This window comes from Panicum hallii, chromosome 9 (assembly GCF_002211085.1).
Source record: "Panicum hallii strain FIL2 chromosome 9, PHallii_v3.1, whole genome shotgun sequence".
NCBI lineage: Eukaryota > Viridiplantae > Streptophyta > Magnoliopsida > Poales > Poaceae > Panicum > Panicum hallii.
Genome location: NC_038050.1, coordinates 73,117,757 through 73,241,266, shown reverse-complemented (window position 1 = coordinate 73,241,266; position 123,510 = coordinate 73,117,757). Strand labels below are relative to the sequence as shown.

Below are 123,510 nucleotides of genomic sequence, written 5' to 3'. Positions count from 1 at the left end.
CCCACCAAGAATTATCTCTCTCTGGCTTACGAGTTGGCCTTGGTAAATTGTTCCTTGGGGAACTTTACAGATATCTTCACCTGATGACTTTAAGCCTTCTTTCGCAGAAAAAACTCAGAACTGGTGGTCCGTGGTGGTTCATCCAGTTATGGGCTCATCTTTACTTCCAAAGCTTCATCCCTAATTTCCCTTCTCTAGTCGGCAATTCTTTTCCTGACCTGAGTGGGAGACAGATTAGATGTACTAGCTTCGGGCAGGCTCTGTACAGCCTTCCCGGTAGAAAATTGAACTCTCTAGATGCCTTACGTTGGTTCAAGATTTTTTACCAAGGCCTAGACAGCCCAACCTTTCTCCCGTACATTGATTCTGAACTTTTTGAGAACCCAGCCACGTTCCGGCTAGCTGATTTTGACTATGATGCTGACACCAGGCGTCTCTATTCCATTATGGTTCGGCCCTGTCTTCTTCCCGTTAGCATGAGCACTTCCAATCGAATTATGAAGCCAGGGTATGAGTTTTACCAGCCGGTCGTAGCAGCTCGGCAGCTTGGTCTTGGACAAGTACCTCCTCATTTCCTTCTTCATCTCTTGACGTCAAATAGGGTGGATCTTCCTGATGCTGCAACCACCCAAAGGTGCTACAGCCTTTTTTCAGACCTTCCCCTATCTGTCCCTGCCAATCTCGCCTTCACTTCTTCGGCTGTCGATTTTGAGGGGTGGTGGTCGATGTGGAAAACTCATGTTTTCCGAAGAGCTCTGGGTCCGATGCTGCAACACATCCACCCCGAATATGAAATTCCTGCTGGAGAGGTACTGCCTCCTGACCACTGTTTCTTTTTTTTATTAGGCTCTTTCTGATTTTGTCCCTTATTTCTGCAGCAAGAAGATGGCCCAGAGCCGGTGAACGATGATGGGACACCCTTCTGCTTCTTGCCAGTTGCTCCTGTGGTTCTTTTCGGTAAGAATGCACCTCCTCCTTCTAAGAGTATAATGCAAATTTAGCAGGGCACTGCCAAGCTGACCCCCAAACAGAAGCAATCTTCTGAAGCTGTTGCCCCCCGAGCTCGTGCTAAGATGAGGAAGGTTCTGGTCAGAAAAGTTCGGAAGGAGCCTGCACCATCTTCCCCTAATCCAGAGATTCCAGCTGCTAACCAGGTCCGGCCCTTCCTCCTGTCTTCGTAATCGGACTTCTGTTCATGTCTTCTTTAATTATACTCTCTCCCTCTACAGCCTGCCGTCGTGGACGTCTCCAGTGGGGAGGAGCTCCCATGCCAGAAGGGCTCATCTTCGGAGGTGCCAGAGGATGTGGACGCGCCTATCAGGGCTTTGATCACTCTCCGTGATCCTGGTACGGCATTCCTGGAGGGTCCTTCTGCATCAACTGACGTCCCAGCTGCTTCGCCAGGTCCGCAGGAGCCGGTCGTGACCACGTCTCTTGTTGGCCCCTGTCTGGAAGGACCATCCACCGCCTCAGTTACCGCCGATCTTCCTGTACGAGAGGCACTCCCAGCAGAGCCGACCGCTATCTCATCGGTTGTCGCTCCAGCAGAGCCGACCGCTAACTTGTCGGCTGTCGCTTCTTCCTCTGGAGGCGTGGCCCATCTGGCCTCTACCGTCACCGTTCATTCTTCGGAAGGGGTGCGCCCCAGGAGCTGATTGTTCCTTCATCGGCTACCGCCACCTCCCTCTCGGGACAGGTATGCCTTATTCTTTGTAATTATTTTGGTCTTCTTCCGTAGTGCCTTGCTCACCCTCTTTTCCTCCAGAACCTGGATCTTTCAGAGCTCCTCGCGTTTGATCCTGCCTCAATCGGGTCGGCCATATTGGAAGCCAATGACTCTCCCCTGGACCTGACTAGCACTGCCAATCAACTCCTCCGCATGAACGGTCTTCTGTCGGGTCCTATCGACGTCCTGATTCAGGATTCCAGCTCGGTGAAGCAGATCCTTGATGAGGTCAACTCCCAGCTCCCTGTGAGCCTTCAGGTCAAGCTTTTGCCGGCCGGGTACCTTTCTTCTTTCCGAGCAAAAGTGGCAGAGGCTCGCCATAAGATTGAGACTCGGCGTTCCCAATCGCTCCTAAGGACTATCATCGCCGAGATGTGCCAGTCAGCCAACAAGAAGAAAGCCGCACTTGACGCCAAGGTTGATACATCTGCCTCTGCCCAGCGGCTTCATCTCCTAGAGAGAGAATTAGAAGATCTCAAGGCTAAAGTCCGGGCCACCAAGCAGCGCATTCAGGAGGAGAAGGATCTTATCGCGGGTTCCAAGCGGGAGGCGGCGACCTTGACTGCCGAGCTGAAAGCAGACTTGGCCGAGCTGAGCGGCCTGAGCAAACAAGTGGTGCCGGGGGCGGACGAAGAGGACGAAGCAGTAATTGCTGAAGTTGACCGCATCCGTCTTGATGCTATTGCTGCCATCAATGATTTCCTCCAGAAAGCCTGTCCAAGATGAACTCTGTATTTTCATGTTGTAACCCTGGAGTCGATGGTTATACATCGGCTAACCGATAACTTGTGGTGATTGGTTGCTACCGATCATATTCATCGGCCTCCCTTTTTATTTCTTGTCTTGCCAAGACGCCATCGGCTTGGCCCGTGTCAGCTTTCTTAGCACACCAGTCACATCGGCTCATTGCCTGATGGGTGCCACCAGCTTTACTGTTCGTCGGCCCACATACTTGGGAAGTATTTCTTAAGATGTTGGCCGTTAACCGCCACTAGAAACTTAACGCCATCCAATTCTTCAAGCATGTATGCATTCCCAGGTAGGACCTGGTCAACCCTGTATGGCTTGTGCCAGTTTGGGGACCACTTGCTGTATGCCGCGTCCTTAGTTCCCAATGGTAATACTACTTCCCAGACCAGGTCTCCTACTTGGAATTCTTTCGGTTTGACCCTTTTATTGTATGCACGGGCTATCTTAGCCTTATTCTCCTTGATCTTCTCTAGCGACCATAGCCTGAGTTCCGTGAGGTCCTCCACATTGTCACTCATCAGCGTAGCATATTCCTCAGCAGATAAGTCATTCTGGAATTATATACGCCTTGACCCGGCCGTAACTTCCCATTGTAACACGGCTTCCTGCCCGTAGACAAGGTGATAAAGGGAAGTCTTTGTCGCCCCATGACAGGATATACGGTATGCCCACAGTGCTTCTGACAGGACCTCGTGCCAGCGTCTGGGATATTCATCAATCTTTCTCTTGATCAACTTGATAGGGCTCTGATTGGACGCTTCGGCCTGGCCATTTGCCTGAGCATAATATGGAGACGACCTAATCAGCTTGATACCCATATCAGCAGCAAACTTCTTGAATCCTTCTAAAATAAAAACCGAACCACCATCTGTTGTAATGGTCTGTGGGATCCCAAATCTGTGAATGACATATTTCTTGACGAACTGAATAACATCCTTGGATGCCACCAATTTCATTGGGACCGCTTCCATCCATTTGGTGAAATAATCTGTGATAGCCAAAATGAACTGATGACCCTTGCTAGATGGAGGATTGATTTTGCCGATCATATCCATACCCCAGCCTCTGAATGGCCATCGTTTGACGATGGGATTCATCACAGATGCTGGCACCATCTGGATCTTTCCGAACCTCTGACATGCTTGACACCCTTTATAATACTTAAAACAATCTTCTAGCATGGTGGGCCAGTAGTACCCTGATCGCCTAATTAGCCACTTCATCTTGTGAGCCGATTGATGAGTCCCACACGTTCCTTCATGAACTTTATGCAGGAGCCGATTGGATCCGACCGGCCCTAAACACTTAAGCAATAACGCTTCCAAGGTCCTGTAAAACATATCATCCCCTATCAGGACATACCTCATGGCTTTGTACCGTATCCTCTTGGGTGCCCCCCGAGCCGAATCCTTCAAGTAATTGAAGATATCGGCTCTCCAATCTCCCTGATCCAGTAAGTACACCTGATGATTTGACCCATCGGTTTTGTACCCTGAAGCCAGTTGCGCTAGATCATTGGCCTCTGCATTCCGAGCCCTGTATTCTTCGGTGAGTTGGGAGATTACCAGTTTTGAGTCCCCGAAGACTTCTACAGCTTCGGCCCCGGCCTCCAGAAGCAATTCCATGCCTTTATGCACCGCCTCGTACTCTGCAAGGTTATTAGTACAAGTAGCAGGTAATCTGATCGAGAAAGAATACGTTGCCCCCCGAGGCGATACCAGCACGATGTCAATTCCACATCCATCTCCACAAACTGATCCGTCAAAGTACATAGTCCAGGCTCGTACAGAAAGCGTTGCTATGTTGGTATTAACCCTTTCAGCAATGAGATCTGCTAACGCCTACCCTTTAACTGCTTTCGCGGGTTGATATCGGATATCAAACTCTGATAATGCAAACATCCATTTTCCCAATCGGCCTTTCAATACAGGAGCCGATAGCATGTGTTTTATGACATCCGATTTGCAAATGATGATTACCTCAGCCGATAGCAGGATATGGCGAAGCTTGGTGCACGTAAAAAATAAACAAAGACAAAGTTTCCCCATATCGGGGTACCTTGTCTCTGCATCCAACATTCTCCTACTGAGATAAAATACCACCCTCTCCTTGCCATCATATAATTGTACTACCACTGAAGCAATAGAGGTGTCGCCAACTGACAAATATATGTAAAATGGCCTATCCTGTTGTGGTGGCACCAACACAGGCGGTCTCGACAAATATTCTTTAATTTCTTCGAATGCCCGCTGCTGTTCTGCCCCCCAGCGGAACTCGTCATTGGTTTTTGTTTTCACTAACTCCATAAAGGGTTCAATTCGCCCAGATAGATTGGAAATAAACCTCCTGACGAAGTTAATCTTGCCAATAAGTTGCTGGAACTCCTTCTTAGTTGTGGGTGACACCACAGTGCGTACGGCTTCCTAACTTTTTAGGCCGATCTCTATTCCTCTTTCATGAACCAGAAAGCCCAAGAACTGCCCGGCTGACACACCAAAAGCGCACTTCTTTGGATTCATCCTGAGCCCGAACTTTCTAGTTCGTTCCAGAACCTGCCATAGATCATCCAAATGTCCCTCGACCGATGTTGACTTTACCACAACATCATCGATGTAAATCTCCACCAGATTGCCGATCAAATCATGGAAAATATGGTTCATGGCACGCTGATACGTAGCACCAGCATTCTTCAAGCCGAAGGTCATAACCACATACTCGAACAGGCCTACCACTCCAGGCACTCTGAATGCAGTTTTGTGTATATCTTCGGGCCATGAAAATCTGATTGTAACCTGCATTACCATCCATGAAACTTAAAATCTTGTGGCCGGCAGCAGCATTGATCAATGTCTCTGCAATAGGCATTGGGTATTCGTCCTTCGGAGTGGCTCTATTGAGATCCCTGAAATCCACGCACACCCGCCATCGGCCATCTTCTTCTGTACGGGCACAACGCTGGAGATCCATTCAGCGTATCTGCAAGTCCTGATAAATCCAGCTTCTAACATCTTTTCTACTTCTTTCTTTACTTCAACCAGGACTTCGGCTTTCATCTGCCGTGCCCGCTGTTGGAATGGTCGAAATCCGCTCTTAAGAGGGAGCCGATGCTCAACTGTACTCCTATCCAGCCCAGGCATCTCTGTGTAATCACAGGCGAAGCAATCGGCATATCCCTTCAGCAAAGTTATCATCGGCTCTCGTAGAGATGAGTGCAACTTCCTACTTATAAACGTTGGTCGTGGCTTATCCTCAGGACCAATATCTATTTCTTCAAGTTCGTCAGCCGACGTGAAACCATATCCTAACTTCCCGTCTTCTGTTAGATCAATACTGTGGATGGGAAAAGGAGATAGTAAAAAGAATTCCGACCGATCGTTAAGATCGGCCGATCCACGCATCCCATTACTTTCCAAGTTCTTATGAAAAGAAGAAGGCCGGCTGCCGGCGCTGGCCATCCCATAACAACTATGTAAAACACTTGTCATCAAAAATTCAATTTTTTGGGGCCGGTTGCAGGAATCGGCCTCCATGAGTACGCTGCAATGATTTATTTCATGCAACTCTTCTATTCTGTAAGGCCAGTGGATAAGAATAGCCGTACTCCATTTTTTGTAGCTTCGATGCGGTCGCACCCTTCTAGGCTCATCCCTGAAATCGGCTCTTGATCTTCTGCATCCCAGATGCTCATGGCAGCATGTGAAATTTCGATCGAATCGTCTGCCTGGACCACTTCCACCTCGTCTCCATCCCACTGGATAAAACATTGATACATTGTGGAGGGGATGCAACAGTTGGTATGAATCCAGTCTCTGCCAAGTAAAACATTGTAGGTACTTTTGCTGTTGACGACGAAGAATGAAGTCGGGACGGTCTTGTTTCCAATGGTGAGATCCACACTGAGGATGCCTTGGGCTTCTGAAGTCTGCCCATTAAAATCACTTAGCGTGACGTTGGTCTTGATTAGATCTCCGGTGGACCGCCCCAAACGGCGTAGAACTGAGTACGGCATGATGTTAACTGCCGCTCACGTATCCACCAGCATTTTATTAACAGGCTGACTATTAATATACCCTTTAAGATACAAGGCCTTCAGGTGCTTGTAATTCTTGGCTTGTGGATTTTCGAATATCACCGGCCGTGGTCCCAAATCAAGCTGGGCTACCAATGGCTCCTCCTGGGTCCGAGCATGGAACTCTGCAAGAAGTACAAAAACCATGTGTGCATCAGCCGATACCTTCGTATCGGCTTTTGTTGACTTGGGCCGCCATTCCTTCCTTGGTGGGCGCGATTCTTTTTCCTGCACATAATGGACTTGTTCTGCTAGATCTGGTCGCGCTTTCCTCCAAGCTACGCAGCCGCTGAACCCTGCGCTTCTGGGAACGATTAAGTCCATCGGGGCACCAACGTGGACAATGATACCTATCTTCTTCCTCATCCTCCCTTCGTGATGATCGATCCCAATCTTGCCGGGTTGGAGCAGGTCCTAGCGCTGAAAACTGAATCCCTTGCATCTGGTTTTACAGATCTACACTCCGGGCAATCCCTGATAGTAGGTAGCCGAGTCATACCAGAATTCCAACAGTACCTGAAGAAGGGACAGTACCAGTGATCGCGGGTGTCTTCATGCTTCCTCAAGCGCTTTCCAGTGCGATGCTCATATTCTTCTTCCTCAGATTCCCGCTGGAGGCGCTGCTGGTACTGGTATTCATATTTCTTGAGAAGATCAGAAGAAGTTGGTCGTTGATTCCTTACGTATCTTACTTGTTCTTCTGTGACGTATCCTTTTTTCTCTTTTTGGGGCCGATCGCTGGGATCAGCCTCTTTGTTTTTGACCTGGTGACGTGATGCCACCCCTGCCATGTTGATGCCGAGCGCGAAGTCCAGCTGTCGCCTTGCAGACCGGTCATAATTTTCTACCATATTCACATCAGGGAAAGGCTGAGTGTCTACTTTCATGGCGGTCTGGCCCAGGATCAATCGGCCCTGCTCAATAGCCAATTGGATTTGCCGACGGAGCTCCTTGCAATCACTCGTGCTGTGGGTAAAGGAATCATGCCATTTACAATACGATCTTCCTTTTAACTCCTGCGCCGTGGGAGGTTTATATCCTTCTGGAAACTTCAACTGCTTTTCTTTTAGTAATAAGTTGAAAATTTGTTCGACTTTAACCACATCAAAGTCAAACCCCTTTGCAGGCCCAGTTTGCTTTACCCACTTGCAAGGTACAGGATTTGCGCCGTGAGCCCATTCTGCAACTGATACTTCTAGCTCTGCCCCGGAGTCATCGGCTTCTTCTGTATCAGCTACCGCTACTTGACGCTTAAATTTCTCTTGGTATAACTCAGGATGACGCTGCTCGTGCGTCGTCAGCTTCTGGACTAGATGCGCCAAAGAATTGAATTCCAATTGAAAAGCCACATCTCTGATCGGCTTCAATAATCCCAATGATTCCAATTCAACAGCTTCTTTTTCTGAGATCCGTATTGAATAGCATCTGTTCTTCATCTCCCTGAAGCGTCGAACGAACTCTGCTACAATCTCTCCACGCTTCTGTCGGAGCTGCGCCAAATCGGCAATTCCTGCCTCCGCAGCTTCTGAATGATACTGATGTCGGTGTTTAACCGGCTGCCCACCGAGGGATATACCCAAGATGGTAAGTTTTGGGTGAGGAGACGCCGAGATCAGGAACTCGAAGGTGCAAGGAACGCAAGACTTTAGATAGGTTCGGGCCGCACGGAGCGTAACACCCTACGTCCTGTATGGTGGTTTGTATTCCCTTTGGTGTAGAATGACCTAATCATCTTCCTTTTGAGGGGGGTCCCTGACCTCCCTTATATATCCGAGAGGTCAGAGTTACAAAGATGCTAACCAACTCCCGTCGAGGGATCACATCAGAACATATCTCGAGTAGATCCTCTCCGTGTTGGTTAGCTCTATCTCCTATTTAATCGGGATAAACAAGAGATAAGCAAAATGAATAAGAGATAAGACGAGCTTGATCTCTTAGACTATATAACGTGCCCAGCCCGGTGGCCCCGGGTCTGACAACTGAATATGGAATTGTTTTTCCAGCTGCTTCCAAGTACGGATTGAGTCAGGACCTAATGATGTATACCATCCAAAGGCTGGTCCTGTGAGCGATTGCGAGAAGAACCTAACTCGCAATGGATCCAATACGGAAATTATACCCAATTGTGCCAAATATCGGCTCACATGTTCGATGGAACTAAAACCTTCTGCCCCACTGAATTTGGTAAACTCGGGGAGCCGATACTTGGGCGGCAATGGGATTAAATCATAATCACTTGGATACGGCTTAGTATAGCCAATTGCTCTCCTCTTTGGTAATATACCAAACTGATCCCTCAGAATGGCGCTGATTTGCTCCGCTGTATGTAACCCAGGGGCCGAGTGCATACTGTCGTGACTCGGCCCGGTAGCATAAGTTGCTAGCCACGCTTGCTTGTCTGCATCGGCTCCAGAGACCCCTCCAACTACCTTCTGCGCAGCATGTACCGGGTTATTGCTGTCCGGTGTGTATGCACATACGTAACCATGTGGGATTTCCTTGGGTGGCTCGCTGAAGAACTGGTGATCTATGGGATCACCTCCCACTTTATAAACCACATAAGCTGGAGCGCCATGTGATTCTGCAGCTGCGAGCGCATAAGGCAACGGAGGTCTGGTTTGGAACGACAATTCTCCTTTATGGCTTCCCAGAGTGGGCCCAGTTGGAGAATGCTGATGCTTCATAATTTCTTGGACCACTCGCAAAGCTACACGCTCAAAAGCGTTGACCAAACTTTCAGAATGCCGGTGCAATTATTGAGCCACCGCATAATTTACCTCCTACCGCAAAGCTCTAGTACGATCTTCGGAAGGGGTAGACAGATCTACTCCATCAAGAGCACCTTCAGGTGAAAACCCTCTCCACCTGACACCATGGTTACGAGTCCTTTCAAAAGAGCCGATGAGGTCGGCTTCAAATTGAGCTTTGATTTCGTCATATCTTTGTTTGTGCTCGGCAGAGAGCTCCTCATAAGTGATTGGGTCATCTCTTGCCATTCTGCCGTCAGCAATTGACGAAGTCAACGGTGATGACGAAGTCGATGAAGATGGTGATGACGAAGTCCATGAAGACGGTGATGACGAAGTTGATGAAGACGGTCCCACTGGGCGTGCCAGAATGTGTTGTCGGCCAAAACCCGCCGGCGGGTAGTGACTGGCAACACGAGGAGCCGGGAGGCTTCCGGGACGGCTGGTGGGCCCCGGTCCCTCGGTCAACGGCCCAGCGATCCGGCGCGCACCCTGGCTTGAAGTCGCTAGGCGTGCTACCTGATCCTGCACCTGATCAGGAAGGTGTGACGTGTCAAACTCCTGCGTGCATAGACATATGTAAAGATTAGTCCGAGCCGTGATCGGCTCATCACCTCCTCCCCGGTATCGGCTATAGAGAGCCGATTGCATCAATACCGGATCGGATCTTTCGAACAGGCAACATACGAATATATATATATATTTAAATAAGACGTGTTTCATAAATATCAATCTAATCCAACCCACGATAACTAAGCCCTCATTGCACGATCGGAACTTCCTACACGTGATTGAGCCTAACAGATACACGAAGGCATCGGAACAAACAACCTAAACAGAGATTAAAGAAACAACGGAAAAGCCGATTCCTAGAGCAACCTCTATCCAAGCTACAGGCCAACACTAAGCATACTGCCGGAACATTCAACTCGTTTGCAGGGCCTAATCACGCACATATCGAACCAAGCCTCTAAATAAACAGAAACTAGCCATAACAGATCGGATCTATTGATAAAGATGAAACAAGATACAACCATCGCACCCGTGACCGAACATGACGATTAAGCACACAAGAGCAACGAACAAAGCATGATTAAGATGCAAAAAGAATAACATCACTCTACGCGTGCTAGGATAACTAATGCTACTTGCCATCTACAAGGCTTCAGAACGAGCAACATATGAACAAACGAGCGAGGGTACGCACGGCACTTACCTGATGAAAAACCCTAAAACAGGGGAGGCGATGCGCCGAGAGTTGTTGATGAATGATTCTGTCTCTCTTTTTTATTCATGGTACATATTTATAGTCCGTAGACTTATCCTCTTTAACCCTAACCAAACACGACACGAATCTTAACTGCTTATACCTAAATTACACGGCCTTTCTGGCCTCAATCACCTGCACAGGGTCCGATTCGCAAGCTTATCGTGATTGTCTTCTAGGCCCATCTTGCTCCATGGCCCACTTCCGGCCCGGTCAAATTATGGCGATAACACTCCTGCAGCTTGACAACCCAGTTGACTTCGTTGCCATGATATCCCCAGCGCGAATATCTGTTGCAAATATTTGGAAGATAATATTATTTCATGATAACGGTTATATAATTAATAGAAAATGAGTTATCATAAATTTACTCGTGTACGCTGCGCGGCACGGCCTGGAACGCTCGAGGTAGGAGAGGGAACTGCTGTCGTCGCCCGAACTGCCTCATCACTCGCTCGACGCGGTACGGCTCCACGATAATATCGAACACTAGGTTCGGCTTTGTGAGCCAGTACGCCTCGTCACACGTGCTCAGGGAGGACAACCCGTACGGCGCACGTGTCTGGACAGCCGCAGCGGTGTACGGGGTCCAGATGACATCTTGTGGCCGCAACCGATCAAATTCAAACACGAACTGCGGGTATGCTTTTCGGACCTGCCGATGTGCCCAGCTCATCTGCAAAATTACACAACTGCGTCGATACTTTGTATATACAGAAATGTGCAACGGTAAATTAAAGAGCTTACCCGTCTATCGGTCCAAAGCGAACCCATCGTGGGTCTGTCCTCGTGCCACAGCCCATTCATCTCGGGCGCATAAAGCTCCTCGCTGATTAGGGGGCGTGCTATGGCCAATCGCTCATAGGACCATAGCTGCAGCAGAAGTGGACAGCCTGTGATGACGGCGGTCCTCTCCGTCTTGAAACAAGCCTGGCAAAGGCCTCGGTACGTGGCAGCACGCACTGCCGATCCCCAGCTCCACCCAGGTACCTGGTCCGGCTCCGCATCCGCAATCGCGCACGCGTACTGGATGAGAACCTTGTCCACATAGTTGCCGCTAGAGCTGCAGAAAAGAGCCCAGCCGAACAACCACAACAGATATGCCTCCAGGCAGCGCGACACCTCGTACTGGCCAGCCAGAGGGTGGAGATTCTGAGCCTGAAATATATTTATTCAATGCTTAGATATAGTCACTTATGATTCAATTATATTAATTAAAAATAATTATGCGTACCCTATATTGTACTACCCAACCCTTGGCGGGGCCGGGCGCGTCAGGTACGTCCAAAAAATGTGGCGGGTTCACTGGAGCAAACCGCTCCTGAAGTTCCGCCCTCCAGGTAGGTGGCAAGGCAACCGGGCCAACGGCTTCCCCCGCAATGGGAAGCCCAAGCAGGTACGACACGTCATGCAACGTGGGGTCCATATCCCCGCACGGCAAGTGGAACGTGTGCATCTCCGAACGCCACCTGTCCGCCAACGCCGCAAGTAGAGAGCGTCGAGCTGCATCCGCTTTTTGGCACCACCGTCTTGGCCGTCGCCGGCCTGAAGCATGCGTGCGAGTGGCAGCAAACCAGCCTCACGTAACCTGTATATTTTGCATTATGGTTACAATTATCGTACAAGCAATACATTTATTTCGTAAAAAAATACAAAGTATCACCTGTCAAGCCAACGGTCGTCCAGGTGCAACAACTCCTTTGCTACATGAGGGCGCAACTCGTGAAGCTACTGCCCCTCCACCGCTTCCAGGTACGACCTGTGGCGTACGTCGGTGCTCGCGTCAAGGAGCTCCGTTGTCTGCGCCATATCTGCATGAAAAAGGAAGTACGATGCATATATTAGAAACATACTTAACGAATACAACAGAGAGTATACACATGCCAAGTCACAGTTACAATTACAAACACATATAATGATCTGTTAAAAGTCACTGCGGCAAATATTAAAAATACACATAATGGTCTGTTAAAATTACAAACACACATCCATATCTGATACAAACTCAATGCGGCAAATATTACACATGAGCAAACAGCGTTCAAATAAAATTACAACTAAACGATGTTTGATGTCGTAGTAGCACTCGATCGGCGACGTCTCCCACTCCTTGATGGAGCCGGAGGTCTTCCATCTGTAGCATCACTTGTAGGATCAGCTTCAGCAGAACTAGGCCCAGCATCATTATTTGGACAACGTTTATACGTGTGTCCACTCTGGTTACATGCACTGCAGCGCTGTATCCTCGTACGGAACTCTAACTCATCTATGTCATTACGAATACGCCGTGTCTGACGGCGCCCTCTCTTAACCCGAGCTGTTCTCAGGTCTGGAAGATCACAGGATTCGCTGCCTCAGTGAACACTCCAACCATACGGAACCCATAGATCTCATACTGTCAGGTGCTGGCAATTGTCTCCTTTCTGAAATAATGGGAAATATATATATCGACAGGATGTACAATATCCGCACAAGCAGCCATTACATGAGAACAAGATCTGTGCAACAACTTTGGCCTCATACATGAGCAACAACACGTACCATCAGCCTTGAGGATTCACTCCTTTACAGGAGTCTAACGTCTCATGCCTCGTCATGCTCTGTCTCTGAGAGCTACCTCAAACTTGAGCTCCTGTGTACCACATTGCCGTATGTGGTGTAGCTGGGCGCTAGCTACCTTCTTGGTCATATAATCTGTCATTATGCTCCTAAAATATCAGTCACGATCTTGCATGTATGTCTAATTTTTAGTGAACCGATCCCTAAAGTAATCGGTACACCCGTGGACGATGAATTCCACAATTGCAACCAGTGGAAGCCCACGAACACCTCGCATCACCCAATTGTAAACCTTGGTGAAGTTGGTGGTCATTATTTCGTAACTTGCACCATCGGTATCGTAAACCAACGCCCACTTCTCCTTCGGTTCATTCTCAATCCATTCAGAAAAGATTTTCACCGCTGACCCAGACCTCCTCCGAGTACGTGCAGTATCTGTTGGCAAAAGACACAAAGCCTCTACTTCTTCCTGTGCAGTTTTGGTTTTTCTGCGTCCTCGCTTCTTTTCTTCCCGGTCAGTTCATCAAGTTTCGGCCACTGCTTGTTAAATTTTTGTTGATTTGTTTCCTTGCATAGTCTCTTGAACATATTCATAAGGTGCTTGTTCTTGAACTGCCTGAAAAAATTTGCACCGATGTATCTCATGCACCACCTACTGCGAACATCACGCCACTTGGTCGGCTCTCCGGTCTCCACACACCCCCCTGCAAATCTAGTATTGCTCTTAGTATGTCGGCGGGCACACATCTTCCCTATCCCGAACGACTGCAAGCTTAACCCGTTCCAGGAACGGGTACCAACTGTCTATGTTCTCGCTCTCAACAAAAGCAAAAGCAATGTAAAGCAATTGATTATTTTCATCTGCTGCAATGGCTGACAACATTTGCCCTCTATACTTTCCTGTGAGAAAGATCCCATCGATGCACAGGATAGGCCGGCAGTGTTGGAATGCGTTAATGCATGGACCCAAGCTGAAAAAGGCCCGCTGCAATATGAAGAGCGGACCTTGTCCTCTGTTTAGACTTTTCAGGTCATAATAGCTTCTAGGATTTTTCTGACAAATGACGGCCAACAATCGAGAAATATTATCATATCCAGCCTCGAACATGCCAAACCTCATCTCTAACACCTTCTATTTTGCACTCCACGCCTTTCCATATGAGATGGTATACTTGTACTTCTCCTGAATATGCCTGATAATAGATTTTGGTTCAAATGACAGGTTGGCTACTATCATCCCGTACATCTCGTTTGCAATGTATTGCGATGTAAGGTTGCGATGGGACTTCTGCACGCCCGCCAAATGACAAGTGTGCTGAGCATTCCAAATAATTTTTCTATTTGCCCTTATAGGCATGCACCCGCCACGGACAGTGCTCCTTCACACATACCACATCGTACTTATGAGACTTGCACTCGACTGTTTTGAACTCTCGCATAAGAGAGAGACCAACACTTAACAGCTTCCTTCACCTCATCAATTGACTGTTACCTCGCACTCTGGACAACTTCGTTCTCCCTGCAATCCCAAGACACGCTGGGTCCCTCATCTATGACAAGATGACTGAAGTCGCTGCTCGTCCATTCTTCAGGCACATCCTCATCATCATCAGACGAATCTGCAGTCATTGCTTCATCCAACTCACGATCTTCGTCTCGCAGTTGTTCAACAATACGGGGTATGTTCTCCCCCTCATCAGCCACGCATTGAGGTGCTGTGGTGCCACCTGCCTCAATGTTTGGCTCCTCAACTTCTTCATCAACATCTTCATCCCCCGCAGCAGCTTCGATGTTTATCAAAGGCTTCTAGTACACACTGACAAGGAGTACCAGTGGCCATTGCCAATGACTTGCATTTTGCAGATAACTTAACCAATCATCGTTGCTTGCAAGTGGCATCAACTCTCAGATCAAAGCGTGAGTGGTACGATTTATGACGCGCTGAACACTCACAGTGTGTGTCTCCTGATTAATCCTTAATCCGCTCATTAACCAGTTGCATAGGGATTCAAATGTCCTCTCGTACGGTCTGGTAATTTCTCTAACTGCACAGTTGAATTCACTTAAATCTACCCCATTCGGCCCATAAATCACATTTTCTTCTCCGTAATATATACTGAAAGTACCCTTCTCGGAAGACATATCTGTTATAGTACAATTGTACTAGTTATAGTACATATTAATACACAACGACCCTAAGTTTCAGCGATTCTCAAATTATATTTTCCATATTCTAAACTATTCAGAATATAAATTATACTAAAAAATAATTGAAAATACTAAAACTATTCAAAATATAACTACCCTAAGAAATATTTCCTAGATTATAGTTATTTTCAAGTAATTATACGACTAGAACGAGAATATACCTCCAAACCGACGTGTGAACAGGGCTTCGCCGCTTCCTCTCCTCCCTTTCTTTTTTTTCTGGTTTTTGCTGAATAAAATGAGAATTTAGGGAGCAGGTGGGAGCTTATATAGAGGAAGGGAACCTCCCGCCCGCCCAACGGGCGGATTCCCCTCCGCACTGTAGCGGCCGTGTCAGGGGCCTCTTCGCGAATAAGAAAAATTTCTTATTCACGAAAAGACCCTCAGGAGGGGCCTATAAAAAGATTTAGCACCTCCCGCCTATTGGATGGGCGGGTCCGGCCCCACGCCTCCCGTCCGTTGGTCGGGCTGGAGGTACATCATTTTGGAAATTTTCCAAATCGGCACCCCTTTTCCGAATTTATTTTTTTAACCTTTAAAAAAAACCGATCTCTTCCTCCTTTTTACAAGGGAAATTGGCCCAACAGAGAGAAAGGCCTAGCCCGAATCACCATGGCACATATCCCCTCACCAGCCCAGCCCATGCCACGAGGCACGCGCAGAGCAGCCATGGCCTAACGGCAAGCTCGTCTCCTCCTTTCTGTTGGAAACGAGAGCGAGAGGTTAGGGAGACAGGCAGCGAGCGGTGATTGATCTCCAATGGAGGCCGTGAGGTTAGGGTTTAGGCGCTCTGCGGCTGCTCGCGCCAACCGCGGCGGGGCGTTGGCGAGGCGGTGATCCCCTTCTCATCCTCACTGGCCCTTACCACTGGAGCAGATTGGAAATGCTCCGTCGATGAAGGCAGGAGGTCATCCCCGATCCGATGCTTCTGATGAACAATCTAGAGTTACTTTTTTTTCTGTCTCTGCCGTCGATGAGGACAGGAGACCACCGCCGTCGGAATTCAGTACGACGTTCCTATTTTGTGCGGATCTGTGTTTTTGGTATATTCTCCCCACTGCATGTTTACATTACCACAGTTTTGATTGGGAATTGGAATCGTTTAAAATGTTGATGTATTGCCGCATTATGTTGCAAGTATCTGCATTCTTATTGCCGACGGTAATGAATAATGTATGCTCCAAATCGTCCACTATGCTTCCGACCTGCACAAGCAATTTAATTTCGGTCTTGCAACAGCATAGCAGGTTCAATGCGACCTCCCCATAGCAATGAAGTTTCATGTATTCAATGGCATCAATAATCTTATTTCCACTCTATGTGTTGATTAATGCCACTGTGCTACCAACATTGTCCTCGCTGGCTTGTACAATGTTTCACTGTTTTGATTTATTTTACTCAATGCTTATTCTGCTAAATTGAATGGATAAGTCACGCTTGAGCTGCTGAATGTATAATTTACGTACTGATTTTGATTGAAAACTTTTTATATTTAGGATGACATCCTTATTTCTGATAAACCTTCATTACAGTGCCACTTACATTACATAGTCATTCAGCTTCAGCCTTTATTTGGCCCCTCTTCACAGTTTCAATGACTGCTGTGTGTCACCGCCAAGATTCTATCATGACTGCTTGATGCCAACTGCATTCGTTGCAACCTCCATAACCCTTCTTGATACTAGCCAGACCTGCAAACTGCTGTAGCCACGGTGAAGTCGTCACACAGTTTGATGCCTCACGAAAATTGCCAGTTCTCTTTTGGGGGTTCTCCTCAAGATTGAGCTGTGTAAATTTTAGCAGTACCGATTGACATCCACAAGTTTAGATGTGCCCTTCAGTTAAGGGAATGAACAAAAACATGCAGCTCTAGCATCATATATTGGGTGAATCTTTGCTTGAAACTTTGGCTCTGAATCACTTGTTATTCAGCTGTATGTTATTGCTAATTCATGATTTTGCTTGTTTGCAATCTTGAAGATGAATCTGAACTTGAAAGCGAGCAAGCTCTCTGAAGGTAATCTCTTCAGAATGCTTTATGAAGTTTCCATCAAGCTCAAAAATTGAGATCCTATAGGATAATGGCAGTGGTTAAATTTCATAGAACATGTTCGAACTTAAGAGAGCACATTTTTCATTTATTTTTTTCAAATATTATTCCAAGTTTATTTCTGATAAGAAATGAAAAATACGCAAGTCTAATCCCAATCATATACTGGCAACACCGTAGATTCCTATTGTCAGTAGATTATTAAACCTGTTGAGTGTTGAAATTTTATGTATCTAGAGTTTGCTTATAATGTTTTCTTATTGGATAACATTAGAATCTTTACTGATTGAGCCCTTTCTTGAGGTACGCACCTCCTTGAAATGCTTGTTAACTGGGCTCTGAAAAATGCGGAACGGGTGTACAATTGCATCTGATTTTTCCGTATAAATTTTGATACTCGGTCCTCAAATTCCCTAATTGCTTGGAATGTCAAGTTGGTGTTTCTTTTGAGGATTGCCAACTTTTGTTTGGACTGTCAAACAAAGGTGGCACACTTTCATTCCAGGTTCAGCATGCACCGAGTCTTATCAAGATCAATGGATTCATACCTATCATGTTTTGACCTTTTCCTTCTTGTATTTTCAGAACCAAGTTCATATTTAGACAATTTGAATTTTTTTCCAAAGTTTGTTTCGGGTGAAGATTCTTAGATGGGCATCTGCTGATTGAAAAGCTACTTGGGCTTACATAGGAAACATGGACATACCAGTCCATCATCCATCAGACAAAATTTGGTGAGATCTGTCTGTTCTGGGCCAATACATTTGATCCAGTACTACTTTTATTTAACATGATTTGCATTTTCCCCATCAAAGCTACGAGAAAGGTGAGTTTGCGTATAAGAAATGACGTATCAAAGGCTATTCCACTCATGTGGCCAGCAATTTTACAGAATCAATGTTCTCACATCCTCTTACTGTTTACGATAGTGTTGCCATATTTTTATCACCCTCGGATCCTTTTCTCTGCTATAACCGTGGCATGTGACCCGTTTTTGGTCTTATAATGTACTTTTGTAGCTATCTAATTGAACACCTGGCCCACTTGCCCAACACACTTTTGTCACATCTTATGGGTAACATGATGACAACTTCTCAAAGTTTGCCTGAAAACGAAGGATGGTACAGATGGGCATCAAAGTGAAGTGATAAATCTTGTCACTTTCATACAAATGGGAACTCCCACAAGTATAGAATATCTTGCATTTCCATCACCCTTCAGCTAACATGTTGTTCTGAGTTAAGATGTGAGATATGCTGTTTCTTGCGGATTCCCTGAAGTTTACACTGGAGTTGATCTTCTTGGAATTGTTTCCTATCATGTAGTTAGTTTCAGTTCATAGAGAAACTAGTCAATTAGTGCATACATCATAAAACTATTTACTATATTGTGGTTGTTGCGCTTCCAAGCAATCTGTTTAATTGCAGATTCAATGTTAACTATGGGAGAAGAGAAAAGCAGAAGGGGTTAGTTATGAGGCCATGTGCAAAAGAAGGGCACAACCACACAAGTGGGGAGCAACAGTTGGATGGGGGTAACATGGGATGGGGGCAATGTCTGTCCATGTTACTTAGTGTGTATTTCTGTATAGCTTTCAATCTTGGCTGGACTCCTCTGGCAAGGGAATAACAACCACCAACTTAATATCCCCACTTCCACTTTATCTCTTTATCCTTTTATGTTATTCCATGGGCAAAGATAACAGTGGGGCTACAGTGATGCCTTTCTTTCTTTTTATTTATGAAATTTAGAGAAACGCTACCAAGTAGGCATACAGCAGGTGCTTGAGTGTCTCTTTCATGTTAAACCTAGCTGATTTACAGTTAAGGGCTTCCATGCTTATGATTGTGTGGGCACATCAATTACATACATATTGAGTGAGTATCTTGCACTGCTTTTAACAGGGTGAATATCAGAAAAAGCTGCCAGAGGATGCATGGCAACTACAGTAATAATTTTGGTGCAGTTGTTAAGGTGAGATAATTTTTTATCCGGCGATGTTATGGACTGGTCATTTATATGCTCTAGTATAGTATCATAATAGTACTATTAAGTGGGCTGTAGGGGATGGAGGTTCATTTACATTTTACAAGAGCATCTGGGACTCTGGATGTCTTGGAGAAATACTTTGCACTTTGGCCTTAGGAGAAACAGGGAATAAGTGGTCACAGCATGATTAGGCAGTTATTGTGGCCTGGACGAGGACAACTCTTATCATTTTGGAAGGCTCTAAATGTTGTGAATAACTCTGGGCACCACCCTATTAGTAGACTTGAGAGATCAAGTTTCATGCATCTTAGGTATCTTCATAGAATATTGGGAGGGTGCAGGGTGGGCATTTCTTTTTTTTTAAGATGTGGTATTATATTACTCGTTTGGTGAGCTAGTAGCATATTTAATTTGCTTCAGTGTACTCTGCACTGCAACTTTACCTATTTCATTAGACCACTAAGCTGTGCTCCTAAGATGGTGCTGGCTTCCTGCAGAACGTTTCTTTTCAATTGTAGTCTTAACAAAAAACTGAAGAACATTTATCATTGAGTTGTTGCAGTTGTAGAGTGAACCTGTCCATCTGCAACTTTTCCTATTTCAGTTTAGACCACTAAGCTGCGCTCCTAAGATGGTGTCGGTTTCCTGCAGAACGTTTCTTTTCAGTTGTACTCTTAACAAATACTGGACAGCATTTATCATTGATTTATTGCAGATGTAGAGTGAACCTGTCCATGTCAATAATGGTAGAGACCAATGGGTACATGTGAAACATTTCAAGTCCTACACGTCAAGGAAAATGATAGGTGTGCACATATTTTCATAAGAAACTTTGATTCTATCTCTTAACTGAGGCCCATATAAATGGGTGGGATCTGGCATATTCTGTAATGAACATTGTATAGTAACTAATAAGATCCACATGGACTGGATTAGATCCACTTGTATGGAAAACACTACTATTACTTGAACTGCATGCAGATTCCTATAAATCAATAGGAAAGAGCATTAGGTAGAGTAAAGGGGAAGTCAGGAAGATATAGAGCATCATTCAAGGATGCTTGCATGACAGTAGTTCTGGTTTTACATTTATATCCTTAGGTTTATCAAACAGATAAAAGTACACAGATGGCGAATACATTGGCCAGCAACATTCATAGCTATTGCTTAAGTATCCCTGTCAACAACAAACAATTGGTCCTAACTCCTAACATCTCTTAATAAGCACAGCAGGTCATGCCGTTAATAGTGTGCACCTAACACTTCGTAAAGGTGAAAAGGAGATCTACTCTAATGCTAATTGTTGTCGTTAAAGCAACTTCTATTAGGCAGGCTTCAATGGAATTGCAAATTGAAAGACCATTTTCCTTTAGATTCGCCCCTTTATCAGTTTTTTTCTACTTTGTAGTTCCATCTATTGATTCCTTTTGGTCAGATCAGAGAGATTTACTGGTGTAGTAATCTCTGCTCTAGTGGTCCATGATGGACAAAGCTTTCCTTGCAAGACTGTACATGTTTACTTCCTCACTGAAACAGGACAAGAAAAGAAAGATATGTCCAGATCGGCGCTTATAATTCAGCGCTCCATCCAGCATCATGGGACCATAATAATAATGGTTCACTTGTTAGGCTGTACTGTGTCGACGAGCACCGAAATGGACCCCCTTGAGGCGTTTTATTCTGAAGTGAATGATCGCCACGGCTTATCTACAGCATTGGCGCCCTTGCATTCATTCTGCTTGGTACAGTCTCTCTCTCTCTCTCTCTCTCTCTCTCTCTCTGCGCTCCATTATAAAAATGCATTATCGATCTTCAAGTGTATCATATGTTTCAATTCTACAGAACCTTTCAATCGTAATCTACTGTCTTTTTTATGACATAATTATCAGCTACCTTCTACTACAGTATTTTTCTGTATCTCTTGGTAACAGACTTTGATAGTGGTTAAAATCATCTGCTTCTGTACTTTTGGGGCAGAGGCATACACATATCATTCAGCCGTATGTGCAGGTGCAGCCTTGCAAGTCACGCAACAGCGTGCTTGTTGGCGGCGCTGCTGTGGAATTAGAGAGGTGGGATGACCGCACTCCGATCCCAGTGGAGATGAAAATGGGAATGAGATGAAATGAAATGAAGCAGCTCATGCATGCATCATGATGTCGTTGCAACTCGGGCGGCGTGTTAACCCAGACCCACTAGCTCCTCCCCAGGTTCGTACAATTTTACACGCTGCCGAATCAAGCTGCTTCGCCCCCTTCGTCTTATCATTTGCGCTGTCTGTGACCCCATCATTTTGGCATCACCTTTTCCTCTCGATGGCCTTTTCCTTTACCAGTTTGTCGCCTTAGCCATGCGAGATGCCTTTCTGCCGATGCCTTTGGTCGATGCTTCACACAGGTAATTAAATCTGCTACTGTTACTGTTACTGCCCTTTTTTTCCATTTCCCGTTTTCCAGCAAATTTAATGAACTTTGTTTTTGCTCTCTTTTTTTTTTCTTTCCCATTTTGCCTTAGTAGTATATTTGGGCCAACGTTGGAGGAACAACTATTTGCGGCAATTAATTGAAGGAAACATCCTGGCGGATGGGACACTTCGATTTTTTGCCAAATCCTGCATGCCCTTGCCATCGAAGAGCGCATCGTTTCGACTGAACCGCACGGCATTAAACGAGACGCAGCACCGTACCACCAGTGGACTGAATCCGTCTTTCTTTTGAAACAAAGCTCTTCTACTTTGATATATATACAAAAATTTGCAAAATGAATTTACCTGGACAAATTTAGCTTCGATCGAAGAACGTGCAGCAGTTAAGTGTCGGTTGTCCTGTAGCTTTCTGAGCAGAGAAGGGCAGTAAAGCGTTTGGCTTAACATGGCTATAATGGTGATGGTGATGGTGATGGATATAAACGAGGCAAGTGCAACTGTAGTTTGATGAGCGTGAGTAGCTAGCTTATTAGGCCAATCAGTCACCCAACGTCCCCGCCTCTGCTGTGATGGACGAGGAGGCTGTCCACATTAATAATTAATAGAGTAATCTACCGTTGGTGAAAGCCTTGTTTGTTTAGCTTCACGAGATGAGATACCTCTGTTCCAGCCATGCGCGTGATGGCGTGCGGGCACTTGAATCCCTGTCCCTGCTGGAGAGTGGCCTGCTCGCGGTCTGGCCTCCCCCACACAGCTAATGAAGCCAAGCCATCCATCATTCACGCCCACCCGACACAGGCAAGGCCTTCAAGACGAACTGGATCCATGTGGCACTGCATGCTCCATCTCCTTGCCTTCGCGTCGCGACAACAGTACGAAATTTCCGTCCATCGATCGAACGATTTTCGGGAATCCTATTCAATGCACCTCTCGCTCGCTCTGTGTTGGGGGTGGGTTAGTTCCATGGAGAGAGAAGGAGAACGGGACGGGACGGCAGCAGAAATTCGAGAAGACTTGTTCAGTAATAGCAGTATCGTGACTGACATGAAGCTGCTTGTGGAATGAATTCCGAGCTCATCAAGACGCCAGTTTTCTTGGGAATTCATCAGTGGAGCATGGAGTGCGTACGCACTCTGATGATCGGATCTACTAGAGCATGCATGTTATAAAGAGGTCATACTAGCAAGCTGGTTGGTACAGTACACTCAGGCATTGTGAGGCGCGCAAGAGAGAGCATGTGTGGCTTTAGACTATGTTTGGATCCAAGGGCAAATGGCAAAAGGGCAAATGGCAAAATTTTTGCTCTTGTCACATCAGATGTTTGGACGCTAATTAGAAGTATTAAATATAGTTTAATTAAAAAACTAATTATATAGATGAGGACTAAATGACGAGACAAAACTGTTAAGCCTAATTAATCCATAATTAGCAAAATTACGGTAGCATTTGTCCTTTTGGACTTTGGGGTGTTTGGATCCAAAAGTGCAAAAAAAAATGCAAAAGAGCAAAAGTTTTGATAAATCTCTTTCTCTTTCCATTGGATCCAAACAGGCTCTTATTTAACCATCTCTCTTGCAGGAGAGTGTCGTTTGGGGGCCGGGTGAGGCAGCAGAGGCCGGATAGGGTCGGATCGGGGCATCTTCTCTAGCTCTAGCTACCTCCGACCCCGTCGCGCTGCTCACATCATCAGGTCAGCTCAGGTCTTTACGGTACAGTACTCCATCGGCCGCGGCCGGTAGATCACCATGCCTGGGAATGCTGCAGGAAACAAAAAATGGCATCGGATTCAGCAGCTACCGATAGATGGCAAAATGCATGCAAGCGCTGTGGCCGGCCTCCGTGCATCTCCTTTTCTTTTGTTTGTCCCTCGGCCGTATGCCCGTACGCATGCAGATGAAAGTGAAAGTAGATATAATAGGCAGCCAATTCCTATAGCTTTTCACCAGTAGTATACGTACTATAACTCTTTGCTAGATTTTTCTCTACTTCTTTTGTTAGGTTTCTTCAAATTCATGTGTAGAGACGACAGTCTATTTCCGTTCCTCTGGCACGTATCAGTAAATCTTTAGAACATGTTAACCTATACTAGTTTTTTAAAAAGTATAATATTGTTGATGCATTGGACATATTTTCTACTGCGCTACTTTATTTTAAATACCATAATAATAATAATAATGGTTGACTCCGTCCCACACTGTATGTAGCTGGCCTCCTCGCTGTGCTGCAAATAAACATCTGCAGGCCGTACCGCAGCGGCCGCCTCGCTGGATTCCAAAAGAAAGTGCGTCGGGGGCGGTTAGCGAGCACCGATCCCCCCACAGCTAAGCTATCCCTCCCAGGCCATTAAAAAAACCACTTTTATGATGACTGACACCAGTGACCTCACCTCGCTTGGCCTGCAACCGTTTATACGGATCCGGCACTGACCCGGAACTAATTTTGTAAAGGCTGCCAAATCTGGCACTAACATCGAGGTCCCCCATTTAGTAATTTCTTGGATGGGCATTTTATCTCTACTCAAATTTCAAGTACAAACTGATTCTAGATCTCACGTGTTTTTTCTAATCTTGTAGCTGTACTTGCAGTACATTACAAGTGTGGATTAAAAAGACTCGCCAAAAATGTTGATTTAAAAGAAATTTTAAAATACCTGCAACTCATAAAGCGCTAAAATACTGGATCTTATCAAAGCTTAAAACTAATTCATAGATAATTAGAAAAACGCAGTTACCGGCCGCCTCATCGGTCTCATCGTATGTCCCATGCGAGAGAAGGCATGTTCACATAGTTGTTGTAAACTGACGTTGACACGCGTATATGTCAGGTCATGTTCCAAAGGTTAGAGTAGTTTATATTCATCAAGAGCTGTAAGTATATATAGGGGAAAAGGTCGTGGTTGCAATAAACTAAACTTCACTTTGGATCCCAAGAGAATAACCACAACTCAGATAGTATTTTAATGCAACTATATGCCCCCATTGCCCAGCCATCCTGATCTAAATAAGTTGAAAGATCAAAAGAGTGACAGGCAAATACTCTAACTGCAGGTGTGACACAAATAATTAAATCAGCAGCTGCATGTAGAACCTCAAGAAATTTACATTTACCAACTAATAAGTGTACATATAGTTTAACAGTCATTAATGTAACCACAGTATATGTAATAAGGAATTTATAAATTACATAATGGACAGTTCGGTAACTCTTCTTAAAAGGGGGAAAGAAAAAGAAAGGCCCAAAAGTATACCCAAAAAAAAAATAAAGAAATTCCCGCACGAGCACATTCTCCCTCAGCTAGCTCTAGACAGTGTCCTTGTGCTTTTGTACCATACAACGTAACTGTATATAGCAGATCTAGTAAAACACACAGTATCTACGCGACAGTGTACACCCCCAATACCAATACCATCTGTATATGTACGGTGAATCTCACGTACGTGTTTATCCATGGCGTATACCTCCATGTGTATGTGCAGGATCCAGGTGATGAACAGCTAGCCGGCCGGAATATAATTATTCTGGAGCTCTCGATCGATCGGTTGAAAGGAGTAAAAGTTTTAACTTGACGGTAGATGTTCATGGTGCCCACTTTTACCGTACCTGTGCAAGGACGAGGACACGTATTGTGCGCTTTGGTATGTGTGTATGCAGGGCCGCAAGTCCTAGTGATGGACCATGGTCAGGAACGACCCACTTGTTGCTGCTGCCGGCCCGGGGCCAGATGACCCGGCGGCGCCGCTCGCGTTCGGCCGGACGACGCTGCTCTGGCCCTGCTGCTGCCGCTGGAACTGGATCTCGTACTGCATCTTGCTGTTGCCGCCGCCGCCGCCGCCAACGTTGCCCTCGTCGTCGTCGTCGAACTCGTCCTCCTCGTCGCCGTCGTCCATGCTGCTGTCGCTGTCCACGGTGTCGTTCACGTAGCTGTCGTTCATCGACACCGGCTGCGGCCTCGGCTCCGTCGCCGCCGTCTCCTTCGTGATGGTGATGCCTTGTTGCTGTAACAAGCACACGGTATATATATAGAGGCAATCAGCAACGGGCCGGTCGCCATAAGTGATGACGTATAGTAGCTAGAAGATTGATTTTTTACCAGCTTGTTCGACGCGGCGCCATTGCCGCCGGCGCCTTCGACGGAGAACCTGCCGTTGCTCGCCTGCGTTTGCATGCCCCCGGAGCTGCCGCCATTGTCCGAACTGCCCCTGCCCGCGCACCCGCTCCCGTTCCCGTTGCTACAGTCCTGCTTGCCCCCGTGCTCGGCGTGGGGCGCCGTCTGGGAGAGTGGCACCGCGGCCAGCACGGTGACACCTGCCTGATGATCAGGACGCGGAGCCGCCGCTGCGGCAACTCCGCCGGCGCCGGACGAGGCGAGCGCCTTGCTGCGGTAGAGCGCGTCGAGCTGGTGGTAGTAGGGGCAGGTCTTGGAGTCCTCGGGCCGCTTCTTGTCGCTCTCCTTCACCTTCTTGAAGTACTTGTTGATGTTTTCCCACTTCTCCTTGCAACGCTTGGCGCTCCGGTTGTACCCCAGCCGCCGCATCCCCGCTGAGATGTCTTCCCACAGCGGGCCCTTGGGCCCCGAGTCCTGGTACCGCGCCTCCAGCTCCGTGCGCAGCTGGATCAGCGCGTGCACCTCCGCCTTGGGCCACCTCGACGGCGACGGCGTGCCGCCTCCGGACCCCGCCGTGTCTTGCGACTCCGCCGGCGCACGGACGATGATCTCCTTGCTCTGCGGCTGCGCCGGCGGCGGCGTCTGATGCTGTGGTTGGGGTTGTGCGGGCTTCGGCATTGTGTGCGTCTTCGGCGACAGCTGAATTGACGGCGGTTGCTGGTGCTGCGCCGGCGCCGGGGCAGCGGAAGCCACCGGCGTGGGCTGCAAGGGCGGATGCGTCAGCGCGCCGATGAAGGCAGGCGGCGCGACGGAGGGCATCGGGATGGTCTGGCCAGTGACCCGTTGTATGAAGGAGACGACGGCGGCGTCGCGGGACGCGGCCATGGCGCGCTCCTGGGCGAGCGCATCCTGCTCGCGGGCGAGGCGCGCCACCTCCTGGCGCCTCCACGCCTCCTCGCGGATCATCCGGTCCTGCTCCCGCTTCTCGATGGCCTCGATGAACCGCTGCTGCATCTCCTCCTGCCGCTCCATCACCTGACGCATGAGGCCCTCGAAGAACCGCATCATCTTGATGCTGCCGCTGCCGCCGACGTCCCCGCCATGCCGCTTCCGCTTCCCGCCGTCGCCTGTGTCCTCCGTGTCCTCCCCATCCGAGCCCGAGGAGAAGCTCACGTCACCGGGCGTCATCATGCATGCCGCGTCGCTTGCGGCGGCCGTAGCCGCCGCTGCAGGCGCGGTGGTGGTGCCGCTCATCAGCGGCGCCGGCTGCGGCACGGAGGCGACACGAGGCGGCGGCTCGGCATGCATGGCCGGCGCCATGCCGGGCGCGCCCAGGACGGCGAGCGGCGTGGCCGGCGGCGCCATAGCCACAGGTGTCGCCGCGAGAGAGGACGCCGGCGGGTGCGGCGCCGGCGAGGAAGAAGCGCCGTGGAGGGCCTCGAGCTCGGAGAAGAAGCGGTAAGCCTTGCCGTCGCCGCGGCCGGCGCGGCCGTCCTTGGTGCGCTTGTAGTACTTGTCGACGTTCTCGAACTTCTCGCGGCACTTCTTGGCGCTCCGCTTGTAGCCCATCGCCTCCAGCCTCCTGCAGCAGCAATAGCATAGCCACCACAGAATTAACCTCGTCAAGCTCATGCATGCACACGTTGCCATCAGGATTGCATCCATCACCATGCACATGTAGCTCTCAAAGAAAAAGGAGGCATCTACTTGTAGCTAGATGGAGCTCGGTATAATTCCGATCCATCTTTTACCGCTCCATTTGGGAACAAGAGATTTTTTTCTATAGTAAAGTTACTGAATTTGGAACTGACGCAGATGAGGAATTGGGATCGATGCCATCTCTGCAGATCTGAACTATTACTTTACTATAGATGTATATAGATAAGCATAGGAAATTAGTAGCTGAGCTGCAGCTATCGTCAGTAGTGTGCTTTTGATACTCCTATCCTACGGATGATGAAGTGACACAAATAAAGGATTAGTAGTAGCATAGGGGAAGCAAAAAAAAAGAAAGAAAGAAAAAAGAAGTGGAAAGTGGAGGAGGAGAGCGATGTGTGTATGATTTTTAATTGGGAATTCATTCGATTCACTGTGTTCGTCGTGGTCGTCGTTGGTGTGCAGTATTTAGCGTGATCTGTCTGTGATGTGCACCGGCCGCAAGATCGAATGAAGAGGAAGGAAGGAAGTGACCTGCAGGCCAGCTTCTATCACATCGAAATTGACCGGAATTGAGCTCGAATTCGACAGCGAGATTTCATGCAGGCGTCGCATCTCGGCTGGCTCGGAAGGTGTTTAGTTTGTCGGCAGCACATCCATGGAGAATTCTACGCACCTGGAGACTTGCTCCCAGAGGGGTCCCTTGAGGGCGGCCTCCCGGAACGCGGCGTCCATCTCCGACCGGATCTTGAGCAGCGCCAGCGTCTCCTGCCGAGGCCACCGGTTGCCCGACGGCCCGCCGCGGTCGCCCTCGTCGCCGCCCGCGGACATCCCTGCTTCGTGGTCCGCGAAGCTGCTGCCTCCTCCTGCAGAGGCCGTGGCGCCGGCGCCGAGCTCGTCCACCACCTGCTGCTGCTGCTGTCCCTCCGGTGGCCGGCTGCTGATAGGCGGCGGAGCCGGCGCGGGCGTGGAGGCTTTCTGGCCCACCCCCACCGGCGTCCCGGCGGCAGGCGAGAATGGCGGCATGCCGGGCTGCTGCATGCCGGCTTGGTGCGTGAAAGGCAGAAGAATAATCTCGCGCCTTCCCGGCGCCTCGTGTCCTCCTTGCCGCTAGTAGTAGTAGGCTTGTGCTACTACAGCGGAATTGAGGTGGGGAAGACGGGTGAGGCTGCGGCCATGAGCTGAGCGCGCATGAAGCTAGGCGAGTGGTGGAGATGCGAGAAATTAAAGGTAGCTGGAGGCACAGCAGACAGCACAAACTGGAAAGAGGGGTGTGAGGAAAAGGGGAAAGAAAAGGGAGGAGGAGGAGGAGGAGGAGGTGGTGGTGAGGATGGAGAAGAAGAAGGGAGCTAGGATTGGGAGTGGCGGCAGTACAAGGCTGGGCTGGCTGGCAAGAGGAGAGAGAGAGAGAAGGGAGGGAGATGCTGCTGCTGCTGGCCACGAGCCGAGAGAGAGAGAGAGGTGTACTAGTACTGTAGTGGTAGCAGTAGGGCTAGCAGCACTAAATATAATAGGGGCGGAGAGGAGGGAGGACCGGTGAGCATGGGCATCATCCCCAGATCATCAGCGGCGGTGGTGATCGATCTAGCTATCCAAGTTGAGGTCATCACGCGCAGGGAGAGGGAGAGAGATGAGGTGCGTGGGTGTCTGCTCGAGCGAGCCACGATGATGGAGAAGATGATGCGAGAAAGAGGGAGAGAGAGGGAGAGAGCGGGGATCGGAGGGCGGCGCGCGGTGATAGATAGAACAAACGAGATTGCTGCGCTGTCAGGGTGGGGGGTACACTCCTAGCTAGATATATATACTCCTAGCTACCACGGTAAAACTATTCAAAGACGACCTAGAAGAAAACTACCCTAGCTAGCTTTCTACCTTGATGCAAATTAACCCTATGTCGCTATTTTTACCGTCGGTCTACCTAAAGATAGCATAAGTTAGGTGATTATTTGGTGAGTGATCGCGTGGATCTGAAACTTGAAGGTGAACGCAACGACACAAGACACAAATTTAGACAGGTTCGGACTGCTAGAGTAGCGTAATACTCTACGTCCTGTTTTGGGGTTACTCTGCAATCATGAGAAAAACTCTCCGCCTTCTGCACAGTGAAATTGAGCCTCCCGCTAGTTTATTTAACCGCGTGGTGACTTAGGGTTTCTTCTGCACTCTCAGTCTTCATATGAGTCGTCTTCGAGTAGTTTTGCGGCGTCCAGCCCCTGAGCTTACGAGTCAGGAGAGCCGAAAGAGCCATGTCGAGTAGTGTGCATCGCCCAGCTCCCGAACCTGGGAACTAGCGGAACTGTGATGGCACACCGTGCTGCCTGGAGGGATGTTGCCGAAGCTTGATCTGAAAAAAGATAATGCATACATTATGTAGCATAATGCGAAATACCGAGAAGTACTCAGTAATAATGTGAAGACACCAAAATTTATTCGGTGTAAAAATTGCAGCGTCGAGCTCTTTTTTAGGCCATTTAAATCTCCCGAGTAGTCCACCCTTTACGTTCACCCGGTCCCAGTTTAGCCTTCACCCATAGCATGTACGAGTCGCTTAGGTCTTTTGCCTTCGCTCATACAAGACGGGTCGCTTAGGTCATGACTGGAGACTCGAGATTTCACGGATTAAGACATTTGCTACTCAAGTAGATTAGCGACCGTTAAGAGGAGACAACAAGCAGAAAGTAGTCGTCATGCGACAAAGAGGATGCGCAGTGCGCAAAAGGTAGTCGACGAAGTGCAGCTCTGGAGGGTTTCAATGCCCATTGAGAGTCATACACGGATAAGTAGTCGGCGAAGTCATGCCCATCGAGAAATGTACACGGATAAGTAGTCGATCATAGTGTAGCCCCTGAGGGTTTCATGCCCGTCGAGAGACGTGCCCAAAAAGGTAGATGATCTTATGAAGAACAAGTCAGAAAAGGTATAAGTCACTTAGCTTGATTCGTGGACGAATGTCGACGAAGCCGTGGAGCTTGTTGATGGAGCTGCAACGGTTTGTTGATGAAGCTCGACTAGTTGGAGTCGATTCCGACTAGTTTTCAAGTCGAGACGAGTAGTTGATGTAGTCGTCGACGGGCCGCCAATCGTCCTCGCGAAGTTGAAGTAGTCGAACTCGTCGCTGCTGCGCGCGGACATTGCGGCACAAGCCGAAGTTGAACCGGGTCGTCGAGGTCGGCGGCCGCGGTGCATCGACGTTGCAGCGCGAGGTGAAGTCGAGCCGAGTAGTCGAGGTCGATGTAGCCGTTCGCTGAAAGATCCGATCTCAAACTCAATGAATCGATCCGCCGATGCATATGTACGAAGTAGCAATCCACCACCTTGAGTGGATTGATGTTGATAAAGAGGTCCTTCAAATTCGCCCAATGATCGCGACAATCTGCCCCACGGTGGGTGCCAGCTGTCGGTGTTTTTACCGTCGGCCTACCTAGGGATACCCTAAGGTAAGTGATTATTTGGCGAGAGATCGCCGGATCTGGAACTTGAAGGTGAACGCAAAGACACAAGACACAAATTTAGACAGGTTCGGACCGCTAGAGTAGCGTAATACCCTACGTCCTATTTTGGGGTGTTGTATATTGCGCCCTGCGCTTGGGTGTTGAGTTACCTGTTGGCTTCTCTCTATTGGTTCTCTGCCTATCTGGGTATCCCTGCCTTTCCTTTTATATCCCATGCTAGCTAGGATGCAAGATGGCCGACTTACTGTAATTATCATGTTCTTGTTGGCAATTCCGTGAAAATTACATCGGACGAGTTCGTTGTTGAAGAAGGAAAGCTAATTAAGGCATGCAGGGGGCCGGAAAATGAACAAGAGTGAAAACAAAGGAGGGGGGCAGGCAGACTGCCACAGGTGGTTTTGTCGCTGCCAGCCCTGACGCTCGAATCGATCGATCCTAGCAGAGCAGGCAGGTGGCCCCAGCTAGTGCGTACAACTCATCTGTTTTACACAAGGCCAGTATCCTTTCACTCGCTGTAAGTTCACAAGCCAAGAATGTACAGTAGCTAGCTGTACGTGGTATGGTAGATCGAGGAACCAAAGGGAGACAGGGAGGGGGAGGGCAGCCCAGACAAGGCCACACTATAACAGCTGTGCGCTGGGCCCCGCAGGGTAGCGAGAAGAAGGTGGCGCGCAACGTGCATGCCCCCCCGCTAACCCCACCCAGCAAATCCACACGCCCATTCCGCCCTGCACGGCTGCGTTAGTAGCATGGCCGCATGGGAAAGTTAGGCAGCATTGTCATTTCAATTTTGGTGGGTGAGTTTTTTTTTTCTCTACTATTATTCTGTGAAAAGAAATCCATCGCTTGTACAAAAGAGTGATGCGTGTACGACTGTACGTGTCATTAAATTAAGACATTAACCGACACATAAAGATAGATAGATAGATAGATACGAGAGAGGCGTGTAGGGCGGCAACATATGATGCGGTAGGATATTTGGATCATATAGATATATATGCTGCGTGCCGCCTAACAGTCAGATCATCAGTAGTGTGGTTGGCAATGCAACGCCCAACTAATTAATTTTCCGCTTCCCTGAATGGTTATGCTATAATTAAGCTGGCCTGATAAGCAATTAAATGTTTTTGTTCCATAGGAAGCATAGAAGGATATGACTCTTAGCCAAAGTTGATAAGCAATTAAATTGTATCAAGGAAAGGATCGGAAGATGCATGCATTGAACCATCATGTCACTACTAGCTTGAGCAGCAAATAGTGCAGTAAAGGTTACGGCAACGAAATAAAATGCACATGCGCTTGTCCACATACGCGCGTGCCCGGGAATAAAAACCCTCTACTTTTTACCAGGACATCTAGCTAGCTAGATGCATGTTCTCCTGATCTGATCATCACTTGATTAACTTTTTTGTTAGGCTGTGTGCGTGCACATGCATGCTTTTTTTTATACGTGTAGCTACTCCCATCAACAGTGCATATATCCGCATACTCATTTATCACTTTGAGTATGTTCGTATACTTAATTCTAAGATACTTCAAAGTATATGTACGAAAAATTTCAAAAGCATCCCTATCTTTAAATATATCATATTATACATTAGTACTGGAATATAAAAATAAGTATGTCTATATACTCCATGTATGGTCACATATTTAAAATATATACCATCACTGATGGTCCAGTATGATCACGTACACTTCGTACATATCTTCGCTCTATATCATGAGATACACATGTAGAAGTAGCTACAAGCGCGTGTAGAATGGATTTTTCCTATATATACATATAACTGGTTGTACACGTACAGGTATGATAATCTCAGTAACTAGTAAATTAAATAATTTGGCACTGTATATATAGGTGGTGTGCATTGTGTATCAGACAAGTAAACTCTCCTAGTTTAACATGCATGGTGCATGCATGCCATGTATAAAAGTAAAGGAAGGATTTAGATCACTGGATGATATATATATATATATATATATATATATATATATACATATATATATATGCTGCACGTAGGTGGTATAAATTTATATACTACTCCCTCCATTCTAAATTATTAGTTGTTTTAGTTTTTTTAAATTTATAAGCTTTGCTATGCACCTAGACTGTCTAGTATATATGTAGATGCATAGCAAAATATATGTATCTGAAAAATCGAAAATGAATTGTAATTTGGAATGGAGGGGGTCACTAGCTAGCAATAGCAAGTTGGTGTGTATTAGTATTATGCATGGATGGATCGGATGGTAGAATAACTAACTGGGCATGCAGCGAATGAAGGAATTGATGAAGAAGAGAGCATAATATATTTATATAATGTGCGTGATTCCCAGGTGGCAGCATCGATCCAATCAGCTTCGTCCATGTTCTGCATGGGGCGATAATGATTGGTGGCTGAGAGGGATGTAACACCACCCCACCCCGGCCTCGGCCTCACAACGAACAAATAAGCACACGCACTATATATCGAATAAGCTGCTAGCTAGGAGAGCATGCTGAGCCTGCCTGCCTGCAAAGTTGAGACATCCTCCCCAGAATTATTTCTGCGTTTTATTTACCATGTGGAGTTTTTCCACGAAAGAATGCGATGAATTGCTCTATTGTATCTATATATATATCTGATGAACACCGCCACGCCACGCCTCGCCTCGCCTCAAAAATCGAAGAAATTAGGTGCACTATATATGTTAGTATCTACTAGACAGTCGATCCTGTTTGATGATGGAGCTACTAGTACAGCTCAGCTAGTGTGTGTGTGTGTGTGTATCTTTCTCCTTTTCACTTTTGTGTGCACATGGTGGTATGGTTTTTGTGTTTGTGGCATCAGCTGGATTTTATTTTATTTGCATCATCAGATCGATCGATCGATCGATCAGGACGTTGCATTGGTGCTGCTAGCTAAGCTGGGAGATACTAATAATCGTATTACCTAGGGTGTGTATGCATGCTTATGCTGGTTGTATTTTAGGACCGGGTGTGGGATCATGTGAGCTCTTCGGCGAAACAGTCTGGCCGGCCTCATCACTGCGTGCAGGAGCAGCTAAGCTAGGAGGTTGCCGCAGTCGCATGATGCGTGCAGTGGTGCTGTGCAGGGTTAAGTAGTAGTTGCTCTGCTCTAGCAGGCAGCAGCAGCTGCTGCTAACGCCAGGTTAGTTTAACTGCGCTAGGCCGAGCTTGATTATTATTTTTTTTTGAACGACACGGCCACACAGACTGCGCCATTTCTATTGATATAGAAGAAGGTTACAAGCAAACGGTCCTGGCGGACCATTTACAGGAGAAGAAAGCTGAGAGGAGCCTGTACAAAAAAACAACAAGTAAGTATGTAAGAACTAAACAGATCCGAACATAGATCTGAACGACGTCCTAAGCCCCTCCAGAAGGGCATCTCTCCGCTAGCTAGTGTGGGCTTTGAATGCCTAATGATGTAGAGCAAGCCATCGTCTATCTTTTGCCTCCCCGGCCGACCACAAAAATAAAAATATAGGTCTCGCCCGGGCTTTTTCGCTGTCGCACACACACATCATCCATCCATCCATCCATCTTCCCCCGGGCCTAGCGAGGTATAGAGCGTTTCCCATATTGCAATGCATGCCGCAGCACAGCAGCAGCTAGCAAAGTTGGTTGCAACGGCCGGGGCCTTATCTTAATTTACACAAAGTGGCCTGGCCGGCCTTACCAGTTGTGCCATTATTTCTTCTTGGTCATGGTACAAAATTGGTTTGCAAGTACAACCGCACGCTACTGATCGATGCACCACCAGCGCTTGTGATTGTCTTTGATTCATCAACACAGAGGATCACCCGCTGATGCTTATTATTAGTAGCCATTAATTCATGCATTGTCTGCAGATAAATGACACTGCAGATGAACTGAACTTCAATTCATCAGCATGCTACCACTGCAAATCCTCCAATCCTGTTTTATTAACTAACTGTGTTGGTTTGATGATCTATTTAATTATTATACAATCCTCCAATTCATCAACGAAGCATTGCGGCACTATGGATGTTGTGTACCCGTGATGAACGACGAAGCTAGGTAGCTTTCCCGTGTTCCTACGGCACGTACGTACGTAAATGCACGTCGTCGTGTTCCGGCCGGTAGCCAGGTATGCATGCGATGATGCAATGCACGGTCGGTGGCAAATCCACCGCATACGGGCTGTACATTGTGGGCCTTAGCTTGCCCCACTGGGTGAGCATGCGACGCGGTAGATCGAAGCAGAAAATAAAAAGGGCTCATCACATCACATCACATCACATCACGGCAGGATCGGAGAGAGGCATGCATGGGCATGCAGTAACAACATTTTGTCTGCCCGGCCGTCTGGTACACACGCCGGCCGACGGCCGTGTATCACACGGCAGCATGCAGGGATGAAGGCTGCTGCTGCAGTGCCGGGACGAGTAGGACGACAGCTTGCTCAGACCACTGCAAGTACGAGAGCGCAGAGCCGTACGTACTGCGCATGCCGCTAGCTCTAGCTGCACGCGTGGTCCTCCTCCTCCTTGAGGCCTCCAACAAAGGAAAACGCCCGGCCAGGGAGGATCGATGGCCGCGCCGCGCCGCCTGGCCTACCAACAACCTGCTGCAACGGCATCAACGGTCGGCATTAACGCCCGCCCGCCACCCCTCTCGCTCGGAGCTCCGACGACGACGGATCGACAGCGATCGCCTTAACGCTGCGCTGCCAAGTTCGCTCATCATCATACATACTGGAGTATACGGCCGGTGCTAACTAAGCCCCTGGATATGATGGTGATTCCATGATGCATCTTTTTCTTCTCAGATCGTAATCATGCTGGCGCTGTTCAATTCACTAATAATCCGGCCGTTCCTTGCTCCTGGACTAATAGTATGGAATGATAACTCTACTAGTTTTATTCTGAAAGAAGAGTCAGTAGGTCAGTCCACGATGTACCTGCATGCATCAGACTCGGACAGTGAGAGAGAGAGCGAGGAGGGAAATTAAATCAAAGCCCAGCCCAGCCAGGCAGGCCTGCGAGTTTAGAGCCCAGACCACAGGCCCCCGCGCACCAGCCAGAGAAGCAGACCGCGCGACCTCAGCCGACCGGCCCATTATCAACAGCGGGAACGGGCTAGCCACGGCCGGCCGGGCTAGAATATATGAACTCCCTCCATCAATTCGTACCGCTAATTCCCACGCTTCTTCCCATTCGGTTGCCCACAAGAGCATTAGAAGTTTCTTGCAATTCCAAATTTGGGACTCCCCCCCCCCCCCCCCCTCTGAATTTGAAACAGTAAACGCATGCATGACGAGTAGTACGGGGGAGGAGATGAGATGAGATGTCAAAGCACAGGATTCAACATCTCGAGGCAGGCACGCATTTACCGGCGAACCACTCCTTCGCCCGCTGTCTTTAGCAAAGGCAAACCTAGGGTTTCTACGTCGCGGATCGGAGGAGCGAGCTGAGGCCGTCCAGATGGACATGCTGGACGCCACGGACGCGCCCTCGGCCGCCACGCCTGGCATGGACAGGCACAGCTGCCAGCTGCCTGCCGCCACTGCCCCGTCGTCTCCAGTAGCAAGTCTTTATGGCCCTTAAATGCCTCTGCCATTTTCTTCATGTGATGGTGGCGCTGTGGCCGTTTCGTTTGGCCATTACTACTGCCTGGTGATCTGGTGAATGGTGAACAACACCACCAGCCCTGGGATCAAATCAATGCGTGGCCCACACGTCAGCCGGCGTTTGAAGAGAGCAATGACAGGGCCTGCTTGTTGGTTGTTGCGCGCACAAGGGCCAAGGCACGGCTCACGTTTCGCGACGCTCGGTGTTCAAATTCGTAGGCGGCTCGATCGACCACTAATCATTCAAGCCATCATGACCCCATCACACACAACTCAGAGAGAGCAGCTGGGTCCTGTTGGGTGGCCGCTGGGCAGGACTGTACATAAGAGACCCCGCGCCGGGCTCCTTGCTCGCCGTCTTCTTTGCTTGCCTTCAGAGTTCAGAGAGAGAGAGAGAGAGAGAGAGAGATGAGCACGGCCGGCCGGAGAGGAAGACGGAAGCTATTGCCCTGTGTGGAATGTTGTCTGGTTCTAGGCATTTAGAGGAGACATGCATGCCTCATCTTGTTTGGGCCCTCGGACCAGGCTTCATTCCCCTCAGAGATAGCTTCCAGCAATGGCTGAATCTTCTGCGCCGTTCTCGATCTCGATTCTTGCAGGAGAACAGAAGGTCGGGATGATGGGATAGGGAAGTCGGTGCAATGATTCAATATCTTCCTTTTCAGATTTTTTTTTTTTGGGGGGGGGGGGGGGGGGGCGAGCTTGAGGCCCTGAAGCTAGCACAGAAGGAGAGAAGATTGGTGCAATGATGGTGTGCTCTCACCCTTGCTTCATCGATCAGATCGGTATCTCTCTGCCAGTGTCAGGTGATTCAAAAGGTTTCCATCATTACCTTGTCATTGGAGCCCTCATCTCTCTTTCTCTCTCTCTCTCTCTCTCTCTCTCTCGTCTCACGCGTGTACAGTGACTGTTTTTGCATAGGAAAATTGTACCAGGAAGGAACAAGTCTACTCTACTACCACGGATCCGCGGTTTTGGGAAAGCCTCGGATCTTCATTTTTGTAGTTAAAAAAAGCGTTTATATTTTCCTGTTCCTTTTCAGGTCCCCATCCATCCATAGATCATCTTAAGCAAATCAAACATACATGTACTTGGAACATAAACATGTTTTCTTGAGCAAACGGCGGAACTATGGACCAGATGTACTCATGGATGCACCGAGCCTGATTTACCACTTGCTATTGTCATTGTTAGTTCTGATTCTAGTTGATTCATGTACAACTTGACTACTCGAGTTGATGCATGCATGTGTACAACTTTCTGAAGTCCAGAAGAGTGGACAGTCGTAATCTTCACTGTTGCATCCAATCCACCCAACAAGTACACTGACAAGGCTAAGCCACCACCAAAGTTTGTTTCTGACTAGCAGTTGCCTCTCGCGCTTCTTCTCTCTCTGAACCGGTTGATGTGGAATTAAAGTATCAATGGAGAATTGGAGATGAGTTGTTGCGTCCCCTCCATGTTCATAATAGACGACCATGTTGTATGTACATAGGCCATACCTTCGGACATGTCATCAAATGCCCCTCCCATCTAGAGACTGCGGTAATTTGGTCGTCATTTTTTGAGTGACTTCTGGTTAATTTTTGTTTGAACGAAAAGTGACGGCTATAGGCCATGAAGCGACAAAAAAAAGAACTCCTTCCGGCACTCCTATTTTGGGTAATTTTTCTATCGCTCCGACCAAGAAGCAACAAAATATATCTCCCATCTGACTTTCCATTTTTCAGTAACTTTTCTCGCTATGACCAAGAAATGACAAAGAACCCCCCCTCCCCCCCCCCCCCAAAAAAAAAAAAAGAAACACTTTCAGTAACCTGTGTTTGTTCTCTCTCACCAACCAAGAAACAACAAAAAGTTTGGGCCAGAAGTCCACGCTGATGCTTCCTGAACATTCTGCTGGCTTTTTAGTGCCTGGGCTCTGGCCCATCTCCCGAGTTACTCCTCTTCTGGGCCATGTTACGCAAATACCCATCCTTGTCAAGTCCCGTGTCTTCGGCTTCTGCACGCCCCCCTGCCCGAACAAGCAGGTGTTTGGACGAAGGGATAAAAGTTTTTTTAGTTCGGATCACATATGCCATTAGAAATATTAAATATAAATAATTATAAAACTAATTGTATAAATGAAGATTAATTCGTGAGATGGATCTATTAATCCTAATTAATCCATCATTAGTGTATATTTACTGTAACACAACGTTGCCAAATTATGGACTGATTAGGCTTAATGGATTCGCTGGCGAATTAGTTTCCATTTATACAATTAATTTTATAATTAATTGTCCAAACATTCGACGCTCCGAGTTGCGCTGTGGAGGCAAACAGGCACGGCCCACTCGTGCACCAACAAAACTTTGTGTGGCAGAGTAGTGAGTGGATAAGACGATGCTGACGTGAACGTGACGCACCTGTAAAAGGCAGGTTGGCCTTCCTCCGAGTTGCTGCACTAGACGGGCCGGACATGCCTGCCAGCGCCACATTGCTGGCCGTCATTGTGATTTAATTTGTTGTTTATCATTAGCCGTGTATTGGATCGGAGGAGATCCCTGGGCCGCCGGCTAATAAACCAACCCAGGCGTGCGAACAGGGAACCCAACCCACATCGACTGTCTCCTTTCCATCTCGCGCTCGCTGACTAGCCTGCAGTGGCTGCTGCTGTTAATCTATCTTCCCCGCCGGGCCACCCGACGAGACGAGTGGCTTGGTCTTGGTAACGATACTTGCATTGTGTGGGGCCTAGTTCCGTGTCTTGTCACGGATCACGGATCTCTTCGACTACTCCCTCCGTATCAAAATATTTATCACCACCTTTGATTTTCTTCATACAAATTTAACCATTCGTCTTATTCAAAAATTTATTGTAAACATAAAGAAAATTAAATCATGCTTAAAACATCTATAATAGTAAAACATATCATAAACAAAGTAGATGGTGTTTACATAACTTTTTGAATAAGACGAATGGTCAAAGTTATAAGAAAAAAATCAACGACAACCAAAATATATTTTGATACGGTGGGAGCACAGGAGTATTTCCTTGGTGCTGGCTGGGCAGACCCACCTAATGCTCCTTCTGATTCTATTTTCTGATTGCCAGTAGCAGATGAGATGCTAGCAGTAATTTTGTAAAAAGAAAAAGAAAACCGCAGCAGGAGGTAGTAGCAATGTAATGTTCCCGAGTACGGACCACATGTATCCTCCACGCCTCACTGAACGTACGCTTCCCACTTCCCAGAAGGCAGTAGCGCAGCAGTGCACCAAACTAGAAAAAGGCTGCTGCCTAAAGGCCATCACCCTCCTCCCGTGTGTGTCCAGGCTCGCTCCTATATTTCCGTTTCCGTGTCGGACAACGGAGCGCAGCAGGCGGCACCAGCTCTGCGCCCTTGCCTTTGCCTCCTCCTGCACCGCACCAATGGAATGCACCGTAGGAGTACGCGCTTGCCTCTGGCTGCTCTACGATGAACACGTCACTGTCGCCTCCACGATCCACTTCTCCATGGCGGAGCCTACCACGCAGCGATAGATTGGCGGCTCCTGCAGGTCTACGATGATGCGCGGCACAGTGCGCACGGCCGGCGTGTCCGTCCACTGCCGTCATGGAGCCCGCCGTTCCTTTTCACTTTGCGGCCGTGTGCATGTGCGGTCACCGAGTCGATCCACACTAGCTAGCTGTGACAGTTTTCCAGTCCTCGTGAGCTTCGGTACAACCCAAAGTACGGAGCCTGGGACTAGTAACTGGGAAGATCGAGCACGCCTGCTTCTTCAGATCAGGAGGAGGCGTTTTTCATGCCGGGTGTGTGGAAAGTCTGCTCGTTACTGTGGTCGATGGATCAGTGCGGAGTGGAGTAGCCAACTGGGAAAAGAAGGAAGGAAGGGAAATGCCCGCCGGATACATTGCACCGGTCGTATAATGAGGCGTTCCATGTCTTCGATCCGTGCATGGGGCGCTGCTCTCACCGTCACCGCAATTAGTTTCCTGTAACTCTCTGTGCTACACCTAACCTATTAAGAGCCCGTTCGTTTCCAGCCTCTAAAGCCCAAAACCTCTAAACTTTAGAGGCTGGGATCCGAACGGCCCACTAAACGCGCTGTGATGGGACATTTAGAGGTGCAGAAATTTTAGAGCCCACGACCCCTCTAACACCCTCTAATCCGCCGCCGCCTGCGCCCGCGCCGCCCCTGCTCCGCCCCCCTCCCCAGCCGGCGCCCTTGCTCCCCCCCCCGACGCGGCCCTCCCCCGCCGCCCCTGCTCCCCCCCCCCCGACGCCGCCCTCCCCCGCCGCGGCCCCTGCTCCGCCCCCTCCCCCGCCGCCCCTCCCCCGCCGCCGCCCCTTCCCGCCGCCTGCGCCCGCGGCCCCTTCCCGCCGCCTGCGCCCCCCCCCCCCGACGCGGCCCCTCCCCTGCCGCGGCCCCTGCTCCGCCCCCCTCCCCCGCCGCCGCCCCGCTCCCCCCCCCGCCGCGGCCCCTCCCCCGCCGCCCCCGCCGCGGCCCTCCCGCTCCTCCTCGCCCTCGCGCTCCTAGCCGACGCCGCTCCTCCTCGCCTTCCGCGCCGACCGCCCGCGCTCGACTGTAATTTTACTCACATTAGAGGTTTTAGAGGGCTGTAACGAACACCCCTCTAAATATTAGATCTCTAAAATATTTAGACCTCTAATTTATAGGTCTGTGTTTTAGACCCCTCTAATGCGAAACGAATACACCCTAACCTCAACTAAAGCTAGTCTCAGCGTATAGTTTATGGCACAGTTTCCAAAACTGGAAACTAGATAACTGTGCCAGATCAAAATCCTCTCACATTCCATAAAACTCGCCCCTTCTCTCTCCTCGCCATATCAGCAAAATTAATAATGTGGCGTAGAATTTAATGCCGTGAACCTCTCCGTAAAACTCACTCCCATTAAGACTGGCCTAACAGACCTTTATACTTATCGAAAAGATAGATGCTGCATCATTTTGCATATGAATCCATTTACCAACCACGAAAGCACCTTTGTCTGCTGAGCTCTCCACGCTGCAGCGTGGCCTTCAATCCCCACGGCAAAATCGCAACGTTCATCAGCCAGATACAAAAAATCCACACAGGAAGGAAGGAATCCCACTGCATCTACCTGGAGATTCCCTGGACCCTTTCCTCATGCGGGGCCCGCTCGAGGACAGATGACACGTCATCGCTCACTCTCCTCCTTCCTCTCGTCTTCCAGCCTCCACCCCAGCACAGCACTATATATAACCAAAACCGAAGCAGCATCCAAACCCAACACAATCACTTGGGCGCAGCCACCCACACAATCCCGTTTAGAGGAGAGGAGCTCAAGGGAGGATCGATCTGCATCTGCTGCGCGCCAATGGCGATGCCGGGCGCGGGGTCGCTCCGGTTTCTCGGCCTGCTCAAGCAGCCGGAGTCGGGCCCTGACGCGCTGCCGTTCGAGCTAGACGAGCGCGACGTGGTGTGGCCGGCGGGCGGCGGCCAGGACGGGTGGGCCGCCCCGCCGGCGCCCGAGGCGCCCCCGCCACCGCGCGCGAGGCGCCGCGCGCACACGGTGCCGCAGAGCTTCGGGCTGTCGTCCCTCCTCGCCGAGGGCGGCGTCGGCGAGCAGCGCGCGGGGGTGGCCGTGCCCGTGAGGCCGGCGGCGCAGGGAGCAGGCGCCGCCGCGCCGAGGCAGTCGGCGCCGGTGAGGGTGCCGGTGTGGCCGGGGAAAGCGCGGCGCGCGGAGGACGGGCGCGGCGGCGGCGGCAGGAAGGCCGCGGACGAGTCGGACGACGAGGAAGGGGAGGAGATGGTGCCGCCGCACGTGGTGGCGGCGCGGCGCCACGCGCGGTCGTCGTCGGTGCTGGAGGGCGCCGGGCGGACGCTCAAGGGGCGCGACCTCCGCCGCGTGCGCAACGCCGTGCTCCGGCAGACCGGCTTCCTGGACCTCTGAACAACAAGCCACGGCCTCCATCAGCAGCAGCAGATCTCCTCTGCCATTTTTAGGCAGCCGCTCTAGCCTCTCCAGTACTGTAACAAAACCCAGACCTAATTTAATGTCTCTCGCTCAGCACCTGAATTGAATTCAATACATTGTTCGATGTTCTACTCTATGATCAATCAAGCTGGACTCATCTGGCACTAAAGAAAGCCGTGATTTTGACACGGCCAGGCATTATAATAGGAAGCATCTGCGGCAGCGCTGGGTGGTTGTTTCAGCTTCACACCAGCATGATGCAACGTAGTTTGTTCCCATTCGCCCCCATCGGCCATTGTTTTTGGCCCGGACGAGAACATGGGCGTAACATGGACGCCAATAGGAATAGGCACGCTATTCTATTCTATTCTATAGCATTCCTTCCTCTTCCTCTTCCTCTTCCTCTTCCTCTTCCTCATCAGCATCAGCTTGTGGTGGTGGGGTTGGTGGCGCACGTACAGCGAGCGGGCCTGCCTTATTATTCTACTCGTCGCCGTCGCCAGTGGCGGCGTGACGGCTTCAGAAATCGCCGATCGCAAGCGAATTCAGATCCCTATGCCGTGATTGTCCTCTTCCTCGCTCCAGACTCAGGCTACGCATTTTTTTTTCTTCCTCTTCTTGTTCTTGTGCCATCGTGCCGTCCTTTTTGCCTCTCGCCGTTTGGTCCAGTCTGGGCTGTCCCTATCATTGTCAGGACTCACGACTCGTGAGTGAGATGGATCATGGATGGGTTAATCTGCCTGTCGTCTTCCTCTTTCCATCCATGGGTTCTTGGTACCATTTTAAAGGCCGTGTCAATCCGTTTTCTGTGTGAAACTAACTCTGGTTGGTTGTGGATGAGTCAATGCCACGGCTGATGGACATGGGAGGCTAATATATTGTATTGCGCAAAGTTTATACTGCAATGCGGCTGTTTGGATTGGGATTACGGCGATGGAGGAGTATTATTGGTTGTATTAGACTTGGACAGTGACTTGTCTAGGAAAGTTAAGGAGATCGATTCTTTATCGGAGAAAAGAGAAAAGAGAGGCTTTAATTTGCCATCTGAATCAAAAACAAAAGCGATCGAGAAAGTTAGATGAGTCCAATTTCGAGCACAGTGCGTTGGTGTAGTTCATGGTCTTGAACCTCTGCGGCTAGGTGTAGGTGTGACAATGGACGGACTATGCTACTGCCTACAACGTTGGGTCTAGGGACGGGATCTGATCTGCCAAGCCACAACCAAAACACGACGAGTTTAGTGTTCCTGTTGGGCCAGACCGTCGGCCCACAAGAAAACAATAAGGAGGAGACACTCATCATCCCTGCAATAAAAATGGCCTGCCTAGCCCGCACAAAACACACAAATCCTGGTACCGATGGCCCAAGAAGCCCAAGAAGCCGAGCCGGGCCTGCAACAGAAGAAACCCCAACGGTCCGGTGCGCTCGGCTCGGCCCCCCAACGGTCGTCAATAATAATCAGCAGTTCGAATTCCCATCGCGGGGGCAAATAGGCAGGCAGCAGCGGAGCGGAGCCGAACCTCAAAGCATTCCCAAATCATCTCCACCCACGAAGCAGCCGCGCATCTCCCCCAGATCCACCTCCCGCCTCCCCTTCTTGCTCGCCGAAGCTCTCGGATCCAATGGAAGGCGCGGAGGCGCGGTGTCCCGGCGGCGGCGACCCCATGGACTTCTCGTGGACCGCCGACGGGGAGAACCATGCGGCGGCTTGCGCCAGCCCCGGCCGCGACGAGGAGGACGCCCCGGCCCCGGCTCTTTCGCCGCAGGAGGTGGCGGAGTCTATGATTCTCGTGTCCGGGCCGCGCGTCGTCATGTCCGGCCTCAGGATGGGCGACTGCCGTTCAGGTGCTGTTCCTATACCTTCCTCTTAGGGTTCGTTGTTGTTCGGTTAATTCGAATCGGATCGTGCTAGTTAGTTGTCCTGGGTTATTGGAGCTCGAGGGCTCCCTTGTGCAGGGGTCGGTCGAAATAGAGATCTTGAGTTGGTACTTGTTGGAGGTCGGGGAAACAAACCCTAGGCATCGCCAGTCACCCGTCCCCAAGTCAGTTCCTTCCCCTCCCGAGAATTTAGAAGCTAGGTCTCTCCAGATTCGCAGACTGAGAAGTTCTGTCACACGCGCTGATCTATTTTCTAGAATTACAAGCTTCTGGGGTGTTGTGCTGCACAGGGAGCTTACTAAGATCCTTTATAGTGGTGAATTTTCATGCACTTAATATTCTTATGCTCAGATTTTAGATTAGACCGTTTCCTTGATAAGAAACTAGTGAACATTGCCTTTACATCAAGAAATTATTTTGTGGTTTGTTATAATATCTTCCAGAAAACATAGCAACTCCTCAATGAATCGATGTGCTTACCTGTTCCCCCAAACTGAATGAAGAGCAGTGATGCGATTCACATTGCAACTGAAACTAGGATATTGTTATGGCTTGGAGTTCACTGGGTTCGACTATTGAACAAGGAAAATGTAGTTTTGGTAAGTAAAAGTAGGCATGTTACCAAAGAACTATTCCTGTATATATCCATTTACACTTTAGAGGATTGCTACTTTTTTTGTCCTGTACAAAATATTTATATGTCCTTTTCTGTTCAGAATATATGATCTCATAAGATTGCAATTATGAAATATTTTTACAATCTTATTTGGTTTCAGTGTCCTAACTGGGTGTAACAGCCGCACAGAATTATGATTTTTTTTTTCATAGTTGTTTCTGAATCATCTATCATACATACAAAGATTATAAGAGATTGTTCCTGATATCAAATTATCAATGCTAGAATATAAGTATTCAAGAAACTTTCACTTTATTATGTTTTGATAGCTCTAAGGAGCGCCTCTTACTCTCCTCTGTTGCCTGTCATGAAGCAGACGACTCTGTTCTCTTCATTAACGCTGGTGGCGGTGCAATTGAAGGCTGTGATTCCAACATAAAGGTTACTGGTGATTCATTCTTTGAAGGAGGGGATGTGATAGAAACGAATGAAAGCATAATTGAAGGTGGTGATTGTCCCTCTATTTACCACTCAGCACGCTATGGCAGCTTCAGCTACAACTTCAACGGTCTTGCCCCTGGAGACTATTTTCTAGATCTGCATTTTGCAGAGATACTCTACACTTGTGGGCCAAAAGGACTCAGTACATTTGATGTCCTCGTGCAAGATGAAAAGGCAAATATACTAACTCGTAAACACTGATAAAATTGTGTCTCTTGGTTTCTGTTCAGATTCAGCTAAGAACATCACTTTTCAATCCACAGGTACTGTCTCAACTCGATGTTTACGCTGTGGTTGGCGGAAACAGGCCCCTTCAAGTGCGTGATATTAGGGTTACTGTTGAGATGAATGGTGCTATTATGGTCGATTTCAAAGGAGTAAGAGGAAGTCCCATGGTTTGTGCGATATGCATCCGAAAAGCACCAGTTTTAACAGGTAAGGAGCTGGTTCGATGCAGTTTACTTATTTTCAGAGAGAGTATTTGTTGTCTTACACTTGTGGCAGCAAACTCAGTTACAGATGGGAATGCCTTGTGCAAAAGATGTTCAGCAGATATTGATTTTTCAAGTACCCAGGTCAGAACTTTCACAAAATGTTACAACTTCATATTTGACGTGACCCTTATGCATGATTATGACTATGCAGACTAGGACAAGTAAACTGATCTCAAAGTATGAGAAACAGATTGAGGAGCTAACCAGCCAATGCACTATGAAGACCAACGAATGTTACATGGCGTGGTCTTCAGTGGACACTACCAATCTGGAGCTTGGAAGGCTTAAAATAGAGCTTCACCAGAAGGGCGCTGAAATGGATAGTCTTGGTATGGATTATGCCACTTCAGTGATCATCTTCCCATCCTAATTGTTTGCATAGGCTCAAAATTTTTATCCATTTGCCTACAGAGCAAGCTCTTGGTAGAGAGAGTGGCCAACTAAGAAATGTTTCCCAGAAATACGAAAATGACAAGAAATTGTGGACTGCTGCCATATCTAATTTGGAAAGGAAAATCAAGGTAAAGATGATTTAATGCATGTGTTAGCACAGCAGCAACTGGAATAAGTTAACCTCAATAATTTTCACCCCTTAATCCTCAGGCCATGAAACAAGAGCAGGCACTGTTATCTCTTGAAGCACATGATTGTGCAAATGCAATTCCTGATTTGAGCAAGATGATTGGAGCAGTTCAGGCCCTAGGTAATATCTGAAGTGGTATTATTGTGCAGCTGCAACTGTTATAAATAAACAATGTATGGTTTCATTGTTGCAGTTGCACAGTGTGAGGATTTAAAACTGAAGTATTATGAAGAGATGGACAAGAGGAAGAAACTTCATAATATTGTTCAGGAGACAAAAGGTGTCTATCATCCTTTCTTTGACCCTGTTTGTTTGGGCTTCTGGACACTTTTGGACCAATAGCTTTTGGACATCCCAAAAGCTAACAGCCCAAAAGTGTCCGGAAGCTCAAACAAACAGGGCTTTTGTTCAGTTGTTTACACAACTCTAACAATTACCTGAGATAATGGATTTCATGTTCCTATTCTATCTGTCTTTACTATTTCAGGGAATATCAGGGTTTTCTGTAGGTGCCGACCCTTAAGCAAAGATGAGGTGTCCTCAGGTCAGAAATATGTAGTGGATTTTGATGGAGCCAATGATGGGGACATTGTAATTACAAATGCTGGAACAAGCAAAAAGACATTCAGGTTCGATAGAGTCTTCACACCAAAGGATGATCAAGGTATATTAAGTCATAACTTTGGTATTTGAATGAGGCTGTAGTTTTTTATGATTGTAATCTTGTCAATGTGTTAGACATATTAGTCTACAAAAAATTCAACTATTTGAGTTTAACATTACAATTACAAGACTGGTACCTGGGTACTTATACATATTTGGCTACAAAGCAAAACTGCTATCTGCTATTAAGTTGTGTTGCATTAAATAAATTCCCTTACCTGGTTTTGATTGTCTAATGTGCAACTTCAACTGATGAGCAGATGTTGTGTATGCCGATGCGTCTCCATTGGTCACATCAGTCTTAGATGGCTACAACGTATGCATCTTTGCCTATGGACAGACAGGAACAGGAAAGACCTTTACCATGGAAGGTACTGAGAGGAACAGAGGAGTTAATTATAGAACTCTGGAAGAATTGTTCAAGATTGCAGAGGAGAGGAAAGAAAGTGTCACATATGACTTATCTGTTAGTGTTCTTGAGGTTTACAACGAACAAATAAGGGACCTTCTTGCAACGTCTCCATCTAAAAAGTATGAAAAAACTATTTTTTGATCCTGTTTTTCGTTTTCAGTAACTCAACATCCATCTTTCACATTTAGGCTGGAGATCAAGCAGAGCAGTGAAGGATATCATCATGTGCCTGGATTAGTGGAGGCCAAAGTCACGAACATAAAGGAGGTTTGGGATGTTTTGCTAGCTGGAAGCAATGCAAGGGCTGTTGGTTCAAACAATGTTAATGAGCACAGCAGTCGCTCGCACTGGTTGGTCACTGTTTTTATCATTATATATATCTTATTCCTTATTTCTTATTTCACGAACTGATTGCTTGTTGTCCAAATGGTTCTTTTTTTGCCTTTTGACTTTGCTCCAGCATGCTATGCATCACGGTGAAGGCTAAGAACTTGCTGAATGGAGAATGTACAAGTAGCAAGCTTTGGCTTGTAGATTTGGCTGGAAGTGAACGCTTAGCCAAGACTGATGTGCAAGGTGAACGGCTTAAGGAAGCACAAAATATCAACAGATCACTTTCTGCATTGGGTGATGTCATTTCAGCTCTTGCTACGAAAAGCAGCCATATTCCCTACAGGTTTGTGGTATTCATATAACTGCATATGTAAGTATGTAACCCATTAGTTTCTTCACTCACTATTTATGTGCCTTTTCTGATCAGGAATTCTAAGTTGACACACTTGCTGCAAGATTGTCTAGGTAAGATAGTCTGCTTGCTCAAGGAAAACCATTTCCCATGATTGAAGTCTAACCATTTCCTCTGTTTATTTTTTCCCACTTAGCCCAATGATTAATTTTTTTTCTGTGCCTTTTGACACTGATAATAGGAGGAGACTCTAAAGCATTGATGTTTGTGCAAATTAGCCCATCTGATAATGATGTATCAGAAACCTTGAGTTCATTAAACTTCGCCAGCCGTGTTCGACGTATTGAATTGGGACCAGCAAAGAAGCAAGTTGATACTGTTGAACTTCAAAAGACCAAACAGATGGTGAGTTTTAGTTGTCATCTTCGTAAGTTAGCTTGCATGATGAACTTGTACACAGTGCTGGCAACCTGCTTGAAGCTGGCTTAATGATATATAATTTACATTTTTCCTGCTGAATGAATGTTAGCTTGAAAGAGCTAAGCAAGAAGGCAGACTTAAGGATGATTCTTTGAGAAAGCTAGAAGAAAACTTACAAAATTTGGAGACCAAAGCTAAAGGGAAAGAGCAACTTTGCAAAAACTTGCAAGAAAAGGTATATAATTGATGAGGCAAAAACTCTTCTTTTGTTTCTTGGTTATTGTCTTTCACTTGTACCTGACAGCCTTTGAAACATATATTAGGTAAAAGAGCTTGAAGGGCAGTTAGATTCCAAGGCACATTCTCAAATTACATCGGAGAAACAGCAGCGCCAGCTTTCTGGAAAGCTAAAGGAGAAAGAAGAAATGTGCACTGCCCTTCAGCAGAAGGTACAAGTGAAAGTAGTAACTGTTGTTTACATACTAGGAGCATGGAGAGTTATTGTTGCTGTAGCTTCTTAATAAGGAAACTTGAAATTTATGTGTACCCATCTTATCCCTTTTCAGATTGTGGAGTTGGAGTGCAAACTTAGACAGCCGCACCAATCAGAGGTTGAAGTTCTCAAGCAAACGGTAATTTGCAAATAGTTACCAATGAGATTTAGCAGCATGCTTGGATTGTTTTTATATTTTTTTTCTTTTCTCAGATCAAAGAGCTGGAGTTCAAGTTGAAGGAACAAGAGCATGACCGATCAGCTGTGGAATTAAAGGTGACTCCTATAAAGATTTGCTATCTTTGGCTTTAATATATGAATTGGTATTATCAATATTGTTCTTTGTTTTGTCAGATCAAAGAGCTGGAGCTCAGGTTGAAGGAACAAGAACACCAGCGATCTGTTGCGGAACTAAAGGTGATTCCTTGAATGATGTTCTATCTTCAATTCTACTATATGACCAATTTTATTGCCAATATCCTGCCTTATATTTTTTTTCTAAAAAAATACCATTATAGTTTAGCAGTAGCCATCACGGATATTTGGATTAGTTTTATTGAATTGACCCTTTTCCTTTCGTAGAACAAAGAGCTGGAGCTCAAGTTGAAGGAACAAGAGCACCAGCGATCAGTTGCGGAACTAAAGGTTTCTCCTCTAAAGATGTTGTGCTACTGATCTTTGGTTCTACTACATGTTTCCAGATCAGGTAATTGACCTTTTTATGCCCCCAAAAATGTAGGCAAGGGAAATAGGACATGAACTGTTGGAAACACAGAGAACCGAGGCAATGCTTCAGATTAAGGTAGCCTTCTTTCTCAAAACTGCTAGATTGTACCCAGTATTGCATTTATGTGAGCATGGGGAAAGTAACGCCAAGCTTGACCTTTCCATATTTCAGCTGAGAGATCTTGAAAGCAAGACCAAAGTGCAGGAAACAAACATGACACTGGACTCCGCCATTGCTACTCCTCGAGAGGCAAAGTTGCCGCTGTTTTCTAGGGAGGAAGCGATGAGCGAGAAGGAGAAGCGCATCCTAAGGAGCTCGAATTCCCTGAACAAGCAGCAGCCTCTCAGCGAGAACTCTTCTGTTCCCGATGGTCCTGAAGCAGCAGTCAACGAGAAGAAGAGAAAAGGTGATGCAAGGAACGCGTCCATCGGTGGTGAACAAGAGAACAACGGTCTTGCAGCTGGTCAGAATGTTGGCAGGAAGAGGAGCCTGCCGGGCGAGCGTGAGGCAAGGGTCAAGAGGAAATCAACCGAACCTCAAGTGAAGAATCTGGGAAGGTCAACCGCATCGTCAAGGGCCGCTGCCGCTGCTACACACAAGGTTGCTGCTCCTAGCTCCAGAGTCCCCAGGCAGCAACCAGGCGGGACCAAGACCAGAGGATGGGTTAGGTAGAAGATGATGCCTCTAAACGCTGGTGTTTTATGCGTGCCCGTAGTCTCGTGTAGTTGTAGGTTTCCGTTGTCTTGGAAGGCGGGCGGCTCAACTTTTTGCTGAGTCCTGCTGCATCCTTGTACTGAATGCAAGCCAACAATCCTGTGTTGGGCTGTTGGTGGTGTAGCGTAGCACGTTTGGAGATTCAACAGGAAGGGAGAATTAGCTTTGTGTGGAGCGGGTGATGATCATATTATGCTGCTGTTGGCGAGTCTTTATTCCTGATGCTAATGTCCCGGGCACTCGGATACTGTCAAGTTTTGTGTCCTTAGTGTAGGCTATCAGCAGTACATTTGTTTGTTGTGCACGGCCCGTTGCGGAATACCCTGGACACTATCCATCTTCTTCAGAAGGAGCAATTGGGGGAAAACAGAATTTGGCTCCGTACGGCGGCCTTGGCCGTCACGTGGTGCTCTGCAGCTCCTCCTGCGTTGGAAGGCGAAGTTTTGGCCTCATGGCCCACCTGCCAGCGGAAAAGGACGAGACGGGAGGAGGAAGCCGAAGCGGGCAACGCAAGCCAGCCGCGAGCCACGTGACCCCACAAGTCGAGAGCGGGGAGAGCCCAACCAAACCGTGTGCTCGCGCTCCTACACCCCCGTTTGGGCCACGAAACCCCGTGCGCGACGCGGAAAACCACGAGCCCGCGCGCCCACCGGACCACCACCCCAGCCCAGCCGACTTCTCCCCCCGCCTCCCGCGCTTTATCACCCCACCCACCCACACCCACCCAGCAAGCACCCACCAGAGGCGAGACCTCCGGACCACCAACGCAACGCAGGCAGGCGAGCGACCTCTGCGATCAGCTAGCGAGCCATGTGCCGCGCCACGACCATGGAGGACGGCCCCCACGCCGCGGGCTTCCTCCGCCCGACGTCGACCCTCGACATCCGCGCCTTCTACCTCCGCCTCTCCTCCTCCTCCCCGGCGCCGGCGGACCTCGCGCTCGTCTACCTCCCGGCCATCGGCGGCGCCGCGCTGGGGCTCAACGGCCGCGCGCTCCCGCCGGCCGCGCCCGCGGAGGTCACGCTCCGGCAGGTCGCCGGGGACGCCTACGCGAGCGCCGACCGCGTCGCCGCCGCCGAGGGCGCGCGGTTCGAGGTCTACGCCGGGAAGGAGATGGCGGCGGAGGGCGTCTTCAGGCGGCGCCGCGGCGCCGGGGAGGTGGGGTGGCGCGTGGAGTGCCGCCGGGCGGGGCCGGTCGCGGTGGCGGAGGTGGTGGTGCTCGCGGAGGGCGGCGTGCTGATGAGGGACAGGGCGAGGGCGACGTCGAGGCGTGGGGTGGGCTGCGGGAGCACCAGGCTGGAGGGGATCCCCGAGGAGGCCACGGACCTCGGCTGGGGGTGCCAGTGTGGGTCCTGCGGCGATGAGGAGTGGGAGGTGGTCTCCGACGACGGCGAGCCGTGGAAGGAGGAGGAGGAGACGGTGAGGTGGGCGATGGAGATGGGGGTGTGGGCCGTGTGCCTCGGCGTCGGCCTGCTCGCCACGGCCAGGCGGTTCCGGCGGAAGCGTGCCTTCTGGTGAACGCCGGCCGGCCGCCGCTCAGTCCTTGGCACCGTCGTCCTGCCAAGACTAAATTTTTGTCTGTATATTAGTTCCAAGTGTAAACTCGAAGATTTAGTGCGAATTTCCCAGTGATTTCACGAGTGTACATTGCATTTGAATATTTGATCAGCGAGGACAGACTCTTGTGCATCTTCTGGATGATCCCTGCGACAAACGAAATTGCTGCCCGTCCTTCGTCGGTAGTTCAGCAGTAAGATGAGATCAAAGCTGATCTCAAAAATCGATTGACAGGACGAAAATCTGTCTGTAGTTTCAAGCGTACAAACTCGAAATTTTATACAGTTTTCCTAGTGATTTCACCTCTGTTTTACCATGTACATTTTCTTTGATCAACGAAGATTCTTCATCCTCTGTCTGTAGAACCATGTGGCTTATTCCAAGCACCATCGCTGTTTCTTCATCCTCTACCTGTAGAACCATTCAACTATTAGATAAGACCCAATCTAAAAGTATCTCAAAGTTGACCTTAAACATCCGAGTTTTCTGGGAATGATCATCATCGCGTTGCTAGATTTTTAAGTACGCTAGTACATCGGCGCTAGATTTTTAAGTACGCTAGTATATCAATCGGCAACTTTGCTGGGTCCTTATCAAGAAGGTAGCAGTCAGGAGCACAGAAGGCTTGCAACAACAGCAAGTCGTCGACACCTAAAATAAAAGTAGGGAAAATTCTTTGGATGTAGACTCTTTAAAAACACGCCATTAGAGAGGACTACTTTTCCGCCATTTTGGCTCTGAATTGGCCAACTACCCACAGCGGCCACAGCTTAGTAGAAAGAAAACACGTCGAGGGAGACCTCGAGGTCCGGTTCCTCCACTCACAGCACAAATATCTTGACAGAGCAGGCAACTTTTAGAGAAAAGCACGCAAACGCCACAGCAGAATATGAATATTTGGTGGAACTGGATTTTATCCAAACCTGAGTTGTTTCGGAAACAGACACTGGATACCACAAGATCAATTGCATGTTACTATCTAATTTGTTTAGGAATCAGAACCACTGTCTGAGTCAGAATACAGTTCATATGGTCTATTCCTGTTCGTGTTTGCTTCTAGCGGTGGCAGATCGTCATCTTCATCAGAATCTGGTCCCTCATCAGTCTGCGCAGTTTGTGCTTGTGCTCCAGCATCAGCCTGGGCAGTTTGGGCTTCTGCTCCCGCCTCTGAACCTTTATTTGGTGTTGACTTGAAAATAGCTGGCCTGATATAAGAAGAGATGAAATGATCAGAAGAATAATTTGAGGATGTCATGCTGGCAACATTCAGTAGAGCAGAGACTAGCACTCCAGTGCTGATACAAATGCTCAGCCCACAGACTGGTATTTTACAAGGTCAATTAGCAGCTTAGGATCTCTAATCCTAGTGGTTTTTTCTTGCCATTGTTACAATACATCACGAAATTCAGCTGTATCAAAAATAATTCTCTCGTGGACATTTGACCGAATAAAGCTTGAATTAACCTATATGTGCTGTTGAAATTTATTGATCAGTGACCCTTGTATTATGAGGGAAGTGAATTGTATATTCAAGATGCAAGAGAATTAGAAGATAAATAATGAGGGCATGTTGTAAAAACAGAATTTTGGTTCCAGGCCAGTGACATATGACACCAGACCCAATGTGCATACTAGAGAAGTAAGCAGTAAAACAACCACTTTGTAAATTGGTGGCACACTGACATTTATATACAATTTCATATATGAGATAAACTGGGATACACTGCCACCAGTTTCAGTCACAAAAAGAAGCCTATTGATCTAAACCTAGATGGGTTTCAGACTTTCAGTAGCGCAAACTTTCCAGTGATGTTGCATACAAAGAAATATATTTGGTTACCCTTGTTGTGTCACGAGGCAAGCAAATTGACACCCAAAATTGCAGGTAGTCAAGTGGTTTATTCTATTAAGGTGCACCCTGGTTTGTGGCACATCGCGGAAAAGAAATAGAAGAAAAAAACTATGATATTTACTGCCAACTAATTCTCATGCACTGAACGTTTGAACCTGATCACCGCTCTCTAGTACACGAATGTATCCAAATTTTGTGTCAACTCTTAAGCCAGAGATGTTAGTACTTGACCATTATCTAGCATCATAGAACCAGTAAACTTACCAGTTACCAGACTTCTCCAGAGCTCGAACTTGTTCGTGGAAGAGGACTTGCGAGACAACACACGCAATCTTGCTCCCTGATTCCAGGGCCTGATCCCTCCCACTAGCATCCACAACCACGAAACTCCCTGCGTATTCAGTGCAGCCACGGTCTCAGACTAGTGGCAACAGAGAGAACTAATCAAATTCTGGTGAAGTTAGGATTACTGACCGCTCTTGATCCAGAAGCTCTTCTGGAACTTGGCCGGGAACAATGCCAGAGACTTGACGCCCTCGCCGTCCATCACCTAGCAAAAGCAGGTCGGTGAGGAAGCAAACGTAGCACGAGTCATCTGCACGGAGCCGGAAGCCCGGGGAGCATCAATCGAGAAGCGCCGCGTACCTCGATGACGTTGGAACCGCGCAGCGTGAGGACCTGCATGATGCTCTCGCCCTCAGCGAGCGTGACGGCGGCGCCCTCGTCGCACGCCCGCCGCAGGTTCTTCCTCCCCGCCTTCATCTGCTCCTCTCCCTTTTTCGAGGGTGCAAGGGAGGCGGATTTGGTTCGCGGGGATGGAAGCACGACCACGAGGGGAGAGACACGGCGCGGCGGCGGCGGCGGAGTGGTGATTCGGGGTCTGGTGGTCTGGGAAGGTTTTGGCTGGATACTGGACAGGCCAACTAACCAAGTTGGGCTTGGGAGCCTTTTGGTCATTAGGCCCAGAAGAATCATGTTCATGTGTTGGCCCACGTATTATTTGAGCCGGACCTCTCTTGAGCACTGCCATCCTCTATTTTTTTTTTATTTTGGACAAGATGAATGATCGTTTCTTTCTTTAGCGTAGATGAATGTGTCTATGGCATCATCTACGTGCCTGGATTATATTATCAGCTTTCTGTCGTGATTGACTGATGAAGATGTTAGCATGGAGTAGCTTTTTCCCTGTGTAATTAGTAGAGCTCTAGAAAGGTTTTCTTTTTTCTTCCCTCTCCTTCTCTCCGGAGCCCTTCGTGCTTCAGGTAATTTGCTCTGTAAAATTGTCTCATTAATACAATAAAGTTCAGGCAACCCAGGGTCATTATGCACAAGCGGCTTCCAAATTATTCCTTGCCGTCTCCGTCAGCCTCCATAGCGACCAGCTGCAGGCAGATCCGCAGATAGTCAGATGCCATGAGTGCCGTGCTGAACCCACCCAACGCTTTCGGGATCCAGTGTCTGCCGAAATGGACGCCTGCCAGTGCCAGGGCAGCAGATGCGCCGTCGCGGTTCACGACAAGGGCGACGGCATCGTCGTGAAAGAAGCATGGTCGGCCGTGCCGATGTTGCTTGGTTTCCGTCCACGTCAAGAGCCTTGAGTGCTCTGCTCCCTCCACGCACCTGTAATTAGCCACGCGGACTGATCCGTGAGCTGCCGGCTTTGCACATGGTGCGGTCGCCCGAGCCGCAGCTGCTGGGCTGTGCGTAGGAGGCCGTCCGCTTCGTACGAGCGTCCTCGGCCGTGGTACCAACAGGCCTCTGGATCCTCTCTGGGCGGTGGGCTTTGTGATCCTGCCGTGTCCAAGCACCACATCCAACACCTTTTGTTACCAGACATGCAAATATACCGAGCACCCTCTCCGTTAACCATTTGAAAAAAAGGTGGAGTATGGGCGATTTTATGAGGAAGAAAAAGAAAGCATCTTCTTTGCCACAGAAAAGCACCGCGCACGCGATCCTGATCACAGACCAACATCGGGAGGCGGAGATCTCTCAGACAGTCGGCTGCATCTGCCGCCCCGATCCCTCACGGACACCACCCGCCACTTGCCACTGCCATCCTGGGCCCACGCTTCCGGGCCCGCGCGTCATTCACCACGCTCCAAGTAGCCCACGCCCGCCACGTCACGCCAAAATAATTACTCCTGCCTTTCCCAAAATCCCCACTCCTTTTTTCTGCTCTCCTCAATCTCGCCCCGTCTTCTCCTCTCTTCTCTTTCTCTGTCCAGTCCCCAGCGCGCGACACGGGTCAAGCTATCAGCCGCCGCCGGCGATCGCCGGAGCTAGGGGCCCGTGGTCCCGAGCACGCACGGCGCGGACCCATGGTCAGGAGCGGGAGTATGCGCCGGTCCTCCCTGCCCACGCCGGCGGCGGTGCCGGCCTTCACCGCGTCGCCCGAGGACTACCGCCTGCTGGAGGAAGTGGGCTACGGCGCCAACGCCGTCGTGTACCGCGCAGTCTTCATTCCCACCAACCGGACGGTCGCTGTCAAGTGCCTGGATCTCGATCGGGTCAACAGTAACCTTGTGAGCTCCTCTGGAAACTTCCGTCGTAGCTCGATTCCTAGGGTTCGGTAGTGATCGTTTTTTCTTTCATGATTGAAGTAGAGGTGGGTTCGACGCACCTGATGTGGTGTGCGATTAGTGGAATGATCGATCTAACTGTCGGTGTTTTTTTCCCGTTTGTTGCTGAAGCGATAAGGTCCATAATCAGGCTCTAGACTGTTGTTAGCGGAGTTGGGAATACTAGTTGAGAAAGTTGACCGCTTCAATTCGTAGTTTTGTTTTCAATTTCCGGTTGATTTGCTTGTACCATTGACGCTGGCCACACTTATGGTTGCAGCTGGTTGTGAGCCTTATGCGATATCTAGAATGGGATGCTGCAACTTTCTGATCGATCTGGATTGAATGTGCTACAACATTCTGTATCCTGTTTGAATGTATTTTTCAAGAAAAAATAATATCCCCATTGCTTGGATCATGACAGCATCTTGTGTTAGCTGGCCTAACATCACCAGAAACACCATTTGCTTGCTTTTGAAGTGCCAAACTTTATTCCTCTCCATGAAAACGCTTTCAGAATAAATGAATACGCACATGTACTGTTTCAGTCCAATTTCGAGTCTCTTGCTGTGCCCCATTTTAAATTAACACTGTAATTAACATCTTACAGTAGTATCTATGTATTGTATGCAGGATGATGTAAGAAAGGAGACTCAAACTATGAGCTTGATAGATCACCCTAATGTCATCAAGTCTTACTGCTCATTTGTTGTGGATCATAACCTTTGGGTGGTAATGCCATTCATGTCAGAGGGTTCATGTTTGCACCTAATGAAGGTTGCATATCCTGATGGTTTTGATGAGCCAATTATCGCCTCTATTTTAAAGGAAACACTCAAAGCTCTAGAGTACCTCCATAGGCAAGGACATATTCATCGTGATGTGAAGGTTAGCTTTTCAACTGTAGGGTTTGCCTGGGTTTAGTTTGTTAGTGCCTTTGCTTAACATATCATTATTGCAGGCAGGTAATATCCTTATTGATAGTCCTGGTGTAGTCAAGCTCGGGGACTTTGGTGTCTCTGCTTGCATGTTCGATAGGGGTGATAGGCAAAGGGCTAGAAATACATTTGTGGGGACACCATGCTGGTAATTATGTTTCTTTTCTAAATCGTTCCTGCTAATGGTTCAGTAGGTATTAAATTTTTTGCGAATATTTTGACACATTTTGGTATTTTATTCGTTGTTTAGGATGGCTCCAGAAGTTCTCCAGCCTGGAACTGGATATAATTTCAAGTATGTGGTGAATATCAATAACTATGTTTTATTTGCTACTGCAGAGCATTTTTGGATGCATTGTACAGTGCACATGCTTAGTTTGATTGATCATAAATGACCATCACTTCATCACACAACCTTTTTTTTTGGAACACGAACACGTGCATTTCATTAATTGGAGAAGAAAGGTTTGTTAGGTTACAGGCTCTAATCACCTGCACAAAACGTATAATGTTCGCGCCACACATGAGAGATTGTCGACCGAGCAACCAGAACAGGAAAAGAAAAACTCCTATTGGTCTAAATTTTAAAGGCATGCATAGATCTTTTGCTCTGGCAGCGCACAAGGATCCTTCATTTAGCACCTCCTGTAAGATCTTATTTGGGTTAGGTTAAGCTGTTGTAGAACAGAGAACAAGACCTCCTAGGACACTACACAAGATATGAGGAGGTGCTGCATATTTTCTTACTGATTGGTCACAAAGAGGCCATCTCCGGATGCGGCAGCCCTCTCCGCGATAGGCGATCTGTGGTCCAACATCGGTTCAATAGGGCAAGCCAAAGGAAGATTTTGCAGTGCATAGGTGCCCAGCACTTCCATGTGCTCCCTGAGTGACCACAGGTCTTCTTCTTGGCAGCGAATAGGGGCGACCCAGCATTTAAATATATTGGTGTTTAGGCCAGATGCTAAGCTAAGTGATGTAACAATTCCTTAATGAAGGTCAAATCTGCAGCTATGTATCAGAGAAACAGCACCTTGTCATCAGCATGGACCCGATATTTCATACATGTGCAGCTAGAGGTCGTAGTACACCATTAACATCTGCTCGGTTTACCAATAGTTTCAGCACATCCATTACCAAAACAAATAGCATTGGAGAGATTAGGCCACCCTGTCAAAAACTACATCTATTATCAATATCCTTTCCAGGTTCACCATTTACAATACTCAAGTGGAGGAAGTTGATAAGATTGAGCAAAGAGGATTGCAGTTTGCACCATCCCGAGCCAAAGCCAAGCCGTCTGAGAACCTCCAACAAGAAGGTCCAGGAAACCGAGTCAAAGGACAACCTTTTTTTAGAAGTTTGATATGAACTCTGAGCTAGTTCTATGCCTTGAGAAATAGCATTGTTTCATGAATATAATATCAAGCAAATGTTGTATTGGAATTTAGTTTTACGTCACATGCTTAAATATGATTGGAGCACATCATCAAATCAAAAATCTTCCCAGAAACTAGGTGGTCATTTACTAGGTTCTGTTGATCCTGGTTTGAGGTTTCTGGGCAAATGTTCCTATTGATTTTTTTTTCACTTATTCCGCTTGTAATTGTACCGATGCAGTGTAACAATCATGTTTATTAATGCATTACAACTTTTGTATTTCTACTTTTAGTTTTCTTAATTGCTATTGTAAATGAGATCTTCTAACAACACATGGCCCTTTGTGCAGAGCTGATATATGGTCATTTGGAATAACTGCACTGGAGCTAGCACATGGACATGCTCCCTTTTCGAAGTACCCTCCCATGAAGGTAACAGATCATTTGATATATGCAAATTAAGATGTTAAATCCTTTTCCCTTTTGCTCTTACAGAATAGAGCATTGTGCAACAAAATGTTTCTGGGAAGCTTGAAAGCTTGATAATCGATTGCATCAGTTTTCTTGAAGTTGAAATTTCACTAAGTAGCCTATTTTGAAAGTTACAGTGCAAGTATGTGTTCTTAATCATTTAGCTATCCCATATGCTAAAAAAATACACTCTTTCTGCCATCTGGTAATTTCTCTTTATGTTGCAAGCTACTGCCTACATGTGCGCACATTCTTTTGTAGTTTTGTACATGGTTCTTATGGCGCTGCGGCGACTCGTGGCGACCTACCCTCCTCACAACGCCTATGTGTATAAAACGCGCGGCGAGGCGACGCCATAGACATATCCTAAATATACCATGACAGCAAAATTTAGTAGCATATACATACCTTTTTTGAGCTGTTGTACCATACATTCTTCCCTTCCCAATTGCTCCTGCCATCCTTTCTCTCTTCCCAAGCACGAGAGGCATAAAGCAGAGCAAGCACAAGCAGCAAGCAAGCACGAGCAGCGAAGCAGAGGGGAGGGGAGACTGGAGAGCAAGCACGAGCACGAGAGGGCCGCGCGAGGCCACAGATCAGCAGAGGATTCGCACAGAGGCGGGGCCGTCGACCAAAAGAAGAGGCGCAGAGAAGCCTGGGCCGCACGGAGGCGCAGAGGAGCCGGGGCCGTCGGCTAGCAGATGTGGCGCAGAGGAGGTGGGGCCGCACGGGGCAATGGCCTCGCGGACAGGCGGAGATGCGCGGTGGCGCAGGGGTCGCCGTCTCCCAAGAACCACCCGGCCGCCGTGAGTTCTCCTGCCTCCCTCTCGTTCTTTCCTCCCTCTCTTCGATTAAGCTGGGATTGGGTGGTTTTGCCGCTCGATTTCCCGCCCCCACCCTCGATTTCCCACCCGCCCCTTGATTTCCCGCTGGCGCCCTCGATTTCCCGCGCGATACCCATCTATGGCGCCCGCCTCTTCCTCTTGGGCATCCAGACGACGCCTTTGGACGCCCAAGCGGACGCCTCGAGCCTGAGGCGGACGCCATAGGCATCCTGGCAAGGTGAGGGGGACGCCATGGACCCCGAGCACGCCTCAATGCCTAGTCGTCGCCTAGGCGACGCCTTAAGAACCATACTTATTTGGACTTACTGATTTCCAGTGGCTTGTGAAACTTTCATGAGCACGAATAGTCAAATCAAGACGTTGTTGATCCAACTTTACAAATTTTTTTTTGCTCCAATAACGATTTCCATGAATTAACGTTTGTGTATTCAATGTTAACTGAGGATTTCTTGGTGGATCAGGTTCTTCTCATGACACTTCAAAATGCTCCTCCAGGTCTCGACTATGACCGTGATAAAAGATTCTCAAAGGTAGTACTAGTCCTTTTGGTTAATTCTTGGGTAGTGAATGCTTTGTCATTATAGTTTTCTGGCACTATCTTTATGTTCTAGAATGTTGTTTCTGTCATTATTTACACAGACTCGACATTAGGTTATATTATTGGTTTTGCTCTTCTAATGGAAGTTTTCAGCTGTAATCAGTCCTTCAAGGAAATGGTTGCCATGTGCTTGGTGAAAGATCAAACAAAAAGACCAACAGCCGAGAAATTACTTAAGCATTCTTTTTTCAAGAATGCAAAACCTCCTGAGCTGACTGTTAAGAGTGTTTTGACTGATTTGCCCCCTCTATGGGATCGTGTTAAGGCTCTTCAGGTTTGTTTGTATGTACTTTCATCGTGCTTCTTTTTATTTAATGCTTGTGTGTTTCTTAGTGAATGACTGTATTTCCAGCTAAAAGATGCAGCACAGCTGGCTTTGAAGAAAATGCCTTCTTCAGAACAGGAAGCACTTTCCATGGTTCGTGAAAGTGTACTTTGCCTATTTTTCTCTCCACAATTTTTTCCCTTCTTCCCCCCCTGAAGCAAGCTTGATGTATTCATTATATAGGTGAAATCTTCTGCTTTAGTTTAGTTGGATGGTTGGACCATGTTAGCATTAAAGAAGCTTCAGTTAACAGATTTGGCTTGAAAACAAACTTTATTAAAAGACAGTAGGAATATATATGACGAAAACCATAGCCTTATGGAGAATGAAATTTGGATTGTGCAATATTATGTCAATGGTCTGCATGAGCACGTTGGTTTCGCGATGCTTATTGGATGAATACTAAAACATGTTCAGCAGAAGCATCACTGGTCTGTATAAAATATATATTTAGCTCGTCAGGAAATCGCAAACTTCTTTTTATCTTGGGAGAAACTTCTATGCCCCACCACTTCAGAGTTGCAGAAATTTTAAATCACAAACCAATGGTAGATTCCAGAAGCTATCCTGTTGAACACTTCAAGAATTGCGCAACTACAGTCAGGGACAGAGCTAGTATCATATAACGAGGGGGGCCAACTGCTAATACATCTATTTTGAAGTGGCTTGAATATCAGCTACATCCCTGACTACAGTATATGAACATGGTGCTCACATGAGTATCAGCTATTTATTTCACATATAAATAATTAGTTAACTAACATTAAACTTAGCTACTCACAGGATATTTTTGCCTACTGTATTGTTTAATTACGTAGCACACTATTATGTATTTTCATTGGCATAGACACAATATTTACTCCTGTCCATCTATGTTTTATCTGACAGAGTGAGTACCAACGAGGTGTTAGTGCATGGAACTTCGATATTGAGGATCTAAAAGCCCAAGCATCGCTGGTAAAGCAATATGTTTTGTTATCTTCTATTGCTCTGATACCTTACTCGTATGTTCTAAAAATGGATGCATTTTTTTCCCTCACACGTATGCTGTATAACTTTGCAGATTTGTGATGACGATCCACTTGAAGTAAAAGAACATGATGACAGCGCTAGAATAACTGGCATTGATAAGGTTTGCTTGACTCCGCTTTCTTTTGTTTAAGAAAGACTTTATCCTGTCCACAACTAACAACAACAACAACAAAGTAACAAAGGTCACGGTTCAGGTACGTTAATTGCTAATCTCCAAGCGCTCCTATCCATAGCTAATTCCTTAGCGATATTCCACTCCTTAAGGTCTTTCTTAACTGTCTCGTCCCAAGTTAGTCTAGGTCTACCTCTACCTCTCTTTACATTATCGCCCCGCTTTAAAACTCCACTACGCACCGGCGCCTCGGAAGGCCTCCGTTGTACATGTCCAAACCATCTCAACCGATGTTGAATCACCTTCTCCTCGATAGGTGCCACCCCTACCCTATCTCGAATCTCTTCGTTCCGGACTCTATCCCTTCTTGTATGCCCGTAGAACCAACGCAGCATACGCATCTCTGCTACACTCAGTTGCTGGACATGTCGCCTTTTTTAGGCCAACATTCAGCACCGTATAGCATCGCCGGGCGAATCGCCGTCCTATAGAACTTACCTTTTAGCCTCTGTGGCACCTTCTTGTCACAGAGGATGCCCGAAGCCTGCCGCCACTTCAACCAACCGGCTGAAATTCTATGTCTAACATCTTCATCAATGTCTCCATCTTTCTGAAGCATTGATCCTAGATACCGGAAAGTATCCTTCTTGGCCACCACTTGACCTTCGAGGCTAACGTCCCCATCCTCATGCCTAGTCGGGCTAAAGTCGCACATCATATACTCGGTCTTGGTCCTACTCAGTCTGAACCCCTTCGACTCTAGCGTGTGTCTCCACAGCTCTAACTTCATATTAACCCCTGCCCTACTCTCGTCAACTAGCACCACATCATCAGCAAAGAGCATACACCAGGGGATATCACCCTATATGTCCCTTGTGACCTCATCCATCACCAAAGCAAATAGATAAGGGCTCAATGCTGACCCTGATGTAGCCTTATTTTAATTGGAAAGTCACTGGTATCGCCATCACATGTTCGAACACAAGTCATCGCATCCTTGTACATATCCTTGATGAGGGTAATATACTTAGTTGGGACTTTGTGTTTTTCCAAGGCCCACCACATGACGTCTCTCGGTACTTTGTCATACGCCTTCTCTAGGTCAATAAAGACCATGTGGAAGTCCTTCTTCTCCTCTCTATATCTCTCCATCAACTGTCGTACTAAGAAAATCGCCTCCATGGTCGACCTCCCAGGCATGAACCCAAACTGGTTTTGGGTCACCCTTGTCAATCTTCTTAGGCGATGCTCGATAACCCTCTCCCAAAGCTTCATCGTATGGATCATCAGCTTAATCCCCCGGTAGTTAGTACAACATTGAACATCTCCCTTGTTCTTGAAGATCGGTACTAATATACTTCTCCTCCATTCCTCCGGCATCTTGTTTGACCGGAAAATTAGATTAAAAAGCTTAGTTAACCATACTACCGCCCTCTCGCCCAGGCATCTCCACACCTCAATGGGGATGCCATCGGGGCCCATCGCTTTACCTCCCTTCATCCTCTTCAAAACCTCCCCGATCTCTGCCTCCTGAATCCTCCTCACAAAGCGTCTGTTGGTATCATCAAATGAGTCGTCCAACTCGAAGGTAGGATCCTCATTTTCTCCATTAAACAACTTGTCGAAGTATTCTCGCCATCTGTCCTTGATCTCCTCATCCTTCAACAGAAGTCGATCTGTCCCATCCTTGATGCATTTGATTTGGTTTATGTCCCTTGTCTTCCTCTCGTGGGTCCTAGCTATCCTATAAATGTCCTTCTCTCCTTCCTTCGTACCTAGCCGTTGATAAAGGTCATCAAAAGCCTGACCTTTCGCTACACTTACAGCTCGCTTTGTAGACCTCTTCGCTAATCTATAGCCCTCGATGTTGGTTGCGCTCTTGTCGAGGTGAAGGCGTTTGAAACACTTCTTCTTCTCCTTAATAGCCCTTTGCACCTCGTCATTCCACCACCAAGTCTCTTTCACTTCCTGCTTGCCTCCCCTACTCACACCAAACACTTCTGAGGCTACCTTCCGAACACATGTCGCCATCTTTAGCCACATATCATCTACATCTGCTCCTTCTTCCCAAAGCCCCTCGCCTAGCATCCTCTTCTTAAACTTTTGTGCCTCTTCCCCTCTAAGCTTCCACCACTTCGTTCTCGCAATCTTGGCACGTTTGTCCCGGTGGGTACGTACCCGAAAACGAAAATCCGCCACCACAAGCTTGTGTTGGGGGACAACACATTCCCCAGGTATCACCTTACAATCTAAGCAGGCACGTCTATCCTCTCTCCTAGCAAGGATAAAATCGATTTGGCTCGAGTATTGTCCACTATGGAAGGTCACTAGATGGGACTCCCTCTTTCTAAAGAGGGTATTCGCTAACAGCAGGTCGTAGGCCAACGCAAAATTCAAAACATCCTCCCCCCCCTCGTTCCTACTACCATACCCGAAACCCCCGTGTACTCGCTCATATCCTACATTAGTCGCACCCACATGGCCATTGAGGTCTCCTCCTAGGAAGAGCGTCTCATTGATAGGCATGGTACTAACCATGCTATCAAGATCTTCCCAGAACTGACTCTTGGGTCTCTCACTGAGACCTACCTGAGGTGCATAGGCACTGATCACATTCAGAACCAAATCTCCAATGACCAACCGCATTAGGATAATCCGGTCGCCTTGCCTCCTAACATCTACAACTCCATCCTTAAGGCTCTTATCGATCAAGATGCCTACACCATTCCTACCCGAAGTTGTCCCCGTGTACCAAAGCTTGAAGCCAGAACCCTCCACCTCCTTCGCCTTCTGGCCCTTCCATTTAGTCTCCTGCACGCATAGAATATTTACACGCCTCCTAATTGCTACATCGACTAGTTCTCTTAACTTACCTGTTAGAGACCCTACGTTCCAACTACCTAGACGAATCCTAGTTGGCTCGGCTAGCTTCCTTACCCTTCGCACCCGTCGAGAGAAATGCGAAGACCCTTGCTCATTTTTCACTACACCCGGGCGCAGATGTAGCGCGCCACAGAGGCTGCGACGACCCGACCCTTGCTCACTTATCATCGTACCCGGATCACGATACGACGCGCCCCTGAGGGGATGACGACCCGGCCCTTGCCCATTTAACACCACACCCGGGTTCCAATGTAGCACGTCGCTAAGAGGGTTACGCCCCAACGAATTTCTTATGGGTTTCATTTCCATTAGAGTGGCTGATTTTTACGCTGGTTCGCCAAACCTAACACAACCCTCCACATTTTCTCATCGCGGGCTTGGGACCGGCAATATGATTTAAGCTTCATAAGAAAGGTACAGAGTCATTAAATAATATATATATACATCAAATATTCTATGTGTATCTTGACCACGGAAAAGATTACCATGCATGTGTTAAAAAAGAAGGGAGAAGATTACTATATTTTGGATTGAGACACTAAGACATGTTTAGATGGGGCTAAAAACATAGAATCCTAGAACTGCTTCTGTGTAGATCTGTGAATGTGTTTCCAGACTCCTTTATTACACTAGTTTCTCTCATCTGGGTACATATAAAAGATCTGCAACCCTTTACTTTTGATACTTCACGGTTTCTCGCTATCTTGAATAGCAAAAAAAATCTGCCTACTCTGTTGGGTTATAAATGTGTTTTTATATGCAAGACAAATGTGTACACTATAGGTTGATGTAAGCTGCTTCTGAATTCTCTATTGCCAGGATACGTCTTCTGACAGTCATTTTGGAAAGCCGACACAGTTGAATGGAAATCACAGCAGGTTTTGTAAAATCTATAACATTTTAGCATCCTTTGGTTTTCAATATAACTTTTTCCCCAGTTGATCTCTCGTTTTTCATTCTCCATGTTGGTGATCATCAATCAAAGTTTGCTTGTAGGGATCAGTGAACCTCCATGCATATTACAGTTGCTGTATACGTTTCATGTCTCAGTATGGGTAGTTCATTCATAGTCTTCTGTTATATTTCAGTGAAAGAACTTCTGCTGCAGCAAATCAAGGTCAAAACAGCCCCGAAACAAGCAAAGCATTGTCTTCCAACAATGGTAGTGCCTATAGTGAAAGGAAGGCTGATGAACTTAGAAACCAGGGATCAGAAATTGATCCGTTGCCCTCTACATCAAAGCATGACCCGGATGGGAAAAAAAGTGAAGTCAGACAAACAAAAAGAACATACTCTGGTCCAATTCTGCAATCTGGCCAGCATAACAGTTTGTTGACTGAAAGGGGTCACATTGTTGAAAGGTGTGTTTAACAAACTTTGCTGATCGTGTTCCATTTTAATTATGTGTTACTTTGATCTGATCTATCTTCTGTTAACCAATATTCTTCCATTTCAATTCTCAATAATTCTCATTATATATTGTCCATGGCCAAATTGGATATCTGAGTTATTGCTAGATAATTTGGATATCTGAGTCTTAAAGAACTGAACACCATTTTGGATTTTTTGAGTTTCTTGAGAAAAATACATGTTTTAACCAGTTAGCATACAACTTGTTCTTTGTATATTCCAAAATTCTTTTTATCGTCATTGTCACTCATGACAGGGATGTAGGAGGTCAATCTGGATCCGATAAACAAAAGAATGGTACAAGAAGAACCAATAATCTTAGCGGTCCTCTATCACTTCCAACTCGTGCTTCTGCAAATAGTCTTTCTGCTCCTATTCGATCATCTGCAGGTAGGATATAACCTTCAACTGCTGATCCTTTTGTCTATGTACATAATAGACCTGCATGCACATTCTTATTAATGTAGCATTGTAGCATATTTGAGCTGTTCTTGACATTTGGAATGTAATTCTAACCCTTTGTTTATTATGTCAATTGCTCTAGTTATTTTCGCATTGAAAAGACACGATGTTCTGTTGACTGTTACAGGTTATGTAGGCTCTTTGGGTGATAAGCCTAAGCGTACCATGGTGGAAATTAAAGGCCGCTTCTCAGTGACATCTGAGAATGTGGATCTTGCAAAGGTGGGTTGCGCTCCTTTGACTGAACAAGATCACTTTATAAGTAAATAATCTAATAGTCTACTTTGTAGGTCCAAGAAATGCCGGCGAGCAGTACCTCATGCAAATTGCAAGAGGTAAGAATTTAGGAATGATTTATTGGTTATAGAAACGCTATTACACTCTACTGAGATGTGTCCATCATGACTAATACTGGAACTTTTCAGGGGCCTTCACTGAGAAAATCAGCAAGTGTCGGTGATTGGTCAGTGAATGCCAAGACAATGGTATCGTTTCTTATTCTCGACTTGTACCGTTTCTTAGAAATGAATAACTTCTGTATACTCACTGTGGTAACAGATTTACATGCTAATTTTTAGTTTTTATCTTGGAAGCAATGCTGTTGGGATTTTTTATTTCCTGAAGCAAGACTGCTTCCTCGCTGTTCAAGGAAAACACTCAGCTTTGTGTAACTGGGATTTTGTTATTGCAGTCTACTAGTCATCAACGGAAGGAACTCTGCAATAACTCTGTATCTGCATCAATTCTGATTCCTCATCTTCAAAACCTTGTAAAGCAGACTGCGTTTCAGCAGGTATGCAATAAACTTAATATACTCTAAGCATCCATTTATCTATAGTATGTAATGATTTCCCATTTCCTCCCAGGGTCTGATTACAGACCTACTAAGCAACTTGCAGCAAAATGAGAGAGTTGACGGTAAGTACTTTCCTCTCTATTGTTGAATGCTCTCTTTGTTTCCCAATTTGTCATTAAAATAACCATTGCTTTTATCCAGCAGCCCAGTCAAGAGGCCAGGGTATGGGGAGTGATACAATAGTAAGAACCTCAGCTTCATACCATAATTACCCCCCCCCCCTCCCCCCTCCCCCTGATTTTTTTTATAATCAACTCATAAATCTATCCTCAATATTTTGGCAGGTTGAAGCGTCTACGGCTGAGGGAGAACGCTCCTTACTTGTTAAAATTTTTGAATTACAATCTAGGTAGGTCCATTATGTTTATAAGGGGCAATTACATCTTCAAGGATTTTCAAAACTTCGAATTTTTTAAACTTTCCTCTCGTGTATTTCCCCGCCTCATTCCATGCTTCTAACTGCCATTTCTGTCTCACTCCGCCACTTCATGGTATTAGTCACCATAACATGATATAATGTCATCTCAAGATGTGAACTGCTGCCTTTTGTTACCTGTTTGCTTTATCATTAGTCAAAACCCAACTTCCCCACATTGTCATCTTGCCTTGTGTTGCCACTCACCTCATGCCATTGTATGCACCATAGTCACCAGAAATCTGGGTCAATGAGGTCAAGGATCGGGCTCGCATTACGGCGTTTGATGCTATCTACACCTTGTCCTTTTTCATTTCCTCCTTTGCCGCTAGCTGTTGCACCTTGTCATTTTTGCTGCCTGCCAACACTGACATTTATCTGCCTCCCCACTCTCTACTTGCTGTTTGTAGCTTTGCTACCTTGAATATGTCTGTACACACGGAGGCATATGTATTTTGTATCTATTTTTCTCTAGGCACGGACATTTTGGTTCAGTTTCACACCATAAACAGCTTAGTTACGAACCAACCTAATTGTTTATAAGTTTGGGGGTATTGTTTATCTGGCAAAAGAAGGATTAATACACACAGCAAGGTGCAGCGAAGTTGGCTATTTAGGATGAAATGCAATGGCATAAAGCGAAGAGCTCAAGTTCACGACATCGTGATTGTTAGTTAGCTAGGAATCTAAGATATAGTGGGTTACAAATTCTATTTTATCTGGATTAGGAAATCATGTGAATGGTTTGGGACTTGTATCTCGAACTGATTTCAGATCAAAATGGTTTAAGTTACCTGTAGAAATTTGTCCTCAGAGGTCTTTGAGACTTTGAGAGTGACTGCTAACATACTCTACAAATACCATGACTCACAAAACTCCTTGTTTCTGAGTTAGCTATGGTCTAGAACCTCCAATCAAGATTTGATTGAGATGCTTCTTTTTCCTTTCTTCACTAATTCGCTATTTCATTGTAATGAGTATTTGTGATCAATATGTATTTTATCTTGCCCCCTTGCAGAATGATTTCTTTAACTGATGAATTGATTGCGGCAAAGCTGAAACATGTCCAGGTCTGTATCTGGCTATTTCTGGTTACTTTTCTTGACTATGTTGGAACTTGCAAGCATATATGTTTTTATTATTCACATTATTCAAGAAAAATCAGTTAACAAGCGTTGTTTTGCTGTGGACTACAGTTGCTTGTAGAGAATCTTTACCCATGCTAGTAAGATGCTCCATTTCTTTATGGCTCCCAAAAACACATCTTTAGTTATACCTAATAGAACTAAAATATCAAATATCCTGGTACACCGTAAGTGAATAATTTAGAATATGTGTGCTTATTGATCGCTTATGATCCCCTGTGTTGCTTTCAGCTTCAAGAAGAGCTAAATGCGCTCTACTGCCAAGAAGAAATAGTCGACCTGAGAGAGGAAGAAAATGAATAAGCATGATGAGTTAAAGCTGGCCTTTCTTACTAGTAGGGAGGGAGCTCAAAGCAATATATTCTGGTCTCATGCAATCGACGCTTGGCTAACTTGCCTGCCCTCAAGGTTTTTAAGGTGCAGTGGTGCTGAGCCAGCTTAACTCCGGGTCTCATCGGAGAAGAAATTGTTGCGCAATCGAGAAACTGCAATGAGTTTGAAGGAGAGGGGAGAGGTCTTCGAGGAGGTGTACCACCTACGATCATCGATGGCTCGGTTTGAGATTGACCGGTTGTTACAAATATGTGTATTCGGTCTATCTGTTTTGGCCCGGGTTTAGTTTTTCAGTGAGTTTGAGCTGTGTTCTTGCGGTGTGCGTTCATTTTGGTCGCACCGATCGCCGAGATGGCGAGTGGCCATGCTGCCAACCTCTAATATACTAGTATAGCAGTATAGCACCATTGTACCGCAGAAAGACTGCGAGAATAATCGCATCACATTAGGAACAGCGGGATGTATATGTACTGTAGCAGATACTGTATAAGTTAGCACCTTATTTTTTGAAATACAATTCCGGCTGTATGGGAACAGCTTTTCATGCATTACCCACTGTTTAAGTTCAACCACCTTCTTGTGCGATGCGAAAGTTTACTCAATACTCTTAATTCGTTTAAAAGTTTGCCCCTTGTTTGACCGAAGTCCTAGCCATAATGTTTGTGTCAGACTATTCAGCAAACCATGGCCATTGATTAAGGGGTACGGATGCTGTAGTTTAGTCGACTAAACCCGTTCCTTTCAACGTGCAGCTAGGGCGTGGAGCATGCGGATCGGTCAAGCGAAAATTTCAACACCCAACCCATCCGTGGCATTGAATCGAATTGGGTTCGTCCTGGTCCGTGACCTGTCTGAATCCTGACCAGGACAGCAGGGAGTACATGCCTGTGCCGCTCTGCACATCCTGACCAGGAATAGGCATGCAGCGATCTAGTAGGAGTGACCAGCAGCAGCAGCAATCATCGTTCAGGACAAAAGCTTGTGAAAAGCTGTGAAAGAAGATGAGGGACCCTGACGAGCAATCCTTGCATTCACGTCTTTTCAGGTTTCAGTAGATCGTCTCATGCCTGCCGATTCCACCAGAGATCAGAAGCGAGCGAGTTCAGCAGGCACGACCCAAAAGGTCACCGCGTGACCCTCCGGTGTCATAGAAAGGCTGCCTCAAATTTCGAGTTCCGTCAGGCGCCCCCCGTCTGGTCATCATGGTAATTCCTGTTCCCCAAAAGGCCTACACTGGATGGTTATAGGGGTCTACTAGTATGCCACCTTCTTCTGGTAGTACCGCCAGTAACTTACGGCGGACGTCGCGCGTACACCGACTCTGACAGATTTCAATATATCATCAAGTGCCACGATCGAGATCCTTTAGTGTGTAATCGTACTAGTATTATTTATTACTTTTGCGTGATTGCAAACTTTCTTTCTAGGACCTCCCTCCCCTTCATGTCATCCATCATGTGTATTACATACAGATCAGGCAGGCAGTGAGCTTTCCAGTTCACAAACAAAGCCTCGACAGCTAAACTGATGCTACAACCATACTCCAATACAAGCACCAGCCGAAGCGAACAGATGAATACTTGCATGAGGAACAGACAACCTTGTGTGGATGGCTGGGGAATCATTCGCTCACCAAAAACTACTACACCACAACCAATCATTAGCAGTACCCGAAGGATGGAGTAAATAACAGTTAATCCGAAGTAATCTCACTGCCTGTCGTCACCAAGAGAAAAAGAGCTCCAATCGTCAGACCGCAGGAAACATGCTAGCTCAGATTCTCTCTGCGCGCGGTGCCGCCGGCCGGCGAGGCGGCGACGGCGACGGGGAGGCGGCATACGCGCGCGCGTGATGAGTGGCCATTTAGCCCATTATTAGCATGGTCCCTGCGGAAAAGAAAATGCACTCCCTCGACGGCCGCGCGCGGCTGCCTGCTGCCTGGTGGTGCCGCGGGAGCCGTCGCTGTCGGATCAGGCGCAAGTTGCAGCGGCCGCCCGGAGGCCGAGGAGAGGCCGCGCGCGTCGACCGGTCTGACGGGCCAATAACTGGCCCCGCGATGGCGAGCGAGTCAATTTCCCAACTCAATGCTGCTGCTGCTGCTGCTGCTGCTGCTGATATTTGGGACCGGGTGTTGGCGGTTGGTCGTTGGGGCTGCTCTGCACGGCACTCATATTTGCTCTGCTCCGCCAGGATAGATATTTGATGCCACGCCAAGCGGTCAAAAATTCAGAGCAAATTTCTCCCATTTTTGTCCACGACTGTTTTTCTTTCACGCTGATGCAGCAATTGACTGACTGCTAGCTAGAACTGAAACCACACAAGACTCCCCAGCATGTACATCACCCAATCCTTCATTTTTATCTTCCTCCGATTGTATTTCTCCCAGGTCACTAACTGACTAGTCTAAATTGTAACAAAAAGAAAACAAATCAAAATCCTTTTTTTTTGGCTGGCCACTACAGTTCTCCTACCATCGACCAAGAGGGAATGCTCACCGCTCCCTGTCGTGGTTGCCCGGCGTCGGCGGCCCGTGCGCCTCTCCTTCCAGAGGCACGACGCCGGCGCCCTCCCTCCGGCTCTTGATCTTGATCAGCCCGTACAGCTTCTTGAACTCCCTCATCGGCGCGTCCTTGCCGAACACCCCGCCGCCCGCCGGGGCCCCCGCGGCCGTCTCGTCCGCTTCCGTGGAGTCCGCGCTGGCGCGCGCCGACTGCTCCTCCCACTGCTGCCCGGTCACGGACCAGCTCGTGTTCCGCTTGTGCGCTGGGTTCCGCGGCGGCGCGCCTCCGGACACGTGCTGGAGCTTGGTGATCACGTTGCGGAGCGCGCGGCTCGGGGACCCGCGGTTGGCGAGCATGATCTCGCCGAGCTCGGCGGGGCTGAGGCGGGCGCCGGCGTGGAAGCCCTCCTCCACCTGCGGGTACAGCTTGTGGTCCTTGAGCCCCAGGTAGTTGCTGGCCAGCGTCTTGAAGGCCTCGAAGTCGCAGAGCGTGAACTGGATGTGCACGTCCAGCCGGCCCGGCCGCACCGCCGCCGCGTCCACGGCCTCCTTGCCCCCGCGCATCGTGAACACCGTGACCCGCTCCTCGCCGCAGCACGAGGCGACGCCGTCCATGAAGCTGAGCACCCGCGCCTCGCCGTCCCCGCCGGCCTGCAGGTACCGGTCCAGGTCCTCGACCAGGATGAGCGACCGCGGGGTGGTGTGCCGGAGCAGCGCGCTGAGGTCGTCGCTGCCGGCGCGGGACAGGTCGATGTCGTAGACGTCGTAGCCCAGGAACCGCGCCATGGCCGCCGCGAACGTGGACTTGCCGGTGCCCGGCGGACCGTAGAGGAGATAGCTCCGGCGCCAGACGCGGCCGAGGCGGTGGTAGTAGGCGCGGCCCTTGAGGAAATTCTCGAGATCCGCGCGGACGCGGGCCTTGAGGTCCGGGTCCATGGCCACCGCGTCGAGCGTGGCCGGGTGTGTGAAGGGCGCCGACGCCCACCGCGGCGCGCCCGTGGCCCCGTCCACGCCGGTGTTGGCGAAGAGACGCAGCTCGCGGCGGCGCTGCTCCATCTCGTCGGCGACGGACTCGACGTGCTGCAGGTAGGGGCGCAGCACGCGTGTCCGGTCGTGGCGGCGCACGCGCAGCACCAGGCGCTCGCGGCCGCCGCCGTCGGCGTTGGTCCACGCGAGGCGTGCGCCGAGGAACGAGTCCCGCGCGGTGTGGCCCGGTCCGAGCTGGAGCGAGAGCCCGCCGTTGGTCCTGGACGCGGACGAGAGCACGGAGGCGGCGTCGGAGTCCTCGAGCGACGGCAGCGCGGCCACGTACGCGGCGGCCTTGCGGAAGAGCGGGTTCTCGGCGCCGTCGCAGGCGAAGCGCGGCACCTCGTGGTACTGGTACGCCTGCGCCCACTCGTCGGCGCACCGCCAGAGGCGGCGCAGCGCGTAGAGCGCGGACTTGTAGGACAGCAGCAGGCGCAGCGCCGCGAGCGCGAGGGTGGCGTAGGCGAGGGCGCCAGCGCCGACGACGCCGCTCGTGGCGTGCAGCGGCATGACGCTTTGGCTGTGTGACGGTGCGCGCTGGCTCGGGTTCGTGTTGTCGTGTGCACCCTGCTGCTCCTGTTGCCGAGACGAGGCTTTTGAAGAAGAGGGGGGAAATTGATCGGACGGGGTGGGCCACGGCGGTCAAAGAAGGAGGGGGACTACTTGGATAGAAAAAGAAAGGCAGCGGCCAATCTAGGCAGCCAGCGTATGTCTATCGTTGAGGTTTCAGACTTGAAAAGAAAAGAAAAATACCTCGTTGAGGTTTGCTTTTGGCCAATACAAAGCTTGTTTCAGCATGCTTTGGTTTATGTGCAGGGCAAACTATTCCTTCTAGATATGAGGCACGTGCCGTCCAGGCGTGATGAGACTTGGCAAGCTTTAGACAAGTCTGGCTGCTGGTCAGACTGGACCTCTTCTTGGGTCGCCTGCTGCCGCATATGTAGATTCTTCAACCTTCTCTGATCATACCGTACCGGCTTTTTTTCTTTGTTCCGCGGTCACTAGATACATAATACGTGGGCTATCTACCCACATGCGTGTAATTTCGGACGGTTAGTTGTAGGGTTTCAAGGTGACAGTACGTGGTATTGCCTTACAGGAACTAGTAGTAGCTAGCACAGATACACTACTAGGTGACAGTGGTATTCCCATATATTGAGCTTCCAATTACTACAGCAAGCCAGTTTTTTTTTTAAAAAAAAAATCATGTATCTGATTATCCATCTACCAGCTCCGAGATTACCGAATAGTACGGTACCGATCATGACATAGACATGGCATTGCGATGGATGGAGTAGTCAACCGCATGCCTTACTTTTGGCATCAGGAATAATGCATGCATTACTCTTGACTTTATGCAGTGCATTGACATTGCACATCTAGATGACAGCGATCGAGATATGTGTATACTACACTCGCTAGGTCGATCATCTCTATTTATATTATCTGCCCGGTCGGCATGTCACACTCTTGTCAAAATGGAACGGCGCCGTGCTACATCTATTATATTACAAAAATTAAAAACATCCGGTCATCAATCCGATAGCTCTAATCGTAATAGTCATTGGATGTATTATCTTTCCTAATAAATTATGCTCCTCTGCTATTATAAAAATAGATTAAAGTAACCCCTAGACATGTATCTAAATTACCCATCTCTACCATTATAAAAAATATAAAATAACCCCCTAATCTTCGTGTAAATTATCCACCTATGCCATTGTAAAAATTATGCAAATAACTCCCAAATTTGTATATAAATTATCTAATTATATCATTATTAAAAGCTAAAGTAACCCCTAAATCTCAGCCTAAGTTATATAATTATAACAAAATAAAATGATAAATATGTATACATCAAGTACACGTGGAGGTGTGATGCAAAATAAAATCTGTTGCAAGTAGGTACTGATAAATATATATTTTAGAGTATGTGTTAGAATATTTAATAGATGAAAGAGGGCGTGAGGTAGATAATTATAAATCTTATTCTATATTAATTTTAATTAGCCCTCGCGGGAGCACGGGTTGATAGTCTAAGTTAAACTAAAGCTAGCTAATTCAGGACGGAGTGACGGAGCACGGGTTAGAATATTTGTGAAAGGCGTCGGCGGCGCTAAGACCTGGGCGCCGGCGGGATCGGGCGGCGAGCGAGCTAGTCAGACAGCCCAGGGAGTTCCAATGGCCGTCAGCCCTTTCCCCCGGTTAGTTAGTTAATAGAACTCGGCATCTCCACGGCATGCATGCGATTCAAATTAAAATACCAGTCGGATCGACCACGGGACGCCGGCCGGACGGTCGCCGGCGACCTGCCGTGCAGTGCGAGGCCCCGGCCCTACTAACCCCAGCGAGCGATCAATCGACCAGCTAGTCGCGGGGAAGGCAAGCCATCAGCCAACGCATGCATACGATGGCGCTTCCTTGGCGAATTTTCAAGCACGCGTGTTTGGAATTCCCCGGTCAGATTTTAATCTGGTCTAAAAATTCCCCAGTCAGATGAAGCAGTTTAATCTTGCATTGCCAAGGAGGACCGTCGGATAACGCGAATAATGCATAAGCTGAGCGATCGACGACCAATCATGCAGAGCAGAATGTTGGCTTTCCTTCCCATGCATGCTACTTAATTTGCCCCTGTGCTAGCTTTAGTTGGGTGCTGACATTTCCCGTGTGGGCGGGCATCAGCTAACTTTTTTTTTCTTTCTTTCTGTCAGGAGATGAGGAGAGCAGAGCGGTAGGCTTTTTCTGCTGATCAGCTTTGCCTGTTTCCTACTCGAAAAAGGACTGGACAATGGAAAGTTAGCTAGGTGATCAGCAGCTGGAGTTTGTGTGCACGACCAACCTTTTCGTTCCGGATCATCAGTCGTCAGTTGAGTTCATGCAATCAAAATCGATACGTGATGCATCAACCAGTGCATGCACTGATGGCGCTGGGTGGGTAGTCGGCATCCTCGTGTAGTACGACCGGGCTACATGGACGTACGTCCACTATATATACAGACAGAACAGATTGCGACCTTACAAAATGCATGCGTAGTACATCTTATATATCCTGATTTCTCGCGGCTACGACGGCCCTTAAATTTAGCCTAGCCGAGCTATAATCTTATACAATTTTAAGCTAAAATATATAGGAATCAAGCTGGATTGTGAACTGAGTATTTTTTTTTTAAGACTGAGGCGGAAAATGCTGGCTAGCTGGTGCGGAATGTGTAGAGAAGCAGTTTTACTGACCTCACCAGCGTCCATGCGGACGATGCACCACCGAGGGAAGATACGATTTTCGTAAACCTTGTTCCCGTTGGGCCGTGGAGCTGGGCGCCTCTTTCTTTGCGTTTGGGGCCCAGTGCGACGAGGTGCTGCGGCACGGCCCATGCGATGGGAGAAGCGTAAGAAAGCGCTTTAGGCCCAGAACGTTTTGCTTGGGCCGTGGCCGTGGCTGCGGTCGGTCGATTAACGACGGAGCCTGCCTGCCTGCCTGCTCGCTCATACCACTCGTCAAACCCAAATGATGGACAGGCTGGAGTGGCCGAGATATATGGCAGACACGGCTTGTCGTCCCAGTGATCTTGCCTCTTTGTATTAGCAGTAGTCGAGTACAATCAAGCCAGGATCAAGAGTGGCCAACGATGGGGCAGCGGTTAACCCGACTCCCGTGATGCCACTATTGGTTCGGGTGCAGTACAATCATCGCTGCGCAGTGCTTGTGGTGCCAAGGTGGATCCGCCGGCCAGTCGCCTTCGCTGCGCCGACACTCCAGGTGTAGGCACGAACCCCGGGTAGCCTTCGCGTATTAGACTAATGCTAAAGTTATGTTTGAATGGATACGGATGCTAATATGGCGGACTAACTAAAGTTTAATAAAAAAACTCATACCGAAATTTAGCACTCAGTCAACCTATCCAAATAGCAAACCTAAGGTTTCGGGAACCAAACAAAATTCCTGCAACAACCGCAGCACCCACGGTGGCGGTGGCAGGCAGTCGCGCACCCCAGCAGCAGGCGGAGTCGGAGAGGCGAGGTGCGGCCCGGCCGAAGATTTGGCGCGCGCACACTGACTCCATGCCACTCCACTGCCCGACGAGGAATTTTCACGCGCACGCCCCCCACCGCACTCCACTCCAGGAATCCAATCCAATCCAATCCCCCCGTATAAATCGACGACGCCGAGAGCGAGCGAGCCCAACCATTAACCCCGTCGCACCGCACCGCAGCGCCACCGATCCATCCTCCCCTCCCTCTCCCGGGGATCCGCTGAGGGCCGGCGCCGGCCATGGAGGTCTTCTACTACGTCGTCTTCGGCGCGCTCGCCGCCGTCGTGGCGGGGCTCGAGCTCGGCAAGAGCGGCAAGGACCGCGTCGCCACCACCTCCGCCTTCAACTCCTTCAAGAACAACTACGTCCTCGTCTACTCCCTCATGATGTGTACGTCCTCCCCCTCGCGCGCCCTCTCTTCGTTTAGATCTGCGAATGAATGAATGTCGTTGTGGTTCTGGTGGCGGTTCCCGCGGACGCGGATGGATTCGTGCAGCCGGGGATTGGCTGCAGGGGCCCTACGTGTACTACCTCTACAGCCAGTACGGCTTCGACAAGGGCGACATCGGCCGCCTCTTCATCGCCGGCTTCGGATCCTCCATGCTCTTCGGCACCATCGTCGGCTCCCTCGCCGACAAGCAGTACGTCTGCTCTCTCTCTCCCTCTCCAATTCCCCCCCAATTTCACTGCATTCCGATCAATGTGCCTTCACCTGACGAATCCGCCCCGTCGCGTTTTCTCCAGGGGCCGCAAGAGGGCCTGCATCACCTACTGCATCAGCTACATCCTCAGCTGCATCACCAAGCACTCGCCCGAGTACAAGATCCTCATGATCGGCCGCATTCTCGGAGGCATCGCCACCTCCCTGCTCTTCTCCGCCTTCGAGTCCTGGCTCGTCGCCGAGCACAACAAGGTACAGTAAATCATTGCCCCAGATCTGCCTGTCACTGTCTACCTCACCCAATTACTGATGCTTTAGACCTGCTCCGCCTTTAGCTTTAATTCAAAGGATTTCTTTTCTTGGTCCTTTATCCAGAAGCCACGTAGTAGCAGTTGTACAAAATAGGCGTATATGGAATGTGTTTATCATAAGGAATGCTTATTCCCTATCCTTGTCGTGAATAAATTACTAGCGTGGGAACACCCTTTGGATCCATCCACATGCTTGTCCTTGAAGCCAGCTTAGAGTATTGGATCGTGTATGTTTGACTGCTAATGCAATAGGGCACTTATAAAATGAACTGACGTAGTATGGTAATTTGGAATTTGGAGAACATGTCCGGGGTCTGAAAAGACTGAAATCTTGCTAGATGCAAGCACGAGTCCATCAATGTCCAATGTTATGTTTGGTTTCTGCTTGCAATTTGTGTCGGTGGATCAGGTGGTTGACATCTGACATGGCCAGGAGGGTGTGCATTTAACAAGCATGGCCCAGTCTTAATAATGCTCTCATGGATGGTCTTTTTGAGAATTGTCCTTTTATTCTGCCCTGTCCTGTCGGCATTAGTCTCATTCACTTAATAATTAACTAATTGTCAATAGAATCCAAGGGTAGCACAGTATCTGCTGCCTGTGATACAAAACGCCATGTTCTTCCACATGTGACAAACTCTACCAATATGTAATCTCACATCTGTGAACTCTGGAGCTGGACATATTGCTTTATATCATGTTTATATGCATAAGCAATGCCAATATTTGCCATTTCTTTTTACGCAAACCGGTGGGGAGGCCCTTACTGAATGTGAATATTTGCCTTGCTGTTGTGTTTTACAGAGGGGCTTTGATCCACAATGGTTGTCCATTACATTCTCCAAGGCTATCTTCCTTGGGAATGGCTTAGTTGCCATTGTATCTGGCCTATTTGCAAACCTTCTTGCTGAAAACTTGGGTTTCGGTCCTGTGGCTCCTTTTGATGCGGCTGCATGCTTCCTGGCGATCGGGATGGCTATCATAATGTCATCATGGAGTGAGAACTATGGCGATCCATCTGAAAGCAAGGACCTCATGGCCCAGTTCAAGGTTGCAGCGAAGGCAATTGCTTCAGGTACGATTAACTCAATCATCATCAGACTGCAGAAGAATGAAATATGTATGGAACTGACGTTGCTTTCTAACATTGTCCACTCAGATGAAAAAATTGCATTGCTGGGAGCCATACAGTCATTGTTTGAGGGCTCAATGTACACTTTTGTCTTCCTATGGACTCCAGCATTGAGCCCAAATGAAGAAGACATTCCTCATGGTTTTATCTTTGCTACATTCATGCTATCATCCATGTTGGGTAGCTCAATTGCGTCACGCCTGTTAGCCCGGAAGCTTAAGGTTGAGGGTTATATGCAGATTGTGTTTTCAATATCAGCTGTCACCCTTGTGCTCCCTGTTGTCACCAACGTAAGATCATCAGTCATTACTCACTACTGCTTGTTTATCCTCCGCCCCTGAAAGACAGCTAATATTCTATTTGTTTGGTAATATCCGAACAGTTTTTAGTGCCGCCATCTTCTGTGAAAGGAGGTAGCATGTCATTTGGAGGCTGTCTTCAGCTTCTCGGTTTCTGCACCTTTGAGGCATGCGTTGGCATATTCTGGCCATCAATCATGAAGATGAGATCGCAGTACATTCCTGAGGAGGCAAGGAGCACGATCATGAATTTCTTCCGCATTCCACTGAACCTGTTTGTTTGCGTGGTGCTTTACAACGTAAGCAGAAGTTCCAACTATTCTCGCCTGCTTTAATTCTGCAGTCACGTGCTACACGGAGATTTCAGCATAGTAGTAACACTTCACTTGTGTAAACTGTATTTGCAGGTGAATGCATTCCCTATCACTGTCATGTTTGGAATGTGTTCTATCTTCCTCTTCATGGCAGCGATCTTGCAGAGACGGCTGATGGTTGTTTCTGACCTACACAAATCATCAACAAGTATGCTAAGTCTCTTCTTCTATTCCAGCAATCCAGCACTAATCAAGGCTTAAGTTGTTTATTATCTCCGATTGAGATATTCAGATATTCTGTTTGTTTCGTTGCTAACCATGGTGCAACATTCCTTGCAGAAGCACAAGAAATGATCGGGGAAGATGAGCCACTAAATCCTTAGATGATTTCAACAGAATCATACACGACACAAGTCAGTTATGAAGTCGGCATCCATACTGCAATTCATTTCCACCTGTGGAATAAGATGAGAACCCTGTAGTAGAGTCCGGTTGTTTTCGTTTGTAATTTCATTTCTGTAGTGTAGATTTGACCAGGCCGTTAGTCTCCACCAACTTGGATCTACTTGTATCCAGAGGGCAACATATATAGTTCAGCAAGCATTGAGCTATTCCTATGTCGAGATTAGATGAGTTGGTGAATGGATATGAGCTCTTTGCATTGTCGTTTCTTGCTATTATTTCAAGCGTGACACTGTCCGCTTTAGACGATATGATATGTACTCTAGAAAGCTATATTACTGCACATGATAACAATGGTAATTGATTTATTGTAGAAGAAAAATCTGCTGTATCTTCAAATTTTGTATTTACCTTCTGTTCATCTGGACTACCCGTAATGTCAGACAAGAGATAGTTATACCTTGTTGCGATGGTTTTGTTTGTTAATTCTTCTGCGTGTCACTTTTTTGAAGTTCCTGACAATGCCATGTTTGGCATGCCTACAGTTTCAAGACTATGAAGCACTCCACTACGGCTTCAAAGTTGAAAGCCTCAGCCTCGAGAGCTTGTTTGGATTGCAGGGAGAGTTCTGAGGCCCTGATGAAGCAATGCAGCACCAGTGGGACAGAAGAAATGCCCAGAAAGCAGCAGAGCTCAACATTTGATGCAGCAACAGAATGGATCAGAAAATAGTCAAGCTTGCTTAAGCAGTGTAGTCTCGTTAGGAAACCAACAGCAACATAGGCATAACGGCAATCGCAGTAGTTACTTGCGGGCGTACAGAGGCCAACTGCAATCTGAAATCAACCCAGACTGACTCCACCGTGAAATCAACCAGCCCACACGAGGCTAAAACAAACGGGTGCTGAAATGCATCAACTGCTGCACAGTTCTACTGCCTGAGACTGAGATTAAGTTATTCCCTTTGCTGCAACTTATAATTTGACTCGTACCAGCGCAGTGACTCAGAAAACAAAGTATTCAAGTCAGTGAAGACTGAGGTTATCCCTCATTTCAATTGTGAATACAAAAATTGGGGACAAAGAAGGTTGGAAATACAAAGAAACAAGGACAACAAGCATGGACATGGAGCTCCAGTGCAAGCAGTAGATTGCTGCAGTTGCGGCAGCCATACAACATGAAACCAGTATTTGGGTAGGTCATGGGGCGATGGACAATCAAACCATTGAACAAGAAATATGGTAGTTGAAACAGGGGTGATGAAGACTTGTGCATAAAGCTCTTATGCAACAGCACCTTCCAAATCAAGTCCAATCCAATGGGTTTCTTTTCTCAAATTGAACAAGAATGTAATGGTCAGCTAGAGATACCGATATATCATGTGAAACATCACATCGCTGTTTTATCGTATTCAGATCATCAGGATATATTTGCAGGTGCAGTAAGAATGACCAGGATCCCAAGTGGGTAAAAAAAGGGGAGGGGGTCATATTTATGAAACGCTTCTGAATGATATCATGTGACCTGAATGACTTGCTAGTTGCTACCAAACCGTGCATAAACATTATGTACAACATTGTTTCCTTAAACATTTGCTGACAGATCAAAACATGCCTTTTTCACAAACAATCGTTAGGCAAACCATTTCATCTCTCGAGAGAAACAAAAAACAGTGATATAATCTAGGAAAACTACACTACACTGAAAGTTACATTTCACAATGTCATGGGTTTCTCCAGCATAATGCAAATGCAGTATTATTTTGTCGATACCAGCTAGCTAATGTTACATTGCAAGGCAGACCAAAAATTTTCTGATCTGATCCGATCAGATCGTTTACATATAACAGCATATGGCTGTCAATATATAGAAATGTTGAGAAGAACATGACTCTTCTCAAATATTAACCAGCAGAACAAGAAACGAAGAAATGACATCCTCGCGACGAATTGATTGATTGATTGATTGGGTGATTCGATCAGAGCAAAGATAGTACCGTACATATAACAGCATACGACGCATCAGAGGGCGGGCACGTATCTCTTGCCGACCTGCTTGGCGGCCGCGGCGGCGCCGGCGAGAACCCCTCCAACGGCCCCCGCGACGGCGGCTGACCGCGGCCCGTTGGCGGCCCGGAAGAGCGCGCCGGTGCCTAGCCCTGCCGCGACGCTATTGATCCAGTCGTCGCGGTCGCGGGCAGCGACCATGGCGCTCTCGATCCCGGCGTACATAAGGCCTATGACCCCGAGCGTGTTGCCGAAGCGGCGGCCCGAGCTCCCGCAAGAGTTGAGGACACGGTTGGCCCGGATCTTCGCGGGCTCGCCGGGCTCGGCGCCCCGCGCGGCGTCGCGGAGCCCCAGCGCGGCCCCGACCACGGCGCCGCCCAGGTAGCCGATACCGGTGTAGTAGGTGAGGTTCTCGCCCCAGGAGCGGCGCTGCGCGATGGCCTCCTCCTGGAAGAGGAACTCCGGGGAGGTGGGCAGGTCGTAGAGCTGCTTGTAGGGGATGTTGAGGTCCTGGTACGGGTTGTAGAGGCGGCGGCCGGAGTCGTCGCGGCGGTCGTCAGATCCCGACGGGAACAGCCGCGGATCGGCCATTGCGGGATACGGCGGCGGCGGCGTGGGAGGCAAGAAAGAAATGGGGTGGGGGGGGGGGGGAGGGTTTGGGTCGCACACGGGAGCAGCCCGGCCTCGCCGTGTATATTCGGTGCGGGCTATATTTGCGAAGAGGTCCCCGTCGCGTCTGATATTTTTGAGCCGCCGACGAACTGGATGGAGAACCTCCACGAAGGGTCGAGGCCCCTGACGCCGAAGTCGTTGCAAGTATGGGCTGGGCTTTTCCGAGTCTCCCAAACAACAGCCGAGAGGCCGTCCGCGCGGTTAGGTTCAGTCTAACGGTGGCCTGGCAGAGAAAGCCACGCAGGCTTAAAAGAAATACGGCCCAACTGGGGTCATGTACCTTCCTTTTTCCCCCTCTTTTGTCGCTGGTACAGCCCATCATAGCCCTTGATAGAAACAGAAATCACTCGAGTGTACGGTAAGCTGGTCTCACTTTATTAGAATCGACTGAATCCGATTCGGTTTTCACTCGATTTTCGTTCCCAACACTACTACGTAGCATGACTGGATTGATTCCAAATTCGATCGAAGGTGAAATGGAAATAAAAGTAGAGCAGACATTACTGCAACAATAGACAAACTCCTCTCCTCTGCTGACATCAAAACCACGAGTTCAAAACATCCAGTTTGACAACACCAAAGCCCACGAATGAAGTTCCAAGTAGTACACTATCAATCCAGACAACAGGGCAGGCCGACGTGATAATCAACTCTATGCCCTTATCTTACGGTGACAATATCATCAATCTTCAAGATCATTCTGACGCATTCACAAGCCAGCGTAATGGCGCTTGTGCTCACCAGCAAGGGCTGCACAACGTTCTCCTCCAGGATGTTTGTGATCTGGCCTTTCCTCACATTGATGCCTGCGTTCTTCTCACCTCTAGCATGGCGATTCCTGAGCTCAGTGACAATGGAGATTGGGTTAAGCCCTGCATTCTCAGCTAGTGTGTAAGGGATGACCTCTAGTGCCTCAGCAAACTCCTTGATGCAGTAACTCTCCATCCCTTGAAGCTCCTTTGCCCAAGCAGCCAGTTGCATTGACATCTCGATTTCTGGAGCACCACCACCAGCAATCATAAACCTCTTGCTCACCAAGCACCTGAAGCATCAAAAGGAGAAGTATTAACCAATCAGAACATCAAGAAAAATCAGTAAATGCCAACTATAATACAAAACTCAGTTTACTTATTTTAAGAAAATTCCCAACAGCATCACTACTGCAACTGCTTAAAGTACGTCAATTGGTAGGGAGACCGTCTCGAAAGGAATATAGTGTGGCATTACACCCACCTACATTGTTATGAAACTAATAGCTAGCATTATACCTATAATAACATGAAAATAGCCTTAGTTAAACAAGGAACAAAGTGTGACAAATAATCATACTGATTTTCTCTACTTCGCAATCTCCAGCTGTACTAATGCCAACTAGAAAAATGGGTAGACAAGCTCAAAGCATCCAACAAGAGAAGACTGCATCAAAGCATGGTGCAGATAAAGATATGCTGCAGAACACCAATGTACAATGATCACACAATTCCAGGACCTCTCTGTCATGAGCTAGGTGAAGGGGATCCATAAATTTCTTGGAACCACAAAAGTGCACAAAGATAAATCATTCTGCTAATGCAAGTCAACTCCCACAAGCTTCTTTACTACAGCTGCCATTAATTGAGCAATAAACCAAAGTTGAAGGGTTTCAAAGCTACATAAGAGACTCGACATCTATCTAAAGGTAGATCTTAAACCTTATCACACCCACAAATTTCCAGTTCAAATCCAGGCTCCAGCTTTCTAGAAAGCACCAATCATTTTGTCACAGGGCCAACTGCTACTATGCGACCAAAGAAAAATTATTAACCTACATACCGTGCGTAAACTCGTGATAACAAGCTTTCCTGACTAAACAGGCATCAAACACATTTATCTTCAGTAAATATCACAAGCCAGCCAAACTGTACAGTGCATTGCTAGGATTTGTTTCAGGAAAAAGGGGCAGAAAACCTCAGCTGTACAGCATGATACTACCAAATTAGAAAATATAAGTTACAAGGATGATGTCAATTTTGAGATAAAAGAAAACGGAGCAGCTGATGCTTTGTAAATTCAGGTAACCAGAATTGAAGATTTGAATGACTTTAAATTTAAAGAATGTTTAAAGGAAACAGCAGCAGCATTTACTTCATGAAAAAAATAGATCCTGGACGAACCAAATATGAAAGTTTGAAGCATACTCTTAATGAACTTGAACGAAAAGACCATGTCTGTTTAATTTTGGACAACTTTTAAAATCCTAATCCGATGCTACCAATAACCAAAGCATATACACATTTTGGTGAACTTATAGCATCAATGCCAAGAATTGGCCCAAAACAGTATACAAAGAGAACTTGAGAGGTCAGATTACAATTCAGAAGCAATTAACAAGCATATAGTGGTTAGATTATTATCTCAACGGAAGATGTGATTTACCTGATGACGCAGAGGGCATCATGGAGACTGCGTTCAGCTTCATCAATGACCAACTGGTTTGACCCCCTGACAAGTACAGTTGCGGTCCTCCCCATGTCCTTGATACCAGTGATCTTCACGACCTTGCCCTCCCCGACTGAGACTTCCTCAACAAGATCTGCATAACCAAGCTTATCGGTGCGGAAGTGCTCAATGTTGGCAATGGGAAGGCAGTTCAAGGTCTTGGTGATAAACTCAATCTCATCCCTCTCCACATCCTTCACCACCAGAATCTTCGCCTTAGCAAGGTAGTGCAGAGACAACTCAGTGACCGCATCACGCAAGATGCTCTTCTGAATGAGCAAGACATTGCATCCAGCAGCCCTAATCTTCTTGACCATCCCAAGGATATAATTGCGCTCCTCACGTAGGATGCGATCCATCTGTGCATAGTCCGACACAATGACGCTCTGCTCAATGTCAGTCTTGGGTGGCGAGATTTGGAACTGGATGACAGCAATCTTTGCATTCTCCATCCGAGTCGGTCCCCCGGCAGCGTGGCTAGCCTTTTTGTCGAATATAAGGCCACGGACGAGCTCAGTGTCGTCTACAGTTCCACCAAGTTTCTTGACGATGCGGATGTCACGGAGGTCGAGGAGGTCCGGGTGAGCGGGATCGACCACAGAGAGGGCGGCGTCGACGGCGAGGGGTGAGAGGAGAGTGGAGTACTGGGAAACAACCTTGGAGTTAAGGGCTGTGGAGGCGGATTTGACGAGCGACTCCCGGTCGGAGAGCTCGATGGGGATGGCCATGGCGTGGAGAATCTCGACGGCGCGCGTGGAGAGGCGGTGGAGGGCGTCGGCGGCGGCGGTGGGGTGGGCGCCCGCGGAGAGAAGCGACTGGGCACGGCGGAGGAGGGATCCGGCGAGGACGACGACGGTGGTGGTTCCGTCCCCCGCGGCAGCGTCCTGGGAGCGGGAGAGCTCGGCGAGCATGCGCGCGGCGGGCTGGACGAGCGCCATGCGGGAGACGATGGTGGCGCCGTCGTTGGTAATGATGACCTCCTGGTCCCCCGAACAGATCATCTTGTCCATGCCACGGGGCCCCAGCGAGGTGCGCACGGCGTCGGAGACGGCGCGCGCAGCGGCGATGTTGGCGCCGCGGACGTCGTCGCGGCGCTTGGTGTCGGTGTAGGTCTCCGTCTTGCGGGACGGCGCAGGGGCGGCGGCGGCGGCGGCGGCGGCGGCCATGGTGGAAATCTGTTGCTGGCTGCTGGATCGGGAGATCGGATGGGAGGGAAATTTGGAGGCTAGGGTTTTCGACTGGAGGCAGATTCAGTAGTGACGGGGGGGTGGTTTGGGGTGGCGCACCGGCCTCGCAGCGTATAGAAGGGTCGAGAGGCCCCTGACGCCACCGTCGTTGCAAGTATGGGCCGGGCTTTTGAGAGCCTCCCACACAACCGATAGGCCGTCCGCACAGTTAGATTCGGCCCAACTCGGGCCATTCAACGGTAGCGGGCTGTGGCCCGAGCGAGAGAGAGAGAGAGACAGATTCTGCATGTAGAAAGAAAGCTTTGGTCCATGGCCCATCTTGGATTGTAAGTAGTAGGTGTAATTTTTAACTATTTTGTTTGAGCATTGGAATGCTTCCATGGCCCATCTTGCCTTGCCGACGAGACTTGCCTGCCCATGTCATGCCACACCGGCGCCGTGGTATCCCGTAGCAGCGAGCTAAGCCTGCTGCGTCCAGATTTATCGAGAAACAGTTGAGCAGCCTGCTTCAGAGCTTGCAGGTAGCTGAGCACAGGTACCTGCCACCCTGAAGAGGCGAGGAAGAGAAGTGGATGGCTCTCCGATTCCACCATGGACGTGCTGGCCCCCTGGATTCTGCCGCGCACCTGGAACCAACCAAAGCAAAGCCCAATGCCGGCACGCCCCCGATGCGATTAGCCGTTGGTTAACGAGGAGGCGATGGATGGACCACACCACTGGGCTGGGCCGGGGATCCCGGCCGGGCACATGGCTCGAGCCGCGACAGCTCTGCTCCGTGCCAATTTGTCAAATCCACCCGTTGCACTTGCGCCCATCCAAGCTCTGCTCCTCCCCCTCTCCGTCAAAATAAATAGAGCAAAGCCCCAGCCGCCGCACGGCCACGTTGCCGCTCGCCGTACACGAAGAGAGGAGCAGCAGGCAGTAAAGCGAGCAGCTTTGCCAGGATGCGTGCGCGGGTGGTGTTGGCATCGGCCGCAGCGGTGCTGCTGCTCCTGGTGGACGGCGGCGCCTGCGCCATGTACAAGGTGGGCGACCTCGACGCCTGGGGCGTGCCGCCGCCCTCCAAGCCCGACGTCTACAAGCGCTGGGCCAAGTCCATCCACTTCGCTCTCGGCGACTCCATCTGTAAGCTCCCCAGGCCTCAGTCCTCATACGGCTGTGCTAGCTGCTACCACTTCCTCACTTGGCTTGAGGAACGGATCCACTGATGCCTGATGATGGATGAGCTGCAGGGTTCCTCTACCCGCCCAGCCAGGACTCGGTGCTGCAGGTCACGCCGCAGGCCTTCGCCGCCTGCGACCTGTCGTCCCCCGTGCTCAAGCTCGCCGACGGCAACTCCGTCTTCAACCTCACCACGCCCGGCCGCGCCTACTTCACCAGCGGCACGCCGGGACACTGCCTCAAGGGCCAGAAGCTCTGGGTCGACGTGCCCATGGCCAACGGCACCTACCTGCAGCCCTCCGCCAGCGACCTCGCCGCCCTCGCGCCCACGCCGGCGGCCGAGGCGCCCGAGGGGTCCCTGCCGGCCTCCGCCCCGGCAGGCGCGGCCCACCCCTCGCCCGCGCTCCGGGCCGTCGCCGGCGCTGGATCCGTCGCCGCTGCGGCCGCTCTCTCCTTCGCTCTCCCTCTCCTCCTGTGATAGTCACAGCTAGTTAGCTACCTCAAGTCCTGCTTTTGCGTTATGAGATCTTCTCCATTGGGACTTGGTAGTGAGTTGAGTTCTTGGGTTGATTGGGGGCATTCGGATGATCAGAGCTTGGATCTCCAATTTTTTTATTAGTTTCTATCTAGATCTCTCTCTGACTCTCTCCATTTACATTGTGCAATGCAATGACAACATGGATCGTTTTGCATCGATCGACCACGCTTCTCAGCCTCTCTGCATTTACAGCATCAGTGACAGCTTCATCAGTTTAGCACATCGTCGAAGAGCTAGGCTGTCAGCTGGTGGGACAGATCACCCCACATGTGGATGTGCTGCTGGTAGTGATGAACTGGTACTCGATCGTGTCGGTGTACTCACACAGTCACACAGGACAAATTCCATGGGCGGGCCTGGAATTGATACCGTGATCTCCAACAGTACCCGGGTGTCCGCGGTTGCTTGGGCGAAATGGGAACTGTTCCAGGAGACATCGGAGCAGTGAATTTGGGGGCATTCAGCTACCAACCAATGAGAGCATGACGATGCTGGGAAAAGGTGAGGACAAGCACGGATCGCTGAGAGCGGACCAATGATTCCCGGTAAAAAACATAGTGCCGCAAAAATACGTGCAAATTTAGGTTCAGGCAAACTCTGGCCTAGAATTACATAATAACCCTTCAAAAAAAAATCTGCATAACATAGGACTGAGATTCTCGGTTATCACCAGCTACGTATAAAAAAAGGGAATACAGCAGAGTAATCGGCTGCGAGAGGAATACAACAGAGCACTATAACTATTCATGCTCAATAACATCAAGAGGGGAAAACGATGGAAACAGTCAGAACAAGTATAGTCTTAAAGAAAAAGCACACTACATATGAACCAGCTACTACTGCAGGGGCAGCTTCTATCAACCGCAATGAAAAGAATGACGTGTAATCCTCGTTAGGCACTACCTCATCATCGTGGCATAACGATGTTCCAGTCGTACACCTTCACATCGAAGGTGCTGGACTCATCAAGTGCCTGCCTAAGTTCTTTAGCACAGCTAGGGTTCTTGGCAAGCAGCAGGGCGAAGCCACCACCACCGGCTCCGACCAGCTTGTAGCCGCTGCAGTAAGGATCGGCGAAAGCAAATAGCTCATCCACAAATTTGTTGCTGCAGAAAGGGTCTAGCTCTTGATGCAGCCTCCAGGCCTCCAGCATTATGCTGCCGAGCTCGTCTATATCACCATTCATCAGGGCTTCCCTCCCAATTTTGGCCAACTCGGCAAGCCTCTTGATGCTGGATATCAAGATGTTATCGCGGCGGAGGTACCGAGTTACAACTTTCTGCAGGACTTGGTGGGCAAGCCTTACCTGTACAGTAGTTAGATTCATTTAGGGGGAACATTAATGTGGAAAATTTTGAAAAGATGACACATGAATAGCAGGGTCATCGTATCTGAATTGTGATAACTGGACCAAGATGTTGTTTGCACTTTCAACATTTCGGCAATCAACATCACATGATTTTATTATATGACCAAGTGTAGTTCTTGGCTTATAGCTATAATGTGTGCAAGGTCACAAGGAATGGACTCGAAAGAATTTTATGCTTCAAGCAGAAAGGATGAACTTACTTGGCCAGTGAACACAACCAGGAGACGCTGTTCTAATTCCTGAATCAACTGAGGTGAGGCCAACAGTGGAACAACTTGCAACCGCAATGATTGTCCTGGAAAGCTCTGGGTGCACTTGATTCCAGGATATAGGCCACCGATTTGATCTTGCCATCCACCACCGGTGCCCATTATTTGTTCTACCACTAGAACAGCTCTAGCAACATTGTCATCACTTCCATCATCTTCCATAACTTGAAATAGTCCCTTAACTACAGCAGCTGCTAATATGCTAGAAGTTCCCAGTCCACTTCCACGAGGAACATTTGCCCATGTCCTAATGTTCAGGCCTGATTTTGACAACATTTTATGGCCAAGGATACCGGTAACAATAAGAGCAGACTTGACTAAACGAAACGGGTCACTTTCTTCGAATGGAGATGAAATAGATGCCAGATCATCAATATAAACATTCCTGCCAGCATCATCTTCGATTGAAACTCCAAGGTGATCTTCTGCTGTCTCTATCATAGCGCCAACCGGAAGACTTCCTTCCAAGCTTATTGCCATATTCAAAACACAACCTGGACGCTCCAAGCTCCATGGAGGTGTATCACTCCAACCCCCAACAAAGTCCACACGGACTGGTAATTCTACAAAGGCCTTCCTAGGATGCAAGTTTCCATGGGTTGAATACATGGAACCGCTTGATGGCTCTATAAAAGAATGAAATGTGTTAACGATATAGAAGTATTATCAATAGTGCAAATGGTAACATCAGGCACAGTTAGCTCATTGCATATCAAGATATCATGGAATTTTGAGAAACGCTAATATATGCACAACAGTTAGTTTGGGAAATACAGGATCTTTTAGTTATCGTAAATGTTTTGTAGCAGCTAGTAAGCACCTTTTGATCCATATTTTATCGCTGCTGCAGTTTCACTCGCTATGGAAGCCCATACTTTCTCTTCAACGATACATGCAGTGGAAAGATCTCCAGAAGCTCTAAGCAGATCCATCTTGACCTGATATTCTCTGCTCTGAGGAAGAACCCCAAAATACTGATCCCCATGACTAGGAAAAATTGAAAGCAATTCTTCACAGAGTGTTAAACATGTATCTTTTTGTAACACTTCCTCGCAAAGTTGAAACAGGTTACGTCCAAGTAAGCCATAGTTCATACAAGACTTGGCTATGTCAGCTGCAAGATCTGACTGATGCTTGCTTGCATCCGTGCAAAGCTGATTGTAGTCGATAGCACGATGCAGCTCTTCCAAGCTGACCCTCTGTGATTTTCTCCACAAGGTAGCTATTTTTCCATCTGGGTCGCATGCTGTCCCCATAAGCCACATGCCTACATTCAGCATTTCAGGGAGAGAGATGACAGGAAAAAGTCTTGCAGTCCATAAGCACTTGTCCTGGCTGGTTGAGTTCCAAAGATCGATATCCTGGATTCTAAGATCTTCCAAAACATTTATCCATGGCTTGCCACAGAATGTACCATCCCTCTTAACAGAAACTTTTGGATTATCATGAAGACCACAGTAAACCAAAACTCTTCCTGCAGAGTTTACCAAAGGTACTTCCCAGAGGCAATGGCGATCAGGTAATGTGAAACAAGTTCTACTATTGATTATCTGAGGACTGTACCCATGAAACTCACTTATATTCACCCCAATAACAATGGATTGCGAACCAATCCGTATTCTACCACAAAGTACTGAATCATAAACCAATGAATCCTCTCCTACTGAGACCCCAGAAGAAATCTTGGTAGACAAAATAATAGCTGTCGCTGCAATATCACAAGCAGTGGTCTCTGGTAGTGAGCACATATGCCTTCGACCTACAAGTCCTGAATAGGAACCTGCCAAGTGATCAAGAACCTCCGCAGATGTACCAAAATGTAAAAATGAAAAGTCATCTGAAAAGGGAAACCATCACAACTTAGCATTTCAATTGCACAACTGAAAGGAATGATGATAGGATAGAATCTGTTACACCAGATGAAAGTTTAGTAATTACTCCCTCCAGTTTTTAGTACATACCTTTTAAAAAATGGAGGGAGTTCATGAAAACAGAAAACTTGAAGGCATAACCCTAGACCAAAACCAAGATGATGCACTAGCTTGAAGGAATGATAGCTGCATAATAAGTAGAAACATACATGAACAGAAGCTGAAAATCCTTTGTTTTCCTAAAGCAGCAATCAGTTCCTTGCCCAATGGACGGTTTCTCAACCACTCATGCTTGGATGGTACCCATGCAGCAACAAGATCTTCATATAAGCTCAACTGCAGAAATTGGCAAGCATGATCATACAAATCAAAAGCTCAAGGTACATATGCAATCAGAGAAATGTGCCTAATAAGAAGTAACAAAGCGTTAGGAGTAGGAAAATACTTTGATATTTCAGGTCTAAGTTAAATAGATATACTACTAAAGATTAATTGAGTTCTGAAAATCCACTTTCAGCATGGGATGGCAAGTGGACTAACATATAATTATATTAGCATCTCTTAAGGAGAGAGAAGCCATTGCTTCTGATCAAGAATACATATTCAGTTTCTACCACACTACACGTTTGGGTGCTAGCATATCAAAGTACAAAATGAAAAAACAGATTGACGGTGCCTTAAAATAATTATCTTAAGGGTTAGAAGGCTATTCAGAATGTACAATAAGGAACATCCTGCACTGCAATTCAGTATTCACAGTAATCACGACTTCAAAAAGATGTTGAAGATCACAGGACCAGCATTTCTAACTGGTAAACATACGGAAAATATTTTGCCAGAATAATCGTATTTTCTTAATTTAATGAGCATAATTCAACAGATATGAATTAACCAGATGTACAACATCCAAAAGTGTCTTAGGAAACCATAAGAAAGGAAGGTCCTGCTTGATAAGTGTTATAGCTCACAATGCTGAAAATGGTAGCTTGCCTCTTTCTTACTAGTCATGAGCTCCTTAATCATGGTATGGCTAGATGAGTGTGCAAGCGTGACAAGGTCCTGCCATGCTTTACCCCTTGCTGCTATTATTCCCGTGTCAAGTAATGCTCTCCCATCATCTAGGATGGCATGGCCCTCTACAAGCTCGCTCACTGTTGGCTTCTGCAGGAGATTATCAACCAGACATAGAGAATAGTTCTCCTGATCGATCCCGCCATCCTTTGACGCTACAACCACTCCATGATTAGCGGCAACATCCAGAGTAGTGGGCACCGTCACAATGCTAGCAGCATCTTCAGGAAGAACTAGGTTTGAGGCATCAAAGCAGGGGAGAACATCCCCTGTCATTATGAAGATCCCACCTGGTCACCTATTGGAAATTAGAAACGGCACAAAAGTAGCAGTCCCTTTCTGTGGACATATGTGCTAGTCATTTTTCTCTAAGCTACAACCTTGATTGTTGAACGCTTGCCTTGCGCTATATGAAATCGCGAGAATGTGATCGAAGAGAAGTGGAACGGGTCCATCAGGATTGTCACCGGCCAAGTAAGGCAGGGGCAGGAAAGCCTTCCCCATGGGGTTCGCCCATGGAACCCTCTTGCTGTCACCCCCGGCGTGAAGTAAGAGCACGTGCTTCTTCGCCATGAAGCTTGCCGCGGCAAGAGCGGACTCATCCACAGAACAGCCATTTGCTTCGGGAAGGAATTCAGCTATATCTTCCTTGGAAGCCTGCAAAAAATTTCAGATATCGCGATTGATCAAGCAAGTAGAAGGTGGCTAGTAGCTGCACAATGAAGTTAGCGCTAGGCGGAGGTAGTAGGACCAGGGCGGCGAGGTGGCGAACGAGGGAGGCGACAGCGTGGAGCGTGGCAGCGCCGGAGCCGATTCGGGCGCCGTCTGGGTCCGGGACGGCGATGGCCGTGGTGGAGGCGGGGAAGCGGCCGAGGCTCCGGCCGCGCTCGAGCTGGCGGTTGTAGAGTGCGGCCTGCTCGGGGCTGGCGGCCGTAAGCACGACGGCGTCCCAGGGCGGCACGCGCGCTGGGTCCCGCGCCGAGAGGCGCAGCCGGCACCACGCCTTCCGCAGAGTCGCGGCCGCCTCCTCAGCCGTGTGCGCCCTCCGACGGCGCCGGCGCCGCTGCCCCGACGACGACGACGACAAGTCCATGGCCTCCCGCCGCGTCGCCCCTCGGATCGGACGGGGGCGTTGGTTGGTTAGTCTAGTCCACTCCGCTGAGATGCGACTGTTTGGCCCCAAGATTGCCGTGGCGCGTGCTGCACGCTGCTGCCTGCCAGTGCTGATCCTTTCAAGTCTGGACTGGACGGAACGCTGCCAACAGATGACGCTTCCTGGTTGGCTCTGTGGATTACTGGTCTGTTCAGTGATGTGCATTCATCAGAGCGCTTGGGCATTGGGCTTTGCCTATTTACATTGCAAGGGAGGGGTAAAAACCAAATCTGAATACATAACTGATCAAGAAACTAGACAGAATGCATCCATTTACAGTCTCAAAGCACGCTAGATTGCACGAATATTACATCTAGCGGGGTTTTACCGGTTCGTCAGCACCAAAATGTTCAGTAACGAAGGACACCAGTGGTTGCTCCAAACTGAGATCCTTGACGTACTGACGATGGTCAACCCCGCAAACGAAGGGATAGCTAGCTAATTGGTCCTTACACTTCGACCAAGTCTGCAGCGCAACTCATGTGACATGTGCGCGGCTCCCCCCACGACTTATTCATGAGCTGTCACTGTCATCCATGGTGTTTACCCATCTCAGGATCCCGGCCTCCCTCAGTCCTACTTGGAAGCTGTTACAACTGTACAATACAGCAATATGTCGAGAAGGATCAGGCCACCAGCACGATGGCAGATCCTGAAATCTGCTTGTATGAGCACGGCCATCATATTCGAGTACTGAATGTGAGCCCCAAATAGATGGATTATCTGCCTGAGGAACTAGTTGTCTGACCAGGATATAGAAAGAGTTCTGCATTTTCTGGCTTCCTTGCCGTCTGCATCCAATTGGCAGCACCCCTTTTGGTCAGACCCTGTTATGGATTTCAAGCTATATTCTCAAAAGCACCTCTTGCATAGAATCATGTTTATTTAAACTTTGATTATCACTAACCCACAAAGGAAGAATTGTAGGCATTATTTGCCATCAACCTCAGAAACCGGTCCCTGATCCAAGAACAAGTAAACACTGATATCAGTGAACTAACATGGGATAATCAATATGAGCCCGTTAAAAAAGTGAAAGATACTTACCAGCAACTTTTTATCAAATCTTTCAGCCTCCATCTCTAACAACCTAGCAGCTTCATCCATCCCATGTGCATTGTATGCCTGAATCATGGTGGCATAAGTTACATTGTCAGGCTTACATTTCTTGTCCTTCATAAGCTGTATCATTTCTTCCATTATTTTGATATCTCCAGATTTTGCATATGCGCTTATCACACAGTTGAAGAATGGAGTATCCAAGACAACATCAGTGTTCTCAGTCTGCCGAATAATTCCCGGAACCTTGTCAAGAAGTCCAGCTTTGCTGTACCCATTAACTAGCGAACAGTAAGTGATGGGGCTGGGTTTCACACCCTGAATTTTCATAAGCCGGAAGTAGTACTCCATCTTTTTAATGTTGCCAGCACGCCCAAAACATTCTATTACTATGTTGAAGGTAACCGCAGTTGGAGAGAAGAACCGTTTCTTCATATATTTGAATGTCGACATCATCTTGTCATACATGCCAGCCTTACCATAGGACTTGATCATGATGTTAAATGTCTTGGTATCTGGCTCAACACCCATCAACTCAAACTCGTTGTACCCCTTCTCCATTTCATCTGTCCTTCCATAGTGCCCATAAGCCCAGATGATAGAGTTCATTGTGTAAATGTCCGGCACATTGTTCCCACCCTCAAGCATCTTGGAAAGTGCACTCTCCATCTCCTCGAGCAAGCCAGCTTTACCATACCCATTAATTATCGCATTGTGAATAACAGAATTGCATTCAAGCCCCAGGTATGACATCTCATCAAGAACAGCAGGAATCAGATCAAAGCGACGCGACTTAGCGCAGCAATCGATGAGGACAGAGAACGTGTACCCATCCGGCTTGCAATCAGCAGCACCTTTCATCTGGTCGACGGTGGCCAGCGCCTCCTCCAGCAGGCCGCTGTAGCCGTACGCGCCGACGAGCGCCGTGTACACGTCCACCGTCGGCCGGAGCCGCTCCGAGAGCATCGCCTTGAAGAGGGCGGTGGCTGGGCCGGGCTGCCGGCACTTGCCGAGCATCATCAGCAGCCGCGCGTAGGTCTGCGACCTCGGCTCGTACCAGTGCTGCTTCCGCAGCAGCTCGAAGATCTAGCGCAAGCAGGAGAGCCGTAAGCATCGTTGGGAGAGAAGGTACCACCATACCAGCCCTGGGGAAGAGGGGCAAAGCTAACGGAAACGGGAGGGAACCTCGAGGGCGGACTCCCAGCGGCAGGCGGCGACGGCGGAGTCGAGGGCCTCGAGGACGGCGCGGGGCCAGAGGCGGGTGGACTGCTGCCGCGCGGCCGCGGCCTTTCGGGAGACGCCCGAGACGGCGGCCTCGGTGCGGAGGATGCGGGCGAGGGCGTCCGGCTGCTCAGCATCGGGAACGGACGGGGAGGAAGGCGGCTTCGGCCGCTGGCGGCGGCGGCGGGCAGCCGGAACGGCAGGCGCCCGGCTGGGGCAAGGAGCCCGGGACGGAGTGTTGGTGGGCGGGAGCGGCGCCGGCGAGTGCATGGCGCTAGGGGGCGTCGAAGGAGCGAGGGCGAGACGGCGATAAGGTCCCCCGGAGCGGCAGCGGCCAGCGGGAAGAGAAGCGATGTGACAAATTCAGCAGGGCCGTCGATTCGTTGGATAGCCACCAGCACCGTCAGATCGCAAAATTGACAACAAAAAAACAACCCAGTTATCTGATCACGAGTCTGCACCTGACACATTTTTCACGACCAAGCAAAGGAAAACATACATCACGAACATACAGTCTCAATGATTTTTTGAGCATCAATATCGCATTGGGAGATGCTCATACAGCAGTTCTCAGTTCACCCACCTCACGGCCTCAGAAGTGAAGTGAGAAATGTGAATGCATAGATTCAGTGTAAAAGCTGGTCAGGTTTCCAATATCAGCGCCAAAAATTATACTTGAAATAGGCAAGGTGGCAACGGCAAGCAATCCATGTAGCATACGATACTTGTTCCTATCAACAACAGAAACTACAGAATCACGTTACACTGTTGCGCTATTTTGGGACACCAAGGCAGCTCCAAGTATACTTGGCACAGGAAAATCATGTCGCCTGCCACTTCCTTACTGGATTCTTCAGGATCAACCAACTACAAAAGATGTTGAGCAAGGGTTAAAAGCAAAACCAAAGATGATAAAAGAATTAGACATAGCTGAGATGATAAGAAATAAGCACTTCAAAGTTATACCAGTTGGGTGGGGGTGGGGGGACCTCAGCGATTCAGCGTATTAGCTGTTCAGCTGAAATATAGAACTTGACAGAATTCTTCTTACCTAGTATTGATCATAACCAGGACTTCTCCTCCTATCATAGCGATCATAAGCAGGGCTTCTGCCCCTGTCGTAACGATCATATACTGGGCTTCTCCTATCATACATTGCTCCATCACGTCGATCATACCCAGGATAACGCCCGCGCCGATCGTAACTTGGACTGTAGTCCCTTCGGTACCTTGGGCTAGGTGAGCGCATGTAGGGGCTACCGCGACGCCTGTCATGACCACCTCGCTTGGGGCTGCCGTATCTGTCATCTCTTTCATTGTCATCATCCCGGAAGGCGTATTCAACTGTCACCACCCTGTCCAATATTGTGCTGCACGGCAAACAAAGGAATACACCCAATCAGGGGAAATTTGATGTGAAAAAGTTTAAGAAAACAAAGAGCATAACGTTCCATAAGAGAACCACTATGCCTACTATTGCTGCAATGCAAGAAAAGGAAAAACAGGATTCTGGCAAACTTCTAGAAATTTAAGATCCAAAAATTCTGACTTTCATTTGAAGGAAACAATGTATGTGCAAATGCATCAAATGGCTATCAGAACAGAATGAAACGATGCAAAAGAAGAACAAGTATCACTTCAAGGAAAAATTGCCGTATCCATTTGTCAAATAAATTTGTAAAGCATGCATAGTAATGCTCAAGGAAACAGAGCATTCTGGAGGGCGTAAGCAGATGCAGTGTATTTATTATTTCCATGTTGACTCTAATCTAGTTTATTAAAGGAATAATGTATGTTAAGCAACTACACTAGGGAGGAGGCCATTTGGATAAATCAACATAATGTGTGACATTTATTCATAAACAATCATCAGAATAAGTAAAAATATCCAGGAACAAGGGATAATATCTAGTTCATTAAAAAAAGATTCTGCTGGTTATAATGTAGAAGCAGCTTATGATTCAGGCGAAAATGAAGGCTGTGGGGGAAAACATTGAGCATGGAACTGGGAGTAATAGCAATCGAAAAACACACTAATGATTGGAAAATGGGCGAATGGCTAGGGGCAACATATGGAAGCGTACCTCTTATCAGTGTTCTTGACAGCAGCACTAGCTTCCTCTTGTGTCTCATACTGTACAAACGCAAAGTTCCTTCTAACACGAATGTTTGTAATCTTGCCATATGGTTCAAAATGCCTCTCAATGTCTCGAATTTTAGTGCGTATGGGGTCAAAATTGATAACAAAGAGAGTTCTAGTTGGCTTTACATCCCCAGCAGGCCTATCACGGCTCCTTGACACTGGTTCAACTTGCTGGAATTAAAACATATGAACGATGGTGATTGGCAAATTCATTGATGTTGGTCATAAAGAAATGAAAATGCGAAAATATGACAGTTGGGTAGAGACAAGAAATCACCCTCGACCATTCTACAGAGAGCCTGCGCCTGTTATAGCCAAAAGACACATTGTCGAGGCGCCTTATAGCATCCTCTGCATCATGCTCATCTTCAAAGTAAATGAAAGCATAACCTACAACAGATACATATACATTGATGAAGAAATTGAGCAAGTACTTTCAGGATTTCCCTTCCCCACACCAGAGCTAGTCGTAAATACACATCAAGGACGAATACGAAGTTGCAAACATGCAAATGCCCAGTGGCAACGTATGCACTGGATGATTAGGCATCGTGGCATAGCAGGGAGATAATTGCACCATACGTATATGCTGTAAATAGGTCTAGAGCAAGACTGGTTTCGGAATTCTAGGATACAGATATTCATTTCATAACGCGACTCCAGACACTGCATTTTAGGATTAGAGTCAGGACGCACAGATTTAGTACTGTTAATTAGGCACTTGTGTAGGTGGCGAGACAAGCAGCATTTTCCCCACCTCTATTAAATTTGAGCAGCGGAGAATTAAGGAGGAGAGGCAGGGGAGGGATGGGATCGGATACCTGACTTCATGTCGATGCGGCGGATGGGGCCGTACTTGGAGAAGAGACCCTCCAGGTCGTACTGTCGCGTGTCGTAGTCGAAGTTGCCGCAGAAGACCGGCCTCATGGTCTCCCCTCCTTCTCTCTCAACCGCACCTGACACTCCTGCCGTCCGCCCCAAAACCCCTCTTGTCCCCTTTGGGCGCGGCGACCTACACAAAAATAAAATTAAGATTACCAGCGAATCGAGCAACGGAACTCCATGGGAGAGGATTTGAGGGCGGCGATAACATTTAGCTCGATAGATTGGCAGGCACCAACCTGCGGAGACGCCGGCGATTCGGAAGGCGGGGGGGCGAGAGGCGAATGGTATAAACCCTAGACCGGAATGGAAGGCAGCGAGGGGGAGACCGGGAGAGAGAGCGGTCGCAAAGCCTGAGGAAGAAGCGGGTGAAGAAACTGGCAGCGATGTGAGAGCCAGCGATACGGCGATGTGATGCGAGAGGAAGGTGGAAAAGGGCCATTTGTTCGTGGGCCGCGGCCCTGTAGCTTTAACGTCCCGGAAGCTCTGGGCCTTACAGCCCATTAGGATCTGGGCCAAATTCAAAAGCTTTTATAATCTCCAACAATATAGGCTCTAGACATTTTCTCTTTCGGTTTCGTCTTCCTGATAAATCCTTCACAGCACTCGCTGGCAGCAGGGAAATCACCTCTCCAGCCACGACATAAAAGTATACGTGTGCTGATTTTATGGTCTAGGTGTGTTGACTGGTGAGACTTGAGAGGTGATCTGATTCCCCAGCGACCAAAGTTTGGAAGATCGAGCCCCCGGCCTGCTACCAAGCAAGCTACTACTAGCTCAAGTGATCGACCACTTGTCTCTCCGGCCGATAATTAACTAGACTCCAAACTAAACCAAGCGGCCAAGCCACAGCCCCCAGAGAATCATTTCACTGTACACCGTCGTACTGGATTGCAAGGCACGCATGGCGGCAACCACCTCGCGCTCATCCAAGGGCTCACCTTGCAGGCTGCAGCAGGTTCGGTAGCTGGCCTGGCTATCTGCCCAAAACGATGATAGGACGTAGTGGTGGTTGAGTGTAAAGGGTTCGGAAGAGCATTAAATGATAGATTTAGGTCCTGATGGTGGTCTAAGCGCGATCACGTACACCTCGTGCGTACCTTTCGTTGGATCAGATATACCCTATCTTATAACATACATATATTATTATATTATTGTAGTAGTAGCTACAATGAATTTTTTTTTATATATATGTGTTTATATCATAACAAATAAATAGATTATGTACCTCTACAGGCTGGGGGAAGGGAAACTTTAACCCGGCCCGGGAGTTCCCAAACACGCAGCTGATCGATAATAATGCTGATGGCGTGCAGTGCAGCTGAATTAGGATTAGGCCGGAGGCGCGCGCCTGCTCTAATCTGCCGTCGTCTAGCTACACTGCCATGCGTGGGCCGAAGATCGAGCAGAGCTTGATGAGAAGCACATGCGATGCGAGCAGCGAACAGTCGCAAGCAACAGTGCTGCAACTACTACTACTACTACCAGCTGGGGGGCCAACAAGTGATCCAAGCCACCACTACAGGCTATATCTATCTGCTAGCTTTGGACCGATCGATCATATATATGATACACAGGCACGCAGCGGCTCAATAATTTGTGAAGCTGCTAGCCCCCAACCAGGCTTCGTAAAAAAAAAATAAAAGGTGAACCCGCCAGGAGATGACACGTCGGCAGATTAATCAAGTTGCAGTAATTAGCTAGCTAGCCTGCAACACCTCACATGCATGGATGCAGGAGAGCCGTACTAGGCGGCGATACCATACCACCATGACAGATGCCAACACAGCTTAATTATACTAGCTCTCTTCCGCTTATGCAAGCTCGGCGAGAGGTGAGCGATTCTCCAAGTAAGTAGTAATAAACAAGAGGGGGGCGAAGGCAGGAAAACCTTAATACACGTGCTTAGCAGCGCTGGGAGCCAAATCTGGTGACAATGCTGTACTTGCATTGCGTGTTCAATTCCAACCAAGCAGCTTTCCTACTAATTTCTGTTGTTGTTTTTTTCCTCCTCAGCTTAGTCGTTTCAAAAAAAAAAAATCGAGCTATTAGTTTCACTGATCGAGGAAGGTACGTACCATGTTACGTCGCACTTGGTTTCTTGCTTATTTATTATTTAATCATCTCACTCCTGTGTTAGCGCACTACTACTACATACACTGCATCTTGATTAGAGCGCAAGACACTAGCCAGTGAATAACTTAAGAAAACTATCTAGGTGATGTAGCATCATATGATTGCTCCGTGGGCTAGCTAGGGAATAATTTTGTGGACAAACAGTACCAAAGACCCACCTCATTAGAAACGTGGTTGCCGGTGATCACCGAGACCCTATAGCTTCCTCGCTCCTTAATCAGCTGGTTTCAGAGTACGTGCCAGTGGAATTCCATTTGCCGTTTAGCTAGGAGAGGAGGACAAGTACTAGAGCCTGCTAGTACTGATAGTTAAGTTGTTGAATCATCAGAAAATGCATGATGGCACATGGAAGTATATGTACAACTGTAATAGCATGGCAGCTGTACGTACGTACGGTTGGTGGTATTGCTATGCCAGGAATTGAATTAATACAAAGTAATCTACTTAGATATTTCTCTTTTAGCTGTCAGCAGCATGCATGTTAGCTGCAGTATGTACTAATTGATTTTTGCAGCTCAAGTACGTGTGTATAATCATGTTACTCCATCATGTGCAATTGTAATGGAAAAGTCTTCTATTGATCTACATATTCTGGATGCAGTGGGAAAGCTACATACCTATTTCAACTTCATAAATTGCATGGGAGAAAGGAGGAGGATATATGTACTCGAAAAATGGGTTTGTCTTAATTAACATGGCATGCAGAATGGTCGGGTGATGACTCTCTGGGAAACTTCTGGTGGGAAAGGAAAGGAACCTATCTATGCGGAATAATTAACAGTCAAATTTGGAAAGATGTGCTTAAAGAAAGATCTACAGATCATCAAGTTTTCAGTTTGTGACACAAGAGAAAGTGACCTATAGTAGCTAGCCATCATCTAGGCGCAGGAAGTTTCTCAGACACTAACTACGTACCGGAGCAGATGGAAGATGGAAAATCAAGGTAGCATATCAAATTGTAGCAGGTAGATGAACAAACTGTATGTATCCTTCTAACAAATTGTAGCAAGTAGATGATCAAACTGTATGTATCCTCCTCCTTCTTCTTCTTCTTTTGAAAAAAAAAAGAGCAAACTGTATCCTTGTCCAAAAACAGTAGAAACGAATGCTCCATCTATCAGCCGCAGATAGTCAAACGCAGTCATCAGGGAGACTGTTCAATAATCGATCTGGTCGTAGCTGCTGCGTGCTACTTCCTAGCTACTAGCTACCATTGATAATACCTTATATTGCAGGTCAAATCACATCACTGATCATTTGTCGTCAGGTCCCTCTAATCCTGGGAACTGTCTTCATTTGGCCGCATGCATCCTACTACTCCAGTTTGATTGCTAATTTGTTTTTTGGTCAAAGCTGAAAGTCTGACGACCGGGTTGCTAATCACCTTCCAAAGAAGACCAGCGGTTTCACACCATAACAACGCCTTTTCCAACGACCATCACAACGCTGCGACTTTGGCTATTGTCTTGCATGATGTAAACACACGCGGGCTTTGCTTCCTGATGCAGATATAGAGCTAGCTAGCATAGCACCACTGTTGTGTATAGTGCTGCTGCACGTACACCAAGACAATTAGTGGCATGCAGATGCAGTGCTTAACAGCGAGCGATGGAGATCGGGATGCTATATATATATATATATATAAAGAATTTCTTAAGCGAAAGATCCGTCCCCTCCCTGGCGTAGCGAGCCTCCAAATCCTCCTTCCTGTTCCCAACCGATCCCAGAGATCGCGGTCCCCATCCATTCCAGCATCACCCGTCGCCCCCGCTCTCTTTCCTCCGTCTCCCTCGTCCTCCTCTGCTTTTTATTACTCTTCTCCACTCATTAGCTTTTGGTTGGTGTTGGTTGGTTCCCTTCTTGAGAGTTGCGAGAACCCCCGAAACCCAACTGGTCCATCATCATCCATCCCCAAGCGGAGAGAGAGGGAGAAGAAGCAAGGACCGGAGAGGTAGGACGCCAGCCGCGGTGGGCGCGCCATAAGGGGAAGCACGCGCGACTCTCCCGCCCGAGATCCAAGAACCGCGAGATCCGCCCGTACCCTTCGCTTGCTGCCGTCGCCGGCGAAATCCTCTTCCTTGATGCGGCCGGAGCGCTGCCTCGCGAGTGCTTGAACTCCCGGAGACCACCGTGTCCATGGCGCGCTTCTTGGGTGCCGGGGAGGAGCAAGAGGAGTTCTTTGACTCGAGGGAGGTCCTATCGCCGGCGTCCATCTCGTCGCCGGTGACTTCCGGCCGCCACGACGATGGGTGGCTCTTTGACGAGTCGCTGCTCGAGGTCTGGGTCAGGGACCCGTGCAGCGTCCAGGAGCGCCGCCAGAGGTTCGTCAAGTCCCTGGGCCTCTTGGATTCTAAATCCAACGGCGCTCGGGCAGACGACGAGCCGTGCTTGAAGCCTGAGGCCACCGAAGAGATCCTACCGAACAGCCCCAGTGCCGAGTTGTACTCAGCCGCCCCTACCTTTGCGTGTAGGGGTGGGGAGCCGACAACATCCGGTGACGATGGTGCTGGCATGGAGGGCTTGAAGTTGGAGTGCGTCTTCAAGAACCTGGACGATGGCACAGTGTTTGTGGTCGACGAGATGGGTAAGGATGGGAGCTTCCAGAGCCTTAGGGAGAGGCGATCCAACCGGACAGTAACTGCAGCAGAATTCGAGCAGACCTTTGGCTCATCACCTTTCATCCGTGAGCTGATGCAGAGGGTGGACGATTCGGATGAACCTTCCACCCCGGAGAAGATTGTGATGAGGAGAAAGAGGAGGAAAAGACTTGGATGGCTGCGAAGGCTGGGCATTGGTGCTTGTGTTGGCGATGCAGAGGAAGACGATGAGATCAATTCGACATCATCTAGTTCTCGCCGGAGTTGCTCTGGGAAGGTTGATAGAGTCAAGGTGAGACCCTACAAGAAGCGATCAAAGGAATTATCTGCAGTGTACAAGGGCCAAGTCATCAAGGCGCATGAAGGTGCTATTTTGACCATGAAGTTCAGCTCTGATGGCCAATATCTGGCTACTGGAGGTGAGGATGGGGTTGTTCGTGTGTGGCGCGTGGTGGAAGGCAAGAGGCCTGATGATCATGATTTTGTTGAGGACGATCCTTCATGTGTGTTCTTCACAGTCAATGAAAACTCTGAATTGGCTCCCATCAATTCCTGCGAAGGGGGTAAGGGCAAGCATAGCAAGAGTTCAAAGGGGGCTGCAGATCCAGCCTGTGTTGTGATTCCTCACCGAACCTTTGCGCTATCTGAGGATCCTGTGCATGAATTTCATGGGCATGATGATGTCATCTTGGATCTTTCATGGTCAAAAAATAGGGTGAGTTTCAGTTAAATAGTGTGTTTCTATGCACCTGTGGCTGTTTTGGTCATCTAATTTTTTCTTGATTTACGCAGGAATTGCTTTCTGCATCCATGGATAAAACTGTTCGATTGTGGAAGGTCGGGTGCAATAGTTGTCTGAAGGTTTTCTCCCATAATAACTATGGTAAACCATCTTTCCTTCCCTGTTTACTGCTTGATTACACTCGGCCTAGTTCTTTGGCGTCTGACTCTGACATGTTTGGGTATTTCTGTTATTTAGTGACATGCATCCAGTTTAAACCTACCAATGGTGATTATTTCATCAGTGGTTGTATTGATGGGATGGTACGAATTTGGGATGTTCCTAGATGCCAAGTTGTGGACTGGGCTGACAACAAAGAGATAGTCACTGCAGTTTGTTACAGCCCTGATGGAAAGGTTTGTTCAAATATCATTGCAATAATCAAATTTTACCAAGTAATTGTTTTATGCACCTGAAGGCTAATAGTTCATACTTGTGCTGCTTTCTTCAGGGCGCAGTGGTTGGGTCATTAACAGGAAACTGCAGTTACTATGACGCATCAGGTAATCATTAATTATTCTGTTCACGAGACTCACTTGATGTTTGTGCACTTTCTGATTATCAATAAACTAATGCCTGTAGAAGTAGTTTCAAACAACAACAGCATTTGTTTGTTAATATGTCAATATCATCTTGTTTCATGTGGACACCATTGATGCATATGCAATTTGCCAATGATGGTAATATCACGTTTCGTCCTTGATATGAGAATAGTGAAGGTTGGCCTATTGCTAACCTCTCGTTGCTACATATATTATCTCATATCTATCTAAGCATACAAAACTTAATATCCTGCAGCAGCCGTGTTCAGTTTCCTTTCTGGTATAATCTCTTCAAGAATTTTGTTGAAGGGTGCATGGATGAAAAGTAAACTGGAATCATAATTTTGTTGAATATGGTAAAATTTGGAAAATAGTAAACTTGTTTTGAAATCCTTAGAAAGGCATCATTGCAAAGAGCTGAGTACAAGAATTATAATTTCTTTAGCTGCCATTTTTTAATGTGCTGAAGTATGATGTTAATCAAAGCATCTCCGTATCTGATTTCTAATTCATTATTCAGAAAATCATCTAGAGCTGGAATCCCAAGTCCCCCTGTATGGCAGAAAGAAATCTCCACTTAAAAGAATAATTGGTTTCCAGGTATGGAGTTATTGACCTTGCCCACTCTTGTGCACTTGATTTTTTTTTAACATTGAATTTTCAGATTATTAACTGCTTGCATGAACAGTATTGCCCATCTGATCCAAAGAAACTGATGGTGACGTCTGGTCACTCCCAAGTTCACATTCTCGATGGGGTTCATGTAGTTTCCAACTACAAAGGTACTAACAGCTCTTGTAAGATTACTTCTAGAAGTGTTTCAGTGTTGACCCCTTAAGTTAACATGCCTTTTTTTGATCCCAGGATTGCGAAGTTCAAGTCAAGCTGCTGCATCATTCACATCAGATGGAGATCACATTATTTCTGCTAGCGATGACTCCAGTATCTATATGTGGAATTATGCAAATCAAATTGCCCCTGTCACAAGCCGTTCAAAGACCATATGGTCATATGAGCGCTTCTTCTGCAATGATGTGTCTGTTGCAATACCATGGAACGCCTCACCTGCAAAGAGTTCTATTTCTCTGGCTTGCAACATCCCTTCTTTACGGCAACAGGTCTCTGATGAGATTCACAACTTGCAAGAATATACGTCATACTGCCATGCTGAAGATTCGTTTGAAGGTGATAGCTTGTATCAATTGCCATCTGGCAATTTCACTCTTAGTAGTACATTCTTTGCTGAGTCGATGCCAAGGGGAACAGCGACATGGCCTGAAGAGCAGCTACCATCCAATTCAGTGGCTCCATCATCCACCTTGCGTAAATCTCAGTATAAGTTCCTGAAGACTTCTTGCCAGAGAGCAAACACGCATTCTTGGGGTCAGGTCATAGTCACCGCTAGTTGGGATGGCCACATCAGGTCATTCCAGAATTATGGTTTGCCTGTGCAAGTGTGACATGGTGCAAGGCATGCATCTTTTCGCTGTTGCTTGATCAGTGGATATCCAAGAGACGGCAGCTGAGAAGCCCATTACAAAACTTTTATGCCTCTAGAAGCTTGGTTGGCTGAAGTTGACGCTCGTCCAGATCATGATTACAGTACAAATAAAACAGTCACATGTTTGGGTGCTTGTACTGAATTGCTTGCGGTCCAGAAGTTGTATGTAGTCCAGTGGTCCTGCAAGATCTCGACAGCGTCGGCACATTGTAGGAGGCCCGGAGAAGATGGATCGCCTCACAAACCAAACTTTGCTCAATGAGTGGGGTTCGGGCAGTGCTTTGATGTTGTTCCTTTTCTTTGTTTTTGCTCCCTCGGGGGTCCTTCGTAAATATATAGTGGATGGATAAACATAGTTTTGCCCATTCTAAGTCCCCTTGCCCTGATCCGAGATGGTCGACAAGGCTAGTGGGGAGGTAGAGGTAGAGTTCACTGTTGTATAGGAAAATTCAGTTCGGGGGGTGCACAGATTGGATTCATTTGATTTGTTTACATGCCATCATCGTTCACATCATAGCCTGCCTTTATGATGAACTGATGCTTCTATTTTTTTGTGTGTTGGAGATGCCATTGCTTTGTGATGGACACGATTAGGTGGTTGTGGGGGACCTTTGTGCAGGCCTTTCTGGATAGGGATGGTGCAGTTGGCTCTCTGATGGGTATGGGAGCATGGGGACTCGTGGCCACGGCGATTTAAAGCTGGGGGCCATGTTCAGATCTTGGCCTTTTACTCTCCTGCATTGTCATGTCCATTTTGTTTCTCTTCAGCATCTTGGTGTCATCTCTGCCCAGGAAGTTGATATTCGACAAAAAAATTTATTACCTTCTGCCCTGTATTTTACACATTGTCGTAAAGCTTCCTGTTCCATTCAAGATTTAGAAGTCAATTTCCTCCCAAATTCAGGAGCAAGGGTTTGTTGAAATTTAAGCGAACATTGCTCATGGGCCGTGTGTTTGAAGAGACATGCCCAGTGCAGTTGTAAAAAATGTTTCTGCCAAGCAAGGCTCAGGCAGGAGCTGCCCTCAAGGTGATGATGCCATTCCAGTGCCGCCAGTGCCTGTGCCCATGCCCAGCTCGGTGAAATGATCATCGTCGATCTCGACGCTGTCCTGAGGCCTGCCTCGTTTAATCCAGCAGATGATGATGTTCCAGTGGCCGTGCTGGGGATGGGGGACGATGGATCCGCGCGGCTGTGAGCCTGTGACTGACACTGACGATCCCCATGCCGCGCGCGACCCCTTGGGGTGGGGGGGACACGGCCGTGTGAGGTGAAGGGTGAAGCCAGCAACTGTAATTTTCAGAGATGCCTGGAACAGTACGCTCGCACTCACTCCTGTCATGATGCATCTGAGAAGGTCCCCCCCCTCTCCTGAAGGAAGTTTTTGTCTCGAGGTAGACGAGACGCTCCCTTTGTCTGTGAACGCCGGTCCCGGCCAAGGAGTGGACCCGCCGCCATGCGCAGGAGAAGTGAGGTGATGGGCTGGTTCAAATTGTGTGTGCTTTCCTTTATGCTGCTCAGATGTCCTCGCGCGTTCCTCGTTACGATTTGAGGTGTCATGAGCCATGGAGGGTGCAGCAGCCAGCCATACCGCTAGCCGTACAGGCAGGCCTGAAGCTGAGCTTATCCTCCTTGTCAGGCCGCCATGAGTGGCCTCCACTCCCATGGAATGAACGGAGGAGGCAGTGGCGGAGCAGGAATCAAATTTAGGGGGCCGAGCTAAACCATATTAAATTAATAAATAATAAATCTAACGGTGTTTAGAATGTTGGCGTCAGTAAAAAACTACACCAGATGTAATTTGTTTACACCGACAACGATCAGGACACGGGCTCCAAACGACAAACACGAGAACTAGCTTTTCTGGACGCACTCGTATAGAATGCGCCGTCAGGTGACACAGTTCTGAACAAGGCTAATAATTGTTGTGGTTGTAGTATGATATAGTATGGTAGAGTACCTTTTTATACTGTAATGCAGCATGAATAATTATATTTCACCGATATTATTGTTGATAGCCAAAAGATGATTAGTTGTTTATCTGGATCATTAGCGCCCCACCCCCCACACACGCCAAAGTGGCAAGATGCACATACCGCGCTGCATCCCACTGTGGGAAGTGGTGTAATCCACTGCACAAGCTGCAACCTCTTCTGGGCTCTGGCACAAGACCACAGGTGATGGGTGGAGTTGCTGCTGGTACTGTTTAGGTGTACTTGGTGCCATGCTCAACATGATGGGATCTCCCCTGCCTGCTTTTCTTCTTGATACATAATATCAATATAAAGCAAGGATCATGGCAGCGAGTTCCCCCAGGACACACTATCCAGAAACGGGTGGTAGTATGCGCTGCGCTTTCCGGTTCCGGCTGACAAGTGATCAAAAGCAAAGTTCTCATAGCTGTTTGGAGGGTATGTATTCTCAGTCGTCGTTACCACATGACATTCTTCTGAGATCTCGATTGGATCCTTTCATTTTGAGGAATTGGAATCTACTTAATAGAATAGGCTATTTATCTTGAAATATAGTATTCTACAACTTTTCAAAATATATATATAAACTTATCTCAAATTTATGAAGGTGGGAGATGGAAATTAATTATATAGATCCTCATGGTATGTTTCTAATATACAATTTATGCATACTCTTCGGTTCGCTTCCCTATAGCAAAAGTGCAGTGTATAAGTATCTCTCCTATATCGCCAATAATAATATACAACTATATTAGCTTAATTAATTTATATCTAGATTATGATTATTAGAATGGAATTCAATTGTAAGGATCCAAACAGGTCCGAGATTTTTTGCCGAAAGCCTAGTGCTAATATACGTTTCTAAAAATATTTGGTCATCTTAAGTCAGCGTGATTCACTTTTTCTCAAGAAGGAAATGACAAAGTTATCTAAAATATTTTTTTTCTAGAGTTAAAACTGAACCATTTGGATTTTGAAAACAAAAAGTGTAAACAATGAAAGTGTTTTGAAAACACGGAGATTAGTTATCAAGTATGCCACATCACTGAAATGTTTCTGTATTCCTGAAGATGAGATGGTTCATCGTTCATGCCAGTATGGCCACATCACTGATGCTACGACAGCACAGTGGTTACCCTTCACTGACGTGTGGGACCCACGGCAGCGAACGAATCTGGTCCGCTAATCTGCACCCGCCTCCGCGTTTCCTGAAAGCGCGCGGCGGCGAGAGGAGCGGAAGCGGCGACAAGCAGAGAGATGGCCGGCGGTGGCGCCGCCGCCGCGTCGGCGCTTTCGAGCCCCTGGAGGGCGCTGCTCCAGCGAGCGCTGGACGCCAACGCCCACCTCAGGCACTCCACCTACTTCCAACTCGTACGCTTCGATCACCTGTTGCCCTCCTCCGTACTGGGGAAAATGAAATTCGCTGAGCTGTCGATTCGTCGCAGGCCACGGTGGGCGCCGGCGGCAGGCCCGCGAATCGCACCGTCGTCTTCAGGTATCCGCGGGCGCGCGGTTCTGCCCACTTCCCCCTCCATACTTTTTCGCCCTTTTTATCTTGAATTTGAGTTTGCTATTAGGGGTTTCCAGGAACATTCTGATAAGATTCAGATTAACACAGATGCCCGAAGCAACAAGGTGTGTTGCTAGCACTGTTGATTTATCATTTCTTTTCCCCTGCTCACTGATTCCCTAATATTAATACCCTTCCATGTACAAAATTTTGATCGAACAGATTGGTGAGATAAGGAATTGTCCCTTTGGAGAGGTGCGTTCTAAAGAATCCTCACATAAATATCTCTGTATAGTCCAATAATGAATATATATGACAAGTTCATATAGAGAAGGGTCTGATCTTGTATGATCCTGCAGATTTGTTGGTACTTCGCAGACAGCTGGGAACAATTCCGTATCAGTGGAAGCATTGATGCGATTGATGGCTCCAGTGCAGACCCTGCCAAGCTCCAGGTTATTTTATGCTATATAGCGAGATACATTAGATATCAGTGTGCAGGTTCAGTTACTTTGACAACAGGCAGTTGTTCTAGTAGTTTAGTTTAGCTTCACTTCATGTTCACTCTTGAGGTCTGTTCATGTACTAAGACTGAGAGATGTGTTCCTGTCACCTAAACTTTCGTATGTGCTTATCCGTGATAGCATTATCTTTTACTGTATTATGCTATTGCTTATAAACGGGGAGATCTATGTTCAATCCATGGTGAACGCTAAGCAATGGTCCATCACTTCGTTTTGCAGAACAGGGAGAAAGCCTGGTTCGCGAGCTCAGTAAGGTCAAGATTGCAGTACTTGGGACCTCAGCCAGGTGTTCCCATTATAGATGACGAGCAAGTTAAGGATGTTCATCTGGATCCATCAGCTGTCCCAGTAGAAGCCTTTTGCCTTCTGGTTCTTGATCCAGAAATGGTTAGGCATCATCCTCCACCACCCCCCCCCCCCCCCAACTTTGTTAGGTTTCACATGTTTCGCTATAGCATGTGCTTACTGAACTTAAGGAGAAGTGCCGTGTTTAATGTTTTCATGCTGGATCTAAAACTTGAGCTTGGCTATTGATAGGAACTAGCTATTCAGTACTAACCAAATAATAATGCTGGCAGAAGTTGTTTAAACTCAGAATTATATACTTTATATTGTACTGGATCCAACCACCTTTTCTATTTTTGTGCCAAATAGAGCTCAAACTTATTTTGTATTGCTATCTCAATGCTATATTGTTTTGGTTCCCTGCTAAGTGGGTGCTGCCATTATAACTACCAAAATATCTGAAAAATTCTGGCAAAACATAGTAGCTTTCTATAATTTATTTGTTCATTTAAAAGTCCCAATCCAGGCCACCTGGGAAATAATAGTTTCTTGTGAACCAGCTATGAACTGTTACTTCGGTACTGCCAAGTCCCAATAGGAACCACGACTTGGACTGGTATTTTTGTTGAATCCGGAATTTGGTATTTTGGTTATTCGGATTGTAAAGAAATTTGCAAGATCAAGAGCTAACTTTTGTTAAGAATACAAGGAGTCTTTTCCATGATTTATAATCATCTGATGATCAAGTTATATTGTGCTTATTTCCTAGGTTGATTATTTGAATCTAAAAAGCAACCAGAGGTTGATATTCACAAGAAGCCACAAGGATGATGGCTCCGTTGATTGGATGGCTGAAAAAGTTAGTCCATAAACTGCTGTTAGAAGTTTGTTTGTGAACTTCTTAAGGTATGAAAGCTATCATGATTGTTTTTTTTTATACACTTTCAGAATGTTTATGTGAGTGTCATTTATACGTTTGCGATCTTTTGGATGCTCATAAATTTGAGATGTCATGAATGCTTTGTTGGAATCACAGTGATTTATTATTTATTGTACCTGAACATACAGGTATAATGTAATATTCAAAACTACTTTTAATAAAGGGTTTCTTCAAATGTCCAATAGTTATTACGCACCAAGTTGCTTCTTATGGATACATGTACTCTTTTTTATACCTATGCTCACAGCTGACTAAATGTATCAGCGCATAGAGGCTATTAGTAGTCGATGAGAAAGTTGATACTCCTATGTTATATGCATGCTACTGGGGGCTTCCCTTCGGGAACATAGAAGATAAAGTGTAGGGTACAACTGAAGAAGATCAGAACTCAAAGGTTCTGAAGGATTTGAAGGTCAGAGAAGGGCAGTAGGAGTGAACGCATCAACCTCCGTGATAATGTAAGTTCTATGTTCGAAGAGGATAATGGGGTAATTCATGTTTGGTACTGTCACCCCTGTTTGTTATTGACCTGCTGTGCATAAGGTCTCAATGGAGAATTCTTCTTGCTGCTATGTTTCGTACCCTTGAATCTTTATGCCACCTCCATGACCTTGTTGCTTTGGCAGTAACCAGTGTGAGAAAAAAACAACAGTTGGCCTTAAACATCAGCATATGGGAAGCATTAAAGCTTTGTGTCTACAGGTGCACTGGTGGGCAGAGCAAAAGCCGTTGGACGATTGGAGAACTTCAGGTAATCTGGGCAGGCCTTGAATGCGGCCTTCCAAATCAAAAGCTGGTTGCTGTCACCCTGCAAAGCTAAGGCAGAACACATCACATGACCTGCCCGTTATTTGTAACAGTGCAGAGCAATATACTGATTAGTGAAAGAAGCTTGTGGCTCCAGTGGTCAGTGGGTGCTCATCTCAGCATCTGATTATGAACAGTTTGAGATGAAAACGTGCCAATAGCATTTTGTCACGCAAAAGTAAAGATGGAGTGAACTATTGTGGTCATGTTCTGCCTGAGGCCCCAGCTGCAACTTGGAGTGCATAGTATGTTTTGGCGATGTCAAGTCTAGAGCCTTTTATTTTTTGGGACCATATGACCATTGGTTGGTTCATCTTGACCACTATAGTTCTGCAGACTCGATCATCTAGCACTACCAAGGAGGAACAGATAACCACGAGCAACCTTTCAGGATCTGTCAAGTGCAACTCCATTGCACTGATTGGCGAGGTCAAAGGTGGCTGTTAAATTGGGTATTCAGCTTCTGCATCGAAGACTTTTGGCAGCCTTTTTCTCTCTATCTACTCGATCTGGTATTGCTGCGGTGCCGAACAGAAGTCATGCATCATCACTTATCCCTGCGCGCTTTGCAGCGCACACAATCGTGTTTGGGTATAAAGCGGGTCAACTGCAAGGCTTGGCCGCAAAGTTGTTAATGGTAGGTTCATTAAGAAAAGGCTTGAAGGCCTTATGGTTTCGTCTTTCCCTTTCCCTACTGGGCCTTTGTTTGTCTATAAAGGCCTTGAAGCTGTGGGCCACGCACAGCTAGACATTACTCACCGAGTCGTCTCACTCCACTGGATAGCACTCGTCTCCACTCTCCGCAAGGTACCTTGATCTTTCTCCAGTCTTGGTTTCATACTGCGAAGGTTGGATTCGTAAATGAACGAGTTGCTTTCCCGCACTTTAACTAATCCTAGTGTAAATTGTGCTGGATGAGTAGCCAATAGAAGGGAAGGGAGATAACACTGCGCTTACAAGTAGGACCGGCATTCCTCCTATACCAACAAGGTGCAAGGGAAAGACCGGTAATATTTGAGCTGAACCTAAAGTGTTGTTTGGATCCATAGACTAAACTTTAGATCTAAAGTTTGGTCTATTGGATAATTCAAACAGACGGACCAAATTTTAGTTTCATCCCAACTAAAGTTTAGTCCATTAGTCCATGGAACCCACCTAATTCAGATTGAAGTTTAGTTTTATCCATTTACGTGCATGGATCCAAAGTTTAGTCTATGGATCCAAACATGCATGGACTAAACTTTATGTTTAGTCACCTGAAATTTAGTCCGAACCTAGGTGATCCAAACGGGCCTAAATTAATATGCTAACATGTCCATTTTCTGTCAATAGTGGTGGGACGTTTAGCTTAGCTTTCAGCCTTCTAACAAAGTGATTACTGGTGTAGTAGCTGTGGACCTAAGTTTCTGCTTTCTAGAGCAAAGGCATGCTATCTAGAGGCTCTTCTATCTATGCACCTTGAGAAGGATTTTGTACCGTGCAAGCATCTGGGTTTCCACAATTTGATAGACCACCTAGCTGTTGCCCCATACAGAATGCATGATCTCCTTTTTGTGTGTGTGTGTGCGTGGTAGGATGTGATTATCCTCCCGCTCCTCCAGAAAAGAAAGTGAGGAAGCTAGATAAGAATTGCAGACCATCCAAAAAAGCGGCGTCAGCGTCTCATCCCGCGAAGCAAACTCCTTCCGAGAAACATCCAATTCCCCAGCCGCAAATCCATCAATCGTTGGCACGGCGCGGGGTCGTTCGTGGTCATGGCTCAACTCCGGTGGTCGGGCGCACGCCTGGCCGAGAGTGGCATGGCCGATGGATCCAATCGAACAAGACAATTCGTCCGTCCATCCACACTCGATCACCCACCCACCCACCCGTGCGGTGGTGCATGCACCACACACCACCAGCAGCAGCAGCAGCTTGTACTTGCACGCAAACTGGAGATGCTGCCTCCTGCAAGGCTCTCGACGTGTCACCTTTCCTGACACCAAAGGATAAAGATAAACATAAACTAGCTAGCTAGCGGCCCGGGCTGCAGATCGAGAGGCGGATGCAATGCAACAGGAGCGCATCGCATGCATGCGCGCGGCCGTATCTCACTGACAACAGGAACCATGCATCATCGCGCATCCATGCTGCTGCTGGACAAAAGCAAGCGCACGTCACTCGTATCCACTGTGCAATGCATCACTGTCGCCGCCCACAAGAACACAGGCCAATGCAAAGCAGATAGACGGTACATACAGCCTGAAATTAGTTTCTCTTCAGAAAGACAGGGAGGGAACCCATCGCTAAGGCTGTCTCCAGCGATATCCTCCAAATCCCATCCTCTACATCCTTCATTTACAGAATTCTCTACAAGATTCTCTCCTCTATATCTCATTTCTCTCCAACAACGTTCTCTAAATCTCGTTCTCTATACATTAAACCCTATATTAGAAACGTATTTTATTTCAAATTTTTGTACGTACGTATTTATCATACCTCAAACGCTATGGACATATTTTATTTTTATTTAATTCAGTGTTTGAAACGTAAAGAAAAAATAGAGAAGAGAAGAGAGAATCTCTATATATAGAGGAAACCTGTAGCGTTCTCTATTTTAGAGGACCATTTAGAGAACGCTGCTGGAGCAATAGAGAACGGAATCTTCCTCTATATATAGAGTACAGAACGTTTTACATAACGCTGCTGGAGACAGTCTAATAACAGCCCTCAATAAGTTACATACAGCCTTACAGGTAGGTACCTCGCTAATCTGCTAATAACAGTATAGTTGTTGGAGTAAGTATACTAGTGCTTGTATTATAGGAGTAATTAAAGCTAGCTAGAGAGATAGTATGCTATTATGTATAAGTATTGTACAGGAGTTTGTCATGGATTCGTGGCATGGCATGACATGGACTCAGGTTGGACGGGCCGGCGGTGCTGCTGCGTGCGCCGGGAATGTCAGGGGAGCGCTGCCGTCCCGCCGATGATGGCCTCGGAGATGCGCCAGAGTCGCTCGGCCTCGTGGCGGTTGGTGGCGGCCGGCGACGGCAGCGCCTCGTTGCAGTCGGCGAAGTAGCGGCCGGACACGCCGGCCACCCTCGGGTGGGCCGCCACGTAGCACGTGGTCGCCGCAGCCTGCGCAGACGATAGATGTCATGGATGGATTATTGACCGATGGATTACCGTGTCTCTCTCCCTCCTACGCTACGCTGCTCGATCTGCAGGTTGTGCAGAGAGCAGCAGCGAGCGAGAGATGACCCAACACATGGCGCGGGGCATAGATTTAAGCGGATTTGGTGGAGGGCGCGTTAATTAATCGATCACCTGAGGGATCGTCTTCAGCAGCTTGGACAGCAGCAAGAACACCAGATCTGCATGCCGACGCCGGCACCAAAAAATGAAAAGAAAAGAAATTTTATTCCATGATGAATCAGTCGTCAGTTGAGAGTGGGCAGCTCCTCATGCAGAAGAAGCTAGAGTACCCTACCTGTGAGGATGCCGTCGCGGTCGCGGTTGAGGCGGGTCCTGACGATGCCCGGGTGGACGCAGTTCACCGTCACGTTGGCGCCCGTCTCCTGCAGCCGCGCGGCGAGCTCCCTGGTGTGCAGCACGTTGGCGAGCTTGGACACCGCGTACGCCTGCGTCGCGTCGTAGGCTCTGCCGTATGTACGTACTTGGATGGTTTTATATACTTGCACTGGTTTATTTGGTGAAGGAACACCTAGCGCGAGGAAGAGGAAGCCAAGCAAGACATCGGGCGGTGAGTGACTCACATCTTGCGTCGGGTGACGAGGTCGAGGTACTCGGCCCAGTCGCCGGCGAACCAGCCGTGCACGCTCGACGACACGTTCACGATGCGGCCCTGCACGCCCGACTCCGCCGCCGTCTCCGCCATCCGACCCAGCAGCAGCTTCGTCAGCAGGAAGTGCCCTGTTTGATCGATCGATTCAGAGGAATTAAGCCATCATCCATCCATCCTCAGCCAATTCGATCGATCCATCGGTGCTACTGCAGCTCCTAGCTACTACGTGCTAGCTAGCTAGATAGATTAGATAGTACGTGCGGGCGCCATGTGCGTGCGTGCATGCGTGACCTACCAAGGTAGTTGGTGGCGAAGGTCATCTCGACGCCGTCCTCCGAGAGCGCCAGCTGCCCGTGCGAGAACTTGCCGGCATTGTTTCTGCTAGCTCCACCGTCAGTCAATTCAGCCGGAGTGATCGAGCATGCGTGTGGCAGGCAGCAACGATGCCAGCGAGAGACGTGTTCATGGTGGAAACAAACTTTGAAAGGAAAGGAAACGCTATCGAGGAGGTCGGGACGGGACGTACATGAGGAGGTGGAGCGGGAGGCCGAGCGCGAGGAAGCGGTCGGCGAAGGCGCGGACGGAGGCGAGCGAGCTGAGGTCGAGCGGCAGCACGAGGACGTCCGCGCCGGGGCACTCGTCCCGGATGCGCGCGCGCATGTCCTCGGCGGCCTTGACGCTCCGGGCCGGGATGACGACCCGCGCGCCGCGCTTGGCGAGGACCCGCGCCGTCTCGGCCCCGATCCCCGACGTGGCGCCGGTGATGATGGCGGTGAGCGCGCCGAGGTCCGGGCACGCGGCCGTGACGTCCTCGGCGGTGGACTTGGAGCCGAAGCCCGTGGCGCCGGGGGAGCCCAGCAGGTAGCGCACCGCCTGCAGCATGGCCGGCCGCAGGTGGCGCGTGGCCGGCGAGCGAGCGCGGAGCAGCAGGTGGTGATGGACGGGAGGGAGAGAGGCTCCGGGGGAGGAGTTAAGGCGCCGACCCGGCATTTATATAAAGCTCGGGGGCCTCGCATGAAGAAGCCGAGCTACTACCACCACAGAGAGAGAGAGAGAGAGAGAGAGAGAGAGAGAGAGAGAGACGATCCGATCGGGGAAAAAGGTTTCATTTTGGGCGGAAGCGGAATTGTTGGCATTGACTGCGGCCCCGCGCCGTGCGGCCGTGCCGGTGCGTGCAAATGCGCGCACGGGCGTGGCTGCGGCCGCGGGGACGGCGACGGAGCCGGAGCCGGCGGCGCATCCCCGGGCGACACGACGGCACGGGTCGAGCAGAGCCTGGCCCCGCGACTTTTCGGTGGCCGTGCGCCGGCCGGCCAGCCGGTTCTCTTCTTGCACCCGCGCGCGGCACGGTGGTGACCAGAGATTATATTGGTCGTACCGCCCATGCTACTGATCGATCATACACTCCACTTGGGTATGGTTTTCGCGGAAGAAACGAACGAAAACCGCAGTGACTCTGCCGACCGACCGGCTCGTTTTGGTCCACTCGCTCGCGCCTCGGGGGCCCCAATGCATGACCAGCAGGAGTATGGTCAACCCCGCGCCCTCCCGAATCTGCGTGCATGTGGAAATGATCGCTAGGTCCACCACCTGATGCCTTCCCTCGCCGGCGGCATCACATGTTTGGTTGTGGCCGCAGCTACCTCCTTTCTATTCATTTGTTTCCCTATATAGTTTCCATATATTATACTCATCGTTGTAGCTCTCCCGCCAACCTCTCTCAATCATCATCATCAAGTACTCCATTATATCTGTTTCGATGAGATATTTCACTTTTACTAAAACATCGTCGGCCCAGTGGGAGGTGTCATTGTATATTTACTAAGAGAGTATTTGGATCCGAGGATTAAATTCTTAGTCCGGATCACATCGGATATTTGTATACCAATTAGAGGCACTATTAAACTAATTATAAATAAAGACTAATTCACAAGACGAACTATTAAATCTAATTAATTCATCATTAGTATCACACCCAGGGCCACGGGACTGCACACATGGCATAGACTTTCTAGAATAAGGGATGAGACATATCTCATACATTATATATGTTGTAACTACTCGGAGTATAACTGGTCGGAATAGAAAAAAACTACCCAAGTAGTACTTGAGTAGGACTGCAAAGCTCGTATCTTGTTAGAATTTCTGTATAACCCTGTACCCTAAGACTATATAAAGACGGGTAGGGACCCCTCCAAACAATGACCACCAATCCATATCTAAGACAATACAAACCACCACACAGGATGTAGGGTATTGCCCTCTTTGCTGTTTTGAACCTGTCTCATCCCTTATGTTTCTTGCACTTTCGAGTTGCAGGTCTCGGCGACACCCCCATCTAAAACCTATCACCTCGAGGCTATCCCTCGTGGGCTTGGCGGTAAAACACCAATAATTAGCATATATTTTCTGTAGCATAACATTATCAAATTATGGACTAATTAGGTTTAATGGATTTGTCTCGTGAATTGGCCTCTATTTATATAATAGATTTGCTTTGTAATTAGCCTAATTGATTTTCAAATATTTGATGTGACAGAGCTAAAATTTAGTCCCTGTGAACTAAACAGACTTTAAGTCCAGTAACTTGGTAACTATGCTGAAGGAATATTATAGTGGTGACGCTGCTCTCTCATCCTATAAAACTCTTGTTCTCTCTTTTCATAAATAATTTATAATATTAGTAAGTTTACTGATATAGTCTGATATTTAATGCTCACGGTAATTTCAAAATCTTCGGTATCAATTAATTTAGACGGCGGAACATTCGAGCTCGTAGCAGGAGAGAGTCATGAATGTTGACCAGAGCGCCGAACCGTACGCAGGCCGTTGCTCGCTAGCTAGGTGTAGCGGATCGAGGACGGACGGAGCATCTCGTTGCGATGATATCCATGCGCCGGCGCCGCTCCATTATCTCGGCGACGGTGCAAGTCTGCGCGGTTGCTGCAAGGCTGCAACTGTGCAAGGCTGCAATGCCGCCTCCTGCTACCAGCTGGCTACACACAGGTAGTAAGAGCGTCGTCGTAGCCATGCAGATAGCTCTGCACGCTTGCCAGCTGCTGGCGTGCACAGAGAAGAGGACGCTGCTGCTGCATCATGTATATACTAGTACGGACACCTCTCACTGGTTCAGTCCAGGCATTAGATTAGAGACAGGAAGCTGCGAGGCCGGCCTTTTGGTCCGATCGATCGGCATGGGCGCCACCGCCGCCACTGCCCCGGGCCCGGCCGACCGCCGGCGACTCGTCCTACCCCTCGAGGGCATGCATACGCGCGCGTCGCTGCGGCATGGAAGCCCCAGCAAAGCAATGGCCATGCTAGGTCGTGGACTATGAGCTGCCAGCGGCTCCTGCCTCGTCGTAGTCGATCGGGGTACACGTACACCGTACGCTGGTACTACCGGCTTGCAACTCTGATTGATGGATGGGACGATACGCTTAGCAGACAACAACATGGGGATGGGATGGGATGGGATGGTACTCCGTACTACGCTACTTGATGCCTTGCCTTGTGCCTTGGCTTGTAGGAGATGTATGATCCTCCGTCCCGTACCATCCTGCGACGCGACAGCCACGTCAGATTCTTGCATTGCTCCTACCGAGCCCTACTCGCAAATCCGACGACAATTCACCGCGCACATGTACATGTACTCTGTGTGTGTTTGTCTGTGTTGAGACCTTGTATTATTTGCAGCTCCGGTGGTATTTATCTTTACAACATAAGGGCACGACGCTACTAGCTCGCCGCCGTCCGGACGAGGATGACGGCGTGATGCTCGGCACTGTCCGCACCTGTCGTACTCTATTTTCTTCCTTAAAACAATATTTTATCTTAATCATCAAGATTCTTTCCTGTATACCAATTTCTCCCACCCTTATTATACTCTATACCAACTACCATATATTTTATTCAACCATCTTCAACTATTATTTTTTTATTTTCTTTTTTTCTTTCCTCTCTTATTTCCCTGGCTCGTTCTCACTCCCATTCGTCTGCTCTCTTTCTTCCTCTGCCAGAAACAAACTGCGCGAGCAGAGCTCCACCCGCCGGCTGATTACTCCCACCTCCGACCACCAAAACCAAATCACCGTTGTCCACAGCTAGCAGACCTTCCTAGCTACCTCCTCCACCACTTGTTGCTCGGCGGCATGATCCCAATCGCCGGGTATCAGAGTTCTAGTGGCCGCCATTGCCGCCGGCCCAAGCTTGACCGTCACCGGTGAAGTCCCCTCCCAAGTCACCTTGTCTCCAACCGGCTACCAAAACCAAATCGTGGTGAGGTTCTCCCCATCCAGCGCCTGCCCGCACCTTTCCTCTCTCCCTCTGGGCGGTGGCTTGCTCGGACGGCAGGAGGCGGGGGCAGCTCCAAGCGACGGCGGCACCACCGGCTCTGGCCCCAAGTGGTCGCCGTCACGAGGGCGACGCGGACGCAGCCTCACCGCTCTCCTCCTGCCACGCCGCGCGCCGGCTCGCCTCCAGCTCGCGCGGCAGGATGCCGCCACGCCAGCCTCCAGCGGCGGGACCCCAGCCTCCGTAGTAGCGGCTGCCTCCAAATCTCGCGGCTACGGATGGCCTCCGTGGCGACGGCGTCTCCTCGCTGTGGAGGGAATGAGGTGAGGGCGGCGCGGCTAGAGGCGGCGAGGTGGAGAGTGGCATGTGGTGCACATGTCTACGCTACATTTGTTGTGATGGTGGATTCTCTCCATCCGCTGGAAATAACGGACGAGGCTGCTCTGCTTCGGTAAATATGGGACAGAGATTTCGGTGCAGGTCTTTTTTTCTCTACGTTGGTAACGTTGGATATGATACTGGCCCCCGGTGCCGACAGCCTCAGGCGGCGAGGACTACTGTACGCTTCTCTCTCTTTTTTTATTGAGGGCAAAGGATTACTACGCGGTTTGAAAAAACCCGGCTTTTGACAAAGAGAAGAGAGAAGACTCTGTGCAGGCAGTTAAAAACCGACTGCGACCTCGTGCGCCGTGGGTGAGCAGCCGTCCTACACTAGTGGCTGGTTCAGACTAGTCTGCCCCGCGAGTAGTAGTAGCTGCATCGGCAGTAATTTCTCCACAGTACTGCGCCTGGCACGCGCACTTTGGCTCTGTCATCACGGGCGTAAATTCTGTGGCACCTACGCGCCTTCTGCCACGAGCTCAAGCGCTGTTTTTACCAAGGAAAGCTGATGAACTCTGAAGGTGAAAACAGCGCTGCAAAATGCTCAGAGCCGACAAGGGTGGCTCAGGCCGCCCAGCGAGCGCCCAGCCAATCCATTGCATTGCTGGTACAACCATTCACTTGCTTGGTCACACGCCTCACGCCGAGTGCTGGTAAGCGACGAGGCGTTTAGATCCAGAAATTAATTTTTAATTCAAGTCACATCAGTTATTTAGATACTAACTAGTCTGTAAAATTAATAGCATAAATAAAGATTAATTCACTAGATAAATTTATTAAATCTAATTAATTTATCATTAGTATATATTTACTGGAGCATAATATTATCAAATTAGATTTAATAAATTTATCTATCGAATTAGCCTCCATTTATGCAATAATTTTTACAATTAGACTATATTTAATATTTTTAGTTGACGTCAAACATCTAATATAATGGGATTAAATTTTAGTCTATGAACCAAACGGACCTGAGCTTTGACCACCACCATCAGAATTCAGAGATGAGGGTCGATCAGACATCAGAGCAGCAGCCGCAGGGGAAATGACTGTGCCGCATGCCCTGATGCCTGATCTGATGCGCTGCTGACATAATCAAGTAGGGCTGGGGTTTTCTTGGCATCATGCAGCGGATTAGTCAATGCCGCGCGGCTGTCGCGAGAGAAGACACACAGCTCCGGACACGGGCATTCAATTGCTGATATACTTGGAGTCTTGGAGAGGAGGAAACGACCAGGGGACTGGAGGGCTGGACGAGGACGACGACAACCGAGAGGGAGGACCCGAGGAGCAAGGGAAGGGAAAATGGATGGATGGCCATGGCCAGCTCTGGTTCAGCACGCAGACGGCAGGTCAGTAGGTCGCTGCGCTGCTCGACTAGCTGGAGCACCTAGCGCATGCACTCGCGGAAACCTACCGTCTAGTGTTCCTGTTAGAAATCTAGGCAATTTTCGATATATTTTAATTCCAAATATTAATATTAATTTCATGATATAAATGAGTGATAAGGTGTGTACAATATATGTGCACGTGTTCATGTTATTCTCACTAATAAGCATGAACAAAGAATTAAACCAGAGTAGGTTTAGAAAGTACCCCAAGGCGGGACCAGTGCCGGAGGCACCGGTTGCGCCGTTACCAGCTGGAATAGACATGCTATTCGACTGGCCTTGCTTGAAGTAGCCGAACTATGTCGTTGCAGGAAGATGTTCGCAGTGCAGTCCCACGAACGGTTACGCTGGGAAGTAGACGAAGTAGTCGTTCGCACGAGCGGTTACGCCGGAAAGTAGACG

General features: G+C 48.1%; 17 protein-coding genes and 1 long non-coding RNA gene across 36 annotated transcripts; 9 read left to right on the top strand and 9 right to left on the bottom strand.

Moving 5' to 3' along the window:
* The first annotated feature begins 20,078 nt into the window (after nt 1–20,078).
* LOC112877614 lies at nt 20,079–22,318 on the top strand. The gene is made up of 5 exons (XR_003225529.1): nt 20,079–20,171; nt 20,902–21,107; nt 21,343–21,575; nt 21,701–21,762; nt 21,883–22,318. It is a non-coding gene; the product is annotated as an uncharacterized LOC112877614 (long non-coding RNA).
* A 2,547-nt stretch (nt 22,319–24,865) lies between these two features.
* Nucleotides 24,866–29,275, bottom strand: LOC112873118 (trihelix transcription factor GTL1-like). Its single transcript, XM_025936140.1, has 3 exons — nt 28,228–29,275; nt 25,881–27,477; nt 24,866–25,785 (listed from the first exon to the last, which is right to left on the bottom strand). Exons 1-3 carry the CDS (start codon nt 28,590–28,592, stop codon nt 25,453–25,455), a joined length of 2,295 nt encoding a protein of 764 aa, XP_025791925.1. The 5' UTR covers nt 28,593–29,275; the 3' UTR covers nt 24,866–25,452.
* A 12,595-nt stretch (nt 29,276–41,870) lies between these two features.
* LOC112877158 (translation initiation factor IF-2-like) lies at nt 41,871–42,736 on the top strand. The gene has a single exon (XM_025941373.1). It carries the CDS (start codon nt 41,949–41,951, stop codon nt 42,522–42,524), a length of 576 nt encoding a protein of 191 aa, XP_025797158.1. The 5' UTR covers nt 41,871–41,948; the 3' UTR covers nt 42,525–42,736.
* Nucleotides 42,737–44,083: 1,347 nt separating this feature from the next.
* LOC112873048 (kinesin-like protein KIN-14E) lies at nt 44,084–50,988 on the top strand. Of its 2 annotated transcripts, none has more exons than XM_025936080.1 (22): nt 44,084–44,393; nt 45,419–45,717; nt 45,807–45,978; nt 46,057–46,118; nt 46,189–46,366; nt 46,449–46,558; nt 46,641–46,740; nt 46,814–46,900; nt 47,108–47,284; nt 47,544–47,814; nt 47,884–48,045; nt 48,156–48,371; nt 48,456–48,493; nt 48,622–48,785; nt 48,910–49,035; nt 49,124–49,249; nt 49,367–49,432; nt 49,507–49,569; nt 49,648–49,710; nt 49,876–49,938; nt 50,033–50,095; nt 50,192–50,988. In XM_025936080.1, the coding sequence occupies exons 1-22, from the start codon at nt 44,171–44,173 to the stop codon at nt 50,690–50,692; spliced, it is 3,330 nt and encodes a 1,109-aa protein (XP_025791865.1). In that variant the 5' UTR covers nt 44,084–44,170; the 3' UTR covers nt 50,693–50,988. The 2 variants fall into 2 exon arrangements, with proteins under 2 accessions (XP_025791865.1, XP_025791864.1); XM_025936079.1 differs by having other exon boundaries at nt 46,048–46,118.
* Nucleotides 50,989–51,463: 475 nt separating this feature from the next.
* Nucleotides 51,464–52,441, top strand: LOC112873526. Its single transcript, XM_025936505.1, has one exon. The coding sequence runs from the start codon at nt 51,545–51,547 to the stop codon at nt 52,250–52,252; it is 708 nt and encodes a 235-aa protein (XP_025792290.1). The 5' UTR covers nt 51,464–51,544; the 3' UTR covers nt 52,253–52,441.
* Nucleotides 52,442–53,176: 735 nt separating this feature from the next.
* Nucleotides 53,177–55,044, bottom strand: LOC112873527 (probable RNA-binding protein EIF1AD). The gene is made up of 4 exons (XM_025936506.1): nt 54,789–55,044; nt 54,618–54,693; nt 54,408–54,534; nt 53,177–53,496 (listed from the first exon to the last, which is right to left on the bottom strand). The coding sequence occupies exons 1-4, from the start codon at nt 54,903–54,905 to the stop codon at nt 53,280–53,282; spliced, it is 537 nt and encodes a 178-aa protein (XP_025792291.1). The 5' UTR covers nt 54,906–55,044; the 3' UTR covers nt 53,177–53,279.
* Nucleotides 55,045–56,316: 1,272 nt separating this feature from the next.
* Nucleotides 56,317–70,461, top strand: LOC112875335 (serine/threonine-protein kinase OSR1-like). Of its 3 annotated transcripts, none has more exons than XM_025939154.1 (22): nt 56,317–56,668; nt 57,338–57,592; nt 57,666–57,790; nt 57,893–57,937; nt 59,372–59,453; nt 60,799–60,867; nt 61,039–61,209; nt 61,288–61,353; nt 62,149–62,217; nt 62,324–62,392; nt 66,107–66,165; nt 66,376–66,648; nt 66,954–67,087; nt 67,296–67,381; nt 67,450–67,494; nt 67,585–67,644; nt 67,851–67,952; nt 68,026–68,077; nt 68,157–68,197; nt 68,300–68,364; nt 69,449–69,500; nt 69,807–70,461. In XM_025939154.1, exons 1-22 carry the CDS (start codon nt 56,465–56,467, stop codon nt 69,876–69,878), a joined length of 2,196 nt encoding a protein of 731 aa, XP_025794939.1. In that variant the 5' UTR covers nt 56,317–56,464; the 3' UTR covers nt 69,879–70,461. The 3 variants fall into 3 exon arrangements, with proteins under 3 accessions (XP_025794939.1, XP_025794937.1, XP_025794938.1); XM_025939152.1 differs by having other exon boundaries at nt 56,318–56,668; nt 67,287–67,381; XM_025939153.1 differs by having other exon boundaries at nt 56,319–56,668; nt 67,287–67,381; nt 68,160–68,197.
* Nucleotides 70,462–71,393: 932 nt separating this feature from the next.
* On the bottom strand, nt 71,394–74,110 carry LOC112875336 (AAA-ATPase At2g46620). Its single transcript, XM_025939156.1, has 2 exons — nt 72,404–74,110; nt 71,394–72,311 (listed from the first exon to the last, which is right to left on the bottom strand). The coding sequence occupies exons 1-2, from the start codon at nt 73,942–73,944 to the stop codon at nt 72,299–72,301; spliced, it is 1,554 nt and encodes a 517-aa protein (XP_025794941.1). The 5' UTR covers nt 73,945–74,110; the 3' UTR covers nt 71,394–72,298.
* Nucleotides 74,111–77,499: 3,389 nt separating this feature from the next.
* Nucleotides 77,500–80,983, top strand: LOC112875337 (molybdate-anion transporter-like). Its single transcript, XM_025939157.1, has 8 exons — nt 77,500–77,855; nt 77,962–78,106; nt 78,210–78,378; nt 79,242–79,512; nt 79,597–79,859; nt 79,952–80,167; nt 80,276–80,390; nt 80,522–80,983. Exons 1-8 carry the CDS (start codon nt 77,705–77,707, stop codon nt 80,563–80,565), a joined length of 1,374 nt encoding a protein of 457 aa, XP_025794942.1. The 5' UTR covers nt 77,500–77,704; the 3' UTR covers nt 80,566–80,983.
* Nucleotides 80,984–82,216: 1,233 nt separating this feature from the next.
* Nucleotides 82,217–83,245, bottom strand: LOC112875734 (mitochondrial import inner membrane translocase subunit TIM23-2-like). The gene has a single exon (XM_025939689.1). The coding sequence runs from the start codon at nt 83,179–83,181 to the stop codon at nt 82,606–82,608; it is 576 nt and encodes a 191-aa protein (XP_025795474.1). The 5' UTR covers nt 83,182–83,245; the 3' UTR covers nt 82,217–82,605.
* Nucleotides 83,246–83,739: 494 nt separating this feature from the next.
* LOC112876043 (T-complex protein 1 subunit delta) lies at nt 83,740–86,999 on the bottom strand. Its single transcript, XM_025940077.1, has 2 exons — nt 85,678–86,999; nt 83,740–84,304 (listed from the first exon to the last, which is right to left on the bottom strand). The coding sequence occupies exons 1-2, from the start codon at nt 86,904–86,906 to the stop codon at nt 83,923–83,925; spliced, it is 1,611 nt and encodes a 536-aa protein (XP_025795862.1). The 5' UTR covers nt 86,907–86,999; the 3' UTR covers nt 83,740–83,922.
* A 771-nt stretch (nt 87,000–87,770) lies between these two features.
* On the top strand, nt 87,771–88,782 carry LOC112876896 (mavicyanin-like). The gene is made up of 2 exons (XM_025941075.1): nt 87,771–88,052; nt 88,160–88,782. Exons 1-2 carry the CDS (start codon nt 87,872–87,874, stop codon nt 88,564–88,566), a joined length of 588 nt encoding a protein of 195 aa, XP_025796860.1. The 5' UTR covers nt 87,771–87,871; the 3' UTR covers nt 88,567–88,782.
* A 452-nt stretch (nt 88,783–89,234) lies between these two features.
* LOC112878344 (bifunctional fucokinase/fucose pyrophosphorylase) lies at nt 89,235–94,439 on the bottom strand. Of its 4 annotated transcripts, XM_025942799.1 has the most exons (7): nt 93,958–94,439; nt 93,587–93,863; nt 93,126–93,496; nt 92,345–92,471; nt 91,085–92,101; nt 90,196–90,890; nt 89,243–89,932 (listed from the first exon to the last, which is right to left on the bottom strand). In XM_025942799.1, the coding sequence occupies exons 1-7, from the start codon at nt 94,297–94,299 to the stop codon at nt 89,534–89,536; spliced, it is 3,228 nt and encodes a 1,075-aa protein (XP_025798584.1). In that variant the 5' UTR covers nt 94,300–94,439; the 3' UTR covers nt 89,243–89,533. The 4 variants fall into 4 exon arrangements, with proteins under 4 accessions (XP_025798585.1, XP_025798586.1, XP_025798587.1 ...); XM_025942800.1 differs by lacking the exon at nt 93,958–94,439 and having other exon boundaries at nt 89,235–89,932; nt 93,607–93,734; XM_025942801.1 differs by lacking the exon at nt 93,958–94,439 and having other exon boundaries at nt 89,235–89,932; nt 93,126–93,504; nt 93,587–93,728.
* Nucleotides 94,440–94,575: 136 nt separating this feature from the next.
* Nucleotides 94,576–97,096, bottom strand: LOC112878345 (pentatricopeptide repeat-containing protein At3g53170). Of its 2 annotated transcripts, XM_025942805.1 has the most exons (4): nt 96,604–97,096; nt 95,407–96,504; nt 95,267–95,319; nt 94,576–95,186 (listed from the first exon to the last, which is right to left on the bottom strand). In XM_025942805.1, the coding sequence occupies exons 1-3, from the start codon at nt 96,907–96,909 to the stop codon at nt 95,290–95,292; spliced, it is 1,434 nt and encodes a 477-aa protein (XP_025798590.1). In that variant the 5' UTR covers nt 96,910–97,096; the 3' UTR covers nt 94,576–95,186; nt 95,267–95,289. The 2 variants fall into 2 exon arrangements, with proteins under 2 accessions (XP_025798590.1, XP_025798589.1); XM_025942804.1 differs by having other exon boundaries at nt 94,576–95,319.
* A 145-nt stretch (nt 97,097–97,241) lies between these two features.
* On the bottom strand, nt 97,242–100,057 carry LOC112878346 (serine/arginine-rich splicing factor RS31-like). Of its 2 annotated transcripts, none has more exons than XM_025942806.1 (6): nt 99,874–100,057; nt 99,604–99,794; nt 99,060–99,172; nt 98,724–98,953; nt 97,691–98,009; nt 97,242–97,506 (listed from the first exon to the last, which is right to left on the bottom strand). In XM_025942806.1, coding segments are annotated over exons 1-5 (855 nt in total). In that variant the 5' UTR covers nt 99,876–100,057; the 3' UTR covers nt 97,242–97,506. The 2 variants fall into 2 exon arrangements, with proteins under 2 accessions (XP_025798591.1, XP_025798592.1); XM_025942807.1 differs by having other exon boundaries at nt 99,904–100,057.
* A 3,469-nt stretch (nt 100,058–103,526) lies between these two features.
* LOC112875635 lies at nt 103,527–107,791 on the top strand. Its single transcript, XM_025939559.1, has 7 exons — nt 103,527–105,112; nt 105,190–105,280; nt 105,377–105,534; nt 105,630–105,681; nt 106,241–106,320; nt 106,409–106,502; nt 106,585–107,791. The coding sequence occupies exons 1-7, from the start codon at nt 103,937–103,939 to the stop codon at nt 107,178–107,180; spliced, it is 2,247 nt and encodes a 748-aa protein (XP_025795344.1). The 5' UTR covers nt 103,527–103,936; the 3' UTR covers nt 107,181–107,791.
* Nucleotides 107,792–110,370: 2,579 nt separating this feature from the next.
* Nucleotides 110,371–113,747, top strand: LOC112872562 (pyridoxine/pyridoxamine 5'-phosphate oxidase 2). Of its 10 annotated transcripts, none has more exons than XR_003224699.1 (10): nt 110,371–110,564; nt 110,639–110,688; nt 110,771–110,828; nt 110,926–110,958; nt 111,063–111,158; nt 111,447–111,614; nt 112,282–112,418; nt 112,803–112,910; nt 113,155–113,203; nt 113,313–113,747. XR_003224699.1 is itself a non-coding variant. In XM_025935596.1 (8 exons), the coding sequence occupies exons 1-7, from the start codon at nt 110,451–110,453 to the stop codon at nt 112,381–112,383; spliced, it is 621 nt and encodes a 206-aa protein (XP_025791381.1). In that variant the 5' UTR covers nt 110,371–110,450; the 3' UTR covers nt 112,384–112,418; nt 113,155–113,747. The 10 variants fall into 10 exon arrangements, 2 of the variants coding, with proteins under 2 accessions (XP_025791381.1, XP_025791380.1); XR_003224700.1 differs by having other exon boundaries at nt 112,803–112,940; XR_003224701.1 differs by lacking the exon at nt 112,803–112,910.
* A 2,202-nt stretch (nt 113,748–115,949) lies between these two features.
* Nucleotides 115,950–118,065, bottom strand: LOC112876020 (short-chain dehydrogenase TIC 32, chloroplastic-like). 2 transcript variants are annotated; one of them, XM_025940048.1, is made up of 6 exons: nt 117,573–118,065; nt 117,342–117,427; nt 117,018–117,174; nt 116,732–116,901; nt 116,569–116,615; nt 115,950–116,379 (listed from the first exon to the last, which is right to left on the bottom strand). In XM_025940048.1, exons 1-6 carry the CDS (start codon nt 118,034–118,036, stop codon nt 116,203–116,205), a joined length of 1,101 nt encoding a protein of 366 aa, XP_025795833.1. In that variant the 5' UTR covers nt 118,037–118,065; the 3' UTR covers nt 115,950–116,202. The 2 variants fall into 2 exon arrangements, with proteins under 2 accessions (XP_025795833.1, XP_025795834.1); XM_025940049.1 differs by having other exon boundaries at nt 117,342–117,424; nt 117,573–118,063.
* Between the last annotated feature and the right edge of the window lie 5,445 nt (nt 118,066–123,510).

Excerpts from the sequence above, each read along its gene's own strand:
- LOC112876020 (XM_025940048.1), bottom strand. The coding sequence starts at position 118,036 with ATGCCGGGTCGGCGCCTTAACTCCTCCCCCGGAGCCTCTCTCCCTCCC. Across the intron at positions 117,428-117,572 it reads CTCCCGCTCCACCTCCTCAT|CAGAAACAATGCCGGCAAGT; the intron begins GTACGTCCCGTC and ends CGGTGGAGCTAG. Across the intron at positions 116,380-116,568 it reads TGCTGAAGACGATCCCTCAG|GCTGCGGCGACCACGTGCTA; the intron begins GTGATCGATTAA and ends TCGTCTGCGCAG.
- LOC112875337 (XM_025939157.1), top strand. The coding sequence starts at position 77,705 with ATGGAGGTCTTCTACTACGTCGTCTTCGGCGCGCTCGCCGCCGTCGTG. Across the intron at positions 78,107-78,209 it reads GGCTCCCTCGCCGACAAGCA|GGGCCGCAAGAGGGCCTGCA; the intron begins GTACGTCTGCTC and ends CGTTTTCTCCAG. Across the intron at positions 79,860-79,951 it reads TGCTCCCTGTTGTCACCAAC|TTTTTAGTGCCGCCATCTTC; the intron begins GTAAGATCATCA and ends ATATCCGAACAG.
- LOC112873527 (XM_025936506.1), bottom strand. The coding sequence starts at position 54,905 with ATGAAGGCGGGGAGGAAGAACCTGCGGCGGGCGTGCGACGAGGGCGCC. Across the intron at positions 54,535-54,617 it reads GAGCTTCTGGATCAAGAGCG|GGAGTTTCGTGGTTGTGGAT; the intron begins GTCAGTAATCCT and ends CTGAATACGCAG. Across the intron at positions 53,497-54,407 it reads CTGGAGAAGTCTGGTAACTG|GCCAGCTATTTTCAAGTCAA; the intron begins GTAAGTTTACTG and ends TTCTTATATCAG.
- LOC112875635 (XM_025939559.1), top strand. The coding sequence starts at position 103,937 with ATGGCGCGCTTCTTGGGTGCCGGGGAGGAGCAAGAGGAGTTCTTTGAC. Across the intron at positions 105,682-106,240 it reads CAGTTACTATGACGCATCAG|AAAATCATCTAGAGCTGGAA; the intron begins GTAATCATTAAT and ends TTCATTATTCAG. Across the intron at positions 106,321-106,408 it reads AAAGAATAATTGGTTTCCAG|TATTGCCCATCTGATCCAAA; the intron begins GTATGGAGTTAT and ends TTGCATGAACAG.
- LOC112875336 (XM_025939156.1), bottom strand. The coding sequence starts at position 73,944 with ATGCCGCTGCACGCCACGAGCGGCGTCGTCGGCGCTGGCGCCCTCGCC.
- LOC112873048 (XM_025936079.1), top strand. The coding sequence starts at position 44,171 with ATGGAAGGCGCGGAGGCGCGGTGTCCCGGCGGCGGCGACCCCATGGAC. Across the intron at positions 46,559-46,640 it reads ATTTGGAAAGGAAAATCAAG|GCCATGAAACAAGAGCAGGC; the intron begins GTAAAGATGATT and ends CTTAATCCTCAG. Across the intron at positions 50,096-50,191 it reads AGGCAATGCTTCAGATTAAG|CTGAGAGATCTTGAAAGCAA; the intron begins GTAGCCTTCTTT and ends TCCATATTTCAG.
- LOC112878344 (XM_025942799.1), bottom strand. The coding sequence starts at position 94,299 with ATGGACTTGTCGTCGTCGTCGTCGGGGCAGCGGCGCCGGCGCCGTCGG. Across the intron at positions 93,497-93,586 it reads GCAAGCGTTCAACAATCAAG|GTGGGATCTTCATAATGACA; the intron begins GTTGTAGCTTAG and ends ATAGGTGACCAG. Across the intron at positions 92,472-93,125 it reads TCATGACTAGTAAGAAAGAG|TTGAGCTTATATGAAGATCT; the intron begins GCAAGCTACCAT and ends CAATTTCTGCAG.
- LOC112873118 (XM_025936140.1), bottom strand. The coding sequence starts at position 28,592 with ATGCAGCAGCCCGGCATGCCGCCATTCTCGCCTGCCGCCGGGACGCCG. Across the intron at positions 27,478-28,227 it reads CTCTGGGAGCAAGTCTCCAG|GAGGCTGGAGGCGATGGGCT; the intron begins GTGCGTAGAATT and ends TTGCTGCTGCAG. Across the intron at positions 25,786-25,880 it reads GCGCCGCGTCGAACAAGCTG|CAACAAGGCATCACCATCAC; the intron begins GTAAAAAATCAA and ends TGCTTGTTACAG.
- LOC112876896 (XM_025941075.1), top strand. The coding sequence starts at position 87,872 with ATGCGTGCGCGGGTGGTGTTGGCATCGGCCGCAGCGGTGCTGCTGCTC. Across the intron at positions 88,053-88,159 it reads CGCTCTCGGCGACTCCATCT|GGTTCCTCTACCCGCCCAGC; the intron begins GTAAGCTCCCCA and ends GATGAGCTGCAG.
- LOC112878345 (XM_025942804.1), bottom strand. The coding sequence starts at position 96,909 with ATGCACTCGCCGGCGCCGCTCCCGCCCACCAACACTCCGTCCCGGGCT. Across the intron at positions 96,505-96,603 it reads GCTGGGAGTCCGCCCTCGAG|ATCTTCGAGCTGCTGCGGAA; the intron begins GTTCCCTCCCGT and ends TGCTTGCGCTAG. Across the intron at positions 95,320-95,406 it reads GATTTGATAAAAAGTTGCTG|GGACCGGTTTCTGAGGTTGA; the intron begins GTAAGTATCTTT and ends TTCTTGGATCAG.
- LOC112875734 (XM_025939689.1), bottom strand. The coding sequence starts at position 83,181 with ATGGCCGATCCGCGGCTGTTCCCGTCGGGATCTGACGACCGCCGCGAC.
- LOC112875335 (XM_025939152.1), top strand. The coding sequence starts at position 56,465 with ATGGTCAGGAGCGGGAGTATGCGCCGGTCCTCCCTGCCCACGCCGGCG. Across the intron at positions 61,354-62,148 it reads AACAGGAAGCACTTTCCATG|AGTGAGTACCAACGAGGTGT; the intron begins GTTCGTGAAAGT and ends TTTATCTGACAG. Across the intron at positions 66,649-66,953 it reads AGGGGTCACATTGTTGAAAG|GGATGTAGGAGGTCAATCTG; the intron begins GTGTGTTTAACA and ends CACTCATGACAG.
- LOC112877158 (XM_025941373.1), top strand. The coding sequence starts at position 41,949 with ATGGCGATGCCGGGCGCGGGGTCGCTCCGGTTTCTCGGCCTGCTCAAG.
- LOC112878346 (XM_025942806.1), bottom strand. Across the intron at positions 99,173-99,603 it reads CCGCATCGACATGAAGTCAG|GTTATGCTTTCATTTACTTT; the intron begins GTATCCGATCCC and ends TATCTGTTGTAG. Across the intron at positions 98,954-99,059 it reads TCTCTGTAGAATGGTCGAGG|CAAGTTGAACCAGTGTCAAG; the intron begins GTGATTTCTTGT and ends TTTTAATTCCAG.
- LOC112873526 (XM_025936505.1), top strand. The coding sequence starts at position 51,545 with ATGTGCCGCGCCACGACCATGGAGGACGGCCCCCACGCCGCGGGCTTC.
- LOC112876043 (XM_025940077.1), bottom strand. The coding sequence starts at position 86,906 with ATGGCCGCCGCCGCCGCCGCCGCCGCCGCCCCTGCGCCGTCCCGCAAG. Across the intron at positions 84,305-85,677 it reads GATGCCCTCTGCGTCATCAG|GTGCTTGGTGAGCAAGAGGT; the intron begins GTAAATCACATC and ends TTGATGCTTCAG.
- LOC112872562 (XM_025935596.1), top strand. The coding sequence starts at position 110,451 with ATGGCCGGCGGTGGCGCCGCCGCCGCGTCGGCGCTTTCGAGCCCCTGG. Across the intron at positions 110,689-110,770 it reads AATCGCACCGTCGTCTTCAG|GGGTTTCCAGGAACATTCTG; the intron begins GTATCCGCGGGC and ends GTTTGCTATTAG. Across the intron at positions 110,959-111,062 it reads GGAATTGTCCCTTTGGAGAG|ATTTGTTGGTACTTCGCAGA; the intron begins GTGCGTTCTAAA and ends ATGATCCTGCAG.